The sequence below is a fragment of the Leptinotarsa decemlineata genome, unplaced genomic scaffold (genome assembly GCF_025532065.1).
Source record: "Leptinotarsa decemlineata unplaced genomic scaffold, Ldec_3_MD MMD2_P_RNA_scaffold_5, whole genome shotgun sequence".
NCBI lineage: Eukaryota > Metazoa > Arthropoda > Insecta > Coleoptera > Chrysomelidae > Leptinotarsa > Leptinotarsa decemlineata.
In genome coordinates, this window is record NW_027412532.1 from 8047884 (window position 1) to 8172544 (window position 124661).

The 124661-nt window shown below is 35.4% G+C and overlaps 6 protein-coding genes across 13 annotated transcripts; 1 reads left to right on the plus strand and 5 right to left on the minus strand.

Moving 5' to 3' along the window:
• Positions 1 to 3828: 3828 nt before the first annotated feature.
• carmine (AP-3 complex subunit carmine) lies at positions 3829 to 13664 on the minus strand. The gene is made up of 9 exons (XM_023161466.2): positions 13458 to 13664; positions 13171 to 13402; positions 13059 to 13118; positions 12888 to 13009; positions 12667 to 12826; positions 12500 to 12613; positions 11685 to 11871; positions 11453 to 11604; positions 3829 to 4451 (listed from the first exon to the last, which is right to left on the minus strand). Exons 1-9 carry the CDS (start codon positions 13490 to 13492, stop codon positions 4266 to 4268), a joined length of 1248 nt encoding a protein of 415 aa, XP_023017234.1. The 5' UTR covers positions 13493 to 13664; the 3' UTR covers positions 3829 to 4265.
• A 646-nt stretch (positions 13665 to 14310) lies between these two features.
• Positions 14311 to 15143, plus strand: ND-ASHI (NADH:ubiquinone oxidoreductase subunit ASHI). Its single transcript, XM_023161465.2, has 3 exons — positions 14311 to 14474; positions 14533 to 14753; positions 14872 to 15143. Exons 1-3 carry the CDS (start codon positions 14393 to 14395, stop codon positions 15085 to 15087), a joined length of 519 nt encoding a protein of 172 aa, XP_023017233.2. The 5' UTR covers positions 14311 to 14392; the 3' UTR covers positions 15088 to 15143.
• On the minus strand, positions 14347 to 19342 carry LOC141487620 (uncharacterized). Its single transcript, XM_074186779.1, has one exon. It carries the CDS (start codon positions 19340 to 19342, stop codon positions 18125 to 18127), a length of 1218 nt encoding a protein of 405 aa, XP_074042880.1. The 3' UTR covers positions 14347 to 18124.
• A 1459-nt stretch (positions 19343 to 20801) lies between these two features.
• On the minus strand, positions 20802 to 59127 carry shi (dynamin-1 shibire). Of its 5 annotated transcripts, XM_074169452.1 has the most exons (16): positions 58742 to 59118; positions 58373 to 58446; positions 53577 to 53726; positions 53258 to 53461; positions 53007 to 53199; positions 52744 to 52953; positions 52484 to 52691; positions 52292 to 52429; positions 47130 to 47287; positions 46757 to 47051; positions 46555 to 46674; positions 46420 to 46434; positions 35957 to 36413; positions 33477 to 33621; positions 29639 to 29758; positions 20802 to 21167 (listed from the first exon to the last, which is right to left on the minus strand). In XM_074169452.1, the coding sequence occupies exons 1-16, from the start codon at positions 58903 to 58905 to the stop codon at positions 21104 to 21106; spliced, it is 2715 nt and encodes a 904-aa protein (XP_074025553.1). In that variant the 5' UTR covers positions 58906 to 59118; the 3' UTR covers positions 20802 to 21103. The 5 variants fall into 5 exon arrangements, with proteins under 5 accessions (XP_074025553.1, XP_074025555.1, XP_074025554.1 ...); XM_074169454.1 differs by lacking the exon at positions 29639 to 29758 and having other exon boundaries at positions 58742 to 59123; XM_074169453.1 differs by lacking the exon at positions 46420 to 46434 and having other exon boundaries at positions 58742 to 59116.
• A 585-nt stretch (positions 59128 to 59712) lies between these two features.
• Positions 59713 to 99517, minus strand: LOC111511557 (dynamin). 2 transcript variants are annotated; one of them, XM_074169457.1, is made up of 16 exons: positions 99006 to 99514; positions 92953 to 93026; positions 87768 to 87917; positions 87165 to 87368; positions 82863 to 83055; positions 81104 to 81313; positions 77398 to 77605; positions 77197 to 77334; positions 76412 to 76569; positions 72118 to 72406; positions 68396 to 68524; positions 68107 to 68301; positions 67847 to 68051; positions 65460 to 65519; positions 65166 to 65275; positions 59713 to 60012 (listed from the first exon to the last, which is right to left on the minus strand). In XM_074169457.1, the coding sequence occupies exons 1-15, from the start codon at positions 99167 to 99169 to the stop codon at positions 65175 to 65177; spliced, it is 2478 nt and encodes an 825-aa protein (XP_074025558.1). In that variant the 5' UTR covers positions 99170 to 99514; the 3' UTR covers positions 59713 to 60012; positions 65166 to 65174. The 2 variants fall into 2 exon arrangements, with proteins under 2 accessions (XP_074025558.1, XP_074025560.1); XM_074169459.1 differs by lacking the exon at positions 87165 to 87368 and having other exon boundaries at positions 99006 to 99517.
• Positions 99518 to 101965: 2448 nt separating this feature from the next.
• LOC111511559 (1-acyl-sn-glycerol-3-phosphate acyltransferase alpha) lies at positions 101966 to 121202 on the minus strand. Of its 3 annotated transcripts, none has more exons than XM_074169461.1 (6): positions 121090 to 121202; positions 112349 to 112523; positions 108514 to 108647; positions 108241 to 108422; positions 104360 to 104519; positions 101966 to 102276 (listed from the first exon to the last, which is right to left on the minus strand). In XM_074169461.1, exons 2-6 carry the CDS (start codon positions 112519 to 112521, stop codon positions 102116 to 102118), a joined length of 810 nt encoding a protein of 269 aa, XP_074025562.1. In that variant the 5' UTR covers positions 112522 to 112523; positions 121090 to 121202; the 3' UTR covers positions 101966 to 102115. The 3 variants fall into 3 exon arrangements, with proteins under 3 accessions (XP_074025562.1, XP_074025561.1, XP_074025563.1); XM_074169460.1 differs by lacking the exon at positions 121090 to 121202 and adding an exon at positions 120739 to 120894; XM_074169462.1 differs by lacking the exon at positions 121090 to 121202 and adding an exon at positions 116621 to 116766.
• Between the last annotated feature and the right edge of the window lie 3459 nt (positions 121203 to 124661).

Consider the following 124661-nt stretch of genomic DNA (forward strand, 5'->3'; position numbering starts at 1 on the left):
GGTATAGAAATGACAAGTTTTCTGGTAAAAAGTGGTAAAAAAGAGAAAGTTTCATTTCTCATTTTCCATGATCGGTATCAATTCAATATCGCATCCTCTATATATAGTTGATTTTAAAAAACTAACTGTTAAAAATAGCCATGGGTATGAAAAAGGAATATTAAAAAATCATGTTCTCGCGAATACAGAGTCTAAAAGAATTGAACATTGTGTGATGAAGGATTAAGTGGAAATTGAGGTTTGAGCAAAGTATCGAGCTTCTATTAAAAATTTGAACGGGAGTAGTAGAATTATTGAAAAAAGTTTCTCTTGAAAGTTTCATCAATCCTCTTTTAAATAATAAAAAAGTTTTTTGAATAAGTTACCAAGATACATGGTACCAAATTAAAGCGCGTAACAAAATTTTATATTATTCAATGAAACGGCATATATTGCTTTGAATATTCAGATTTGTTGTGTCCAATGTAAGCGGGGTCAGTTTGGGAAACTGTAATAGATACAAAGTAGCCCGAAGATGATATTGTATTGTGAAACACGTGTCGCACTTTTGTAAACTCCCAAGTTGAAATCTCCTATTAAAGTGTGCTTTTTGAATACGACACAAAGTCGGTTAAACTGGGAAAAATTGCCATTGCAGAGCTTATTTGAATGATGTTTTAGAATTCGGAAGATTCCAAATACTTTTGGAGATATTCGAAAATTACCAAACTTGTCAAATCAAATCAAATTTTATTAAATCCGTTTTCCTATTATACAATGGATTGGACGTGTCTGGTGAGGTGTAAAACCCACACAATTACCACAAAAAATTACTCCTGAAGTACTACTTTACAGGTTAAAAGATCATTTACATTGACAAAAATAGAGTATATATTTATATGCATATGCGTTTTATCTTTTTCTGAAGTTTTTTTTTAAAATATTAAGAACCAAATACATTTTCTCATTGTCACTTTCCAATCAGTAAGATGGCGTGTATATATTTTTAATCCGATCAAATTCAAATTCAAGAGATGTCTTCTATTAGGTGAGTTATCACTGTTAGTTGCCATCCGTAATTAGTGGTTAGGGTGTGCCGAAATTTAAGAGGTAATTGAAGTAAACTATAGTGTTTTATATCATCTAAATCTACTTGTTTGATTGTAATAGGTCAAGTAGGCACACCCTGTATTAATTTAGTTCAGTTGGCCGGGTGGAAGAAAGCACTTGTTTCACCCCTTCACACTGTAGGTCAATGGAGTGACACCTATCAGAAAACAACTACTCCCCTGACTACTACCACGAAGAGCGTTGGATTATATCCGACAAGTGTCAGGGCAGGATTCTCCACTGAAGATATTGCTGCGTGTGCTGTTGGCGATACAACTGCCGCAATAGATTTTCAATTATTGGAACACACTTGCAGACCGGTTTCGGGCTGCTTGGCCATTCTTCAGTGCAAGGTAGTGTCTATCGTCAACACAAAGTCGATGATTTTCGATAATTGAAAATAGTTTTCTTCAATGTATCATTTCTCGAATTAGGATGAAACGGACAACAAACAACACGTTTGTCATCGCCCCATCTGCCTGTAAACGAGGTAATCAACCGCATATCTGAAATTTGTCCAACTCCTCATATAAGGAAAGAAAACTTTTCACATATACCTATATTACATATACATATATATTTCACACATAAATCAAATGATCTAATTGATTTATAGCCAGTCTTCAAGTATGCCACCGACTATATGTGAAAAAATCGTTTATTATTATTATTATGTTTTGCCACATCACCGATTTCAATTTTTCATATTTCATAATTGTTTAATTGGTAAATTTTAAAATGTCGTTCAAATAACTTTTAAAATGGACAACTTTGTATCTCATATGGTTTCCAATCTTCCCATACTGCCCCCCCCGTAATTTGAACACATTGTATAAGCTGCACATACGTTATAATGAATGTCAAAGTTAGTCCTATTCAACAGTCAACATTTTCAACAAAAACATCATTGAAGCTACAAATTTGAAATGTTTTTTCGTCGAGAAATAATATTTTGAACAAAATCATTTTTTCTGATACTTGGTGAATCGAAAACCCACATTGGAGTTCGTATCTAAACAGATATTTTGAAGAGAAAACATTTGTTTGTAATGAAAAAACTCAAAAATTTGATAATTAAAAGTCTTTCACCTATAAAATTGACAAGATTTGTAACACAAGGCTTAAATAATTTGCCAATGTTTTCGCTGAAGCGCGCCAAAGTTTGTAACTAACTATAGTGTGTTTCATTTGAAAAATTCGAAAGAATTACCATAACTCTGAAATAAGTAACTATCTTAAACTAGTATTAGACAATAAAAAATGAATATGTCTACCTTTTGAAATAATTTCCAAACTGCTAGGTAAATTCTACAGTTAACGTAAAATCAGTTTTAAACTATTTTTCTTTGAGCCTAAGAACGGGTTTCACCAAAAGGACTCGCTTGTGACTAGCGAAAACGAAACAAATACTTTGTTTCAGTTTCTAAAACAAACTCGAATTCCACCGAACAGATAAAAACTAGTCTGAGTTGGTTGCGAGTTTTCTTGTGAACTGTTTTCAATCGTTTGCACTACATGGACAGCAATTAAATTGCTGCATTCTTCACCTGTCCATTGTTTTTTTTCGCTCATGTTCTACAAAGGAAAATTAAATCTCAATAAAACAAATCAATAAAAATAGGCAGCCTAGTGCCCATATACGAAATTTATATCCACCACAGATTAACACTTTAAATAAAGTAATAATATCTCATGAAGTAACACATTCAAACAACATAGTGATCTTTTTGTTATCGTCGACCACATTAGTCCGGTCAAATTAGACCAAAAAAAAAGAGTAAAGCTACCTAAATTCCCACCAAGCTAAATATCAGTAAGATTGTTTAAAATATGGTTTAAAATAAAAATTGAAAGTTCCCCATCTTTCCCCTGTATGATAAAAATTGTATTCAAAATCAAAGGTCAAAAAATGAGTTTTTCGCGATTTTCGCGAGCCACCGATTTTCGCTGGCATGTACACATTGTCAAGGCACGTTGTGCTCTAATTTAGAATCACCAACAGTGGAGGATTCATTTGATTCCAACAAGGCGACATGCGGTACATCGCTATTAACGTTACATGTACTCTGGATGAAGATGAAGAAGAACAAGAAGAAGAAGAACAAGACGAACAAGCACAAGAAGTTCAAGAAGAAGAATTTGAAAGTTGCGACTCGGACTATTAAATTTCAATACTTTTTTTAACTGAAATTGCTTTTATCTTTTCGATCTCTGCTAATATTCATTTAAGTATTTTGAAATAGTTTCAAATTAAACATTTTCACAACTGGCTCGTGTAATAGGCCTACTGAGGAAACCACGTTAAAAAAAACGCGCTAAGTACACGACCTCACAGGAGGCGTGGAAACGTAGGAAAAAAGTAGTAATACATTTTTTTTGTAGATAATTTTATGATCTACAGTTTTTGTCTGAAGTAATTTTATGATAAATCTTACCGTTTTGCTGAAAATCGCGAAAAACTAATTTTTTTGACATTTGACCTTGAATAAATGTTTTTCCAAAAAGAGGAAAGATGGGGAACTTTCAAATTTAATTTTTAATCATATTTTAAACAATCTTACTGATTTTCAGCTTAGTGGGAATTTAGGTAGCTTTGAATGTCTAAATTGACCGGATTACATAACGAAATTTGTTTACAGAAACACAGACAAAACACCGAAACCTTTTGATCTTTCTGCCTACCGACGGTACATTTCTTTGTTGACAAAAAATGTCACCGGCGACAAAAAATCTTCAAAATGTTTCTTGTTTTGACAACTCAAGTTTTTGTTTTGTCGAAATCAACACAGTTGTTGTTTTGATGTGGTTTTGTCCGTTTGGTGGAAATTCGCATAAGAACTATTCCGCAGAGCTATAATCGATAAAGGGGCTACAAGAATAGGGCACAATATTGGAGTTGATACTACGAAAAAATACAACGTGATTTGTATATAAACATAGTCTTGGTAAATCTGTTTTTTAAAAAAGAATTGAAACAAACTGTCAATATTTTCGTAATATTTATAGAAAAATTTGATCGTAAGATCACCAGAATATTCAAGATTTTACCCACTTCAGTGCGAAAAGGAAATTTCGAAGGAGACAAATTGTTTTTGCAACAGTAAGCAACATTTAACGATTCTGAATGGAAACGTATACAATCAGATTGATTTGATTGCGTAGTAAAAAGAAAGGAACTACATCCTAATTTGGAATCTACCAGCCTTCGTGATATATTTAACTCCCTTAAAAGGCTTGTATTTTTCACCATACATGTCCAACCTATTAACTTTCAGGCCGCTGACCGCTAGTTGACTGATCGTAAAGTGGACATTTATCGATGGGTTGATTTCTGCTGTATTCGATCCGCTAGCGATGGAAACCTGTTGGGAAAAATATTTTAATACACAAAGACGGTGATATACGAGGTCCATTCAAAAAATAAGGTGAATTTTGATGTCTGTCAAAAAATATTTATACATCAATTTGTCCTTGAGATCTCTCGGCTGTCCTTTCATGGATCTCTTCGATCTTGGGAACAGAAAAAAGTCACAGGGGGGCAAATCCAGTGAAAAAGGTGGCTGATGCATTAAAACGGAATTGTTTTCGGCCAAAGAATTACGAACGAGCTAGCAGGTGCATTATCATGATGCAAAAGATCAATTTTTTTCATCTAATCATCTAAAGGAACAATTTGTTCAGTCCATTCTCATATGCAGTTGGTAACCTCGTTCACAGGCAGATGGGGCGATGATAAACCAGTTCTTTGTTGTTTGCTTCAGTCTAGTTCGAGGAATAATACTTTGAAGGAATTAGATTTTAAATTTTCAGAAATCATCGACTTTATATTGATGATAGACACTACCTTGCACTGACGAGTGGCCAAACAGCCCGAAACTGCAAGTGTGTTCTAATAATTGAAAATCTAGTGCGGCAGTTGTATCGCCAACAGCATATGCAGGAATAACTTCAGTGAAGAATCCTGCACTGACACCTGTCAGATATAATCCACCGCCCTTCGTAGTATTAGCCAGGGTAGTAGTTGTTTTCTGTTAGATGTCAGTCCATTAACCTACAGTGTAGGGAGTTGAGACTGTCCTGAACGAATTGTGTCTTTAGATGATTTTGATTTATAGCCAGTCTTCAAGTATGCCCACTGACTATATGTGAAAAATATTTTTTATAGCAGAAAATCGCCGAACACATTTCTAACTTGTATGCCTCACACCAACAAACATGATAAACAGCTAAACTATGAAGATGTGTTCGAGACGGGTGAACCAACATAAAATTTTAAAAAATCGCTAATCGAAGGTACGTAGCAAGCAAAATTTGAACATTTACCTATTTTTTGAACAGACCTCGTACAACTGAAAAAAAGGAAGCTTCAAAAATAACTTTCATGCTACCACTTCAAGGGTTAGGGTGCTACGATAGCCAGAGTTGATTCAACTTTATATAATGGGTTAGACAAGTTGCCTTGTAGTTTTCAAAATCGTTTTTTTTTTCATTCTGCCACGCCTGTCGTTGATACGGCTGTGGTATCTTTCGAATAAAATCAAGTCATTGGAATGGAGAATTATTTGATATTGAAGAAAATTTGAAAATAATAAAGCAATTTCCCGACGATTTTTGCCGATCTACAAAAATATTTTCGTTCCTCTAAATAAAAGTTGCCCGAGAAGTTTTTCACCATTTGTTCAATCTTTTTATAGTTCTAGAAGAAATGTGATATTTCGAGAAAAATCAACATGTCGCCTACATCTGATAAAGATACAGAATGCCAACATCAAGAGTATAGGTACAGATGACCTACATTAGTAAAGATATGTGGTATAGTCGAAGTCAACGATATTGTGCACATTTAAAGTTGGCGGCATTCTCAAATGTCAAAAAAACCAATACATATTTTTGTTATCTGTTTAAAATGTAAAAACGAGTGTCATAACTCGTTTTCCAGTGTAGTGATTCCAATAGCGATGGTGAACAATGCGAAAAAGAGATACCAATGAATAAGATTCGGATGCATTTGAATATTAAAATACATGAATAAATGCCTTTGCCATCGTTGGCCTAGCCCGAAAGCCTTTCAACTGGCATCTTCCCTCTATCTAACGCCACCACTATCAAGGGAACCCCTACTCCTCCGAACTCTCCCCCCCAGTGCATCACCGCCGCAGAGCGACGCCAATGCACTGAGAGGAATCAGCGGGGTAGAAGACCCATCTCTTTATTTCAGTAATAAATTTTACAATCATTTCTCCATTCACCATCTCCATTCTCTTCTTCCATTCTCTCCATCCAATTCTATCTCCTATCAAACATCTATCGATCACATGCTCTGCCGCTTCCGGCTCCCCATACCCACACGGGCAGGGAACCTCCGGGCCCAGTCTAAATCGCGCCAGGTAACCCGGAAAGTTCCCATGCCCTGTGAGCAGCTGGATCGCCTTTCGCGACAGATCCAATGATTCATACCCAACTGTTCTACAAAATCTGTGGAACAGTCGCCCAGTCGTACCCCTCTCCCAGTCCCTTTGCCATTCCCTCTTTATGTTCTCGTTCACACGCTTTCTCTCCTCCAGTTTACTTCAGGTCAGTTACCTGACCTGAAGCGTTACCTGCTCCTTATTCATGCCCATGTGGGCCTCTTCATGTGCCTTCAAATTTTCCATGTTGCCGATGTCGTGCCCCCTCTTCCATATAATTTGGATACGTACTCCCCTCTCTCTCCTTTCCTCAACCATCCTTTGTATCCTTGCTATCCTTTTATTCCCCACTCTTCCTGCATTCACTCTTTCAACCGCCATTGCCGAGTCACTCACTACTCTCATATTCTCTTCCATACTCCACATACCGATCACCCGCTCTATTGCCATTGCTTCTGCTTCATTCACGCTGCTTTGCCAGGTAATCCTTTCGTTCCCTGTAGTCCATTCATCCCCTCTCCTTTTGTACGCCCATCCGATTCCCATTCTTTCTTCCTCTATCATCACTCCTGCGTCCAGATACACTTCAATCACCTCTTCTCCCTCCATCTCCTCCAGCAACTCCCCTTGCAGCCAGAGGAAAATTTTATCTTCGCCTTTCACTCTTTCCTCTATCTTCCTTTTTCCATTCGCTCTCCATTCATGGTGTCTGGCCCATCCTTCTATTTGAAGTGGCGCCATTCCGGTTATAACACTGAGTGCCGCTGTTGGCGTCGTTCTGTAAGCTCCACATGAAGCCAACAGAAACGGCCTCTGTGCCGCACTCAGCTGTCTCTTAACCCTACTGTCATGCGCCCTTTTCCCCCAGACTTGTACACCGTACAGTGCCGCAGGTTTGGCCACCCTTTCATAAATAATCCTTACACATTCTCTCTTTAATCCAACATTCTTCCCGGTCCATCTCCTCAGTTTCCCTGCCAGCTCACTCAGTTTTCTCCTTACCTCTTTGTGGTGGTCTATGAACAGTAGTCCTGTGTCCACCACAATTCCAAGATATCTCACACTCGTTTTTTGTTCAATCATTCTTCCATGCATTCTTAGAACCGGGATTCTTACATCTCTACCAGTTGGTATGAACATGCATTCCGTTTTCATCTCATTATACTTCAGCCACATCTCCTCCTCCCAACCTTTGCATTCGTCCCATACCAACTTCCATCCATTCTCTATGCTGTCGACAGAGTTACCCTCGATGATGACAAGCTGGTCATCCGCATAGGCGTGCACTTGTACTCCTATTGCTCCTATGCCTTCTCTGATGTTCATCCTGTTGATTCTCTCAAACCATGCCTCCATCACTAGCAGCCATAGGGTTGGTCCCAGGCTTGACCCCTGTGGGCAGCCTCTGTTCACCAATTCAGAGACCGCCCCACAGGTTACTGTTCTCTCCCCTATGAAGCTCATGCATGTTCTGCCCACATTTTCCGGCATTCCCATTCGCCTCATACACACTTCAATCGCCGGTGCCCATGCGGTATTAAAGGCGTTTGACAGGTCCAACGCCACAACCAGACTATGTCTCCTTCCTCTCTTGTTTTCTTTTATTCTACTCACCATTCTCTCTACTGCCATTACCGTATCCATTCCCCCCTGAACCCAAATTGATTCGGGGAGAATTTCAACTTTCTTTCACACCATACTTGCATCCTGCCGTTAAGAAGCCTGTCCAACATCCGTCCCATGCCATGCCTTCTTCGGTATCCATACAACCTTTGTTCGCTTCCACGCTTCGGGAAAGTGCCCTCTCCCCAAACAGGCGCTGAATAGTTCCACCATACACTCTCCCTTCCATTCCATCACCTTACGAATAACTTCGTTCGGGACCCCATCCACTCCTGTTGACTTCCCATCGAGCAGCTGCTCAGCCACAGCTGTCAGCTCCCCGATAGTAAACCCAGGCTGATTTTCTCCCCATTCTTCCTCCTCTCTCTCCCTCCACCAGCGCCTAGTCGGGGTGTCTCTCAGGGGATCGTCCTTGGGGAAGTATTTGCCCAGCAGATACCTGCTGGTCTTCTCCCTCCCCTCAGTGTAGGTACCATCCTCCTTCAAGACATTCGAAGGCATCTCCTCCGCTCTATCATTGTCGGTCCCATGGATTTTCATCCTGGATCCGCTCCACTCTCTCCCTCAACCAATTGATTCTTGCTCTCCCTATCGCTCTCTTATACCTATTCCTCTCCCTCCCATACTCTTCCATCCTCCGCCTCCTCTCCTCTCCTCCATTCGCATTTTGTGCCTCCCTCCTTATTCTGCTTACCCGCCTTCGTAGGCTTTCAAGCTCTACGCTCCACCATTCTCTCTCCGTATTCATCACCTTTTCGCTCCTAGGTATATGCTTCATACATGCTTCCTTGATTCTTTCCTGAAGCTGCGAAGCTTCTCTGTCAATATCCTCTTTCGTTTCTAACCTCCCAGTCTGGTATCCGAGCATCATCTGTTCGACTCCAGCCCAGTCAGTTCCTCTAACATTCGCTACTAATGCTCTCCTCACCTTAGGTAACCCCATCAAGCAATACTCAATCATCCTATGGTCACTCATGGTTTCCTCCATGCACACTCTCCATTCATTTACCTGCATACTCTCACTGATGGTTAAATCAACCCAGCTTTCCCCTCTGTTGCTGGAGAAAGTGGCCGGACTTTCACAGTCGTTCTCTATCATGTACCCCTTCTCCATCACCCATTCTAGCACATCTTCTCCCCTCTCATCCGTGGTGTTTCCACCCCATGCTACATTTTTCGCATTCACGTCTCCAACCAGAATCTTTTTTCCCTCCCATTCGTCGAATATTCTCCTTATTGCATCCATTCTCACATTCCTCTTTCCACCTGGCTCGTCGTACACATTCATAATCCTAACATTTCCCCTCTCATTCCCTACCACTATGCCTATCCCATTCATGCTTCTAGCATTCCTGAGGGCGAGACTATCGACGGTGGATCGGACCCAGGTTCGTACCTTAGTGCCCTCCCCACCATCGTATTTAACCCACCCTTCCCATGCTGGTTCTCTAACCCAGGGTTCCTGAATACACACTACTGCAGCATAACGCTCCTCGGCGGTCTTCCGCAGTAGTGTGGTAGAATCCCTCCCTTTTCCCACATTAATCTGCAGTACCTTGAACATAGTTGGTACGCCTTCTCTGCATCTCCACCCTCCTCACGTATACTGGGCACTTCGGATCTAGTGCCGAGTGCCTCCTTTCACCCACTACCACTCCGACTCTTTTGCAATTTACGCAGCTGAGTCCTCTATCACCCCTACACTCACGCCCTTCGTGTTGCCCTGCGCACTTATTACATGTTGGTTCCTGCCGGCATGCTTTGGTAGTGTGCCCAAAGTGGCAACACTTAAAGCACACCGCCACGCTGTTGTGCTCTTCTACGTATATATATAGCCATGTCCAGACTCAGCACTCCTATCATTTTCCGGAAGAGCTTAGCATTCAGTTGTAAGATCACATCCTCTCTCCACTCATTCCTACAATTTCTCCTCTTTCTCACCACCATACTCTCTAGATCAGCTTCCGTTAGGTCTTCACCCAACTCTGGGTTCTGACTCAACAGCAGTCTGATCAGCTCCTCGTCCCCATATCCCTTTTCAACTCCCGTTAATATTAAAATACAGAGAGTATGTTTCAATGTATATAAGAATCTACATCTCAAATTTGGTTTCGAGGGAAACAAACTATTACAAGCAACATGAGATTTGACCGAAATTCTTCGCTCAATTGTACGTAAAATAGTCAAAAACAAACCTTATGAACGCAAGACGCGATGTGATACAGGATTACCAAAACCTTTAGATGTTCATCTTATAAAATCATTGAAAAAAACAATATACGACTGTTACAAAAGCAATGAGATTCCAACAACTGAAATCATAAGGAAGAAATTGAATATTTCCGGCCATAACGTGAGCTGCTGTGACAAAACTCTTCAGAATTGGATAAAGAAACTAGGATTCAGATTTAAAATAATGAACAAACGTCAAGCAGTTATGGAAAGCAGAAGAATAGTGGAATTGCATAACACATACTTAGAACAAATAACTGAATATAGACAAGAACAACGGCAGATTTTCTATTTGGACGAAACTTGGTATGACACTTAACAACACAGTTACGAAAAGGTCGACTGATGGTTCGGGAATATATACATCTAACATGCCTGCAAACAAAGGATCGAGACTAATCATTGTGCATTGCGGAGAAAGTAAAGGATGGGTTCCGAATTCTTTGAAATTATGCGGAAAAAACTTGAGGAATGCAACGTTGACTATCATAAGAACATGTAGACTAATATTTTCGAGGAACGGTTTGAAAACACATTGATCCCAAATTTGGATGCAAATAGTGTAATAGTTCTTGATAGAGGAAAGATGAAATCCAAAGTTTTTTAATGGATAATAATTTGTATTTTGAAGATTACTATATCAAAAACCAACTACTTGAAGATTTACAGACAAATACATTTGAAAAAGTTCATGTCCTTGAGAGTATTGCTGAAAAGTATGGACACACTGAGACTTCCTCCCTATTTTTGTGTTTTCAATCCTAAGTAGTTGATTTGGAGAAAATTGAAACAAAGCATCAGGTGTAAAAATAATTTTCCAAAATTGGATAAGAAAGTAATAGAGCTAATTAAAGTATGTTCAAATTGTAATTTATTATGTATAAGTGCATATATGTACTAGATATCTTAATACATGACAAAAATAATCTGAGATTATCAAATATGAATTTCCTTATTACCAGATTAATAATCCCTAGATTACTCAATCTGATCCTAATACCAGATTAATGATACTGAAATTACCAAAACTGTTGATGAAAACAGGCCTAAATACATGGATAAAAATTAGCCATTGTTGCTCAGCGCCTGAAAACACTTACCGAACCCCTGATATTAGGCAACTTGGTAACATCAATTTTTCCTATATCCCAATGGAGAATCTTGGAAACAGGGTCAAAATTGTATTTCCCTTGATTTGCAGTCAGAACACAATTCAGAATGCATTTAGGAAACATTACCTCAAGCTTAACACCTGAAAATGGAATTATTAGGTAGTTTATTTTGAATTGAAATTTTCGAAGCATCATTGAATAAAATTTATCTGATTTTCACCTTCAATTGTTCTTCCCATGGTCTGCTTAGGCCCCACAGTCAAATCTAAACGAGCCTGTTCACCAGTTTTGATAGACAAGTTGTGTCTAACGTAAACGGGTATAGCCACTACACTCTGACTACTAATGTGGTAGGAAATCAATCTGAAATTTCCGTCTGGTGGAATGAATGAAAGTAGTCTTTCAGCCTGCAATAAAACAGCAACTCAAAATAAAAACACCTCCAACACCAAAACTGTGGATAGACTATTTCAAAGTTTTGGTGAATGAAATGGGAGTACAAAAATAATAAACATCTGTTCAAAAGTTGAAAACATATATAAAAAAAATAGAGCATTTGTGATCTAATACCAGACAGCCCTGTTTCTACCTGTCATTGAGTCTCATCAGTGGTGCTAGGCTTGTTTTTGGCCTTGCAGTAAAATCTATAGTGGGGGACAAAGGACAAATTTCATTTGGTAGTCTTTAACTGAGTATTGTCACAATTGCATTGATGATGTCTTCGTGAAAGGAAATGTTATTGTCTTTTCTTATTCAGGATTCTTCTTTGAGGGTAGTTGAGCCCAACAATGCTCGTGGTTCAACACAGCACAAAACTGCACTGTATGGCTTTGGATCACGAATGATTTTTTCTATCTCTGGTTTTAACTAGTTACTTTGCAGTGAAAGCTGCAGAGAAAGACAGAGGACAAAACGGACTGCCTTAAGAAGCCTCGTTGATTTCTCTATCAGTCCCGTGGATGATGTCTTCATAATGAAAGATATCACTGCCTTTGCTCAAAATTCATTTCTATATAATATAGGAATTTTACATACCTCCCATCTTTTAAACCTGACACAAGGATGAAAACTAACATCATCAAAAAGCCTAGGGTTGATGAATGACAGAGTGAGGTCAGGCATTCCACTCAGTTTTATGCAACAATCAATCTGAAATCAGAACATTTTACTAGAGCTGAATGAAACTTTTTACAGGACAGTACATATCCTTGAATTTCAGCAAAAACGGTGGCACCAGATTTGTCAATTATAGCATCAACTTCTTCAATGACATCAAAATAAGCTTCATTATTCGTGTACTTTACTCCTGATCTTCTCCAAGGGATATTAGAGAGCTGTCCAGTAGGTAGAGTATTACTGACACTAAAAAATAAATCATAGGACATTCAAAATCAAATTTCATTGTGATGGGACCAATAGTTACTTAGTTTTGCCTGTCACAGTATTTGCAATGGTTCGAAGAATGTTGGGTGGCTTAATCAATTCTTTGAGAATATTGCTTTCCGTAGCCAAAGGAAAACCATTATCTAACATTTCATCTAAAAGCTAAGGTCATCTTTTAAAAACATTTATATCCGAAATAGTAACTCTTTACCTCATACACGACCACATAGTTCTCTTTGATGATAGATTCCGTACAGTCAGAGAAGTAATCCTAAAATTATAATGGACTTATGAAAAACTTAATGATAAAGTACTGGCCCAACCTGAAATATATCTACAACCCTGTGCAGGAATTCTATAACAAACAGGGGAGGAATTTCTTCCATGCATACTGCTACAAAACTCACACCACCTCTTTGTATTGAAATAAGGTAATGATGAGGTGTGGCAATCACTGGGTTGATATCCTTACCGTTTGCCCTTTGGGCTTCCAAGTAATAATCACATACTGAACGGGGTATAACACTTCTCCAGTGTTTTTCAAGGAAAACGTCACTGAAAATATAGTATTATTCTAATGCCTCAGAATAGATATTTAGACAAAACTTACCCCTGTGAATTTATTATAAATAAACTATGGATCATTATTTTCAAGATTATTAAAACTACTAAAATCGACCCACTAAAAAAGTTGGGTTATGTATTGTATTTATATCATTTAAGGTGCCTCTCTACTTTTCAACCTTTACAGTACGAACTACGACATATTTGAAAGTTGCGACCTGTGACATTATGGATTATTTCTATATGAACTATATAACATTTTTCACTTGAAAACATCTTTCAATCAGGTTGGTTGAATATTGTGTAGTTAATGTTGAAGAAAATTGGCTTCTGGTGGTTCACTATTTTTTCTATAAATATGTTTTTTCAACATCGTGAGAATTAGAGTGAGGAACATCTAGGTTTGATAATTCAAATGGTAAACTCTAGGAAAGTATTGAATACCGCTGTACTCACAAATATTCTTTTACAGAAATATGAAAATCTGCGCTATTCAAAAAATATTCTTCTGTGGCTTAGACCAAGAGGTAAACCCGAATCTTGCCTAGAGGGGAATATCAATGAATGTTCCTGTGTTAATAACTTCTCGAGTCAACTTGAGAGTATATCTCTATTCACAGTCTCCTCATCCATGTAGTTCGAGTCAACTACCTGACTCGAACTAGATAAATATTAGAGATAAAAATGTCTGATCGAAGACGGGTTCAAATTCACTACTTTCGGGTCAAGATCATGTATCTGGTGGGATTGCATTTTAACGGGGTATATTTTTCAAATTTCAATCCCTTATCTTATAACTTATTTCTCTTGCCCCTGCCACAGAGTATTGTTTGGTTCAAAGATTAACTGCCAGGACTTTTACGTAATATGTTCTGTAATTCTGTGAAAAGTTCTGTCGAATAGAAATGACAGACGTCTCTTGTTGTGTCATGTCATTTACTGAATATTTATTAACCTTAAACTTCTCTGGGATTTGAAAAAATGAATTCTTTAATGAAGGGACTCAAACCTCCCAATACCTGGATGAAAAATAACACTGTTCTAGTCACTGCCATCAGAAACCGTGAGTAATTTTGCGAAAAAATCCTAAAAATGTATTATGTAACTGAGGCGACTTTTAGACTGGAATAAGGACTACAAACCTGGCCCCTATCCTAAAACGGAGGCTGAAAGGCTAGCAGCTGCTAAAAAATATAATTTACTTCCTGAAGAATATGAGCCCTATCCAGACGATGGGCAAGGATTAGGTGATTACCCAAAACTACCAATGATATCTGTAGATGCTAAAGATCCATTTTATCCTTGGGATTACCCCGAATTGAAGAGGAATTTCAATGAACCTGCAAGTATCAACATATATTTGGATAATCTATTAATTTTTTTTTAACTATTCATTGAAATACTGTTGCAACTCAAACAAACAAAAGTATTGAATTCATCATGATCATTATGATTTTTAGGTCCACGCTGAATATGATTTGATTAGAGCTGATCGATATGATTGGAGTCTCAAACTTCAGAAACCTTTATGGTATTACTGGGCCCAATTTCTTGGATTCATGTTTGGTACATATGCCATCTATGCAATAATGGAAAATTTCAAAATGTTCCATGCCACTGTTCCTCCACAGTATCCAAAAGAAGGAAAGAAATACTACACTTTTGAAAAGGAATAATTTGTTGATGATATAGGATTAAGCAAAATGTCTTCAAATAAAGTCTTGGAGGAAAATATCATTTTAATTATTTAACTGTTCCTAGTATCAATATGAAGATTGACTGATACTCACAGCGAGTTTAAAATATTTAGTGAACTATTTCAAAAGTTTCTCTCAATTTATATATCACTATTTCTCTTTGACAGTATTCGTTGATATGACATCTATTTGGTAGCTAAATTCAACTTTTGAAGTGGTATTCAGATCAATGGAAAAGGCAAAACAAATCAAGAAACATAAGTTATCTGCAACTAGCTGAATATAAATACAACTAAACCTAACACAAAAATGTCTACCTGATCATGGCATTAAATTTCTCATTATAACATTTACTTTCATTCTATATTATGAGTTTCTCAATGTTTTGCCAACCCAAGTGGTTGACTATCTTCAGTAGTTTTCTCTCTCCGAGTCTGTATTTAAATCCTTAAGAATGGCTTATAATGGGAAATGTTCCTCCTGAAGACATATTTCAGAGGCGTGCTGTTCTGTTGACTTATATTCCGAGACATATGACATTTTGTGCACCTAACCTATCTTCCTCTATATAAATAAATAACAAAACAACCGTTGTCTTTGTGGCTTGTGGAGGTGGTATTGAACTATAATTCATATTTTGCCTTAATTGTTGATTTATAAAGATAATTTTTCTTTTTTAAAGTAGAATATCTAGGTACGTATAAATTATTTCAACTTGATATAGGCGCTGTTGCCAATATATGAATTAGAAACAAATCCCTTTAAAAATTAAAACCCAACATTTTAAACACCAATTTGAATACTTTTCGAAGTGAATTTGAAAAACTCATGAATTGAACTCAACTTCATTTTGTTCAAACTTGACGAGTTGAAGAAGAAAACACAGAATGATGATTACTCGGTTTTATTTACCACGTTTTCTGATTTCAAGAGCCACACGAAAGCTGGCGCGAGTTGCAGACTCTTGTTCAGTATTCGCTTTGGTAAACAAAGATTGCTGCGATTTGAGTCCGCGTTTCAAAGCTTCAAATGTTTCCTTCCGCAAACTTCCTGTATACTTGGAGTAACTGTGAAGATGTTTCGATTCACAGTGTCGTTTAATGTTATAGTCTTTGAGAACAGCTATGGTTTCATTACAAATTAAACATAGCGCCTTATTACTGGACTCAATCACAAAATACTGAAAATTCCATTTTTCTTGGAACGTTCTTCATTCACTGTCGATTTTTCGCTTCTTTTCCATACTAACAAATCACACATAAAAACAATAAGTCAAATCAAAATACTTTTATTGACGGGTGTTACTTTATTTCACAATAGACAGTTTCGCTTCCTTCGTCTTTCCTACGCAGACTAACTCGCAGTTGCGCCGCTAGCCTTTTTATATGCAATTATTACTGCCATCTCGAGGTGATCGGAATACACTAGCTAGAACCAGAACTTTCTCGAACCAGCGCGGTAATTCCAAATATTTAATTACGCCTAATGCCACCTAGCGAGTAGCTGAAAAAGATAGTACATAGTACCACTACTCGCCACTAGATGTCGTTAAGTGTCACAATACACAATAATAATTGATATGCAAAAAATGGGTAAGTTTGCTTAGGTCACGCACTTTACAACTATCCTAGTCTAGAAATATAGTTGAGGGCAGAAATTGGCCCTTGGAACAAACTGAAAAAATCATTATGGCCCGAAGGCTTCAAAGTTTGGAGACCCCTGATCTAGATCAATAGGTTTTAAACTTAGAACTCTTATTTTTCGTTTTTACCTTCAGTGCTGAAATTATGAGGCTATCTCATGTTCACAGATGACCTGAAAATTTAAAAATATTTGCAAACACTTAGGAGGGACAATGTAATGCAACAAAAAGATTTTAATCGAGTCTATGAATTGAGATCTGAAAATAAATGGCTTTGCGACATTGATGAATATACATATATCTCTTATGTTTGATTCCTAACCTAATGGAGTACCTTCTGAAAGAAATACAGAATAAAATACCTACTCGTTACATACAGTCACTACCCTTCAAAACTCATAAGAAATATCCCACAGAATGTGACAAGTAATTTCGGGTTTTCACCAATTAACAGTTTCAAAATTACAGTGCTACATAAAGTTTGATCACAGGGTGAATTGTAATATTAAAGGAATAAATAGTGGCTGGTATACGACCTGGAAAGCATCTAAAATAAATGTTTGTGATCTGTCTTTAAAAAATTGTGTGTCGAGACTATCATACAGTGATAATAAATTATTTAACAAATGAGTTCCAGCCTCTCCAAAAATATGTTTATAATTTCTGCATGGGTTTCTCAATAATAGGTGAAACTTACCTAAGCTATTACCAAAAGGACACAATTATGCAAAATGTTTCCCAGACAGCACACAAACGTCTACTGAATAGATGTCCAATTTATGTCCAAACGATATCTTATGGATAATCCATAAGATATATATTCCAAGTTCGCTGAACTTGAATTAGATATCCAAAGGATATAGGGTGTTGTCTACTACAACTCTGCTACATAAATAATAAATTAACGCGCCTAAATAAAACCTTTCATTGATAAAAATGTTTCAGGACAGTATATTTTTTTAAATTGACAATTTTTGCCTAGCTTTCTACTCCTCAACATTGAATGCTAAGACTAGAAGTTAATTGCATGAATTATTAGTTCACCATACTCTTCCACATTAAGTACACTGACTAATTAACAAATAATCGATTGCATAACTTTCTTTGATTTTTCTACGGAATGCAAGAAGAAATGAAGGGCCTCGGGGAAGAACGATCATAGTCCCCTGCACCAAAAGTTTCAGTATTGCATTTTTTAAGTTTGAAGTCGATCAAATAAATTATAAAAGCTATGAAAAAAATGTGTAAAGCTTGTTATGATGTAGTACATGATTTATTATACATTAGCAGACTTAAAAAAACACTTGTAACATATCCAACTTAGAAAATGAATTTGAAAACAAAAGATCCGTGGACTTCGATCGTTTTTGCCAGTTACTGAGGTTCATCAATTGGTGGATCGTCTGCGTATTCAATGTCGTCTTCTTCTCCTTCGTTCATCTGAGGGGCAATAACCAGTGAATTGTAGAATGCTTGAGAGTCGGGATTGGTCAAGAACTGTTTTAAGTGTATTAGATCCTTCAATTTTGCAGCTTTAATGGGCAGCTTTCCACTGTAAAGTTCTCCCAGAGCATTTTGCTGGCTAGGCGTTTGTGGCTTCTTTTTATCTTTACCTTGGTGTACAACAAAAGCTGCTTTCAAATAGCTTCCAAAGTAGTTTGGCTTGTGAATCACGAACCTTGGCTCTTTTTGATCAATTTTCAAAACTCTGATTGGCCTTGTTTGCATAGGACACTTTTTAACATAAATGCCAGAAAGAAAGTTTGTCCAAGTTTCAAATTTGACTTCTTTAGCACAGTCAATGACTCTAAAAGGTGAAGGTTTGATTCTGCTATTTTTTATAACATCCCTCCAGTCATCGGGTGTCTCAGTGTATGATTTGATATTAATAAGGCTCATATCCTTATCTCCCTCCATATAAGAATGGCCTCTTATAGGGAAAACTACTTTAACAGTTTCAAACCGTTTCAATGTATCAACCATGTAGTGTAGGAAACGCATTACTGTAAAGTTCTTATTTTGGCCTGCGCATGAGTCACAGAAGATAACTAGATGTTTCACTGATGGGCTCAAAATATGCTCAAAGTAGTGTTTGAGCATAGAACAAACATCATCAGCCCCCTTTTTTGCAACACTCTCATCATAAGTGTAAAATATTGAAGTTGACTCTGACAACATATGAACGTTGAAAGAAATGAAATTCAATTGGCGTCGATAGTACACGTCTGACGTTGTAATATTTGGAGTAGGCAAATTTTTCTGATAATCAACAGTAATTGCCTCAATCTCTTCATTTTTGTTGGATTGTTTACGACAGTTTCGTTTGATTGAATAAAACTTTTCACTTCTAGCCAAATGAATTTTTTTCTCTGCTTTCTTTTTATTTAGTTCTACCGCTAATGAAGTTTTAATTTCTTCGTCAGAAGCCTTGGTAATTTTATCTTCTAGCACAGAAATCTCTGATTTCATTATATCACAACAGCTACATGTATCTTTCCGAGGATAACCAAAAGAAATATTAAAGTTACCATCAAAAATATCACGGAAAGTTGTCAAACCGACAGTGTGCTCTTTGTTAGATTCGTTGTACATTCTGTGTAATTTTGCTTTATTTAACTCTTCAGGCAAATATACCCTTGCGGAATCTTTTAAGGAATAGTGGGATTTCCTCCCTTTAAGAGATTTAATAAAGTTAAAAACTTTTGCTTTAGTCTCTTCAGGCAACTGATTGGGTCTATTTTTATGTTTACCATGATCATCCACCTGAGCCTCACCAAATTCAATCAACTGCTTCTTTAAAGTTTGAATACGACGGTTTGTAACACCGTGTAAGAATAAAAATGCTTTGTGGCAAACAGTTACATCTTGCAATGTGTTATCATCAACACGTGCACGCACACGATAACAATAAGAAGAAACATGATTACTTGTCTCTTCAGCATCTAGTCTATTGCGTCGCCGTTGAAATGGAACAACACTAATCAATCCAATCAAATACTGATTCTGTTTGTTGTAATCACCCAGCTTATTGAAGTTTGATATTATTCGTTGCCGTTCCTCAGGAGAAATCACTTGAAAACACTTACAACGAAAACACCTGCAGTTCTCTCCTATCTCATTACTTGAGGCTCGCAGTTTTTTCATCACATCTTTCATTCTACCGGTTTTCTTTCTCTTCTTTACATTTCGTTGAACACTATTTTCATCTACACTGTCTGTTTCACTAAAATCACTCAACATTATTTAATTAAAAGTAGAAATAGGTTAGGTTCAGCGTATGTTTACATTCAGAACAAAACTGAACAGGAAACAAAGAATGCCCTGCTGCCGTGAGTGACGAGGATTGAGGGAGGAGAGAATTGGACCTTGATCACTCTTGCCTGCCTGCGCATGGACTCTGATCGTTTTTGCCCGTTAGCTCCAATCTTTTCCCTGTTATAATTCAGTGACTATGACCTTTCTTGCCAAAACGATGTTACAGGGAAATACTGTCTCCAATAATTTACACGTTCCCACTGTAACCTATGTTTGGCATTAAAATGGACTTTAGATTTTTTGTATCTTCACTAAGTAATGAAATTAAAAAAATTAAAAATTATAACTCGTGTTTTTGATTCCTTTTGAGGATATTAACGAAGATATCACAATTTTCAGTATTGATTATTGTCAACAAATATGAGACAGTATTGAAAGTTTCCCGGCATTCTTTTATATTATTCGAAATGGAACCATTAGGGCCAAAAAACGAAATTCGACAAATCCAGTTTTTGGCGAATATTTCAAAAACAACCACTGATTTTATCGATCTGAAAAGAAATTATTCTAGTTCCCAAAATAGACAACTTTTGTCTCATTTACCCGACCTTGTAAGTCTTACCACTTCCGAGATAGCAATAGTGGATCATCTAAAAAAACGGCCTGTATATTTATTACCCATAAATATACAGGCGACTTATGCGACCAAAAATTAAGTTTGAAAGTTAATTAACTCAATCCAAACAACCAACTGATCAAAACCATTCCGATATCTCTACAAAATTACATAAAAAAATATTAAAAATAAATTTAATACAAATAAACAATATATACATAAATACAATTAGTATGTAACCTAAGCACTGAAATGGACAATTGATCTATTTATTTTAATAATACTATAATATAAAGACTAGTCTTTCCAAAAATACCTATTAAAATTGTACCAAATCAAAAACAGGGTCGCTTTGCTCACAATAGTAGTCCAAGAATCACAATATTTAATTCTCACTCTGCAAGAATTTACATTGTTGCCGATAAGCTTTCACCATTGGTCCCAAAGACAGGCAACACTATATACTCTGACTAGAAAATTTCTCAATTTGGTCTTCCTGTTTGTGGCCTGTCGGGTATTCTTGGAGGAATATTGGGTACCGGTCTACTGAAATATCCAAATTAAAATAAGTTTGATTGAAAAAAAAAATATCCGTATAATCCGATGGACTTTTTCAAAACAAGAATTGAAAAGGATAGGTTTTTCAATTGGATTAATTTTCAGAAAAAGTTTTGGCTATTTCTCCATCTTGATACAAAAAAAAAACATGTGGGAATCTTCCAAAGAAAGGAATGAACAATTTCAAAATCAACTCCATACAAAGATGTATAGATCATGCAAAGAAGTTTCTTTCAAACACAAACTGGAAGAAAAAACCTTCTCGAAACAACTAGTTTCATATAAACATGAAAGAAAAATACTTTTATATGAATATTGAATCATACAAAAACACTTCTTTCTATCCAGTTTGTACTTCAAAAATTCCGCCATTGAGGATGACAGTGTTTCCATGTAAGTGAAATTTTACCTCTTATACTATATTATGTAGCAATCCTGTGAATGATATCTGATTCAATTCCGTAACGAAATTTGAAGTACACTGCCCGCTAATGCAACCACAAATGTCAATAGAAAACATTAACATTTCGCAAACCCCCCATAGAGTAGCCCTGCCGCTACCCTAAAATCAGGGTTCAAGTCATTTTTGTACGTTTACGTACAAGATATTTATGGGCACTACCTACAAATGACAACAAAAAACTTATGCTCTTTTCCTACTTCTATTCCAAATCTTACATGTTTGAGAAGTATCATATAATCTCCCAGAAATTCAGCATGGGTTTGCGTTTTATGAAGGTTTGTGGATAAAAAACAAACATGGATACTTGTTAATATATTCACATCACAAATTTTACTTTTTTTCAGTTTATTATAGAAAAATTGAAAAACATTGGCATCATAACTTCACCAAACCGAAAACCATATAAATCTCACTCATTGAGATATTTTACAAATCCTTAAAAGGAATGCAAGTTTCCAGTAAGTTAATTGGTATATTTGATTGACAAAAGTGGATAAAAAGGAATAATTCTTATTTAGATTTACAGGGGTAAATTTTTAGCAGATATTTTCGGGAAAGTTATCAATTATAAAAAATTAACTCTATACTAATATGTGTAGATCATGCAAAGAAGTAACTTTCAGACTGGAAGAAAAGGCCCTTTCTTTGGATAATCCCCACTTTTTTTTATAGGGATGATGTGAAAAGCCAAGACCTTTTATTCCCGAATAATAATTATGTGATAAACCTCAGTTATATCCTAATAGTTTCAAAAATACTATGAAACTGCACAATTTCTATTTTTATTTCTTCTCATTGTAGGATGGTGAAAAAATAAAAGCACTTCAATACATTTTTTTGTATCAAGATGGAGATGTAGAAAGCCAAAACCGTTCCCAATAATAAATGGATTCTGAATGTTTCACTGAAATCAAGAAATAACTTCTCTGCTCAATACTATATTCAGATATTTTCGGTTTTCATTTCATTTACTGTCGCTAGGTTACTTAAGAATATATTCTTAATAAATTTGAAAAGAGTGATACCTTCTCTATTTGCTGAATTCAGTTTTGACCAAGTTGATAACGTTTCGTCTTCTATTGGGATAGACACCATCAGTGGTATGCGATTTGACTGCGAGAACGAAAGTTATATCTCCAAGCCTCAGCAACGACGACTGATAATGCCTGCCGCAGTAGCAGATGAAACGTTTTTTTACTTCAGGTACCACGGCCTACCAGTCTCTGGAGTTTTGTTCTCTTCAATCATGAATCCGGCCGTGAATTTCAAAATTGTCAACAGTTTCAATTTTCAATTTCTTGACTTGTTATATCAATTTTATTTTTCTTAGAAAGTTAATGTTCAGTAAATGTGCAATTTGCAAGAAGCATTTACCATGGGACAACAAAATCATTGTATACGGTGCTATTCAGTTATTCACGAGATAAGAAATTTTAAAATCGAAATGAAGGTAGAGTCATGAAACACTTGAAAATCATATAGGGTTAGCCGGAAATAAACCCTTGTCAAGAGCCTTGTATATTTTTTTACCATTTGATCGAATTCTCTTTTCAACGATACAACACATGAGGTCATTTCCATCCAAAATGGCGGCGTAGAAGCCATTTTCTTCAAATTCACGTACTTTTTCTTAATTTTTTTAATGTCATATTTTACTTCAGTCATTTTGAAAATCATGATGGGAAGTGATACTTTTTGAACTTTGTAAGAAAGTAAGTAGTTATTAACTCACAATGATATAGAGCAGTTTCGATACTGTTAATTTTTCACTGGTACAGAAAAATGGGCGGCATAGTATCTTCGATACTTTTTTGTAGTATAAGAGGTACACCATGATGTCTAAATTCAAAAAATATCAGTTCCCATTAATATTTCCGAAATAAATAAAGGCCATTAAATAAAATAAGTGGAGAAAAATAATGTAGACAATGTACTAAAAACAAAAAAATAATTCGGAAGGTCCTAGGTAGCAGTTATTACAGCAATCTACGGTGTTGATCAGATGAAGAAGATAATAAAATAGTAGGGTAAATATGTAAATCCTACGCCCAACGATTTTATTATTTTTTTATCTGATCAATACCGTAGATTGCTGAGGAAAGTGGTGAGTTGACTGCTACCTAGGACCTTTCGAATTATTTTTTAGTTTTTAGTACATTATCTACATCATTATAATCTGATACAGAATTTATCAAAACCGTTGAACATAATTTTTTTACTTATTTTATTTTCAAGTTTCTAATTTTGTTACCCCATTCTCTTCATTCTGAGGTAGTTGTGAAATAATATGTGATTCGACATTTTGAAGCTGCGGCCATCTTGGACTTTCAATGATACATATTTTATTAAATTGTATTGTTATCAAAACCAAATATGTGAACCAAATATCAGATCACTCTGTCAACAGGGAAAGGGAATATTATATCCGATCGAATGACCAAAAAATACATACAGGGTGCTTTTCAAAAGTCTTCAATTGACTTTATTTTCGGTTTCAAGTGTTTCATCAATGCAAATATTAGCTTCGATGATCTACATCTCAATTTCAAATTTCTTACCGCATAAACAATTGAAAGGCGCCACGTGCAATGATTTCATTGTCACCCGGTATATAGAGAATTTCACTTGGAAAATCATTGAGCAAATTGAAAGTTTAAACAAAAAGTCGTTGATTTTGACAAATGAGCCAAGTAAATCCATCACAAAAAAACAGTGTGGAGTAGAGGCTTTCAAAGCAATCCTAGAATTAGTAGCAGATACACCCAAAGCAGAAATCAAACACCAATTAAGATTAGGAAGAAGGAAAGACATCAACCAACAAGAAAAGGTAATTGAATTACTGTTAACTCAGATTTTCATCAATCAGAATTTCAGAAAAAAAATGAATCCGTTTCCTTGCTGGCCGATTAGAAATGTTAATAGGTTAAAAAATAAAACACCCTCAATGTAACCCTATATTTACACATTCAAGAATAGCTATCACTACATGAATTATGTGTGCAAATTCAATGCACACTGAACGATTTGAAACATTTCAGCTGGCAAAAAATATAGTTCAACTTCTTATTTACAACAATCACATACAACAGAAAAGAAACGCGTAGCTTCTTTTGTATGTTCATAAGCAAGACAGCATTTCATTATACAAATGCCCGAGTTTCAAAACTGATCTCCGAACAAACCATTCTAACAAACGCATATAAAGTTGGAGTAATTTCAGAGTGTCGGGTGTTTTTTTCAACACAATATTAGCTAAATACCCTTGCCATTCCCAAATAATTACAAATATTCAACAATGATTATACCATAGTTATTTCATGCGTAAATCATAAATATTAGTAAGTAATGATCATTTTTAAAGAAAAATATTTTATAAGGTTCCATCTTATTTCAACAAATGAAATTACTATTAGATAGTAACTATTTTCATCTCGATTCGCTGGAAAAAAGTATTGAAGAAAGATAGACACACTTTCAGTGCTCTTCTCGAGGGGATCAAAGTTGTTGAAGATATAAATGCAGTCAGTGAATGACATGTTTGTATAACTTCTGTAAACTGATCCTATATGAATGCTTATTCAATTTTACACAAAAAAATGCTATTAGTTGATGACTTGAATATCTAGAAGATGAAAAAAAAATGAGAAATGCGAAAACTCTTTCCGAGAAATGGCAACTCATTCCGAAAAATGGTAGGGAAATCAAAAGAGCTCTTCAAAAATGAAAGATCATTCATTTCGAAGACCTTTATTTTCCAGCATGTCAAGTTGGGCTTCACTGAGAACGTAAGCCAAGGTAGGACTGGTTTACAGAGTTCATTATGCCATCAAAAATACGGTGCGGACAATGGAAAATAAAATTATATCGATTCCTTACAGATGGAGTTGAAAAAAAATAATGGTACACGTCGATTTTTGCTGAAGGACATTTCATTTACCAATCTTGTCACTTTCCCTTAAAATAAAAATTCAACATTATCTTCCATTGGAAATAAAAGTGATTAATTCATTTATTTGAATTTCTCAACAGTATTTCACTCCCCTATTCTGATCATAATGGTTTATTCCACTGCAGAACGATAATTGATAATTGGACTTTATCGAAATTATTATGACTCTAATATTACAGCACAATTAATGGGTAAAAATCAAGAAAAGCACGTTACTGGAAATACGTTAGTGAAATAGTAGAAAACGAAGATATTCCAAAGTAGGCAAATGAAAAGTTAGTAAGTGGAAAAATTTCAAGTTTCAACCTTCATTAAATTTCAATACAGCTCCTTTGTGAGGTTAAGATTTTGGGGAGATTGACTCCTTCGAATTTTATTCGAAAGTTTACAAAATCTTATTTTGTGTTGTTTGTTATTATCTTTTTTTCTTAATATCCACTACAGCAAATTTTAAAATTCGACGAGCCCAAAAGGTATTTTTGTAAACATTAACTATAAGAAATCGGTCCTTGTTTGCTTCCACTGGCCACACTGTATATTTTCTAATCAATCCTGTTGCAATTATATCTAGATAACAGAAACTCTATATTATTGAATTATGCAGTAGTTTTTTTATTGTGCTCACCTAATATACCTAGCTAAAGTGAAATAATATGAACAAAATGAACATTTTCATTCAAACTGATAATTTCAGATTGGGATATTGTCAAAAACTCAAATGAAACGTCTTCACTTATTAAACAGTGGTATGAAAAAGTACCAACCAGGAACTCAAATACAAACTTGCCAGACCAAAATTTTTTTATGAAAAATGTATCGCGTATGTCATTAATTGACTTGTTCCAACACCAGCAGAAAAAAAACACCTCTTTCAACAAATGTTGAATCAAACCCTCGAGTTCCTTCTTTCATCTACCTAATACTACTTGTTCTTTAGATACACACATCTACTGCAACTGTTTAACATACTATGTATTGTTTTCCTTTTTATACCTTTACGACCAATACTACCCAAATTATTTCAAATTAATTTCAACAAAGAGTTAGTGCAAAAAACACTACAGATTCGACTATAGAATAAAGTGAACATCAAGAGATTTTTTGAAGATTTAGCAAAGAACAAGCTGAAGCTTCGTATCATTACTGTGATTATTCAGTTCCATTCAGTGAATTGTAAAGTTTTCATCAATAATAACAGAAATAATTCAGCAAACTATGCTGCAATTGCCAAAATTTCTTCATTAATATTGGAAGGTTCAAAACAACTGATGCAATCGACTCAAACTACCTACCATTGATACTGAATGAATAAAAAATATAGATAGCTGTCATATTTCGTTGACAGATGAAAATATTCTCGAGCTCAATTATAACTACGGTACTAGGTAGAAATAATAAACATGAACTAAATACACACCACTGGAATGGTGCTTTTAATGAAACCTTCAAATGCAAAACACACTTACCTTGGTTTTGACGAGTGTTTGACGAAATCATACAAAACTGTTACAGTGAAAGAAACAAAATTTTCAACTATATACTGAATTATCCGGAATTTCATTATTATCAATTGAATCTAGACAACTTGAAGATAGAAATTCAAAACTGTGTCCTACATATGACTTCTGCGAAATGATTAACAACTTTTCACTGATGATAGAACTGGTTGATATACAGTGTAATCAGATTCATATTCAGCAGTGATGATTTCAACATATAATGTATATTTTCAGGAAGTTTTAGTTGTTAACCTTTATCTGCGTAAAACTTATTGGCAAAATACATCAGAGACAGATGACTCGTTTATATGTTCCCGTGTAATAAAATTATTGTTCCTCAAGTGATGGAGGTATTTATGCAAGTATAAATAATAACTGTGAAATCACATAGAATATTTTTCCCCTTCAAATAAGGAAATAAACCTTCAAATATTGTTTGAGGATTTTCCGAAGTCTTAAGGACTGTATTGCATTAAAGACAATCTATACAGTATTTAACATGTGTTACCAAAAAGAAAAACCCTATAGGGTGTTATATTTGAAAACTTAAATGATGAAAACAGGTAGATTTCAGACTCAAAAATACAAAAGTAGATATCTCATGTGTTTTATAAGGGTACTTTCATTTTAAATGGATTGTTCTGGATCACAAGCATGTTGTCAATGATTGAAGATTTGTAATTTTGCATAATTATAATTTTCAACTATAGAAATTGCTTGAAGTTATTGTTAGAAATCTCAGGCAGCAATTAAATTTCACTCAAAGAAGGTCAATTGTTGAAAGATTTTAAAATTGCTGTGGCAGAGTGCAATTCAACAAAGGCACTGGAAGACCACAAAACATCTTCATTTCATAATGACAGTTTTGAATATATAATTCTCTAACACGAGTGTATTGATTAAACTATCAGAGTCCTTCACAGTGAGGCATGTCAAAAAAGTCAAACCTAAGATTTTCTTACATCCAAAGCCTTCTGCACCAATGACGGATTTTTTAAAGACATACACAATCCTTAATTTACCTATTCAGCAATAATTTCAACTCAATTACTTTATATATTTTCCAATCTGTAATTCTAATGACTTTTACCTGACCACTTTATTTCTTAATATGTACTCTTCAAATTTCACAACAAATATCTCCAAAACGACAAGAGATATAAAAAAATTTATATGTGCGAACTCTTTTGAAATGTTGAAAAAAAAGGAAATCCAGTGGTGTGTTGGATCTGATTCTTTTTCATGAACACGACAGTTTTCTCACAGTTAAGAATACGAAAGCTTCCACCCATCCTTCCTACTCATAAGTGAGATAATAGACATTTAAGTTAGGCGACTGTTTCCACTACATGGAAGAACATGTTCATTTATCTAAAGTGATGTGCGTTGCCATTTCTGATAATTGCAGCTAATTGTGTATTTATTTTATTATATATATATATGCATATACATTTCACTGCTAAGCTATAGAAGCTTTATTCTAAATTTGGAATGTTTCGTATGGTATTTATTTCAACTTTCAACATCGCTAAGGCAATTTCATATGTATGTACACTGATATTTTCAAAAAGGGTATAATAAGAAGTAACAAAGTAACCGGTACATTTGAACAAAGGTGTCTACACCGAATTCGCTCAAAAATTGCCGAATATTACTTCTCGGCCAACACCTTAAATCTAACATAATTTATGATACACTCTAGCTAAATCCCAACAATATAGAAAATCAAATTTCAATTCAACAGATGTTAGTACACATACAGGATGGCACAGAAATGATTTCAAAGTACGGAAACCCGTAACAAGGAACTCATCCACGATAAAAACAAGGGTTACCGCCTAACGTTCAAATCAAAGCGAGTCTCAAGTTACAAATTCATTTCGTCATTAATATAACTATGATAAAAAATGTGATGATTTGAATTTAAATGCAGAAGGCTCTGATAGATTAGCACTAATGAACTTACCCTAATCCATTTGGACATTTCAAATTGCATCATCGGAGTTTATAAACAGATTTTAGAAATATCTGTTGACTCCTTAGCTCACTGGCTGTGACATAATTTGACGATATTTCGTAATTTTTAGGTTAAAATCACAGTGCTTTTGAGAAATTTAAACTCGATTTTGAGGTTATGCTCGTACAAGATGCCACCTACAGAAAATTGTTTGGTAAAGTACACCTTAGTCACCATTATAAGAAATGAGTGACATGTCAAAAATAAAATGCTTCGGATTATGTTGTACAAGACACATGCTATGGGGTTGACAAAAATTCTCCAAACTCAGTTTTATGTTACAATTCAAAAGTCCAAATCGACTACGGAAGACCCATTATTGCCATTCTGTTATAACCTTCTCAATAACTTGAATAATCGAAATAAAACCCTTTATAAATCAATATTTCGGAGCAGCACTGAGTGTAAGTACTTATTTCTGTTGACAAGACCAATAAAATTCTTACAAGGATTATGGATGTTAGTAGCTAGCGTAGAATGTTAATAGAAAAAAATATTATTTACGCAAACGTTAAATAAAAATATGTTTACTTATGGAATTTGAAGGCATTGGAAAATTCGTTGATGGCTGCATTGGTGACTGCCCTTCCCACGGCCATCTGCACCTGCTGAGGTACTTGTATTCCTCCCTGCTGTTGGCCTCCAATTCGACTGAACACACGAGAGACAACTCTTAGCCTCCGATCTCAATTTTTCGCAATACTCAACATTTCATCAAGTCGGGTTTCCATGTCATTTTACTTAGAAAATTTTGTCCAAAATAATACACGAGACAAGAAAAAACTGGTAAATGTCAAATATGAATCACGAAAGCATCGAATATGAATTTTGCTGATGATGATGCAAATGGTTTAAAAACCCAAATCTCTAAATGTTGAGATCGTTTTACATCAGGAAGTAGCAAATATATTAATATGAACAACACAAATTTCAAGATGAGTAGTTGGAAGCTATCTGCCTGAAGAATATTAGGAGTAATATAAGTTTTTCTCATGGCAAATCTAAGCCATTTCAGTGAACAGTTGTCTTTTTTGGAATATTCAGTTCCAAGTGCTACAGCATGAATCTTTTTGGGAAGTGTAATAAAAAAATTGAGATAGCACTATTAAATTCGAATTGTAGCACTAGAAACATAATAATGACAACCAACATACTACCGTTTAAATATACAATACAAAGGTAAATATACAATCAATAGTAACAACATTATTTCTTATATTTCACAAGAAACGGTTCTAAGTGAAGCAGAACAAGATGTAACAAACATAGCTCCCTAATATTTTATAGTTTCGATAATGAATAAGCCATTTTCAAGGAGTTGCATATTTGATTTATTGAAAAATTAAAATAACCAAACGCTATCCAACACCAATAGAAAAAAATTGTGAGCGATTTCTAAAGCTACTCTACAAATTGTAGTGATTTTATTGATAACTTATTGATTCACTTCAATACAAGAAATAACATTTGAATCAATTATGCAACTGCATATACTTTATTCCCTATACAACTGTGTGGTGATTTTTATGAATTCAATGAAGATATAAACGTTCTTAACGCCTCCTGAAAAGAAAACCACAAGCTCAAACAGAGGAAACCTGTGGCTGCATATTCAAATTGTGCAACTGTTATTGTCAAGGCATAAACATTTCAAATAATAGAAACATGAATATATTGTTTATTGAAACCAGTTGAAACTAGTTGAAAAAATGATAGTGACTGTTTCAATGAGATAAAAATTAACCCACTATAATTTTAAATAAACGAATTTTTGAATAATCTCTCCCCATTAAATAAAAATTAGCTGACAAATTCCTCAACGAACAACATGACCACTTGACAATTATCGAATGTATACGAATAAATGATCAAACTAATTAAATTTGGGCATTGAAAAGTCAAGTAGAGAAGAAATATTTCTCAGCTAGTGAGTTATAATTTTTTCAAATCCTCTTTCTGAACTAAACTGCATATATCAAGTAAAAACAAAAAAAGTTATGTTTGTTTTTTCAAAGAATTTATTCCTGTTTTACAGGTATGAGGTAAAACATTACGCAACTATGCCCCCTGATTCCTCCCAGCCAGAGTTTTTTGAGTAAAGCCTCGCGAGGAACTGTCGAAAGCACTACTAACGACGCAAAAGAACCCTATGTGTTTAATCTATTATCAATTTCACTGAGAATTTTATTATAAAAATCAACGAATATTTTTAATGAGTACCGTTCCAAAAACAGTAACCCTGGTAACAGCATTCAGCTATCTATAACAGTTTCAAGTGTGTGAACATATGTAACAATTCAGTCTTTCTCGAAGTGGGCGATAACACCCCCTTGTGGGCGTTGGAGGCCTATAGGTGGGCATTAAAGGGCACAGAGAAAATTGGGGAGCGTTGAAGCGGTTTAAGGGGTGATGGCTAATTTAAAAATGTTTTCTTGCTTTCAACACAAACTTTACCACTCCTTTACGCTTAACGCGGGTTTCCTCGTGTAACGCCATCTAGGGGACTAGACAGTAACTATTTCCTGTCCGATAGTTGTCAAAATATGCGAAGCGAGAAGTTTCTAGTCTCCATTCTCGAAAGTACTAGGCCTGCCCGCTGCCTCATATAAAAGTGCACGCGCCATCCAGCCAGTAATGTCATTCGACGATATTATGAAAACAAGTGAATTTAGTTAGCGACTAACTAGGTAAAGTGCAGTGGTGAACACTGTAAGTGGTGTCATTAGAAGTTTTTAATACTCGATTCTTTACTTCGGCATTTTTGAAGACAAAATTATGTCGAAAGAAAAAAAAAAAAAGAAACGGCAGTGCGGAATATATAAAATATGGATTTATTGAAAACCCCAAAAATCTATCTTTGCCTATGTGTTGGATCCTTTTTCAAATATCAACACAGCAGGATCACCCCAGCTGGAAGAAGAACTCATAGAACTGATAACGATCGAGGAAATAATAAAATTCAAAAATGGATACCAAGAATTTTGGTTACAAAAGCCAATCCCGCAATTGTATCCTGGATTGTGGTCCTTCGTTCAACGATTTTTGATAGCATTCCCATCATCGTATTTGTGTGAACGTGGATTTAGTGCTGTGGCAACGTTGCTAACTAAAAAGAGAAATCGGTTAAAGATTACCGAACGCGGTGACTTACGGCCGTTTTTGAGTAAATTCGAGCCTGATATAAAGAAACTTGTTAAAAATCATCAAATTTATCCTTCACATTAGAAAATTCAGATTGAAATGTTTGTTTTAATAACATGAGTAAAAGTTTTCCTTATATTACAAAATGATGTTTTGCATTACCCTCGTCAGAAAATCTTATTTTCACATGACACACATAATTCAATTATTAAAATAATGACTGCGAATGTGATTCTTAAGATGTAAAGTAAAAAAATTTGGGAGGCGCTAGAAAATAATTAATTCTCGAAGTGGGCGGTAGACAAAATAAGTTTGAGAACCTCTGAATGTAATATGTGTTAGATATTTGCCTGCCCTCTATGGCATGAATATAAAGTTGAAAAACAATTGAAACGATAAATTATTGACTACGATGTTAGGTGAAGATTTCATGAACCAGATAACCCAACATTTTTAGGATTATAATTTATTAATCCAAGAATTTTTTGCACCAATATGGTTTCACTGATCAGATGGTCACACCAAATTATTACAATTCAGGTTTGTAATGTAAGAGAGATATACATCAACCACATCAAGTTTCCACAGAGAGTACGCAAATTCAAGGCCAATCACAACGTCACCAAAACTGTGGAGGAACATAGCAAATAACTTGAGAAAGACATACTGTAGTTTGTGACCAGAATAGAGATAAAGGAGTGTTGGAATGAAAGGGGTGAACAGTCGCTTTGTTATTTCAGGGTTTATCAGCCATGGTCTGTAGGTTTTAATACCTGCAGACCATGTTTCATCTGCTACTGCGGCAGTCATTATCAAAAGCTATGCGGCAACAGCTGAAGTGATCTATCTTGCTGCAATATGCAGATTAAATCTTGTAGATTTTGAGAACTCAATAATATTTTTTCTGTAGGATTTTTCGCCATTACTTGTTGAACAGTCCTCGTAAGTGAACAATTCTTAGCACAGTGAATAATTGAAACCGGGAATTTGACAGCATAAGAAGTTTTTACTGTGAGATCCTAACCCTCATATCTTCTTTGCAATAAAAATTTTGTGACGTTAATTTTTCATTTGTACTAATTTAGACCTATTTGTCCATATTAACAGTTTAGATGACTTTTTCTACACTACTCATAACTGATTCTATTGTATAATACCTGACAAGAACATCTTGCACATGTGAAACGAGTGGTGTTCATGAAACTTATTATTTCAACATCTTACTTACGTGGGAATGAGGGGTGCTGGTAGAGCTTGTCCCTGAGGTCTTCCCGGAGGCATAGGAGGTGCACCACCCCCTGGTCTGTTGGGAATGGCAGGAGCTGGCCTACCAGAACTGGGGGGTGGTGGGGGCACCCTAGAGCCCAAGGAACCTGAGAAAAAAAATCATGCCTCAGTCACCGTATTCACCAGATTTGGACCTCTGCAACTTTTTCATGTTCCTAAGATTGAAGAGACCCATGAAAGGACGGCCTTTTACGACGGTTGAGGAGATATAAACCGAATCATTGAGAGAACTCAAGGACATACAAAAAATGAACATCAGGATTGGATAAAACGCTGACACAAGTGTATTATATTGAAGGAGACTACTTTGAAGGAGACAAAATAAAAATTGTTGAATAAAATTTGCGAAAAATGAAAATTCACTTAATTTTTTTCAGAATTTAACAGTTGGAGGTTTGGATGGTTTACTTGGTCAAGGTCAATTACATAAAAATAGATTTTTGTTAAAGCGATCAATTTGATAATTTATCCGGCCATTCTCAGGATACTAAAATGTAAGAGGTGGAAAAAAATATTACTTAATACGATAAGAAAATACTTCTGATATTGAAAGTTACAGTGCAGCATACATGAAAACATTCAAAGTGGGTGATTTTCTAACCTCTATAATATCAAACGAGGTGTTTTTGCAACCCAGATAACAAAAACTTCAAGCATATGTCAACTGAAATATCATTTTAACTCAACTTCCTCTGTGCTAAGCCATCTTTCATATAAACATATTTTCAATTCAGAATAAAAAGTTATATTTACTAAATGTAAACAAAAGGTTTTTTCAATTTGATATCTCGACTGATTGAACGTTATATTGAGCACATTTCCCATTTTACTTATATTTCAGTGCCATGAGGATGACTGAAATCATTCGAAACGTCAACATTGGAAAATTTATATTGATCTCTGCCAAATAAACAGAGACTTTGAGCCACATCGATATATTTCAATGGGTAACTGCATTGCAAATTATAAACCAGATTTGTATCCAAAACTGAAAATATAACTAAAAATACAAAACTATTTTATGACATAGTAAAGAATAAAAATTCAACATAAAATTCACATTTATATTTACATTATTACAGTAAAGTACAAAAAATGCATTTTTTCATGAATGATCTGTCACAATTTCTGCATTCATTAAAGGAACTTAGTACCAGGTTTAGTATTTTTTTAGAAACAATCCTCTTGCGCTATCTCAAAATAGGTTAGAAAAAAGCCATGCATTTAGAAAAGGGTGCATTTAAAACCAGGAGTTCTCTTGCCAAGTGCAACTGAAGAAAAACCAAAAATATTAATAGACATTATTGTCAAATGAAAATAATTGGGCTATACGGAAAACTTCAATAAAAAAAAAATTTACATATCATCAAACCCTTCTGACAAATGCCCGAAATAATCCAATGGCTAGAAAGGTAAAATAGGGTCTAAGTCTACATTAAATCAGAGAGTTACAAATTTTTTATAATATTTGGGATAATTAGAGAGTGAAAAAATAAGGTTATGTCATTTTCGCCCCTCTGCTTTTTTGTCATTTTGAAAAAATCGTTCAATGGTACACTGTAATAAAATGTGCCTCAATCTTGCAAAAGACAAAATTTTCGGAAGAAATGATTCCATGACCAATAGCAAAGGATGTATAGGGCAGAAAATGAGGTGGGACTAAAATAGTCGCTTTGAATTACTTAAATTCTATGAGAAACAATTGTACTAGATTTCTTCTAGATTAAAATGTGGAAGTGTAAGTTATCTTTACATTCCACTTTTCAAAAAGTTGGAAAGAGTGAAGATGAATGGAGGGAAGAAGTTGAATTTTTTTTTGAGTGGAGTTCAAAATTGTTGTTTGGTTATTTCTTCATTCCACTTTTCAACTATATCCTCACTTATATTCTTGTTGTATAAATGATAAAATTAAACATAATAAAAGAATTAACTCAAAGGAACGCACAATCAGAGCAACATGAATACTGGAAGAAAAAAAAAATTCAAACTATAGAATACGAATAAGTTTTGCGGTGTTGCCAAATTCATATCAAATGTTAGTGACGTCACGACCTTCGATTTAATCGATTTTGAAAGAATCACTGACAAAAAAATTGTAAAGAATATAAAACGCGGATGTCCCGATATCAGTGTAAAGGTTCATTACAACAATCAGTTAGTAGTAGAATTAAAGCAAAGTGAGGGCAAAAGACTATTTTGCACAATTATTTGCTACTCTATACCAACTTTGCCAGTAGTCGTGGAAACTGTAAAAAATGCCGAACCATGCAGAAAAAATAGAGGGAAGGGGATGTTGAAAAATTGGGTTTCACACCCTCCAACCATCACAAATGATAGCAAAAATCACTACTACCTATTCGGACCCTTCTAGCGACTAAATCACAAAGAGTTAGATGAAGAAAGCATTCAAAATATTCTTACCACTAGATCCGACAGTCCCCATCTGCGGGGTAGTCTTCCTGGGGCCTCCCGGGCTCGGCGGCGATAACCTCGGGTTCTCCAAGCCACTGGCCAGCCAATCGTTCTTCACCGGCGGCGGTACTGGCGTAGAAACGGTGGCCATCGAAACATCTCCGATGATGTGAAGAGCTTCTTTGCACGCGTGGTACATCCTGAGCATCTCCTCTCGTTTCTGAGCCTCTTCGGGCGCCTCCTCCATCATCTGAGACTGGTCGCCGCTAGCGTAGATGTGCGCCAATAATTCCCCGTTGATGAAATCTTTGGTATGGTTGATGATCATGTACATAATTGTTTTCGGGACCAAGTCTCGAGTGGTCTTTGTCACTATTCTCATGTAGCTGTCGACTAGGTTCCGGATGGTTTCTACTTGTCTTTCGAGCTGGGGGTCCATAGAGCTTGTCACGCTCTCAGCAGAAGACTGAGGCAAACGAAATATTGATTTGCATATCAGCATTTGTAAATTAGTTATAAGCGAAAAACTATTTTGATAAGATACTGTGATGGAGAATACTTTCATTTATCTAAAAATGGCAACACTAATTGCTTTTGACTAGTTCATTGTGAAATTTGTCATTACGTTGTAATACGTTTGTCATTACGTTGTAATATACCAAAATAAAGAATTCCTCCTGAAGCAAAAGTTACATTGAATTGAAAAAAGGATATTTTTGGTAAAGATTAGCTTTTGAGATAAAACATCTGGGGTTTTCTACTTCCCCATCATTATTTATTTATTTGTTTTATTTATTTATTCAACGGGTAACCCCCAATTTTTATACAATATATTAACCTTAGAAAGTTGACTATTCTAGTATCTACATATCTAATAAATCAACCTGCATAGTGAAAATTAAAATAAAATTGTGATAAAAAAATAGTCTTATAAATCTATACCACATAAAGTATATCTAAGAGTGCTGTGAGATATGTGAAAAAAATCAATATTGATCCCATTCGCCTTCAATAGAATTCTGGACAAAGGAGAATGTTTTCCATAATTACACCTATGAAAGTCAAGACTGAAAGTTTGGTTGTTACGTGTCCTTCCCGGGGGAACATGCAGATTGACTTGATAGAGAAGAGTTGGGCAATTAATTTCGTTGTTCAACAATTTATGTAGGAATATTATGTCTGCATGTGCCCGTCTTGTACTGAGTTTGAGCAATACAATAGTAGAGCGAATTTCACAGAGCGAATGATTTCTAGCTGGCATGTTCATTTTGTAGGCAACATATCTAAGAAATTTATTCTAAACTTTCTCAATATCATAACTGTGGTTGAAGTATGTTGGAGACCAGATACAAGTGCAATACTCAATCACTGATCTAACCAATGCAAAGTATAGTATTTTAATAGAAAAAATGTTGCTAAAATCTTTTGTTGATCTGCATATGAATCCTAAAATTTTCAGCGCTTGTTAAATATGTGTTCATACTGTAAACGAAAGTCCATCTTGTCATCCATCATAACACCCAGATCTCGTATAGATTGTACACGTTCCAACTTCTTCCTTGCAATACTATAACCAGCTGTATAAAGGTTTAATGACTTTGAATAGAAAATACTTTTACATTTTGCCACATTGACATCCATATAATTCATCTTACACCAATCAGAAAAAGATTTAAGGTCCATTTGAATTTTCGCACAATCCTGCAACGAATCAATTGCTCTAAAAAATTTTAGATCGTCTGCAAACATAAAAAAAATGTGGAAAGAAAGGATATAACTAATTTCAATTTAATTCCACTTTATTATTCGCAAGAAACTACAAAGTTCATAATAGGAGAAAACATAATAATATACTATTTAAAATTATATCAATCAAAAAACAATAACGAAAATGTTTTTTTTTTTTATATATAACCATTCATTTTTGAATTAGTTTTAATTTCGTTTCAATTTTGCATTCAATCATTTCTTTATTTCTCTGTGTGGAATACCCAAAGGATCAATTTTGGGTCCCATCATTTTTCTCACATACATAAAGGGAAATGTTCGCCGACGACACCACAATGTTGTGGCATGAAATGAATGTAAACACCCTTCTCCAGATATTAAAATTCAACAGAATCCTGAAAAAAACTACTTCCGACCTTCACCTAACAATTATTTACATATATTATAATTTTTGTTAAGGGCACAAGTTCAGTTTTGACTGTGACTACTAGAAGCTGTAAGATGTATACTACGTATAAAAATCATATACATATTGAATTAAAATGAAAAAAACGAAACATTGCATAACCAAAATCAATAGACAAAGATTTGATACCTTAGTTTATGACAGAAGGCAGAAAATATTAGTAGCTGTGCATATATGTTACTGGGGTGAAATCATGTTTTAAAAAATTATGGGTTTAAACTATCGGAGTTGTGTATACTGAATGAATTATATGATGTTATTGGTATTGGTGGTGAGAGTACCAAACCCTTATTAATCCCAACTAGTCATAAATTCTGCCTGCAGTTGATTCAGTAGGATATACCACTGCGTCATCTGCAGACAAAGTCCTAAAGCAACTCCACAATCACATATGCCGGGGTGAGAGTAAGAATAATGAAAATATTCTGGAGAGGCTCATATGAAATGCCCAAGTTCATGTGAAAGTACCAAAACCTTGCCTCTCATGTGATACCCACGAATTTGTAGGTAAGTGTGACACATGCAACGGAGAAACGACAGCTAAGCCAGCTAATGCCGAGCAGAAAGCTGAAGTAAAACCATCAGGCACCTGTACAACGTCTTCCATTTGGATGATTCGTGGCAATTAGCTTTCCATACATAAAAAATTGAAATTAATTTCATTTGATCGAGATAACCACCAGTTTTGGAATACTAGCTCCTATTTTGTTTGTTCGGGGTATTCAGACGGTTCACTCCGTCTGAAATGACCTATCCGGCACTGACAAAGAGCTAGTACTTCGAAACTGATCTGTCAGTGGACATGCCTACCAAATGGAATTAATTTCAGATTTTCATGTATAGAAAGTTACACGAGTCCATTCTTTCGAATAGAAGACGTTGCACAGGTGTCTGATGGGTTTACTTCAGCTTTTTGCGTGACATTAGCTGGATTAGCTGTTGTTTTTCCGTCGAGTATCTGCCACACACGTACCTACAAAATCGTAGGTCTCATATGAGAGGCAAATGTTTGGTACTTTTTGGTATTTATATAAAATAATTGTGGGGGTTGTGAATAGTGTCAATGAACTAAACAGGTGCAATTTTTTCTAATTTCCATATTTTTACAAACCTGGAAATCACCTCCCTGCAGGAACCAGAAGCCAAAACACACAAACACACACATATTAGAAGCAAAGAATCATACTGCATGTCCCAATGAAAATTATAACATCAAATAATAATTCAAAATGTTCGATTAATTTTGAAACAGTTTCAAAGACAAGATCATCTTGTGGTAAACGTAAACATAAACATCTGTCAAACTCAGATAACATAACCTGAAAAATTTTGATAAACCTCCAAAATTGTGTAGTATTACAAATTTTACTCAATTTTGACAGATCTGTATTTTAAAAGAAACATCTTATAGTTTTCTTTATTACAAATAGCAATATCTTGAAAAAAAATCTGACTGATAAATTTTAGGATCCAGTCATGCTTAGAGGACAAAAATAAATGAGACAAGACAATTTGCTAAAGTTATAACCTCAATTTCAAATGGAGTTTTCCTCTTTCCTTGCCGATTAATATTATAAGATCAACAAAACAATATGTTTTATATTTGATTCAGAAGGCTCGTATGATATGGAAAAATGTTTCATTTTTCAAGTCCTTGAATTGAAATTTTCAATGGGACACACTGTATATACAGTCAAAAGGTATAGAACAATAGACCATAGATATGTTAATTTTGTTTAAAAATGACTATATTAGTATATTTCATCAGTTCGGACTTCCATTGTCTAATATAATATGAATTTATTTGAAATTCCTGAAAAAAATTAAAAAAGATTAACCGAAAATAACAATTTTATTAAACAAAAACCAAAAAACTGTAATTAAAAAGAAATAACATACAAGCAACAACCAAAAAAATAAAAAACCAAACCAAACCAAGTTATGTCACGACGTTTCGATTGTTAGTACCCACAATCGTCTTCGGGTGATAACTTCCGAGATCTGACGATTTATAGGCCATTCGAGTGCTTTCATTTATCCCCTCTTCCTTCTCTCCGCTTCATTGGTTTTAGCGGGAGATGACCGTTTGGCGGGAGTTGGTCGTTTTTCTCTTGATTAGAGGTTTCCATATGTTACGTATCTCTATGCTAGCTTGACTAAATATGTTGTTGTACAACATATACCCGGCTTCTTTGAATTTTTTCCTAAACCAGTGTTCCTCTTTGTGGATGATTTCAGCTTGAGCCCACTTGATGTGGTGTTAATGAGTCCAAACATGCTCTGCTATTCCGGATTTGCTGGTTTCTCCTCGCTGTGTGTGTTTCTTGTGCTCAGCAATGTGAACTTTCAATGCTTAGTTTCACCGATTATGATTCACCGCACTCGCAGGGTATCTGGTAAATGCAATTTTTGGAATCGCAGTCCGCGTTTGGTGGCCTGGTTTTTGAGAGGCTGCTACGGATAGTGTTCCCAGATCTGAAGCAGGTCCTGACTTGGACCCAATCCTTCTTATCCTTTCCGATAATCCTCTGATGTAGGGAAGTACAAGTACTTGCTGTGGTGGCTTCTCTTCCTTGTGGAGCTCTTGCTGTCTTCAAGCTAAAGCCTGTTCTACCATCAGCCTGGAGTAACCATTCCGTTGAAGGGATTTCAAATCAATTTATATTATATTAGACAATGGAAGTCCGAACTGATGAAATACACCACGAAACATTGTCAACCACCTTCAAACAAACGTTAAATATATAAGGTTTGTCCGTTTTAGTATCACATGTTTTTGTAGCTCCATATCTCAGTAAATATTTATTCTACTGTGTCTGATCGATAAAGAATTTTGTACTCTATACATTGATGATGAATCCCGAAGTGATCGACCTACAGTAATCCAGGACGACAATTTGAAGACCTTGGTGGAAACTGACTCATCACAAACGGTACATAGGATGACGTAAGAACTGGTTTAAAAGGTATTGGAAAAATCATAAAGAGGGTGCCCCAAGATTTGAACGATCAACATAATTTTTCATGCTTCGAGGTCTGTTCTTTGAACTATCGACAGAAATTGTCACGTTCCAAGATCTGTTATTTGCTTTTGCACAACCAAAACGACTCTTTTTTTAATCAGATCGTCACGTGTGATGAAAATGGATCCTCTACGATAGCTGGAGACGTTCAGGACAATGGTTGGACACCCATGAAATACCCAAGCAATTCCAAAAGGCAAAAAAAGACCACGGTTACTGTATGGTGGTCAGCGGCTGGTGAGATTCATTATAACTTTCTGTAACCGGGCCTATTGTGAGGAAATCGACGAAATTTACAGATAATTGTGTCAGTTACCAACCGGCACTGGTCAACAAAACAGGTCCAATCCTGCTCCATGACAACGCCCGTCCGTACGTTTCGCAAATCACCGTCCGAAAATTAAATGAATTGAGCACTGAAGTTCCGTCTCATCCACCATACTCCCCAGATCTCTCACCAACCGACTACCATCTTTTCAAGCAGTCGATAATTTTCTCACCAATAGAACCTTCGCCAATCAGGACCAGGCAAAATCGGCCTTCGTCGACTTCATCGAATCCCGAGTACCCTATTTTTTGCTGATGGAATTGATCGACTTGTGTTACGTTGGCAAAAAGGCACTAATTCAAATGATGCTCATTTCAATAATTTCAATAAATATTTACTGAGATATTACAGTTTAGACAAATAAAAACGACAAAACTTTTGAAACAACCTAATATATATAGGAAATGAAAGAATAAATTAAAATAATTTGTTATACAGTGTCATCCCCAAAGTATGCACCATATGGGAAACATTTATTAAGGGTTTTTCGACAAAATGTTACTCTTAATAAAAGTTTGTGCATCCCCTAAAACTAAACATGCACCAACAACAGTAAAACACAAGTAATATACGAGGAGCCTTCAAATATTTGATTTTGAGACAAAAGTGAAGTACTCATATTTTGGAAAATCTCGGGAAATGTTATTTAGAAAAGTTGTTCAGATTGGAAGTCATGGCCATCTGAATGTAGTTTTATTTTTTACTAATTTTTTTTAAATGGGGACTACGAAAAAAAATTGCTAAAACGATAAATAGACAGCATCTTGTATACGAGGGTTTATTTTTAAAGCCTGTTACATAACGAATTACACAACTATGGTGTTAACCATAATCAATTTTCTTGAAGAGTAAAATAATTTTCAAAGTTTATGGTGCAAAGTTATTTTTATTTTTTGTTAACACCAAAAATTACTCAAAATCGTACAGTATTGTAACAATAACTTAATATTCAATAATATCATATCACAAAACATCAAAATAAAATAGGTATTTCGCAACAAACTCAATCATTTTCTAAAGATTTACTTGTCCAAAATAATTCTCCAAAATAATCTCCAGAAAATCAAAAAAAAGAGATAACAATGATCTTTACAACTATAGACCTATAAGTGTGTTAGCCAGCATATCTAAGTTATATGAATTGAATATCAAATTTCAACTAACCAGTTTCTTCACATCAAACAAGTTATTATCATCCTCGCAACACGGTTTTACAACTAAAAAAAATACCTAGACAGCCTTATGTGAGTTCCAAAACAAAATAATTCAATCTCTTGATAATAAAAAACTTGTTATGGCCTCTTCATAGACTTTTCTAAAGCATTTGACTGTGTTAGTCATGAGATTCTATTATCAAAATTGTCAAGGTATGGACTGAGGGGAACGCTGTATACCTTGCTAGAATCCTATGTATCTGACAGACAGCAAATCGTTAAAATAAACAACAATAACAGTAATCCCTTAGGCATTACGCAAGGTGTCCCTCAAGGATCAATATTAGGCCCCCTTCTATTCATAGTATTTGCCAATGACCTCATATCATACTTGAATGAACACAATAAAATTATTACAACATGTTATGCAGACGACAAACATTTTGATTATAGAAGAAGATTTAGTATCATTAAAATTATTGGCTGAGACTATCTACGCTAAGGTGATAACATGGTCAGGCAAAAACCTTTTAATAATTAATAAATCAAAGACTAATGCCCTGATGATTTGTTCAAATAGTCGGGAACACCACCAGCTTTTGTTGTTTGAAAATACCATTAATGCCGTGTCTTCTTCTGAATCTATCAAAATGCTAGGCATTACCTTTGATCCAAAGCTCTCATGGATTTCTCATATTGATATTGTCTGCGGCAAACTTAGAAAAGGATGTTATGCACTCAAGTTTATGTCGAGTCATCGCAGTGAAAATATCCTTTTGTCTTTATACTTTGCCCACTTCCATTCTCATATGAGATACGGAATTTTAAACTGGGGAGCAAGTTCCTCTGTACAAAGGGTGTTCTCATTACAAAAAATACACAATCAGAATAATTGCAAAAGTAAGTAGAAGAGAGTCATGCCGAGAGATTTTCAAAAAATTTAATACTTTGACTGTTATGAGCATATACATCCTCGAAGCGTGTTGTTTCATTTTCCAAAATAAAGCCACTTATAATGCCATCAGAACACACCATGAACATGATACCAGAAGAAAAAACCTTATTTTACCCCATATATTGGATGCAGATGCTATAATTCTCTGGAATATCACATAAAGAATGCAGCTTCTTTAACAATTTTCAAAAATTTACTAAAATAACACTTACTCCGCAAAAACTGCTACACCATAGAAGAATTTTTTAATTAGGAAACTTTAATTTTAAATGGAATATGGAGGCAATATGCTTTTCATGTATATGCGAACTAATGTGAATTTATATATGTAAACATGTATGTGTATTTATATTTATATTTATATTTATGTGAATATCTATAACAATTTTTTCAAATCTGTATTTTTTCACAAGTTAATTGCTGGAAAGAAAATAAATAAATAAATAAATACTGTATAATTTTGAGTAATTTTCAAAAAATAAAAATAACTTTGCATCAAAAACTTCGAAAATTATTTTACTCTTCCAAAAAATTGACCGTGGTTAACACCATAGTTGTGTAATTTGTAATATTGCAGGCTTTTAAAATATCCGTTTTAGCAAATTTCGTTTTTCGTAGTCCCCATTAAAAAAAAACGGGTAAAAAAAACTTCACTTAGATGGCTATGACTTTTTTTATTTTTTAATGCTGAACAACTTTTCTAACTAACATTTCCTGGAATTTTCCAAAATAAGAGTACTTTACCTCTGTCTCAAAATCAAATATTTGAAGGCTCCTCGTATATATGGCTTAGGAATATAACAATATGGCACAAGGAACAATATAGCTTTAGGAAAGCTCGACTGCCAATGCCATAATAATGTCCCTTACCAAATTTATTGAAGAAAGTTTTAACAAAAACAATGTCTGGGTATCTTCACGGATCTTACATGTGCCTTCGATTCAATCAATCATTCAACTTTATTAAACAAAATGAGCTACTATGGCATTCGTGGAACCTGTCAAAAAATGTTGACAGGTATTTGACCAACTGAATACAGCGAGTGGAATGGAATAATAAGAAAAGTCAATTTCTATAAATTGAAAGGGGAGTACCTCAAGGTTCAATCTTGGGACCTCTGCTGTTCCTCATTTATATTAATGACCTACCCCATAATGTGGCTGCACATAACAGATTATCTGTACTCTTTGCAGATGATGCTACATTCACAATCAGTATAGAAAGGGATGAAGATCTCCAAATAGCCCAAGATGATGTCAGACAACAAGCACATACATGGTTCGTCAGCAATGAATTCATACTGAATGATAGTAAAACTGTAAGCCTAAAATTTGATTGCAGGCCAAATAATTCTGCTAATCAGGCAGAAATGTATGGAAATGTGAAATTTCTAGGTGTACAAATTGACAGTCACCTCCAGTGGTCACAACATGTGAATTTTTTGTGTACTAAACTCTCCAAGGCTGTTTTTGCTATTAAAAAAGTTCGAGACCTTGTAAATCAAAGATCAGCTCTAACTTCTTATTACTGCCTATTCCACTCACATCTTCAGTATGCTACTTCATCTTGGAGTAATGCAGCTCAAACATACATATTAAAACTACTAATTTTACAAAAGTCTGCCATAAGATGTATTACAAAGTCAAATTGGGAGGCTAGTTGTAGGCCTTTATTTCCGGCTCTAGGAATAATGACTGTTTATGCCTTAATTATATACCACAAACTAATATATATTAAAATAATATTGAATGCTATGAAACTCCTGAAAAGATACATGAATATGATACAAGGTCCAAAACCAGAATAGTTGAACCAAAAACAAGGCTTCAAAAAACCACCAAAATTGATACGGGACTCTATAGCAACTTACCATCTCAATTTCGAGATTTACCTCCATAAATATTCAAATCCAAATTGAAATGTATTTTATCTAGTAACTGTATTTACAACTTTCAAGAATTTACTCAGTTGATCGCTGAAAATCGGCATTTGTTCATGGATAATCACAGTCATTGAATATAACTTCCCATTTTATTGTTACGGTATATATCCATATATCATCTATATTTCATTCTTTTGACATTCTCTACATCAACATTATATATTTTTTTACATTTTATATATCATAATTCATATATTTTATACATTTACGTTTTATGTATAATTCATACATTTTACATTTTATATATTCATATTTAGTCATCCCTTAAAGTGTATTTTATCTTGTATGTAGATCATATATGTTTTTTTTATTCTTCAATATCCCGTATCACAATCATTGTCAACCTCGATTATATTCCCAGGACTACAAATTATTTTATCATCTATCTTTAGTTATTTGGGTTAAGGTTTGGACATGTCTATAAAATGTAAAATTTTCTTGAGGCAAATAAAGATGAAATAAAATTGCTTGTGTTTTACTGTATTTAGTTGGTGCATGTTTAGTTTCAGGGGATGCACAAACTTTTATCGGGAATAACTTTTTGTGGAAAAACCCTTAATAAACAAGTTTCCCATATGGTGCATACTTTAGGGGTGACACTGTATATGAAGCAAAAAATGGTAAATGGTGGTTCGCGAGGACGTTGAAAGTGCTGTTGTTAAAATTGTTGAATGTGTAGCAATGGAAACTACTTTTAAAAAGATGAGACCCCATCTCTTAATTTATCTCTTCTATGAAATCAATGTTTCAGAAAATTCAAACACATTACAAATGCCCCAAGTGTCTATACCCTTGTTAAAGGAGAAGCAAATAAGCATAACTACCAAAAAGAAACCAATTACCGTACCACATAATTCAATTTGAAAATAACTTACATCAGAATGATTACTCTAAAACAAAAGAAATAAAAACAATTAATATTGAAAAAAAGCTGTGTTTGTGTGTATTGTATTCAGTGGATAATTAAAATCATGCATAATGCAAAAAACAAACAAACGAGAAACACTTACATCTTCCCCATTCAAAGTTTCAGTTTGTTTTTCTGGATACACACCAGCACGTAAGAAAGAAGCTTTCCATGAGTCAACCTCGTCCAAAGTTTCGCAGCTCAATTCAAGTTGCTTGTAGTCCTGAAAACAGAATGATTCTCAACGTACGGTTACGAGGCCATTAAAAAACAAATCTCCCACTCCAACAATAGCCAACCCTCACCTTATACACGTTTCTGCCATCCGGAAAGAAAATAGAAAACATATGCCTTCTCGACATAAAGCCCTGTTCGATGTCTCTCAATTTGAGTCCATCCAAAGGCAACATGTATTTCTTCTCCCTTTCCTCTTCGTCCTTGTACCACGAAATGTTCTCAGAAGTGAGAACGAACCAGTAATCCCTCGAACCCTTCAACATACTCAAGTTATGAATGCACATGTAACCCTTACGAATGACTTGGTTACCGAGCGTACCACGAGTACCTTTGGCAGTGGCACTTTCCGACTGATTTTGAGCACTAAAAAATTCGTCTGTGTGATGAACTGTTTCAAATATGCCAGCACTTGTAGCAGTTCCTTCACCGATGTGTACTTACTTTGCAAATCCTATAAAGTCTTCGTGATTGGTGTTCATATATGCTAATTCACAGTCGATGAGTAAGCAGAGCTGCTCTTTACAATACTGTTCTCTTTGTCTGATGTGAGTAGTTATGATTCTTTCTGCTTCTTCTCTTAAACGAGGGTACCTTGACATCTGAAACATATTTAAACGTTATTTTCAAAAACTAATAAACAAAATTCTGTATATCAATCTCTCCCGGGTGTCTTACACTGAACGTTTCGGCAAATGTTTACAGAAGGTTACATTTGTGGAAGGTTACTTTGACATTTACAGTAAGCGCCAAACGTGATGGCGAGCAATCGCGCAGGTATAGACTCTCCCAATTAAATTACTATTGGATTACGATAAGCCCCTTGCCGGCCTGTGTCATACCTATAATTATTTTTTAATTAGGGTAGCAAATGGAACATAACTTCTTTGTAATTCGTTTTCATATTTACACATTCATATCAACACTTTGAAAATAGTTGAACACTTTAAAAATTATTTCACGTGCCTGACTCTTGATGACTGGTTTTTTGTAAGGCGATGACACTTTTTCAGAAACAACACAAATTATTAAAGACAATGACAAACGCCAACAGCATTGGAGGACACGTAATAATTTGCCTCTGTACAGAGCATTTGTAAGTCTTGCAAGGGTGGGTTGGCTGTTCTTGTTCATCTTTGACTGCCTGAACCACTGTGCATGCTGTTTTTGGCGAGTGTATTGGCTTAGGATGTGGGGGTTGAGCAAACCGGCCATCGGATGCCTGCTTCCACGTAGGCCCACTTGATATGGGAATGACAGAATCACTTGTGGTTCTGTTATTCCCTAACTGAATGGCATTCCAACAATGGCTTAATCCTAAGGTGTATGTATCCGTGCCAAGAGGATGAATGACACACTGAGCCTATCAGCTGTTTCTACGGAACCATCGAGATGCCGGGCGCCCTCTCGTCATAGCCATCGCCTTGTCACAGTAATGTGGCATCGTCAGGTATAGCTGACGTGCAAAAACCCTTACATGGGAAGGTTGTCGCGGGTATCAAGGTGGGAATCTTGCACCTTGACTATCCGACTACCTCATTAACGGTGAAACACCAGAGCATAATCAAAATGAAGAACCAGAGAAGCACAGGTATTGATGAAGTACCCATACACATACTGAAAAGCTGTGCTCATGAGATTGTATGTATTCTGACCTTCCTGATCAATAAATCTTTTGAGGAAGGAGTTTTCCGGATGAACTGAAGATGGCGATAGTGAAACCACTTCACAAAAAAGGGGATAAGTCGGACATTTCCAACTTCAGGCCAATCAGTCTTTTAACATGTATATCAAAAATTTTTGAAATAGCAATGGTAAATCGATTAGTCAAATTTTTTACAAACTTCAAAATGTTTTCTAATAATCAGCATGGCTGTCTGAAAAATAAGTAAATTGAAACTGCTTTGATGTATCTCAGCAATGAAGTCCTAGAAGCAATCGACAAAGGAGATCTATCACGTGGAGTTTTTCATGGATTTATCTAAAGCCTTCGATTGCATAGATCATGACATTTTATTATGGAAACTCTATAAATATGGAATTCGTGGAAAATCGTACGACTGGTTCAATTCATACTTGAAAAATAGAAAGCAAATAGTAGAACTCAATCAAAAAGACAAAACGGCAAGATCTGATGCTTTAGATGTGTTTATGGGTGTCCCACAGGGTAGTATTCTCGGTTCAATATTATTCATTATATTTATCAACGATATTAATGAGGTTATAGCAGATATAAACACTGCTCACATGATCAATTATGCTGATGATACCAATCTTCTATTTACAAGTTCCAACCTTCCTGATATTATAAAAAAAGGTAGCAAAATAATAGAACAATTCAAAAATTATTTTTTAGAGAATAAGTTAGTTCTGAACGATGGAAAAACAAATTGTATCATGTTCAAAGTCAATAACAGTATAGAAACACCACAAAACATAATTATGCACAATCAAAAAATCATTTGTAATACTTCAGTGAAGTTTCTAGGCATATACATTGATGACACTTTAAGTTGGAGTAGTCATATAGATAATCTTTGCAATAAACTATCTTCGGTAACATACGCCATGAGAGTTCTAAAAAAAAATGTTGATCTTGAAGCCCTAGTTGCAGTATATTATGCGAATTTTTACTCCGCTATGAGACAAGGGATAATCATCTGGGGCCCATGTCATGGGTTTAATAGAGTTTTCCTATGTCAAAAAAAAATTATTAGAATAATCTTTAATATAAATACAAGAGATTCCTGCAGAGGAGCCTTTAAGATCAACAAACTACTTACTGTGTCAGCAATCTATATATTTGAATCGATAAAATTTATTATCAATCATCCAGGCCATTTTGACATACATCGCAAAACGCATATTTACGAGACAAGACAAAAAAAGACTTCTCATATCCCATCCAAGCAAAATCCCTATATGAACGTAGCACTATCTACGCTGGAATGAAATTTTATAATAATCTTCCGAAAAACATAAAAGATATTGTCGTTGCTAACAGATTTCTGAAACCTGTGGGAAAATTCTTATGTAATCTGGAGTCCTACAATACTGATGAATATTTTCTGGCCTGTGGAAATTTATGAAACAAAATTTTATTCAAAATTGCGCTATGTATTTATAGAAATTATCTCTACTTTCAGTAATCATGCGCAATATGACGCACATTTTAATATGTTTGTAATCGTGTTTGAAACTTGAAGCAATTCATTTTGAATGCTTCATTTTTAGATTTATATGTACACATATTTGATACCTTTACAATTTTCCTATTGACGTATTTCTCAGACAAAAATTTTCTGCCACTCCTGTGAATGATTATAAAATACTCTGTTGAAATAAATGTATCTATATATCTATCTATCATATACTTTGTGCCTGCCCCGCTGGGGACCGAATCAGGTTTTTAGAGTTCGGTAGAGCCGTACTCTTACCATCTGACCTGAAAGACCACTCACCATAAAAACTAATCGGCTTCGTTAAGAAGTTGCGTTTATTTGGTCGAGTGTGAATAGGTGTGAGCCACAATAAACCCTTGCGGGTTGCGGTGGAGGGTCGAATAGACCCACTCACTTTGGACCTAACCTAACCTAACATTACGAGTTATTCTAGCATTGATGAAGAATACAATATTCAGATTTGTCTAGCAAGTGGCCCAAGAACAAAGTAATGGGAAACCCCTAAATCAGCTGATGAATAGAAGAATACAAATTAGTAATTTAGTTCAACAATGAACTCAGAGCACAGAGAGATCCACTGATGACAATAAAAACTATGTGTCATTCAAAGAAGTAGAATTTGGGCGGGACATACAATCCAGGAGAGAGAGAACTGCAAAGTAATCCCAGTTAGACTCGTCAAGGAAAAAGCTTTCCTCCCGGTGTATACCGGATTCCTTGTAGCTGCGTGTCAGTCTACATTGAAACTACGAAAAGAAGCATAGTTACCCGTCTCGCTGAACACATGAGAAATTATCGCCACGGATAAACCGATAAATCTGCTGTAGCAGAATATGCTCTCAAAGAAGACACTCACATTTGCCCATTCAAAGATACAGTAATACTCAATAAAACTCAAAATTACTATCCAAGAGGAGAGGCAATAGAAATTTAGAAACACAGGGATAATTTCAGTAGAAATGATTAGGCAATGAACAATAATTAAATCTGGCTACCTGTCCTCAATTGTACACAAACAAAGATAGGTAATATAATTTTAATATAATTGTTGTATAGTCGACCATACTTTTATCGATATTTTTGTTTTGTGACTTGCTATAAATATGCAGCTGTGTATAATGTAGTCAAAAAACAATTAATGTGACTTCAGGTGTTCCGCAAGGTTCGCACATTGGGCCTATATTATTTCTATTCTTTAATGATGTTAAATCAGTGTTTAAACACTGTAATATCTCTCTGTATGCAGACGACCAGTGCAATCCACCAATGATATTAAATGTATTCAGAATGACCTGGATAGCTTTTGTACCTACTGTGATACTAATTGTCTAAAAGTTATCGTTGAGAAATGTAATGTGTTGAGATTTTATAGAATAAGACAGCCTGTCATTGGAAACTACTCCATTAATGATGTTACTCTTCAAACTGTCAAAAGCTTATGCGATTTGGGAATTACTTTCGATAAAGATCTAAGCTTTATGGATCATGTCAATAATATCTGATATAAAGCATTCAGAATGCTCGGATTCATCGAAAGGAATACCCGCCATATTACAGAATATGATGCTATATAGTCATTATACTTTTTACTGGTTCGGAGTATTTTGGAACGTAAACTTGCAATGGTTCTATTCCTTTATAAAATAATAAACTTCCACTACAATTGTTCAGTCATTTTAGATGACCTTTGCCATTCTATTAACTCAAGATCCTTAAGAAGCAATCACGTTTTTTCATTTGGGTTGCGATTCCACAAGACTAACTATGACTCGATGGCAATAAATTGTAGGCTTCAAAAAAAATGTAATACATACTTTTCAGAACTTGATCTTTTTCATTTTTCATATTTAAAATTCAAAAAAATGGCAATCAGATGACTTCATCCAGAGATTGTTAAATAAACTTCTGAATAGTCATTTATTATTTCTTTGTGTTTGTACATGCCTTTTTTGTATTTAAATTTGAACTTAATGTACTACTTGACAAATGAAAATGCATACCTTTATTTATTATGAAGTAATAACTTGACTCTAGGGTTTGTTTGCACATTGATGTAACATTTGGAACTCCGTTACAATTCTGTAATGTACTTGAGATAGTTACATTTTGTTTTATAATTTAATTGATCATTAGTGTTGAATGTGTTATTCTTGTCTTTTTGATATTTTTTTTATGTTCTATTTGGTATTTTATTAACAGTTTGTGGTGTACTGGACTAACAAAAAATAAAAAGGTTTATTTATTTTTAAGCAATTACAATAGTTTATATTAAGGATCTTACTTGTTGGGTTCATAACTCAACTCTAATGCTTGACTGGTTTCAACAATTGAAACTTTCTTGATGTACCATTTGGGATTTTATAATAATTCTGTAGTGTACTTGACCGATAAAAAAAATAAATAGAAAAAAAGAAGCAATCTCACCTTATCTGTACACATTCGAACGACATTTGATAATTCTTGTACAACCAAATCCACACACTTGAGTGACGGTTCTTTCAAGCGGGATATCTGCTTTTTAACTATTGCTTCGAACGCCATATCTGGAGTAAACAATCCAACCTAACAAGGAAAACGTCATTCGTGGAGAACCAACCCAAACTATATCACACTCACTCTGATACCGTGGATATTCCTGATTGCAAAGGCAATCTCTCTCCGCAACTCCTTCTCGTCAAACTCCATTTTGACTATTTCAAAGGGAAATCGCTCGTGGAACAACCGATTGATCTTAGCACCACCTGATAATTCCATCGTGTTGATTTGAGCTGAGCCGGAACCTTCTATCGTTCTATCAAAATCTACTTGCAACTGCTGTATCATCCTGAGAGGAAAAAAATGAATGGAAATACTAACTAAGGTCCTGTTCTACTCACTGGAGCATAGCTTTTGTTTTAATAGCCGGGTCGTCGGGTCTGAAATGTTTGAACTGATCCACGTCTTTCTCTAGAGTCAGATACTGTTTCTGCAATTTATCCCTCAAGCTGGGCAACGTGTCTCGAATATGATTTGTCAATTGTTGGTTGAGCACTCTTTGAAGATAGGGTGTTCCTAAACGATCCGCTATATGTCGATACGACGGATGACTGAAAAGTTACGAGTTCATTTTCCAATACTAAATACATTACGCATTGTTCACCTGTAAAAGAATTTTCTTTCCGCTTGCAAGGCAGCGTTTATGTCTTTTCTACCCTCAATGTCTTTTTGGGAACGATTAACCACACCGATGTACCCTCTTCGAAGGGGTAAGAGCTTATTTTCTAAAATATCACGGGCATCTGTGCCTTCATCCATAAGATCTAGTTTCGTGATAACACCTATTGTACGAATACCTAGAATATGAAACATTATTTGGTATAGGTGCTTCATCATTCGTATAGCGAGACCTACCTTGAGGATCAACTTCTTTGGCCAATTTAAGCGCATCAGAATTAGCTAAATCCGTATTAGCTGGAGTTACTGCCAGAATCAGACACGATTCTCTTTTGATGAACTGGAGAATCATCGCTCTGATTTGTTGCTCAATATCAATTGGTTGATCACCAATCGGCACTTTGGTTAAGCCAGGTAAATCGATCAATGTTAAGTTTAAAACTGAAAAGGTAGTGAGAAAATGTAAATAAAAGTTCTTATCAATTGAAAGGGTTTTGTTTTTCAGGAGTGATTGATTTTTTGGGAAATAAAGTTCTCATTAATATGGTGTACATACCGTTTGGAGAGTATACCCTCAGGTTAATGGGTATGTTTGATATACCCTTATTGCTTCCAGTGACTCGGTCTGTTTCAGCCTCGATTTCCTTGCGAACTTCTTCAAAATCCACGAATTTTTTTCCTTTGCAGTGTAAAAATTCCGCATATTCTACAAAAATTGTTGATTTAAACAAAGATATGTATCACAAAATTGAGGGAAATTTAGTGAAAGATTGGGTGGTTCAGTAGCTAGTTGGGTTGACATTGATGGTTTCTTCTACTCATTCAGTTGACCGCTATGTGGAAAGTGGTTCGAGTCCTACGACCAGGTAATCTATTTTCAATGCGTATCGTCCAACCCATGCTGGGAATCACATGTTAAAAACCAAGACCTCGTTAATCCTCAGCTAGCACCAGTTTGAACTTCTGAGATTTGTCGTTTGAATGAGAGCAACAGCTGGTTAACAGATATGGTAATGATATGTTAACATTATAAAAAAAGATTATACGAGAGTGATCTGGAAAGTTTCCAACTTCAACACGAAGATAGCAGCACTCGTAAACAAAAGCTAGTGAATTTTTTCGTTCATCCGTTGACAGTTACTTTCCATCAAATATAAAAAGTACGTAAAGAAATTTCACTTTTATATTTTATATGTCTTATAACATGCAAAGTATTTCTGTGAAATGAATATTATTATTAAAATTATTATGATGAAACCTTAAGCACTAGTCGTAGTTTTTTAATTCCATCATACAGAGCTGAAGAAAACAAGTGAGAGACTTTTTGAAGTTATACCTCTTTTGGCGCGTTAGGGCAAATGATGAGAGTAAATTTAAAGGTTAAGAGTAAAGGTTAAAAGTGTCATAGTACAAATAACAATGTTATTTGAAAACATTTTTCATTATTAACACAGTCAAATGCACGGCTCAAATCTCACAGAAGTACTGCCGGACAATTATCTGCATCAATATGTGTGATTATTTGATTCATTAATGAAAACATTGCTGTATTAGTAGACTTTCGCTGACAAAATCCATGTTGCTTTTAGGTTGAAACGGAGAACTGATTTAAAAATGAATTAAATCTATCCAGAATGGCATATTCAGTTGAATGCCCTACTCGATGTTCAAGCTAGGATGGAAATATTAACCAATCAATCAATCAAACATTTATTGAATCGGTTTTCCTTCACAATCACATTAGACAAAAAAAACATAACATCATCGTAAAATGCTGGCTGATTCAATAGGTCAAACAAACATAAAAAAGTCGATGTAAAACATACATGAAAAAAAAGTTAATAAGCTACAATCAATTAGGATTCAAGGAGACTCATTCACAGTGTAGTATGCTTTTTGCAATAGAAAAATCTTGAGTCGCGTTTTATAGACATTGATATTTGAGCTTATTATATAGCTGCAGTAGAAAAATCTTGAGTCTCCTTTTAAAGACGTTGATATAAAAGGATTTAATATCATCACTAAGCTTATTATACAGGGTGTAACTGAATAAGTGTAAAACATTTAAGGTGATTCCTCATTGAAAAAAAGATAGGATCTTTCATATATAAAAACTTCATTGGAACATCCCTTGTTAAGATACAGCCACTTAAAGGGGGTACATAAAATTTGTATAACAATTTTTTTCACAAGCACTGAAAAAGTTACAATATTGAAATTAACCTGACGTTTTGTACTACCAAAAAGACACTTGCCAGTAATTTATTTGGTTTACTTCATGGTTGTAAGGGGTGGAAAACGCAACCCCTAAAATTTATTTCCAATGTAACTTTTTGTCTTATTATTTGTTTACCATTTAAAAATTCATTTTCGATAGCCTGTTTCATTCTAAACAAAAAATATCACTTGGGTTTTTTGCCCAGAATAAACCAGTTCGCAGCAAAAAATTATTTTACGAACAACTTCAGAGATACATCGTCATAAATGCGAACTGGATTTATTGTTATTTTGTAGTTAGTACCTGCATTAAACGATTAAAGGGTAACAAACAAAACTAATTTATCAGTAACAAAACATACAACATGTAGAAATCATAGTAAATGTTCAATATGTCTACCTTCAGACATTACGCAAGCGTCTAGACGTCTGCGCATTGAGCCACGTATTCGCTCAAATATTCCTGGAGTCTCTCTGATTACCCTGCACGCATCGATGATGCGGTTTCTTAAGTCCTCTACATCGCGAACAGGAGTATGATAAACCAAATGCTATAAATGGCCTCAAATAGAGAAATCGAGAGGATTGAGATCCGGGGATCGAGCGGGACAGTTCTGTGGTCCTCCTCGACCTATCCGCTGATTTGCATATGTTTCAGTTAAATGCTGACGTGCTACTTGACTAAAATGGGCGAGGGCCCCATCATGCATAAAAAACATATCCTTTCTGACGACCAAAGGAACTTCTTCAGGCAGTACTGGATGCACTTCTCTAAAAAATTGAACGTATGCCTCACCATTTAATTGAGGAGGTAGAAAATGAGGCCCAATTAAATCCTCCCCAATAACTCCGAGCCACACGTTAAGAGAAAACTGTTCTTGATGGTTAGTTGAATTGAAAATGTGGTATAAAAGCTTCAACTATCACTATCAACGTGGAACTTCCAGGTAAGTTTATTATCAATACAAACACCTAAGAATTGTACAATTAACTTGTTGTAAAGTTTCGTTATTCATTACTTAATCTAACCAAATAATTGTTGTATTTTTAGTAACAAAGTTGAGCATTTGAGATTTAGCAGAATTTAGTAGCAGGTCATTTATAGAACACCACTCAGAAATTTGATCAGTTACTTCATTAGCTTTGACAATTACTTCGGACCATTTTCTTTCAGAATTCATTTCATTCCCCTATAATAGCTGACTACGATCAGACAGGTAAGATCCAAACCAATTCAATGCGGAGCCACGTATACCATAAAACTGCAATTTGTGTAACAGTATATCATGGTCAACGAGGTCAAAGGCTTTGCTCAAATCAAAAAATAATCCTAACATCTGCCGTTTGTTTTCCAAGATTTCCAGCGCATGTTCAATGAGTTGATTGATCAATTGCACCAACTGTAGATTTATTTCTTCTATAAACATTCTGACTAGAAGAAAATAATCTAAGCGATTCAAAGTAATCGTATAATCTTTGATAGAAACAGTATTTAATAATCTTAGAAAACTGACTAAGTAGCGATATATGTACAGTCAGACCAAGAGCCCTTATTTTTGTATATTGACAGAACTTTTGACATTTTCAGTATATCAGGAAACCTCTCCTCAATGGAAGTGAAGTTAACTATATGAGTCAGAGGCTCAGAAATCACACTGGCAACCTTTTTAAAAACATTACCAGGAATTTCATCAATTCCGGACAATTTTTTCTCACAAACTTTTTTGATAACTTGTTAAGCTTCCATTTTAGTTGCTGGATATAAATAAATACTTTGATGAGCAGATGACATATAATTGATATTTTTAGTGTCTGGTTTGGATATGCTACTACTGGTAGTTGAGAAATAATCACTGACAAGGTTGCATATAGCAAAATCATCAGAAAGAATGTCACCATCTTCAGCACTTTGTAGACAAGGTATGGCATTGCCAGTATAACCATTCTGAGCTTCCTTGATGATTTTCCAGGATTTTCTCATCTTATCTTCAGCAGAAGAGATTCTATCATTTTTGCAAGTTTTTTTTAAGCATGTTTCAATTTAGCCTGATATACCTACTGTTTAAAGTTCTTGATATTCCCCCTGATATAAACCGTTTTTATATACTTTGTTCAGCTCAGATAACTCAGTAAACCTTCTACTAATTTCTCTCAATTCAGTAGTTATCCACCTGGAGTCCACAGATTTTTTGATCTTCACTAACTTTTTTGGAAATGAAGTGTCAAAATAATAGGAAACTGTATTATAGACACTATCAAACTTAGAATTTGCACCAACTAAGTCATACACTGAAGACCAATCAGTCTCCTCCCACAGTAAACTAGAAAATTTCTCAATATTGTAGTTACTAAAACATCTCATGTATCTTTCTTGGTTATGGTCTACCTGATCATAGAGGAAACCACTGCATAATATATATTAAGGGGGTAAACTTCATCTAGACTGGACTTTATCCTTTGTAGAGCATAACGGAATCTTTTTTAGATTTTCATATATATGATTGCTGTTTTTCCTGTCAGGTTAACTTTTAGATGGGTTCCTAGGTATTTGATTTCTGTGAACATTTGCATATCACCAATTTCAATCAAGTCCTAGAGTTACGATGTTTTATAGATTTTCGTAGCCACCGATTTTTGAAGTTAGTTTATTTCTTTCACATCAGTTGCTGAAGTCATATATATTGATTCGATTTTTTTTTTATTCAAAAGTTGAGTCGGATGAAGTAATGTCAGCATCACCAGCATTGTGCATGTGCATGTATGCGCAGTTATGTTTTAACATATAAAAAAAAAGTAAAGTTCTAATAACAGGTCTTTCTTGAGCATGAAGTAGTGCATTATTACAAGAGACATTCATAGATTTGATGCAATTTATGATGAAAAACTACAATTTTCTTCGTTTACAAGAAATTCCAAATTCACTATATCAAATGCCTTTAAATCAAAGAATAATTAGATGACATACTAATAATTATCACAATCAGTGTGCGAATGTTGTCAAGAAGTAGGAAACTGTTTCAATAGACCTCTATTTTACAAAACTGTGCTGAATACATTGTTGCTTTCATTTCCTTTTTTCCAGGACAATGACAATCAGTATCAGGAACTAAAAAATGTTTCAATTATGATTCTTACCAGTATTTGCATTAATAAGCTGCAAAATGAGTGGCCTTCGAGTAACAATTCCAGATCCTCTAGGAAGGAAGTCTCTGAAAACAGATAAGTGTGTCATTCACCTCTTTATCAAAAATCTTTTGAAATAAAATCAATAGTCAACCCACATTTCAAGTGAATCACATATGAAACCAGGTGGTAGATATAACTAAAAATACAGGATTTGACACTGAAATGAATAAAATAGTGTAAAATTTTTGAAATGGTCAATAGCCAGGTCAATATGTCAATAGTCAAATAGAAATTGATTTACATGCTCAATCAATACATAATTGGGGTACCCATTAACTCGAAACTTTGTCCTGATGACTAATTCTTCGGTTCTCTTACCTTCCAACGAAATTCTCTAAAACCGAACTTTTTCCAGCGGATTGTCCGCCCACTACAGCGATTTGTGGCAAATCCAAAGTCATATGAACACCCAGTTGTGTGAAAGCATCCTGCAGCTTATTCACAATTGGAATAAGCTGCTCCATTCCGGTATTCCCTGCCATTTTTAGGCCGGAACTGGGAATATTCTTTTCAAGAAAACAATCCGAAACTTCACCACTTCTGAAAAATATTAACGAACATGGCCGAGGTAATGATCAGAATGAATCGAGTGGCCCATCTGCGCATGAGTCATAGAGATATCCAAAGTCATATATTATACCAAAGCAATTTTATTGTAATGTTGTAACTTCCTTTTTTTTAATATTGGAAAAATGTTGTTATGGTGCGCCTCGAAAATTCGTTCTTCGTTCGTCCATTACGTTCTTTAATAGATGGTAAGAATTTTCAAATATAATCATTCATGTCAATATCAGGACGCATGCGCATCTTGTATGGGTTAAAGTATTACTGGTTGCATAAGTGCCTAATGAGTTTGAAGTTGCCAGGTCAGGACCACCCCTTCATTCTTCCTTAATCTTCATGACATTGTTATAAAATGATTACAACTTGTCAGAACGTTACCAAACAGAACTATGTCGAATGCTAGATGAATGTAAGTGAACTACACGATATTCTTCGAAAACTAAAATTTTGATAAACCAATAATTTTTGTCCCAGAACCGGACTAGCACTGAAAATGACCGATACGAGAGTGGGGCGATTGTTCGCCGAATATTGGCAATGAAGAAAACAGAATTGAAACTTTCTATGTTTTTGTAACACTTTTATTTGTTACTAACGTTACTGCAGTTTCGTCCTATAAGGACATTTACCAACATAGAGAATGTGACATGTGACATCCAAAAAATGTATTGTGATAAGAAGAAAACATTTGATGTTGAAAGCATATAGTAGAAATTAAATAACAATTTTTTGTTTCCATTCAGTTTACTATTTTTATTCTGGACAATTTGTATTTCGACAATTCCTATTAAGTAAAACAAAATAAATATTCTCATCTACATCGTCACTTCACCTATGTTTATATTTTTTTTCAGTTACATATAATTAATATAATATATGTATTAAAAATATCACAAAATATTTAGGTTCTTTTTCCATCAAAAGGTTTTTCTTAATTTTCTTTTCCAGTTGTATACGCAGGAGTACAGGATACAGAAACATCAACATTGCATTACATCAATTATTGTGCCAGGTGAGGTACATCTCTGAAAATGAAAAATGTTTCAGCAACAAGTTGTAACATTGAATTCCCCGTAGAATTTGAGCTCAACAAAGCAATTATAGTTTTTCTTTAGAACAAATATAACCAACACAAATCAGCAGGTAGAGATAATAACTTTTCTCAGAATCTGGAAAGATATTTTGAAATATGTGTGATTGATGACTTGTTTACTTTATGGTAATTCATGATCACTTAAATGAAATGAATAAAAAACAATTTTGTCTAAATACCACTGTTAGATTTTATTTATACGAGTTTTATACCTACTTGATAATGGGGTCAAACCCGAAACCCGTCGTATAAATAAAATCTAACACAAAAATGTTTTTTATTCATTTCATTCAAGATATTTTGAAATACCAATGAATGCAAATAACAAAATGAATATTTTAATTACTGATTATAAGTGTACAGGTACCTGCTATTAGTACTTGAGAGTCTGATCCCTTCTGTGCTTACAATCTTTAACCAAAATGTCAGTTCGGCAAATCTCTGAAAAAACTATAACATGAAAGTACAAAATCATTGAAAATTTTTCCTGTCACATCCAGGGTACTGTAACAGTACGAAGCGGGTTAGGAATTCCTGGAAAAAATTGACCCTGATTTTGTAAGCAAGGGTGCCAGCCTAGACAAAAAGACAAGGGATGGAAATAATGTACAAAACAATAAAAGAGCCAAATTATGCACTCCGACATAGAAAATGCCGAAGTGTCCTGAGTTGAACCGCAAAACGATGAGCAGCCACAGTACCTACGCCGAGTATTTCTGATATGTATCGCTCTTGGTGGAATCAAATGTGCCAAGTCACTTGAACACTTCCCGTGAAAGTATCTATAGAAAAGAGACAAATCTACAACCTATCTTTGATGTTCCAGACTATCAAGATTGCAAGTGATATTCACGTCTTCAATCAGGCGGATGGCCTTTTTCAGAATGGAATCCAGCAGCTTCAGAGTATGTTTCGGGGTGGAGCTTCATACATGAGAACAATACTCCAAAGAAGGTCTGATCTGAGCTTTATAAAGTATCAAAAGTTGCTGAGGTGTATACAGTTTTCTGGTTTGGAACAGTGTTCCAAGCTTTTGAGAAGCAGTATTTGCAATTCCAGCGACATGATTGTGCCAAGACATATTGGTGTCCATTACAACCCCCCAATAAACTTATCGAAGCAGAAAACGGAATTGTCTTACCTGACATTATTATTTCCGGTTCGAAAACATTTATCTTTTTGGAGAAAACCGATGGCTGGCTATCGCCAGCAAAGCAATAATAATAAGTCGTTTCTATACAATAAAAAGAGGATTGGAGACAATATGGGTCCCTGCGGAACACCAGCGTTGATGGTGAAAGTATTTGAGAGATATCCATCTTTAGTTGATTCAGTTATTCCCCATTCAAACATTTAATGTTTCTTGGGATAATAAAGACAATACAAAACATGTTATCATGGATTTTAATCGGCCAATTCCATTACATAATCTTATTTTGTTAAGAAGTGACGTATTTTTTGTAAAATAAGTATGAATTTCTCACCCTCGTCGCAAGCTTTAGTGTGGCTTCTATAAATATTTATTGACTTTATTTCTTTTGGGATGGAGTTTTGCTCTTTTTTGTATAGGTATGCCACCAGATTTGTGTTTCAAAAAGCCACGTAATTTGGATTACGTTTTATGTTGATGACAATGGTACTTCTTAACAATGATTATTTTGAGCATTTGCCGAAAACAAATTCACTCTCTTGTTCTTTCGCCAAAGACTCGTTCATAACAGTTAGATTTGCCACATTCAAAATTTCTGGAGGGGTGAATGATTGAGTAGGACGTTTGACAACAATTTAGAAGAAAGTAAACTCTCGAGGTTCAATTGCCAAGGAAGATAGTTCAAACAAGTATAAAGTAATCAATTTGCTCAACTGCGACTGGCCTCAAATGTGTCAAGTAATTTATCTGGTCAACTCAGTTTGGTTCGGAGGTGTTGCATCTCATATTGAATTATCAAGAGTTACTACTCCTACTTCATGACAGGTAACTCATGAAGCAGGAGTCGTCAAAACAAGTCTTAATAATGCCATTGGAAATGACTATGACCAATTTGTACCTGTCTGTCGACAATTATTAAGAATAAGGCGCTGTTTGTTCTATTGAAACATACAAGTATCTATACTGTGAATTCCTCCCTGGGGTAAGAGTCCTCCTGAATTATTCCTCATGTTGAGGTATCATACTAATCGCACCCAGTGTCAATAACGGGTGTCATCTCGTCGTAGAAAGCCTTGTAACGGTATAGATGCCGTGATGGACCTTCTTTCCCCAGCTACTCATGGGATCCTTTATAATCCATGAAGTAACTGAAGAATCCGACCATGGGTCTACAGATGAGATTGACATCGATTAAACAACCACAATTGTCCACCCTGTAGAATCGAATGGAGAGCATGAGTTTTTCAGTTCTTCAACTAGTGGAAGCCACTTATGACCTCTTCAAAAGTAGCTTTCACCAAATTCCAGCAGAAGCAGAATCTGCAGCAGGAGGTCGTTAAGGTCATCAAGGTTGCTGTCGTTAAGGTGGCAATCTTGCACCTTGAACATCCGACCCACTTACCTACCTGACGAAGGTAATCGCAGACTGACCACCGCGCCGATCAGGTCTTCACTAGATTAGAGAAAATGTACTATGACCTTGGAGTAGATATTTTTCACAAGCAAATTCGGGTCCTGCACATTTGGACACTAGCTGGGCTAGTTGTCGTTTTCTGTCAGGTATCTGCCACAGATTTCTACAAAATCGTACGTATCATATGATAGTTAAGGGCCTATTTTCACCAGAATTTGAGCAATTCGTATGCACCTCTCCGAAATATAAGAGTATTTATGTTTCTGACTCCCACCCGAAGTGTGTTCGTGAACTTGCTTCCGGACTTTGACTGCAGGTGGCGGGGTGTCCAGCCTGCCAAATCAGCTGCAGGCGAAGCTTATGACTAGTTGGAAGATTTTTGTGTGTTGGGGAGTTTGTCCCTCTGACAAACATCAGTTGAAAGGGTAAGGGAGCCAGGCTCCAACCTGTTTGAAATCACGACGACGAACAATGTGTGTTGGGGATACTCAGACGATTCATTCTATCTGAACTGACCCACCCGGCACTGATGAACTTTGCCTGTCAGTGGTCATCCCAACCAAATAGGTAAAATTAATTTCGGCTATTTATATATAGGAAGTTAATTGCGACGACTCTTACAAAATGAAGACGTTGCATACATGTCTGTCTTCAACTTGTACTTTTTGCGCATTCACTAGGTCACTTATTGTTTTTACATCAGATATCTGCAGGCCTATACAGGATGTAACAAAATAAGTGTAAAACATTTAAGGAGGTGATTCCTCATCGAAAAAAAATTGTAACTTTTTCAGTGCTTGTGAAAAAATTTGTTATACAAATTTATGTACTCCCTTTGAGGGGCTGTATCTTAATAAGGGATGCTCCAATGAAGTTTCTTTATATGAAAGATCCAATCTTTTTTTCGATGAGGAATAACCTTGTATAGCTACAAAATTGTAGGTCTCGCATGAGAGGCAAGGATTTGGATTATTACTCGGTATGCACCTCTCCAGAAACGGAAGAAAAGGAGATATTTTGACTTCACTCACTTTTCCGAATATTATATGAGGCGCCACTTTGCAGCCTCTTCTCCATCTACTTATAAAGTACCTAAATCGAATTAATTATTAACTTTTTTCAATGTGAGCTGTGTAATTTGCCCATTTCTTTCAAATCTCCGGAAAACTCTGCAACCTCAAAGACCTATTACGTTTTCCTCCCTATGTTTTTCATGACACCCATTCCAACTATCTTTGTGCTCGTACTAGTCTGTACATATCTCTTCCTGGACGTATGTTATATTCTTCTGGACATAATTTAGGTCGTCCAAAAGTTGTTTGTATCTTGTGATCCAAAGCCTCAGATTAGCATAAAATATGGCGAGCTGTCTCTGCCTCGTTGTTGCATTGTCTGCAGCTAAGGTATCCGTTATACTGCCCCATTTTTTTGAGGTGTCCTCTTGATGGACAGTATCCAGTGAGAAGCTCTGTTATATTCTTCTGGACATAATTTAGGTCGTCCAAAAGTTGTTTGTATCTTGTGATCCAAAGCCTCAGATTAGCATAAAATATGGCGAGCTGTCTCTGCCTCGTTGTTGCATTGTCTGCAGCTAAGGTATCCGTTATACTGCCCCATTTTTTTGAGGTGTCCTCTTGATGGACAGTATCCAGTGAGAAGCTCTGTCATTGGTTGGTTCTCTTCTCGGACCTCGGATGGCACCTTTATAAAGGTACCTTATAAACTCATTTGCCACTCTGGTTTCGTACCATAGATTTTGGTACCCCACAGCTGGTTCAGGACACACTCATCAGCTTTTCCATTACTTACGATGCCTGAGGGCCCAGGCAACAATTGAACAGTCAATCTATTTTTGTCAGCCAGTTTCCTCAGTTCTTTGCGGCATTCCCAGAGCAGTCTTGATGACACTTTTGGGTTCGTAAGTGCCTCAAGTGCAGCTTGACTGTCTTTGGAAATATTGGTCTATCATTTTGTTGAGGCCTTAAAATAAAGTTTCCACACTCTGCAAAACTGCATATATTTAGCCTGCAAGATAGATGTGTACTGACCAAGCGGGTAACTGAGATGAAGATTTCTGCACAAACAATATATTCCAGCTCCCGTCGCATGTGAATCCAAGAACATGTTAGAGGCTCGTTCCCTCACACACTCTGAAATTTATGTTTTGCCTGATCTCATGTAGGTTGGTGAGTTTTCCAGTCTGAATTGGCCCATTCTTGCTCCTCTTATTATCACAAGAAGAATAACGTTCTGCTTTACACATCCCCTCAAATGAGCACCAAATTCTGGGTGATGAGGAGCTTTGATAAAAGCTTTCTTTGATTGCATCATGTTCCACTGATAGCCAAGTTCGAAGTGAAAGGGTGCATAGCACGAATTAAGGTTGGTGTATTAAATGTCAGTTTCAACGAAAAAACTCAAGACAGTCACGACATAAATAAGCCCTAAACAAGACAGCAAGGGCGAACTCCAAAGCAACCCGAACATGTAGCTGAAGCTGTTATTTTGCCAATTATCTTACCACAAAGAACTAAGGAATCGAAAAAACATAAAATGTAGGTACTAATTTCGAATTCGATGGAACTGGTGGTGCCGAAAATCTTTTTTCACTCTTATGTTTCTTCACAAGACCTGAAAATTAAAAATCATGTACAATTGATTTTATTTTCAAAGTAGGTATAAAATATAAATTACTACACAATAATATTATTTGAATATACAATTTGATATGATAGATTTTTTTATTAATAAATTCAACTGATTCTGGGAAAGTCGCTTGGCCTTTCTGGAACTGGCGGAGGAAGAGGAGGCGTACCTGGGGGAGGGGGTGGCGCAGGCCTAGAAAATACAGGCGGTGGAATCGACATCCGATAACCTGGAAATGAATAAAAACACTATAAGTAAAGTAGTTGACAGTGAAAACTATTATCAAGCGTTCTCAAAATCATAGAACTCCTAGAACATTATAATCTAAGAAATAATTTCAGTTTTATCACAGCCCTCGGGATGCCTCATAGCCTATAAAGGTGCGATAACCCCCATAAAACTCCTTCAAAGCTTTCGTAAGTCTGCTAAGGCCCACTGCCGTAAAAGTTCTCAGCACTACTTTCAAATTCCACCATTAAATATTTGGCAACGCCCCTCAAAAGCATAGAGCCCGATAAAATATCGGCAAATTGAAAATCGTTTCTAATTTATGTCTAAGCACACACTTGGTCAACTTTTTGGTTGAGAAATGGATGTTGTAGAGTTATATGAAGTTAAAACTTGTACATGTAGTCTCAGAGTATTTTAAAAATACAATGGACTTTGTCGAGGTGACTCGTGTTTGTGCTTTGCTATTTCGAGCAAAGAAAAAAAGGAATAATTCTGCTCAATTTTTTTTAAATATTTCTAACACTATATAATTATACAACTGTTTATACTCTTTTTCTTGAAGATGATCACTTGGTGATTGAAACACGTGTCGAGGTGTTAAAAGCAACGGTTTGATGTTGGGATAAAACTGCAGTAATATGCATTACTGCACCAAAGGTTCCAAACAGTGTATCACAAATACAACTGTGGTATTCTCCCTGTTCAATTAATGAACAATTCTGTGTCGAATCAGCCATAATTTTGATGCAAACCAAAACAGTTCAAAATACAACAAATCACAAAACAATGCAACTGATGCCAGAGAAGATGAACTAGTAACTGGCCGAGTACAGGTCACAACCTGTATGCTACACATAGTCGGCTGACTATCGCCTCGCCTACAAATCTGTGACATGCCACAGATTTTAAAATCGACGCGATTCTTGATCGCCTGTGCACGCGCTTCCTTTGGTACACATTGGCCGATGAAATAGTTGCCTTGAAATAGTCGCCCTTGTGCGCTAGGCCATAGACGCTCCAAATAACCAACTTATTCGACTCTTTCAGAACTGATCACTTTTAAAGAAATCCATCTTCCAAATAGTATGTCCCACATACTATTGAATATTCCACTGTCGGATAGTAATTTTTAGAGAGAACTGTCAGCTGTCAACAACAGTTACAAGGTAAGTATTATTGACTTCATTCTTGTTGAGCCCACCAATAATATCGCTCATTGTTCTGTATCTATATCTATAGAGTAGGGAGAGTGAGTGTAGACCAACAGCACTTAGGCCACATGTGACCCATTATACATCCTCCCAAGGAGTTGTCCTCCTAGGTCATCGTCCATCCTGTTTCTTCCAGGAAGGTGGACAGGTCACTGGGAGGCATTTTCTTTTTATCGGCAGGTGTAGGCCAAGACTCGCCTAACACACACTCTCTTATTGAATGTGACTCCGGACACTCACATAGGACATGCCTGAAAGTTTCATTTTCCTGTTCACACATAGAGGTGTGTCTACTAGCCACATATTATGGAGGTGTTTCCTTTGTTAGCAGTGGCCAGACAGAAATCTTACTGTTGATCGCTCGTTTGAAAACGAAAGACTTGGACATGTTTCACAGAACAAATATTTAATAATTCATTGAAAACGATTAAAAAAACTTAACTTTCGAATAGATCACGAGTATAAACGTTGACTTGTGGTTTTTGCCCAAAACTTCGTATTAGACTAACGGGTAGAACATTTATTCAAGGAATAAAAGAATACAGGAGTAGTTTCTTGAATGTGAAGACCAATTCCATATTTGCAAAGCATCTTTTGGCAAAGGGGTATGAGTTCAAAAATAACAATAACGTATTCTATTTGGAAGAGAAAAATTTGGAACTCAATCTTTTGGAATGCTTGGTTACTAATAGATTTGAAAATTTGGAAAATTCACCAAATAGAACCAAATTCCTCCCCGTTGTTGAATATGTTTTCTACTGTGGAAAATGGTAATTAGTTCATTAAATGTCCATTTAATGGGTTAGTACAATTTCTTTTATAATGATTGAATTTTCAATTTGTTTCTAACAAAACTCTGGCAAAATTATTAGTCATTAAGTTCATAGTTGTCAGATGTGTGGGCCTGTCAGATTGTCAGGCCCACACATTGTTATTTTTCACGAATAGATATCATAAATATAGACTATTATGATCTACACATCTATGTATAGAGTTACTTCTTTTTTAAATTGATTGCTTCCTTCCTTTTTTTGGACAATTTTCGCATTTTTTGTATCAAGATTGAGCAGTAGAAAGCCAATATAAGCAAACTGCTATTGTTCAAAAATATTACTTTTTTTTGTAGCATAAGACGTAGGCCCCGCCGTTGTTGGTCTCGATGAATATATTCTCTCGTTTTCTACCTCCCTCGTTCCTTTGGTCGATATATTCATGGAACAATCTCCTATAATATCTAGAGCGGATTTACACGCTTGGAACATCGCCATTTTCTCTTCCCTCATTTTAACCTGTTCTGGGGATTCTTCTAATAAATCCATCTGAAATGTTGATGACGTAAGTCTCCAATACTGTAGACTATTTTATGGATCTTACCTGGTCTTCGTGAGCATAAACATGAATCAGGAGTTCTTCAAAAATATATTTTTTGGCATTGTTGATGATCATACAAGTAATGGCTTTTGGGACTAAATCTTTGGTAGATTTGGTTACAATTGACATGTAGCTGTCAACTAGATTTCTTATTATTTCCACTTGTCTCTTGAGTTGGGGGTCTATTTCTTGAACCACCTGAAAATCAATGACACAGTTATCTATGAGAATTTCTAATTGAGAATAAGTTGAAAAAAATCATTTGATGGTTCAACTAGACAACAATTTTTACCTCATATTGCTCTTCTAGTTCTCCATTCTTCAAAGATTTCTCTGGGTAAACACCTGCTCTCAGAAAAGATGCTTTCCATGAGTCCATGTCATCTATTGAGTTGCAACCCAATTCCAATTGTTTATAATCCTTAAAAAATATATTCGAAAATATGAAATTGCAATGAATAATAATTTCACATAGCAGGGGCATCTTTATTGAACTAATTATAGTGGGTTCATTGGTTGGCAGAAACCCTTTTTTAAATATAAAGAAGTACGAAAGGAATATAGTTCTGTGGGGTTGGAGAAATGTTCGAAAGACATTTGTTTATATTAAAAATTCCCTTTAAAAGTGGATCATTTGTTTTGTTTCCTGTAGACAGCAAAAACAATCGTGAATGCCTCGCAGAAAGCTGAAATGAAACCACCAGGCACCTTTGCAACGTCTTCTATTCGGAAAATTCGGCGCAAGTAACTTCCTGCACAAGAAAAACTAAAATTGATTCCATTTGGTCGGGATGACCACCGACAAATCGGTTTCGGAGTACTAGCTCTTCGTCAGTGCCGGGTGGATCATTTCAGACGGAAGTGAACCGAAATTCTATGTGTTTCAATATTCAAATGCATCCGAAGCTTATTCACTGGTATCTCTTTTTCGCATTGTTCATCATGGCTATTGGAATCACTACACAGGAAAAAGTCTGCGTTGTTATTCCACTCGTTATTACTATTAGTACTTGTCCAAAGATACCACATTTTAAACAGATAACAAACATTTTTGGTAATTATAACTGCACCAGGATCGAATTTCAACACTCAAATCGCGATCTAAACTGAACATTGATAACACGACGGCTCGCATTTTTTTCGTCACCGTTACATGACTACAAATTTTAATTTTATGACTCTTCAGCCAATCATAAAACTCGGTTAGTAAAAATTATTCAATACGAACCGCCAATTCTTCAGTCCACGTGGACTAGTTGGCAGCGGCTTTATTTCTTTGTATTGGTTTTTTGGTCTTTGAGGGCGCCGACACTAGGTATGCACAATACCAGTTACTTCAACTATACCTACAAAATGGAATGTCTCACATGAGAGTTAATCGTTTGATACTTTCACAGGAACTTGTCATTTCATATGCACCTCTCCGGAAAATATCAGAGCATTAGAGCAAAACTAGCTAACCTTATACTTGCTGACTATGGTTATCGGTGTTAATACATCTAAATTACATATTGAAATTATTACAAAGCAAGCTTTCATGGTATCCTCAAATCTTTAATCAATTCTCCCCTCACGGGCCTGTAAACGTTTATGTACGTGAGCTAATTTATATTCCACTGATAAAATGACACTCATTTGGAAGTTTCTAGTAGCCATGCCATTATCGTGACGTAGCTAAGAGTGCTCGAATATACGATGTTCCCTGCCGCTCTAGAGGCAGCAAGAATAATGCTACCGATTAAGAGGGAACTTCGGCGGAATTTCTACTGCATTCGATTACGATATATACACGCTAGCCAGAGGCATATCGACAGAGTCAAGCGGAAGTTACAGTGCGGTACGCGAAGTGATCTAGTAAGGCGATAGAGATTCAAATATTAGTTGAAGTTTTTGTTGAACTGTTTGTTGTATTTGAAGTGAAATAAAGTTGAGTTTGATTATTCAGTATAGTCAATTATTGGATAACCCACGTGGAAAAACGTAACAATAGTGACACAACCAGTTGACATGTTACAATATTTTGCAGTTAGAAGAACCGTTTTATTGTTGCAAAAATTAAAGAAACAATTATTTTCCTAATCCATGCTATTTTAAAAATTTGAAAGTGGGATATCAATGTGATATTTGAACAATTTATATACACGAAGTGTTCTGGTGATGCATTGAATTTATTGGAGCCTCTGGAGACACCCTACATTTTGTTTTATGAGAGAGAGGACATTGTTAGATCAAGATCTTCAGATGATGTGGTGCTGCAGGTTTTTCCGGGTTTTTCTGCAGCTGAAAAAGCAAATGCGCCACTGGAATCAATGAAGTCGCCTCGGAGCGCCAATTAATTTTTATTGTTGTTTTTATTTTATTTTTATCGTTGTTTTAATAAAATTTTCAATATTTATATACATCTTTCATGTAATGATTGATATTTTTGCTGGTATCTTTTTGGCAACACTGTTTTTGACAGATCACGCGTGAATCGTGTCTTGTGTCATTGTCAAACTTGTTCAGTTTGGTCTATAAGTTAACCATGAATCGACTTACGAATGAACAACGCTTGCAAATTATTTAATTTTATTATCAAAATTCATGCTAGGTGAATAAAGTGCATCGTGCACTTCTTCCAATTTATGGGCAGTTTCGTCGGCCTACTGAGGGAGATATTCGGAAGCTTGTGACTAAATTTCGAACCCAGTTTACATTATTGAGCACACCAACACGCATACGTAGAGTGAGGATCGAAGAAAATATTGCGACTGTATCCGCCAGTGTTCGTGATGACCGTGAAATGTCGATTCGCCACCGTTCGCAGCAATTGGGCCTCTGTTACTCCACTACGTGGAAACTTTTGCGAAAGGATTTGGGTGTAAAACCTTATACGATACAGCTGGTGCAAGAATTGAAGCCACACGACCTCTCACAACGTCTAACATTTGGTGAATGGGCGCTGGCAAAGTTGGAGAGAGATCCTCATTTTTATCGAAAAATTGTGTTCGGCGACGTGGCTCATTTCTGGTTGAATAGATACCTCAACAAGCAAAATTGCCGCATTTGGAGTGAAGACCAGCCACACGCATTGCAAGAGCTACCGATGAATCCCGAAAAAGTCACTGTTTGGTGTGGATTATGGGTCGTTGGCATCATCGGACCGTACTTCTTCAAAGACGACAATGGCCGGAACGTTACTGTGAATGGCGAGCGCTACCGTGTGATGATTGACGACTTTTTGTTGCCCAAAATGAAAGAATTGGACATGCCTGGCATGTGGTTTCAACAAGACGGTGCCACACGGCACGCGAAACAATGACCCAATTAAGAGCCGCCTTCGGTGAAAAGTTTATCTCACGTTTGGAGCTCGTCAATTGGCCGCCTAGATCATATGATTTAACGCCTTTGGATTATTTCTTGTGGGGTCATTTTAAGGATCATGCCTACAGCGATAAACCAGCAACGACTGACGCTCTGGAAGCCAGTATCGAAGCATTTATACGTAAAATACCGGTCAATATGCTAGAGAGAGTGTGTCAAAATTGGACCTTGCCCATGAGCCATCTAAAGCGGAGCCGCGGACAACATTTGCATGAAATCATCTTCAAACATTAAATTATATTGATCGTTCTATCAATACTAATGAAGATTTCATCAACTTTTTCAAATTTTTTGTGTTGTTTTGAAAATAAAATCCTATACCTACCTCTTAAAAAATTACCCGTTACATAGGTACGATTTATTTGAACAAAAATAACCTATCAAACAGCATAAGATTCCAGATGTTAAACAAATATCATGAAAAATGAAAATTTCAAACAATTGACATGCATTTGCCATAAAGAATTTCAAAGAAGTGGACCGAGTAGATATCAAAAAAAGATTTTACTAGTATTTTATCGTAACGTCAGTAATACATAACTAATAAACTTATTTAATAAAATTTTATTCAATATATTTTCGTCCCAAATTCTCATAAACTCGAGGTATTTTTAATTCCCAAAGACGATCCTAGAGCCACTACTAACATACCTTGTAAACATTAGCACCGCTTGGATAGAATAGAGCAAATGTCGGTTTTCTCGTCATGAATCCACTTTCTGCGTCTCTTATCTTCAATTTATTCAGCGGCAGGATGTACTGAATTTCCTTTTCAGTTTCGTCTTTGTACCACGCCAGATTATCGGACGACAGGACGAACCAGAAACTTCTTCCTTTGATAATACTGAGGTTTTGCAAAATCATGTAACCTTTGCGAATGACCTGATTGCCCAGATTGTCGTTGTGGACCGAAGTGGACTTTTTTGCTTGGTTCTCTGCACTATAAAATAATGTAGAAAGTAATTGGTTGTCATCCTACGGAGGCTCTTGAAAATAATGGAAAATAACGCTTTACACGAGAGTTCATTATTCTATCTTTTATTTCTACAGGGTGTTTTCGAGGCAATTTCCTTCTATTTTTTTAAAAGTAACACACAAGCACTACAGAAAACTCATTATGGCGCTCTAAGAGCATTGCCTGTGCGAAAGTAGGGATTCGCGTTGAGTTTGAATCGCTGGAGATTAAATCCATTTGGAAAAACATTCTCAGGAAGTTTATTACACATAAACGCAGTTCTTCAAATGAAGGAGTTCTCAAACAGTGAAGTTCGAGGTGTACTGAATTGAACCTCAAAACGATTTTGGTGGAATCAAATGTGCCAAATCACTTGAACACCTCCCGTGAAAGTATCTATAGAAGAGAGACAAATCTCCAACCTTTCTACGATGTTCCAGACCATCAAGGTTGCAAGTGATGTTTGTGTCTCTAATCAGATGGATAGCTCTTTTCTGGATAGAACCCAGCAGCTTCAGGAGCGGAGCTCCATGCATGAGAACAGTACTCCAAAGAAGATCCGACCTTTCATAGCTTTGATAGGTTACCTTATGATTATATTTGAATTGTTTGGCCTTGAACTTTGCGGTGAACAAGGCAATAAGAACGTTCTACAGTGTGCATGCGTTACAGGTGCATTGTCTTGGGGCAGTAAAATTTCGTTAATGTTTATAACATTGCTCTACGTTTGATTCATATTGTCACATACGTTCTTTCACACCTATCGACTTGAAATTAACTCTAACTGTGGACCAATTAACTTTTTCCTAGGTCACTCCTAATAGCGCTTGTATTTCATAATACTAAATTTATGCTGTATTCACTTGTGAGTAAATGATTTGTGCTAGGATGATGAAAACTTGAATCAATATTCATCATTTAGTTCACGCTTTCTTACACGGCAGGTGATTCAGAAGCTGGAAGCAAAAAAATTGCCATCACTTACGCTTTGGATCAAAATAATACAGAATGTTGATTCCAGTATGTTACTGAACTTGATTTTTCCGTCCCAGCTCAGCAATTTATTAAGTATACACAACATTTTTCGTTGTAATTCCGCCAACTGGGATTATTTTCAGTTGCTCCTCACAAAGTTTTCTTAATAAAACATGCTGTTCATACAACCTCAATCCTTTGAAATAAGTCCAAAAGAAGGCACAAGGCCAAAACATTACTGATTTAGATCCCCAGTTCGAAAGCAATGAAACGAGGCCATAAAAGGAGTGAACTCAAATAAATAGCACCGTATATCAGATCCAAAAGAAGGTACAAGGCCACAACGTTACTGAGATAGATCCCCAGCTCAAAAGCAATGAATCGAGGCCATGAAAAAAGTGAACTTCAATACATAGCACCGTATATCCTAATTCCAGAGATTGGAATCCGTCTGAAATCCTGAAAGCTTTTTTCTTTAGAGAGTTGATTCACTGCAGATCCATGAAGGTGTATTTCAGGATATGTTGGGTTGAAACTTTAATTGATGGGCCTAAGCTAGTTCAGGAGTGTATTTGTAGAAGATGAATATATATATATATATATATATATATATATATATATATATATATATATATATATAATATATATATATATATATATATAGATTCCTCTAGACGATTACAACTATTTGACAATTTTGATAGTTTCAGAGTTATGCTTAGGGGTGAACGAGATTTTTTGTTTGCTAAGCAAGCTTCGCAATTTGTGAATCAAACACTCCAAAAATTAATCAAAGTAACCAGTAAAATAGTGCCAACATGATTGACAATATTTTTCTCCTTAAAGTCAAGTGAAGACTTGAGGTATTCTCTGCCAACTGAAACATGGGTACAACCATTTCCCACAGAGGAAGGAAACACCTTCCAGAAAGATAGACCCCTCTCACAGAAACCAGAGTAATGAAGACGGCTATCAACATGGGTCTTAAATGCTTTGGATATCCTTAGTAAAAACCTGTTAATGTTTTTTTACATAAATTATATTTTCAATGGGGTTGAGATACATTCGCCAGGGCTTTACTCGTCCTGTAAGTTTCTTTCGAGTCTGACAAGTTCAAATACATTGTCTGTGCTCTTCGATTTTTTTGTTATGTTCCATAATCTCCGTGGTTTTGTATAAGAATTTGAAATCAATTTGCCATTAAAAAGTTTCGTCTGCTCTTTCAGTCGGCTGCGCTATGTGATCCCAGGTATGACCCCATCCACATCGAAGCGAGGGTCAGATACTATTAATGGAGAAAGATTGAGGGTTGAGTGAAAGGAGAAGATAGGGTATTCACCTGGCTTCAAGGCATGTTGCTGGAGGAGGAAAGAATGGTTGAACTATAAGTGGACGCCGGAGCAACAATGGAATATGGAAAAATTGGCATAGGCTGGACGTATGAACATAGCGAGGATAAGTGGGTACTGGGGAGTGATATAAGCAGTGTGAATGAGGCAGAACTGATAGCGATTGAGAGAATGATTGGAACATGGGCTGTGGAACAAATGAAAGTAGGGCGAGTGGAGAACAAAAGGGTGGCAAATATCCCACGTATTATTGAAGAAAGGAGTGCAAGGGGAGCACGGACCTGTATCATCTGGAAGATAAGCTAAGAATAAAGATCTTGATAACAAAAAGGCTCATGAGAGGGCTTCAAAATGAATGATCAGGTAAAATATAATTTGGGACACGAAGAGAATGGAAAGTAGGAATGAGGAGAGAAAAAGAATACATCAGGGAAGAGTGGCGGAGCTAGCACAATTGGGCGGCTGTTCTAAAGATATGTAGAACAGTCGGGTATGAATCATTGAGCCTGCCGCGTAAGGCTGTCCATCTGCTTACTGGGCATGGCAATTTTTCGAGATACCTTGCCAGGTTTAGGTTAGGCCCGGAGTTGTCGTGTCCTTGTACCTGGGGAGAGCCTGAAACGGCAGAGCATGTGATTGAAAAATGCATGGATGGCGACAACACTGGATAACGTGAATAAAAAGAATACACTTGGAACGGGATGATGGGAAAATTGCATTGAGCGAGAGAATGGAAGGAGAAACGAATGGATTGGATTTGTGAATGAATGGACGAACGGAAAGGATGAATGGTAAGCTGTTAGCTTACTATGGATGAAAGGCTGACTGGCTCGAGTGACTGGACGATGGTCACCCCAATCAGACTAGATCATGTTAGCATTACTGTGTTGTTTTTATTGTTATTAGGATCATTCATTTATTCATTCAGTTAGTTATTTATGTTTTTGTATCATTATTATGCTATACGGGGTTAGTTGGATATTAAATTTATTTTTGAGGATTATTTATACGCAGGAACTTGTTAGGACTAGAAAGATGAAATGAGGCTGGGTCCTGTTTCCTCCATAATTCGTAGCACTTTCAGTTTTACCATCTGGCCATCAAAAAAAATATTGTAAATAACTGCTTTATTTCTATCAATATTGTTTCTGCAAAGAATGCTACTGAACCTATTTTGATTTTTGTTGTTTCCTAAACATGTCTATATATAATAAATAATCGATGGGAGTATAACGAATATTTATAGGATTTCTCTCAAATGCTTCAGTTCAATCACTGTTATATTCATCAAAACAACTTTAACCTTGGTGTAATAATTATTATGTTAATAATCAATAAACTTTGTTATACTGCTTCATATACAATATAAACAATGTTTTTACGCTTCAAAAGCTTTTGAATTTCATATGATATGAAAAAACTGATATAAAAAAAATATCAAGATCGGAGTTGTTTCCCAGGAATCCCGAAAAAAAGACATCGTTGATTCGACTAATCGCCTTATTATCCTCGAAATGGTTTCGATAATCGTGCTGATCTTTTCTGAATGCGGCTTTCTTTCTTCTTGGTACTGTATTCATTGTACTGATATTATACAACATGATAGGATACATACAATAATTTTTTTAGAGTTTACATTCCTATTTATCAAGGACCCACTACTCACTTTGCAAATCCTATGAAGTCCTCGTGATTGGTGTTCATATAAGATAACTGACAATTGATATAAGTTACTAGTTGATCTCTGCATACTTGTTCTCTTTTCCTGACATGAGTTTTTATAATTCTTTCCACTACTTCCCGCAAACGTGGAAACCGAGACATCTAAAACGAAAAATACTCCATATAAAGATGTGATTCATGAGATTCTCAAAGGATAATAATTTTGTGGATTCTTGACCGTCGTTCATTTTGTGAGTTTCTCAACGTTTCTCCGAAACTCACTCTAAATCAACTACGGTCAATAATTCCGAAAACAACATATATAAGTACTATTCTAATCATTCCCATATTGATTTCAATTTAAGAACCACCGGTAGACAGCTGTTTCAGCCTATTGGGCATCGTCAGTACTGGGCAGGCGGTCCTCGATCGAAAACAAAATGTGAATAAGTACTTAATAAATATAACTGCGTAAACGCAAGCGAGACATAAGTGGAACCACCTGTTGGCGTGACACCCAAGTCAACTTGCCAAGTTTTTATGTCAGTGTTGGTGGTTTAACCAATCAACCGACAACTGTGGTGGCAGAAATTTGGGAAGCTAACCTGAAATGCCATCGAAAAACGAATCCACATGTTTCTAGAAATGATATGAAATCGAGAAAGGTTAATGCAGTCAAGCTGCTGGAAAAATAATTCCATGAAAATCAAAATATAAATAGATAAGCACTATTCTAACCATATTGATTTCAATATGGTTGAATATTAGGCGTAAGTTATAAAAACGTACCTGTTCACTACACGAATGAATGATATTCAGAAGCTCCGTTATAACCATATCGACACATTTCAAACAAGGATCTTTCAGCCGTGCTATCTGCTTTTTCACTATAGCATCAAATGCTAAATCTGGAGTAAACAGACCAATCTGCAATGAAAAAAATCGTGCTGTGGGAACCAGGCCTAGCTTACTATCCTCGAGTGAACTTACCCTAATTCCGTGAATGTTAGCTATAGCGATGGCGATTTCGTTGCGTAACTCGCTCTCATCAAATTCCATTTTGACTATCTCGAAGGGGAATTTTTCGTGAAAGATACAGTTGATTTTTGCGCCGCCGGAAAGTTCAGTCATGTTTACTTCGTCTGATCCTGATCCTTCCAGGACTTTTTCGAAACTGAGAGCGAACTGTTGGATCATCCTATAGAATTAATAAACCAATGAGGATAACTTTCACCATTTTCAAACTTTGGTGAAGGTTTAATAGAATTTGTAAGCTTACTCCTGAATTCCTTAGTTTCCATTTAAAAAAATACAATGATCTACTCGTTTAGGAGACACGGAGCTTTGAAATGCCAACAATACAAAAATTTGTTTTCCAGAAAATGCAAAGTTGATAGACTTCAAATATAAACCTATCATACTACACGGACTGAAAAGTCTCGGGCCTTACACATAGATGGCGCCAGTCTTATTGCATTCATCGCTTTTTCAGGTGGTACTAACCCTCAACCATGACCAGTCCTAACAGAAAGAGGACTGGTCATGGTCATGAGGGGATGTCCACAGGGAAGGATCTTATCATCCCTTTTTTTGGAATATAGTTCTGGATATCCTGATTAATCACCTCAACAATAATGGATTCTACACAATTGCATATGCAGATAACATACTTAGTTATCTTGCAGACCGGCAAATTTGTGAACACACTGTGCGATAGAGTGCAGAATGGGCTCAAATTAATAGAAACATGGTGTAAGGAACACTCACTGTCGATCAATCCCCAAGAAGACTGAGATGGTCCTTTTCACCAGGAAAAGAAGTTTATCGGGCTTAAAACCTCCCGAAATCTTCAAAAGCAAACTAAACTTCTCTGAAAAGGCGAAATACCTTGGTACTATCCTCGACGGGAAGCTAACATGGAATTCTCACCTACAGAGTAGAACAAAAAGAGCATATGTGGCTTATGAGCAATGTCGGTGTACAGTGGGACGCGCATGGGGTCTTTCACCCCGTTTGGTCGCCTGGATCTACACTGCAATAATAACACCTATTTTAACGTACGGAGCCAAAAATTATATCAAATACAGCGATTGGCTTGTTTAAACATCACAGGATCCATGAGAACAACACCAACCGCGGCAATTGAATTAATTACTAATCTGACTCCTCTGGACCTTTACGTTAAGGAGGTTGCGTTGCTGCTGGTGTAAACCTCGAAGTTGGAATGGGTCAATTGAAGCTGAACCTATGGCGAGAAGCGCTTATTGCGCAATTTGCTGCCGGCAACCAGTGATGCAATTGTACCCAGGTTACATACGTATCCAGGTACATACAGGGTGTTGATTAAGTATGTACCATACATTTAACAGACGATTTTTCAGGTAATTTTAAGACGAAATGTTCATATAAACATGGGTCCACAAATCCTTCGTTCTCAAGATACAGGGTGTTAAAATAAAAAAAAAGTTATTCGTAAATATCTTAAATATCCTTTACCTAATGTTGTTGTAATTTGGCAATGGTATTTATAGCATTAAGGAGCTGATTTAGCCCGAACGTGATTCAATTTATTAAGTCCAGTGGCGTCTCGAGCGGGATTTGAACGAATATTTTTTACTTAAAAATGTACGCCACTGACTTTTGTGCAATTTTTATTATTTATTTGGATTAAGCTATTAGAAATACTACTTTTTTGTCTCCTGAATTTTTCGTACCTTGCTTAGTTTAAAAAAAAGCAGACCTAATTGAATATCCCTGGACCTCACAAGGGATAATATGGGGAATTGAACGTTTTTATTAGAAATTATTATTTTTACAATTTTTAATTACTAATTATGTAACAATAACAACAAATATTGAATAACATTAACATCTAGACTAACGAATTGCACTAAATTAAGTGTTGAAAATGGCCTCCTTCGGCTTCAATACAACCGACTAGCCGCCGAATAATTGAGTTTCGCGCTCTTCTGAAAATACCATAAATAATAATCAAGGGTTGCCTTGGAAAATGATTGCAGCATTTAATAAACAACTTGACAGTTGTCAACTTTATAAGCTTTTCATTTATAATTGTTATAACAAGTGTGTTTAGTGTTTTTTTTTCAAACCATTTTTGTAAAACATGGTTCAATTTACTAACAATGAAATGTTTATGACCCACGTTTATATGAACATTTCGTCTTAAAATTACCTAAAGAATCGTCTGTTAAATTTATGGTACATACTTAATTAACACCCTGTATATTACTTCTGTAATAACACTTCCAAAATACAAATCATGAAACTATAAAACAACAACAAAAATTATTTGGCGCTCCGGGTCGACTTCATTGATTCCAGTGGCGCCAGAAACACAGTGAACAATGACTGCATGAAGATTATAATAATAGTGGTCTGCTAGATTGAAGTGTTCATTTATTTCGAACATTCGTAAGAGATTGGTGCTTCCGTGAGAGGTTGAGTCACGTTTGAAGAACATCAGTGTTATTATTAGATCGACTGGTGCCTCATTTATACTTGTTTTGTTATAACACTCAGTTAGTTTGGCGCATGTTTGGCAATACAGTTGATCATCAACTCTTAAAAGTTCCATTTTCAGATGATTCAACAATAAGCTTTGCACGGACTGGTTATTAGTCATATTAGGAAACGCTAACTGAAGTTCCAGAAGTTCAAATACGTTATTGCTACCCCTTGAACATTTACTACAAAGTAAACAAATTAGGATTTTTCCAGCAAAAGATCTACAAACACATGATGAGATAGACTGTACGGAATCATTCAATCCAGAGCGGTCAGGAGTAGTGATTCTGCTATTGTTTCGCTCACGAAGAGTATTCAACAAGAACCCCAAGAACTCGGAAAAATCCTCTTGTTGTCCTAACGAGTATTCTAGCGGACTTCAAAGACTCCAGGAAATCGGTTGGAGGGAAAGATGATACATTCTTACTGCATGAACAGGTTTTTGAGTTTGGTGAATGAGTAGGAAACATTCTCGTTCTCGTTCATCGTTAAAACCTCGTTCTTGAAATTCTTCGTCATGAACAACACTTGTAAAATACTATTTATGTAGCAAGTGTTTCCTAAATTATCTAATCCAATTTTCTTCTCAAGATATAATATGTGTTTATTGTAAAATATGTTATTTTTGTTATTTTATTATACTTTGTAGTTGTTATAGTCAATATTTATAAGCATTCATTGTTGAATTGCAACTTTTCCGATGCTTCCTTTTCTCTCTTTGCCAGCGATTCCAGTTCAATTGTCCATGACTCAGAAGTTCATTCACTAATTCATCTATCACAAATAATCATGAATACTGCTTCTTCGATTCCGTCTTTGATAATGTCTAAACCACAACAAACTAACCTGATGCGGTTATCTCCGGAAATAAAATGTTTACACTCTTCTGAATCCAGTTATTTCAATCCCACCGTTAGGAATACGAAAAGAATCATGTCTCACTATTACTTTTTTCTTAAAATTACAGTAATGGTCAATACAATAAGTGCCACGTGATTATGGACTAAAATAGCAGTAGCCATTCACGTTGTGATATAGAGATCATGTCACAACTGTCATATTAACACAAATGTCAAATTCATTAAATGAAAGAAAGCCGAATACTGTATCAACTGAGTCATATCGAGTGACACCATTGCCTTCTGCATAAAATCACCAAAACCGTACTCACTGTAACATAGCTTTGGCCTTGACACTTGGATCATCCGGGCTGAAATTTTTGAAATCGCCCAATTCTCTTTCCAAAGACATTAGTTGCTTCTGGAGCTTGTCCCTCAGAGCCGGTAAAGTATTACGAATGTGGTTGGTCAATTGTTCGTTCAATGTTTTCTGCAAATAAGGCGTCCCTAGTTTATCTGCTATGTGATGGTAAGCAGGATGGCTGAAATGAGAAGATATGTACGTTGTTTGTTTTGTTATTTCATATGTTCTTACTAATTATGCTACATTTTAGACCTTTATTTTCTATTTTGACATTTGCTATGTGACCAGTTATGAAAAACATAGCTGAATAATCTCATAAATTTCAAACAACTCACTTATTGGGAACTTATTTGTACAAATTTGACTTGAAAGTATTTCAAATCTTAGACGGTTAATGTCCAAAATGTCAAGAAGTTTTCTGAAGTCAAACTCATAAATTAAATGAGAAATAAACATTCCCCAAAACATGAAATTCACAATACAACTTGAAACCATACAAAAATACATTCTGTTGTACAAATCATGAAATTATGAAACAACAAAAATTAAACTGGCGATCCGGGGCGACTTCATTGATTCCAGTAGCGCATTTGCTTTTTCAGCTGCAGGAAAACCCGGAAAAATCTGCAGCACTACATCATCTGAAGATTTTGATCTACCAATGTCCTCTCTTTCATAAAACAAAATGTAGGGTGCCTCCAGAAGTTCCAGTAAATTCAAAACATCGCCAGAACACTTCATGACACGACTATCATCAAACTTAAACCAGTCTGTTTCGTCTTTGACCAATGAATAATAATGACCAGATTCAATGCCAGAACTACAGTGAGCAATGAGTGCATGAAGATTATAATAATGGTCTGCTAGATTGAAGTGTTAATCTTTTTCGAACTTTCGTAAGAGTTTGGTGCATCCGTCAGAGGTTGAGTTATGCTCGAAGATCATCAGTGTCATTATTAGATTGACTGGTGCCTCAGATATACTTGTTTTCTTATAGTAGTCAGTTAGTTTGGCGCATGTTTGGCAATACAGTTGATCATCACCTGTTGAAAGTTCAATTTTCAGATGATTTAACAATGAGCTTTGCACGGACTGGTTACCAGTCATATTAAGAAACGCTAGTTGAAGTTCCAGAAATCCATATACGTTTTTGCTATCTCTTGAAGTAAACAAATGAGGATTTCTCTAGCAAAAAATCTACAAACACAAGACGAAATAGACTGTATGGAACCATTCAATCCAGAGTGGTCAGGAGTATTGATTCTGCTATTTTTTGCTCACAAAGAGTATTCAACAAGAACCCCTAGAATTTAGATCAATCTTCTTGTTGTCCTAACGAGTATCTAGTGGACTTCAAAGACTCCAGGAAATCGGTGTGTGGGAAATATGATACATTCTTTCGAAACTGCAACTGCATGAACAATTGTTTGAGTTTGGTGAATAAGTAGGAAACATTCTCGTTCTCGTTCATCGTTAAAACCTCGTTCTTGAAATTATCATGAATAAACCTTGTAAAATGCTATTTAAATGCTATGAAACAAGTGTTTCCTGAATTACCAAATCCAATTTTTTTCTCAAGATTTTCAGGACAATTGTCTACTGAAATGTATGAGAAATGTATAGATCCGAAATGAAAATATAAAATCAAAAGTGTGAAAATTGCGAAAAAAGTTAGCGGGACAAAAAAACATATTGTACTTATGAAACAATTCTTTGTTTTTCCTTACCTCAAAAAGAATTTGCGTTCTGCTTCAATGGCAAGTTTAATATCCTTTTGACCATTTATATCTTTCTGGGATCGGTTCACTACCCCCACGTACCCTCTTCGAAGGGGCAACAATTTATTTTCTAAAATATACCTAGCGTCTGTTCCTTCGTCCATGATGTCTAACTTTGTGATGACCCCGATTGTTCTATCTCCTAAAAATCCAGCGGAAAAATTTCAACCAAATATTCTCTATTAGTCTACCTTTCGAAGCATTAACGAAAGATATATGATGGAATCGGCCGATACTTGATGAAAATCCATAACTAACGTATTCCAAAAACACTTTATTGTGAGATTTTCACTAAATTGTTTTACAAAAACGCAACACGTGTTTCGCCATACAATGGCTTCATCTGGCGTGGGAAAGACACGCCTCTTCTTTCCTGAACCTCATCATTTCTCTTTTCACATACGCTCAAAAATGCATACAGTGCATTTCTTTAATGTCCTCATCCTTTCATTTTTTGAACGGGTCAACTCAAAAAATTGAAATTTGGGATAATGAAATTAATACTTGAATACCATATTTTGAAGTGAAATTGACAGATGCAACTTTCATGATGGGGACTGGGCGCCATCTGGGAAAAAATTTAATGGAAAGGGGGTCTTGTAACACATCCTTTTGAAGCTCCTGACAAATGCTTCACAACCCTAGAATATAATATCAATATCTTCAACTACTACAAAATGGAGGAACTTTCAATAATTGCCTGAATACATTGACATTCAACTACATAATATGAGGTAATAAGCTTGATGTCAGTTCAGAAGATGCTAGAAATGGTTGCCTTGAACTTCTTGATATATGAACAGCCTATCCGATATTTTACGCTGAACATTTTCTAACACAGTAACGTCAATATGTCTACAAATATTTATTATTCTCTGCCGTATATCCAATATTGAAGCAGGTTCAGTTTCGCACACCTTTAACTTCAATTATCCCCATAAAAAATCCAAAGTTGTCAAATCTGGCGAGCGGGCTGGTCATTCTGTAGGACTTCGACGGTCAATCCAACGACCGGGAAAAGTAGTATCCAAATAGTTTCTTACTTGTCTGGAGTAATGTGGTGGTGCTCCATCTTGTTGGAATACAATATCCACATCGAATTCATTAGGATTCGCTTCGACGATTTCAGTGATGAGAGGGTTAACAGTAGTTTCCAGCATATTCAAATACAGTTCCCCTGTTGAATTTTCATCAATAAATAGAGGTCCTACAATATGGTTTTCCAATATCCCCAATTTTTTTCGATATTAGGTATGTGTCTCCCGGAAAACGTGAGGGTTGGTGTTAGTTCAATAACATGATTTCGCAGAATTCTGTTCTTCGATCAGGGTCATCTTCAGTTAATTGGTGTACCATTTTAATTTTGTATGGATGATATCTATTCCTCTTCAAAAGTCTCCACACAGTAGAAGGAGACTCCTCACAAACATTCGCGCGACTGTTCAAGATTTACTACCATCTCACCAATTATTTGCACTTGCTATTTTTCCGGAATAGACGGATGATCTGGGGGCTTTTTGTTATGTACACTACCAGTAGTTGTGAATTTGGATACAAGTTTCCTCAAATATTTTCTACAGATAGGACGATTCGGAAAACGTTCAATGAAAATCCTTTCGGTCTCGTGAAAATTACGCGTCGCACCGTAAATAAAAATTGCTTCAATTTTTTCTTCAAATTGACGAGAATTGACCATTTTAGAGGTTGTTAACGTGATACTTTTCTACTGGTAAAACCGAAAACTAAATGAGAATATTCTAACTGAACAATTATGTTCATTGTCGTACTGATATTTTTTGTCGTTTTTATATACAAAAAATAACTTATTAAAAATCTTATCGCGTTGTTGGAATTGCCATATGGCAGATAAAAAGGAATATTTCTAGAAATATCGATATTGATGTGTTTGTCTTCAGGGAATTATCAAATGTTCCGCCATTTTGTAGTAGGTGAAGATATTGACTTCAGATTCTAGGATTGTGACGTATTCATCACGAGCTTCAAAATGATGTGTCACAAAACCCCCTCTCCATAATTTTTTTTCCAGATGGCGCCAAGTCGCCATCTTGAAAGTTTTATTCTGTCAATTTCACTTCAAAATAAAGTATTCATACATTAATTTCATTATCCCAAATTTAAATTTTTTGAGTTGACCCGTTCAAAAAATAAAAGGTGGAGGACATTGAAGAAATCAACTGTAAGTACACAAAGGTATCAGATAATAGAAGAGTCGCTCATCTATTTTGTATGATTGACCTTGAAGTTTCAGAAACAAGCGTTTACAGTCGTCTTCATGAGGCTGGTGGTACGGATTCATGTTGATGATCCTGAACTCTACGCTTCATAAAAAGAGAACTCGATCAGTCCTTGAGAATGGTGGAAGGGTGCCAGTAAACTATCGGTATGGAATATTAAAAAGGGGAGAATGGGGATTATGAATAGGATGTGCAGCTCGTAGATGAAAGCATCCTGAACTATTGGGATACAGGAGAGACGAGTTTTCACCTCTTAGAGGAACAACGCCACTCACAAAAGGTAGCCTCTGCGAAGAATTCTCTCTGCGGCAAGTATCAGCGCTAACTCCGGAAGAATAAAGTTACTGCTACAAATGATCCTTGTGGTTCTGGTCTTATTCTATTTCTTTGGGGTAGTGAAGTATGCTGGGGGTTCTGATCTTATTCTATTTCGTTGGGGTACTGAAGTGAAGTGGGTAAGTACTGTATCTGTAACGCTATCTAAAGTGCTGTCTACGGTAATATTTCTCCAGTAACAGGAATACTGTAGATTTGCTCGTGTATACACAACAGAATGATACTGGATTTGTGTGATGATTGTCAGACCAATGATCACTCATGGTGCAATTGCCTGGTGGCAGAAGGCTTTACAGAAAACGGCCCAGGTGAAGCTCTCTGGCTTACAGAGACAGGCTTGTCTGGCCATCAGTGGTGTCATCACTACCACACCGTCAGCGGCCATGGAGATCCTTTTAGATCTACCTCCTCTTCACATTTTTCTAGAGAGAGGGGCTAGATGGACTGCATACAGACTTGTACACATTGCCAATTGCACAAATGAATGTAATGCAGAGAGAAACAGACTGTTGGAAGAATCTAACCTCATACACAAGTCAATAAAAACATTCTCGGACAGTCAAGCGGCGTTGGAAGCTAAACGTCTAAATTGGTAGCAAATTGCCAAAAACGACTCTCCTCGATAGGAAGACTTAACAGATTGCCTCTGGTCTGGATTCCTGGCCATACTGGCCTGGAAGGCAATGAGGCTGCTGACTTCTTTGCAAAGGAAGGTGCTGCAAGGAGCTTCATCGAACCAGAACCTGTCACTAGCATCACTTTAGACTTTGCCAAACAAACATTGAACACCTGGATGGCAAGAAGATTTATGGACTTCTGGCAGAATCTTCCACGATTGGCTCACTCCAAGGCGTTTATTCACCCTTCGAAGCTTGATACCAAACAGTTGTTACACTACAGTAGGGATGAACTACGATGTCTAACAGGCCTTCTTACAGGTCACTGTCATTTGAATCATCATATGCAGTGAATCAGACTGTCGGAAGACAGTTTGTGTCGCCTCTGTTTGGAAAATGATGAAATAGCAGAGCATATACTTTGTGCCTGCCCCTCTAGGGACCGAATCAGGTTTTTAGAGTTCGGCAGAGCCGTACGCTTACCATCTGACCTGAAAGACCACTCACCATACAAACTAATCGGCTTCGTGTGTGAATATGTGTGAGCCGTAATAAACCCTTGCGGGTTGCGCAAGACCCACTCACATTAGACCTAACCTATTCTAACTCCGGACAGCATATGTTAATAGGAACTTTTTTCTTGCAACGACCTAAGGAATCAACCTACATAGTTTCGTAGTTAGGAAACACCCTGTAGTTTACGAGTTTTGGACTATCTGAGTGTTAAAGTTAGAAAAGTGATGAATGCAACGTGGATTTTCGAACCAGCACTAATTGTTCTGACACCAAATGCACCATAAAAGTAAACAAATATTGAATGATACATAACAGTATAGATCATTATCAGAGGAATCAACAAATTAGTATTTTAGAGACTATGAAAATGGCGCCAAAATCCACAAAAGTGAGCATAAATAATTGACTGTCAAATGAATCGAATAAAAAAAACTATAAATAGTGTTACTTCGATTAAGAAATCAGAGCGCTTAAATTATAAAAGCAATCCAACAAATTGGTAATTATTTTCTGAAATATCTTCTTACCTTGAGGATCTACCTCTTTGGCAATTTGTAAGGCATCCGAGTTTGCTAAGTCAGTGTTTGCAGGAGTAACAGCTAAGATAAGGCACGTTTCTTTCGTGATGAATTGCAAAATCATACTCCTAATTTGTTGTTCTATGTCTGTAGGTTGATCTCCTATAGGAACTTTTGTCATTCCCGGTAAATCGATCAAAGTTATATTCAGTACTGTAAAATGTAAAGTGGAAAATAATTACGATAAAATTATTGAAGGTGAAAAAATCTTGAAATTCTTTACCCTCAATTTTTTGACAATTCTAATCATGCTTGATCGTTATATAAACGACTGAGAACATTTATAACAATATATTAGATTTCAACAGAAACATATTATAGTAGTAATAATGTAATAGTATTCTTTAAATGACATTTTTTTTGTAGATGACTCGATATTTTCTACTGACTTCTGAAACAACCTAATACTTGAACTAATACTTGATTCAGCTGACCAATTATTCCGAATGTGATATATCATGAAATATTTGAAAACATGCTGTTAACACTCCTTTTGTATTCGCTAAATTGAGTCTCTATTAGTAAAGGGAAAAACATACCTAAAGTACTTACCATTTGGTGAATATATTCTTAAACTAATTGGTAAACTAGATATTCCTTTATTACTACCGGTAACTCTGTCGGTTTCAGCCTCAATTTCTTTTCTAACCTCGTCGAAATCAGTGTATTTTTTTCCTTTGCAGTGTAAAAACTCAGCATATTCTGTAGAAAAAACAACACGCTAGTAAATAAGCGAGGAATCCTCAGAAGTCTTCATGAAACTTATACGAGTTGTGGAGGGCAGGAAAATAACCTTTTAAAGACATATTCAATCCATAATAATTTCGGATATGAAAAAAGAATCGATAATTTCATACAAAATTTCATATACTGGGAGTAACAGTAATTTATCTAAATTTAAGATAGTTTGAAAAAAAATATCATATTGATTAGGGAAACATATATTTAATCGTTCTGGCATGCCATGCGATATCCTTGAATTTCCTAGAAATTCAAGGATTTCCTGGAGATTCATCTCCTACCAAGCTCCAAACTCATATTTTGATTGAGAATTTTCAATGGAGTATCAAAACTAACTCTCGTTAACTACGATTCAGATGAAAGCAAACTTATGAAAACGTAGGACATATCAAACTATTTGAATAAACGGAATATCCAATTAAACCTCAATTGTATAAATGGCATACCCACTTTGTTTATAACGTAAAGATTATTTCTGTTGATTAGTGAAACATTGGAATTGGAAAAACCCGTAGAATTCAATTGGACATTTCAAAAACATATTTTCATTTCTGCGGCCTTGCTTAGATATGATGAGAGAAGTGCAATCTACGAGAAAATCCAGGATATTCCAGAGTCAACAACATTTTTTTTTATATTCCTTCCATCTTTCCTTGACTTCTTGTATATTATTTTTCCTTGGAGACCAGATATCGCCATGATTACACCATGCTTACGTTCAACTGTTCGCGGATACAGTTGATCCAGTAACATATCTCTCTAGATTCGTGTTGAGATCCTTTTCAAGCAATCGCAATCAAGAAACATGGAGAGTCAAGAGCTGTTGCGCTTGATATTTATAAGGCCTTTGACCGTGTGTGAGTACTCCTGGGTACTCTTCTAGGACTGGCTCACTCCAAGGCGTTTATTCGCCCTTAGAAACTTGCTACCAAACAGTTGTTCGACTACAGTAGGAATCAACTACGATGTCTAACATGCCTTCTTACAGGTCACTGTCATTTGAATCATTATATGCAGAGACTCGGACTGTCGGAAGACAGTTTGTGTCGCTTCTGTTTGGAAAATGATAAAACACCAGAGCACATACTTTGTGCCTGCCCCGCTGGGGACCGAATCATAGCCGTATTCTTACCATCTGACCTGAAAGACCACTCACCATACAAACTGATCGGCTTCGTTAAGAAGCTGAGTTTATTTGGTCGAGTGTGAATAGGTGTTAGACACAATAAACCCTTGTGGGTTGCGGTGGAGGGTTGAATAGACCCACTCACTTTGGACCTAACCTAACCTAACTCCTGTTGGAAATGAATAGCTTTTTTTTCAGGCCTTCGATGAATTCAGTCTTAGTAGTTGAGTAATAGGTAGTATCATTTGAGCCAGACTTTGTTAAAATAACGGCAACAGATTTATATGAAATAAAAGATGTTTCTCAAAGCTTTGACATGGATCGTCAACCGGCAAACCACTTGCTATCTCTCTCTGCCATTTTTTCTTCAAGCAGACAACTATAGTGAAATTCCACAATGGTAGGCCCTAAATTGTCAGAAATATTATTGCATCAAAACGAAAACATTGTTGTCAAGGTCATAGGAATCATAGTTTGTTTGAAGGTGACTGACAATGTTTCATGATAAATTTCACTAGTTCGGACTTCCATTGTCTACTATATAAAATGATTTGAAATCCCTGAAACAACTAAAAAAGAAGAATTAAAAATGAGATAGCTGAAAATAATAATTATATTAACCAAAATAAACCTGAAATGAAATAATAGTGAAATAAAATACAAGTAAAAATAGAACAATTGAATAAATTAAAAAAAAAATAAAGAAATGAAAAAAGAAAGAAAATAAAAATAAAAAGTGAAGAGATTCCAAGTCACGTTAGTTCACGACGTTTCGATTGTTAGTATCTACAATCGTCTTGGTTAATATAATTATTATTTTCAGCTATCTCATTTTTAATTCTTCTTTTTTAGTTGTTTCAGGAATTTCAAATCATTTTATATAGTAGACAATGGAAGTCCGAACTAGTGAAATTTCGGAATCATAGTATTGAACAAACCTTAGCAGCCAGATCTATGAGGTAGCTGCATTTGGTTTTAGAGTTGTCATTAAAAGACGAATCAGTTCTGATATAACAGTTTCAGAAAAAAGTAAAAACACTATTCAAAACACTAGAAGAGTTGAAAATACGTGTTTTCACCTGAAAGCTAGGTTCGATTAACATATTTTCATTACACGCATCTTCGAAACCTTTGTGGATGATGAACTTTACACAGACAACAGACATTCATACAATAAAAGGCTATTAAATTAATTTGTTAGAACCAATTAACCCTTAACACCCCGCACTCATTACCAATTCGACCGCAGCTGGTGCACAGAAATCAACTATTGCCGTCTCTCACAATTTAGTATATTATAGTTTACAACATAAAGTAGAAAAAATCCTTTTTTTTGCAAATCACAGAATTTACAAAACTTGATTCTAAATATACAGAAAAATGTACTGAATTGGCTATTAAGTAATTCGAAATAATCCTGTACAATTAAAACTTCATCTAGAGATAAGTCATCAGCGCTTAAACACGAAAACAGTTTGAGAGATTCTACAAAAATATTGTTGAAATTTCATAAGAAAACCATGACCTCTCATAATTTATATCAGATTATTTGTAGAAAAATTTGTATTTTTCAGAACTTGGAAATAGTTCTTATGATTCATTTCTTGAAATTCCTTCAGGTTTCCATGTTCTTGTGTTATTTACAACTCTACATTGTGGCCCAGTAAGTGTACAAAAAGATTTTTTCAATTAATGCTCAATCGGAATTTAATTGCTTCAAACGCACTAAGAATGGATTGAGTTAAATATCATATAGGAAGCGACAAAAGATATACTGAAAATCATACTTTCGTATAATATACTTATATAGTTTCTGTATTCTGATTCAATAATATTCAAAGTAGCCACACTTGAATCACTTTGGCATAATTTTTCTTAAATTGGGGCGTATTTGTGAAATTTACTTGTATTTATATATTTTTTTAATAACTTCATGTTTGCTCCGACGATAGTCTAGTCAACAAGTTCAAAAACATGAAAAATAGAGATAAAGGTCCTAAAAATATGAGCGATAGCTCATTCGATTCGGAATCACCTCTAGAAAAATGTTTTTGAAGGATTTTGGTGCAGGTGAAAAATTGCAATTGTTATTAATAAAATAAGATTTAGAATGGTATTTAGTTTTTCGTTAATAACTCAAAAAATATTAATATTTAAGCAATTTTAAAGCTCGTTAAAGAGGAGGAAATTTCCGATAAAAAAGTCCCGACTCCCGAAACTCTATCTCCATTATTTATAATTTTAATTTGACAAGTTTAAAATTTATAGGCCAATTATTTATACCTTTTATCCCATTATTCATGCCAAGGAGATTGGGAAAAAAATTGGTAATTACCAATTGAATAACTTTTTCGATTCATTCAAGTGTAAAGAAGATCCTAGATTTTTTTTTTAATTTTGAAAATTGCATTTTATGTATTTATTTCTTTTGATAAACTCTCTTTAGCGGCAGTGTGCGCATGCCGTAACAGCCGCGCGTAACCCTATTTTCAACGTCAAATCAAAATTATAAATAATGGAGATAGAGTTAAGGGAGTCGGGACTTTTGTATCGGAAATTTCCTTCTCTTTAACGAGCTTTTTTCTAAATTCCTTAAATATTAAATTTTTTTGATTTATTAACGAAAAACTAAATACCATTTTTTTAAAATCTTATTTTGTTAATAACAATTTCAAATTTTTACCTGCACCAAAATCCTTAAAAAAATTTATAGAGGTAATTCCGAATCGAATGAGCTATCGCTCATATTTTTAGGACCTTTATCTCTATTTTTCATGTTTTTTTTCATGTTTTTGAACTTGTTGATTATACTACGATATTCAACAGAATAAATATGACCTTTCATTAGGCGCTTCCTATCATTATATTTGAATAAACCATTATATCATTAGTTCGGACTTCCATTGTCTAATATGATATAAATTGATTTGAAATCCCTGAAAGGTTCTGTAAAAAATTAAAAAGATTAGCTGAAAAATAACAAGATTCGCATTGCCGAGCACAAGAAACACACATAGCGAGGAGAAACCTGCAAATCAGGAATAGCAGAGCATCAACATAATACCAAGTAGACTCCACAAGGAGAAACACTGGTTTAGGAGAAAATTCAAAGAAGTCGCATATATGTTGTCCAACAACGCATTTAGCCAAGCTAGCGTAGAGATACGCAACATATGGAAACCTCTAACCAAGCGGAACACGACTAACTCCCGCTAAACGGTCAGATTTCGGAGGAATAGGTCCAGTTTAGTGAAGGAAGCTATAGATTATGCTGTAGACGACCCCTCCCGATATAGAAGGCCCAGACACTCTTTCGAATGCGGCCCTCATGTCCCCCGTTGACAGTTGAACAATCTTTTCATCCTAACACCCTAGCCAGGCGGGGGTTCACCGTGAAGGGCGGTACTGATGTCTGAGGACATTCATGCCGCCATCCCATGATCAGTTATGACCCATTTGTCCTTCTGACAACGTCAGTCGTAAGGGTAAGGGAGCCAGGCTCCAACCTGTTCAAAACTAAGATATCATTGGTCCAGTTATCACCCGAAGACGATTGTGGATACTAACAATCGAAACGTCGTGAAGTAACTTGATTTGGAATCTTGCGTTTCGTCGGCGTACGGGTGTTGTTTGATCGGTAACTAAACCAGTGGACTCAAAATTATCCACCATATTGCGACCGTAAAATGGGGGAAGAGCGCGGTACGTTGCCGGAACACGACACCCATTTCGGAAAAACAATTTTATTATTTGCACGTGTGGTTGTATGCTATATCCATCCATGTAATTTTGCAAAACAGACTGAATAAGTGACAACTAATTTGAAATTTATCAAATTATTAATCATGTTATTTTAATGAATAAACTCACCGACTTTTGAATATACAAGTTGCAAAACTAAAGGTCTCCTCGTTACGATTCCAGATCCCCTCGGTAGAAAATCTCTAGAACAAAACAGATGATTATAGTTGATTACGTGGAAAGTTTTAGAAACCGTTTTTTATGGTAATTGCCAGCTTGTGATGAAAATCTCATGTAACTATCATTGCGGATGATTATTAGCATTTGTTTTATCGTTCGGCTCCATAATTAATTTTTTAGGAACAAATATTTGCAACATATTCGTCAGCAACTTGTTTGTATACACCTAAAGTAAACGCAATGTTTATGAATCTTTTTGTTTAGGTGGCGCAGTATTTTTGCTATGACTAATATTTGTTGAATGGTGTTTTAACTTTGCTTCGAATTGGAGAAACAAATTGAAATGTACCAAACATAATTTAATTCATTAATAACTATTTATACTGAGTAAATTTGACATGAGAACACCCAGTAATAGCTTAAATATTTCATTCATGGGAAAACGCTTTTTATTGGCTTTCACTTTTCCATCTTCATAAAAAATTGTGGTAAAATTCCAATGGAAGGAAGAATGCGAACACTAATGTCTCCTTAAAATATACCTCTTTCAATTTAGACAATATTCCTATGGCTGGTATTGAATCAATCGAGCGTATGAATGTCTTTACGTCTATAATCGTGACATGAGTAGATTTGTTCCATCTGTGACACGAAGTCGTAAGTCATTTTTCCAAAAACTAATCCCTCCGAAAAATATACCCCTTCTGTTTGTAGAGTAGGGAAGGTGAGTATAGGCCCACAGCACTTAGGCCACATGTTACTGTACATCTTCGCGATGAGTTGTCCTTCTAGGCCATCGTCCATCCTGTCCTTTCCAGGAAAGTGGACAGGTCACTAGGAGATATTTCCTTTATATCGGCAGGTGTAGGCCAAGACTCGCCGAACACACACTCTCTTATCGACGATAACTCCGGACACTCGCATAGGACATACCTGCATAGAGGTGTGTCACTAGTCCCATAATATGGAGGTGGTTCCTCAGTTGACAGTGGTCAGAAATCCTACTGTTAAGCGGAGGTTTTTCCTGGTCGTTGAGAGATATTTCTTCAGCTCCAGCTTCCCAGGGTCGCCCAGAGTGATCCTGGCAAGACTGCATCCTTTGATTCCATCCCATCTCTTTAGGGAATGAGCATGGGTGAGACGTTTGGCTAGTTCCGCAAGTGTCGAAGTCATCAGGTCGTAGTTGTCACTGGGTCCTAAAATTCTTAATCCAACTGCTTCCTTACCTGAAGAGTCGGCAATGCAATTACCTTTACTCCTGTCGTGCCCTTCAACCCATCTAAGGATAATGTTATTATCTACCGAGGCTTTGGCTTAATCTTGGTGGCACTCTAGTACTAGCCCTGAGGTAACACGTTGTCTGTTCAAGACTAAGCTCGTCTACTAACAGTGCAGATTGTTATGTTTTTGCCAGAAATTCCTTTCCCGGTTATTTCTTTTGTGGCGATTGAGATTCCAGCCAGTTATGTTTGAACCACGCTGGTATTTTTTCCTATTCCTCACTTAATCCTTAGGCTTAGTGATCTGGAGTAAACTCCACATCCTGAGTCTTATTTGGTTTTTGAGCCGTCTGTACAGATGCGTATTACATTTGTAGCATCTGACTCTGTGTTCTCTTTTATTTGTATTTTGTAGGATTTATTGAACACAAATCTGAGTTCAATTGCATCACTGTCTGCCTGCAGCAGAGGTTACTCAGTAAGCGTTTCCCGTCATAGGTTTAGCTTCAATTGACCCATTCCTTCTTCGAGGTTTACACCAGCCGTGCGCAATCATAACTAGGCCATTAACGCAACCTCCTTAACGTACAGGTCCAGAGGGGTCAGGCTAGTAATGAATTCCTTTGTCGCGATCTTATTATTGCAGTGTAGATACAGGTGACTACACGGGGTGTAAGACCCCTTTCAACTTAATTTATTCATGTTTTGGTATATCTACATGTTTTTTATATTAAAATAGTCATACGACCAAAGATGGGTTTATCAGAATTCGAGTATAACCCATGAAAAATCAATAATGTGTTCAAAGGTTTATGCATACTGACTAAAAAGTTAGTACGCCTATGGGATTATTCAGATTGAGTTATTTATTACTGCACATCTCTTGAAAATGGACTATAGGGAACAATTTTTATTGTAACAGTGTATTGTTGAAGATCCACCTGGCGCACGTCTATACGGAAACAATTTTTAGTACAGTCAAATTGTAATTTCGATTCAAGTTAGCTTATTTACTTTTATTGTTGAAGAGCTGTGTTTGCGATTCAAGTTAGTTTATTTTAGTTTCATTGTGAAAATATATATATATATATATATATATATATATATATATATATATATATATATATATATATACAGTGTGACCCATTTAAAATGGAACCACCCCTGTAGAATGTGCATTTTTCAATCAATCTCAATTTTTTTTTTATTGAAATATTAAGCATGAAAAACTGTATCTTGACACTAACTTTCACAATTTTAGTTTCATTTCCAAGGCACTCTATGGTTTTTTTGTTTGTCAAAAACGGCAAAAGTTTATTAGGCAATTTTTGTTTTCAAATTTGACTACACCACTGGATTTGTAGTCGTTATAAATCAAAACTGTCAAATTTTCATTAAAAAATATTTGTTAACAACGAAGTTACAACAACTTCAATTTTGGAAACAAAGTATTTGTTTGTAATTTTTATTCAGATTATAGACATATTTGAGATCTGACAACACTGTCATCACCAAGTAGAACACCAGTGAATTTGTACAGTGAAAATCCGAAGTCAACAGCTCAATGCGTTCTACAGTTATAACTCCTGAAAATATGGTAATGTGAGAGATTTGTGGTGCAAGCGTTTTGTAATAAAAATCTGACTACGCCACTGGATTTGTGGATAATATTCCCTTAAAATCATTCATTTGAGTGTAGGTTACGAGAAGTGTATTCTAGAATAACAGAAAATTAAAAATTCATTTTCAAGTTATGCAGTACTTAGTACATTCTTCCGCATAGCCGCTAAAATCAAATTGATTTAAAGCATGGAAATCATTTATTCAATAATAAAACACAGAGCAGGACAAAAATTGTTCCCTGTAAATTCTTCATAACTCAGCTAAAACAATCTTTTAGAGGAGATATCAATAATTTGAGGAAGCTGAACTCATTATGCAAAGGTTTTATAATAAATCAACAGTAGGCTGTGATTTTGACAGTTAATCATAAATAAAATAATAGTTGTTAGTTACGTGCATTTAATAATGGCTTTGCAATTATCATTAGAAGAAAGAATTGAAATTGTGAGAATTTCTGGGGACAATTATCATAGTGAAAGAGAAGCAGCTAGGATATTTAATCACAGACATCCAAATCGACTTCCCATTGACAGAAGCACCGTCAGTAAAATTAACAAAACATTTAAAGAAACCGGTGCAGTCAGCAAACATATTTACAAAAATAATCACCGAAGAAGAAAGTTAAACGAAGGTGCTGTTTTAGATTATTTTAGAAACCACCCAAACAGAAGTTAACGAGTCGCCAGTTTGGATTTAAACTTACCGAGAGAGACTATTCGACGATGTCTTAAACAAAACAAAATGAGAGCATTTAAACCTAAATTTCTTCACTCTTTAAAGGCAGGTGATGAAGTGAAACGTATGGAATTTTGTTTGTGGGCACAAGGCGAGTACCTGAATACAAGAAATTTTTTAAACTGCATAATGTTTAGTGATGAAGCTTCTTTCAGCACCAATGGGGTAGTTTCATCGCAAAATGCTCGGTATTGGGCTACGGAAAATCCGCACTGGATCATAAATTGTAAAAGTCAATATTCCGAAAAAGTTAACGTTTGGTGTGGTATAGTACAAAATAGAATAATAGGTCCATATTTTTTTGATGAAAACATAAACGGGCAAAATTTTTTGGAATTTCTAAATAACCAATTATCGGACGAAATAGATGAAATGCCTCTTGCGGAACAAGTAAATTTATATTTTCAGCTCGACGGCTGTTCCGTGCACAATTCGAGGATTGTTAAAGAGTGGCTAAATAACCAGTTTCCAAATCATTGGATAGGACGAGGTAGTGACTTAATTGAATGGCCACCTAGATCGCCTGATCTAACAATATTAGACTTTTTTCTGTGGGGTATTCTGACACAAAAAGTATACAGAACAAGACCAACGAATCGAGCTGAACTCATGCAAAGGATACGACAAGCTTGTGCCGAAATTACAGTTCAACAAATAAGAAATAGTGTAAACAATATTCGGAAGAGATACGATAAATGTATTGAACTTAATGGAGGTTTGGTAGAAGCCACAAAAATTTGAATGTTTAGTTTTAAATCAATGTTTATTTTAGTATCAGTTTTTTCTTAATGGCAATTAATTGTTGAATAAATACTTTGAAACTTGTTTGTATACATTTTGTTTTCATCAGCTATAGAAGAAGGTAGAGTAAGTTCAGAATCTCATAAAATGTGATTTTCCAGGTGCGCTGTTACAAAAGTACTATTATTTATTATTGGGAAACTTCCAAAAAGCTTACAAGTATGACCATTAATACTTCAAGATTCTATCAAGATTTGGTAAAAGCGCAATTGGGAGATCCCATGACATGAGATTCTGAACTTGGTCTACTACTGCGTAACTTGAAAATGAACTTTTAATTTTCTGTTATTCAATTATTCAATTTTTATTTTAATTTTCACTTCTCGTAACCTACACTCAAATGAATGATTTTAAGGGAATATTATCCACAAATCCAGTGGCGTAGTCAGATTTTTATTACAAAACGCTTGCACCACAAATCTCTCACATTACCATATTTTCAGGAGTTATAACTGTAGAACGCATTGAGCTGTTGACTTCGGATTTTCACTGTACAAATTCACTGGTGTTCTACTTGGTGATGACAGTGTTGTCATATCTCAAATATGTCTATAATCTGAATAAAAATTACAAACAAATACTTTGTTTCCAAAATTGAAGTTGTTGTAACTTCGTTGTTAACAAATATTTTTTAATGAAAATTTGACAGTTTTGATTTATAACGACTACGAATCCAGTGGTGTAGTCAAATTTGAAAACAAAAATTGCCTAATAAACTTTTGCCGTTTTTGACAAACAAAAAAAACCATAGAGTGCCTTGGAAATGAAACTAAAATTGTGAAAGTTAGTGTCAAGATACAGTTTTTCATGCTTAATATTTCAATAAAAAAAATTGAGATTGATTGAAAAATGCACATTCTACAGGGGTGGTTCCATTTTAAATGGGTCACACTGTATATATAATATTTTAGTGAAATCGTCAGTAAGACTTATTTTCTATCTAAAAACGTTTTCTTATTAACATTACAATTGGTGGTTTAGAAATTGTTTTCAATCGTTCATAATTTTTTTATCAATAATAAAATATATGCACTCGTTTATCGAATATACTGTTCTTTGTAACGCAACTGAGTATTTTGATTAATTATAAATAATCTTCAGAAGAGACATTTTCTGAAAAGTCTACTCATTTGTTGTAGCTGAAAACCATAAAAAAATCTCAGTTGAAATTCAAATAGCTTAGTATTAGTATTAAGTAGTTGAAATTCAAATAGCTTAGTATTAGTATTAGTAATTGTAATTTTCTGAACTTCCCAATTCTATCATTACCCATGTGAAGAAATTAGTGATTCCCGATTATCTTTTGAAATCCAGTATTAGTGGACTTTGGATTGTTTCTGAATGTACCGACATTCCTATCGTGAGCCCTTCAAAGTGTCAACACAACTCAAAATAAATTTATGAGTTTTGCAAAAACACTTTTGATGAATCTCAAATTAACAAAATATTTTTTAAATCCTTCCTTATTTCACTATACATTATCGCACCTCCATTTATCACAGCTTATAATCATCAACTTTAATTGAATGGTCATGTAGGTTAAGTAGATAATTTAAAAACTGATTCGAATCAAATAAAAACTTATATAGGTATGAAAACAAAGCAGTTTTTTAAAGTGCCTACCTGCCGACAAAGTTTTCCAAAACGGAACTTTTTCCCGCTGACTGTCCTCCCACCACAGCAATCTGTGGCAAATCCAGAGTTAAATGAACCCCGAGCTGAGTAAAGGCATCTTGTAACTTGTTCACTATCGGAATCAGCTGTTCCATACCCGTATTGCCAGCCATTTTCACACTTTCGTTCACATTTGTTTCCAACTGTTAACTGGCGAATATTTGTGAATAACACAACGATCACAGCCTTCTTTATTTACAACAGCTAGTGGTACGTACACACACGATGAACAGAACACTGCGAACCTCTGAGTCACTGATTTTGTTAATACTGGAGTGAAACGCCCGATCTTTCAGATAAGAAAGTCTGATTAAAATATTTTATTCGAACTGTATTTGTATGGCTTATCTTCTAATATTGTTCTGAAGTTAGGCAATCTTAGAGATCGCCTCATTGCACTTGCGGTATGTCTAGAATAATAACACCACTTTTTATGGGTTTTCATTCAGTAATAACAAATGTGTGACGTCATTTGATGATTGCATGATGTATTATTGGTTGCGTAGTTCAGAAGGTATGCTCTTTCATAGTTTATTGTTGTCTTTCACTTTCGGACAGATGGTTTCTTTTACGCCCACTAGATTTACCATTCATCATGAAAAATGAGTAAACCATTGGCGTCCCTAGAGGGACTGTACCTGTGTATCATGAATAGGATGACCAAATTATTCATCAGAAGTAGGTACTGGGTGTTAAAGATAGAAGATAACTTCTTTCAGGAAAAATTATTCAAAATTGTTGTCGAAGCTGTCATCTCCAGAAATAGCAACTTGTTTATTTTTTATGTTAAGCACAATTGAGCAAGTTCAGTCTTTTTTTTCACAATTAAAAAATATTACTCACTTATACCGAAAGAATATTAAGTCATAATGATCAGTCGGTTTGAGAATAGAAATAGGATGCTTAAAATCATTGTATTCAATTTTTTGGTAGGTCGGTAGCCGGTTGGTTCGACGTAGGTGCTTTGTTCACTCACTCGAATTGACTGCCGTGTTGGTCAGTGGTTCAAGCCCCAGGCTGAACGATCGATTATCACTTGCTATCGTCCAACCCGTGCTAGGAATCACACGTTAACAGGTAAGACCTCGTTAATCCTTAGCTCGCACAAGATTCAACTTCTGAGGGTTGTCGTTCGTAGGGGTGCGACAGCTGGTTAACGGAAAAACTGATTTTAAACAGACAGATCTCTTAATATCGCGATCAACAGAAAGTTGTTACAAAAACAAATTTCGAGATTTCAGATATATAAGAGACATGAATTTCCTCCTAGGGGAGTATTGCAAAAGATCCTGATGCATTTAATTTGGTTGAAGGAAATCAGTATACCTCCATATTGAGGAAAATACATCCCAAATTCAACTTTGTTGATTTTTCTCTCTAAGCTCTCTTTACATTACATTATTTATATTTTATTATATGGTTGGTCCAACTTTCACCAAAAGAACTATTTGCACTCAAACAATTGAAGTGAATTTTGGCAGACATTCAATAAATAAAGGATTTCCTCAAGACTCAGTTTTAGGTCCAATTCTGTACCTATTATACATACAAAGTATTTGCCAAATTAAATTAACATATAAGCATACAATGTATGCAAATTATGCAATACTTTTATTTGCGAATGAAAACCCAAGTATTTTAGAAAATACAATTAATGATGATCTGAAACTTTTTGAAAAATGGCTTTACTAAAAATTTCTACTAGTTGACCCAAATGAAACTGAATTTAATACGATTCATTAAAAAAATGAGCAAGATATTACATTTCATATTGTTATAAAGAATACACAAATAAAACAAACTATGCAAATGAAGTACCTTGGTGTTCATGGTGACAATAAATTGAAATGGGATATACATATTGACAAACTTATTAAAAAAAATCAGCCATTATTGGAGCACTATGCATATGTCCAAAATTGAAACCAGAAACAGCAAAAAAAATTTAGACTCACATATTCTTAGCCGGACTAAATATTTATTAAATATATGGGGATCGTGCTGTAAAAATACCTTCAACAAAATTTCCATTGTTTAAAAGAAAGCATTAAAAGTACTGTATCTTCTTCCATATGAGAGTCCAACTATAACCAACTGAATTCAATAACACACACATCTTCTTCAGAAGAACATTTCATAATAGACAGACTAAAAATTTGCTTATATAGTGATTAAAAAAATTAAATCTAACCTCATGTTTATAAAACATTCAGAAATACATGATCATGATACAAGGCAACATAATCTGTTTCATCTGGATGCTGCAAGCTCTATAATGGACAAAAACGATTTAATCACAATATATTTCTGCTTTCATTGAATTGCCTGATCACATAAAAAACTGAAAATATTTTAAAATTCCAAAAATCATTAGTATAATTTATGTTTCAGGAAAGAAACTAGGATGAATAAAATATATTATTTTTGTGAAAAACCGATTTCATTTCGTTGTTTACTGATTTCTCAGTTTAAATGTCCTAAATTTGTATGATATGATTTGTGAATAGTCTTACATCAGAATAAGTCTGTCTGACTATTCATACTATTATATAAAAAATTATTTATATATGTGTATATATATATATATATATATATATATATATATATATATATATATATATATATATATATACATACATGTATATATATATATATATATATATATATATATATATATATATATATATATATATATATATATATATATGTGTGTGTGTGTGTGTGTGTGTGTGTGTGTGTGTGTCTATGTATATGTATATAATGTGTATATGCATAACTTTATTGCTTTTATAAATTTTAGTTGTTGTTGTAATTCTGTAATAATGTTGATTGATTAAATTGATTGATTTTATCAGAAAAAGCATGATTTTGACTTTAATGAATAATGTCTGACAGATTTTAAATAGATGTTTGACAGTGTTCCTTTTTTTATTATATAATATTATAAAATTGTTTCCTACAATATAAATCACAAGAATATCAATATTCACACAAAAGTCAGTGAAAACATCACATTTTACATAAACTATATTCTATACCCATAGTTTTCAACATCAACGTTACAGTTTACTTCTCCTCTCCACTTTGTCTGTAACAAGAGACTCTAAATGTTCCACATTTTCTGACATAGCCTTGTATGCTTCATCGATCAGCCTAGGAATATCTTCAACGCTGCAACCTTTTGTCGGGATGGCAGGTAGAATTCGGATTTTTATTTCACCTGAAAATAATTGTTCGTATCATACATAATGAAATAAAATGCATGATACATAATAAAATAATCTAATGAAAACACTTCATAAATCAAAAACACTTGTCGCGCGTTCTGCTGAACAAATTAGCATCATCGGGAGTCATGGGTGGAAACAGTGTTTTCTTTAAATTCATTTTAATTCATTTTTCCATTCAACTAAATAATTGTATATTATTCAACGAGCGAGAAATGATGCTATTACTCGTGAGAATGAAGTTTGTCGACTCGAGCCGAAGGCGAGCGCCGTTAAATCATTCTAGCAAGTAATGGTCATATCTCTCCGAGTTGAAAACTATACTTTTTCTGTGACTAACAACGGAAATATTTTAATCTAAGATTTATTTGTGAAGGCTATCCCGAATAAAAATAATACTATTACAAGAAGTAACCTAAACATTCAATAACATTTCCTATTTTTGTTATTTTATTTTATTTCTGATAGTTTGAAAATTGAGCGTGCCAGAGTTTCAATACACAAATTAGTACATTATCTACAGTTTTTAATAACTTTTATTTCGTTATTAACTGAACTTTCGAAAAATATAAAATTTTTCGGCACATTGTTTTTTCGTTAGAAACTATACCTATATTTTCACTCGAACTGCTACTTCAACGATTAAGTTTGACATTTGAGAGCATATTTTGGACTGTAAAGTTGTGATTTTACTCATCTGTGTTTGGCCTAGAGCTGTTGAGTTATGAATCTGGTCAATTGTGATTGGTTGGGAAGTGTGAGTTATGAATCATTTTAGTTTTAATGAAAATGCAAGGTTTAGCAATTGGAAGGTGATTTTTTCAAAAACTCTGATAAAGGTGTTTCAATATTTTATAAACAAAATCAATATTAATCGAGTATTTATTGATGAACAAGATCAATATGCGATTCAAAATCACCTGATCGTCGAGTAAATCGTTAGTTGTCTGGTTACTAGATTATAGAGATAAGATTTACCGAAACTCACACCAGTCATATTATAACGTTGTTAATTAATAATGATAATGCAGAAAGTATGTTTCTATCGATAAAACATACACACGTTCATTTGGTATTCACAATTATTGAGTCATATAGATTTTGTCAGCTGTATCTGAAATATATAAATACGGAAGAATATCTGATATTTTGAGATTAAAGTCAAAATTTCGAGATTGAAGTCAAAATTTCGAAAACAGAGTAGAAATTTCGTAATTAAAGTCGAAATTTCCAGATTGACGTAAAAATCACGAGACTTAAGTCAAAATTTCGAAATCAAAGTAGATATGTCGTGATTAAAGTCGAAATTTCGAGATTAAAATCAAAATTTCGAGATTGAAGTCAAAATTTCGAAAACAGAGTAAGAATTTCGAAATGAAAGTAAAAATTTCGTGATTAAAGTCAAAATTACGAGATTGAAATCAAAATTTCGAAATCAAAGTACAAATTTCGTGAATAAAGTCGAAATTTTGAGATTAAAGTCAAAATTTCGAGACTGAAGTCAACATTTCGAAATCAAAGTAAAAATTCCGTGATTGAAGTCAAAATTTCGAAATCAAAGTAGAAATTTCGTGATTAAAGTCGAAATTTCGTAATTGAAGTCAAAATTTAGAGATTGAAGTCAAAATTTCGAAAATAGAGTAGAAATTTCGTAGGTAAAGTCTAAATTTCAAGGTTAAAGTCTAAATTACGACACTGATGTCAAAATTTCGAAATCAAAGTAGAAATTTCGTGATTAAAGTCGAAATTTCGAGATTGAAGTCAAAATTACGAGACTGAAGTCAAAATTTTGAAATCAAAGTCAAAACTTCGTGATTAAAGTCGAAATTTCAAGTTAAAGTCAAAATTTTGGAATCAAAGTAGACATTTTCCGAGATTAAAGTCAAAATGTCGGATTTCAAAGTCGTAATTTCGGATGATCAAATATGTAACCTTTTTGAGCTTCCATAGAAATGAAACGTCAATAAAAATATATTCTTTGATGTTCGTTAGATAATTTTGCTGAGGTTATCTACAGAGAATTCATTTTCTCTGAATGATGCATGTATGAATGTGCTCACTATCTTGGAATCTTACCATCCTCAAATTTGTTAGGTGCCAAAAACGTGTATCTTGACACTGCAATTGGTTGAATGGGACACTGCGAGGCTACAGCCAGGTGAAATGCTCCTTTCTTAAAAGGTAACAATCGCTTCCCAGTGTTTCTAGTTCCTTCAGGAAACATAAGTACTCGAGCCTGAAAATCAATGATAGACAAACTGAAAATGAGAGTTTTCGTGAAAAGTTCATGACTAAATGATGAGAAATCGAGTTTACGCAGCAAATTGCTCACATAGATTTACAAGAGAATTCAACCAAATTATAGTGGAACGTTTCAATGAATACATTATCAAAACTTCTGAATGTCTGAAATGTAAAGGCAGATTTCCACCAAACAGACTCGCTTGCGACTAGTTTTCTTTTCAAAAACAAAACACTTCAGTTTAGAAAACAAACTCGACACTCGAGGTCCACCAAACAGACAAAAAGTAGTCTGAGTCGCTTGTTTTGTTATGATATGTTTTCTGTTGTTTCCACTACACGAACGGTTTTCACCAGGCCTTTGAAAGACGATATTTTTATAATGGCCTGCGGTTTTTCTGTAATTGAATCTTTCCAGCGAGAGGAGCGAAAGTCAAAAAAACCAAGATAGTGAATGAGATCATCGTTAAGACGACAACGTCTTTTCAGGCGAATTTTGAAACAGCCTAATATCAACAAGGCGTCTGGTCCTGATGAAGTGCCCCTCATCGTACTTGAAAAGTGCGCCAATTAACTCACACCAATATTATGCAGACTTCTCAACCTGTCTTAGAAGAAAGAGGGGTTTCCTTCTTGCTGGAGAATTCCTCGCGTTCAGTCTATTCCCAAAAAGACAAGAAAAATCTTTTAAATAACTATAGACCAGTCGCTTTGCTATCAGTGATATAAAAATTATGGAGACAAGCCATGAATAACCATATCTTTGAATATTTGGAAAGTTTTCTTAACATCTTAAGGGATCATTAATATGGCTTAATGGGAATCTAGACGTGACATCGGCATCGTTTTTTTCCAAAAATAATATCAGAACAGACAATTCGGCTTTCTGCTTCGATAAGTTTGTTGGGGGTTGAAATGGACACCAGTATGTCTGAAATGGACACCAATCATGTCGCTGGAATTGCAAAGGCTGCTTGCCAAAAGATTGGAACACTGTTCCGAACCACACAACTGTACACACCTCAGCAACTTCGAAGGTTTATAGAGCCCAGATCAGACCTTCTTTGGAGTATTGTTCTCATGTATGGAGCTCCGCCCTTAAGCATACCCTGAAGCTGCTGGATTCCATCCAGAAAAGAGCCATCTGTCTGATTAGAGTCACAAACATCACTTGCCACCTTGATAGTCTGGAACATTGAAGAAGGGTTGGAGATTTGTGCCCCTTTCATAGATACTTTTACGGGAGGTGTTCAAGTGACTTGACACATTTGATTCCACCAAAAGCGGTACATATCAGAGATACGCGACGGACTGTGGCTACTCATCGTTTTGAAGATCAACTCAGTACACCTCGAACTTCACTGTTTGAGAAGTCTTTCATTTGTAGAACTGCGTTTATTTGGAATGAACTTCCTGAGAAAGTGTTTTCGAATGAATTCAATCTCCAGCGATTCAAATCCAACTTGAATTGCTACCTTCGCACAAAGCGTTCTGTAACGCTTGTGTTTTGTTCTTAAAAAAATACAGAAGAGATGAAATTGTGGCAGATTTGATAAATGATGACCAAGGAATGAATAAAGACCTGAGATCATTGAAATTTACCCCTACCAAATATTAACACTGTAGATAAAGTAATAATGTCGCATGAAGTCACAAACCAAAACAAAATAGTGAATTGGGTAGTTGCTTGTTGTTGTCGCCAACCGTGTTCACATAACGAACTCTGTTTACAAAAACATACTCAAAACACCTAAACCCTTTGATCTATCCGCCTGCCGACGGAACATTTTATTGTTGACAAAAACAGTCGCCCGCGACACAAAGTTTTCAAAATGTTTCTTATTTTGACAACTCGAGTTTTGTCGAAATCTGTACAGTTACCGTTTTGTTGTGGTTTTGTCCATTTGGTGAATAATTGTCTCAGGAATATTAGCAGAGTATATAGTAAACTTAATTTTTCCCAGAAAACATCAGCTAAAAGGTCTTCCAGTAAGAGGTTTCGAATGTTTTTATTTGCTACTCGTCTCATCTAATTTTTTGTTGTTCGAGTTCAATGAAAACATTAATTGAAAATGCAATGTTTTTTAGTTAGGAAGTAATAAGAATAAATAAGATTAGAATGGGGAATGTTCCTCAATTTGGGTTATTTACATCAAATGCAAGTTCGAACGAAGTAAAGTTGAATTTAATTCATGAGTTTTTCAAATTCACTTCGAAAAGTATTCAAATTGATGTTTCAAATGTTGGGTTTTAATTTTTAAAGGGATTTGTTTCTAATTCACATATCGGCAACAGCGCCTATGTCAAGCTGAAATAATTTATTCGTACCTAGATATTCTACTTTAAAAAAGGAAAATATTATGTTTATAAATCAACAATTAAGGCAAAATATAAATTATAGTTCAATACCACCTTCACAAGCCACATAAACAACAGCTATTTTGCTATTTATTTATATAGAGGAAGATAAGTTAGGTGCACAAAATGTCATATATCACAGAATGTCTCGGAACTCGGAACATAAGTAACCAGAACAGCACGCCTCTGAAATATGTCATCTTTGTTTGTCTCATACAGGTAACAGATTCATTGTCCTTTATTAGCTATAACCGATGTTACCAAATGGTGAAATAGAAACGAATCCCTTTAAATGTTGAATGCATTATTTCATTCCTCTTTTTTAAGTATTTAAATAATTTTTTAAAGAAAAAGTTTGAAATGATAAGTTTAAAATGCGATGTTTTAGAGCTCTTTTATGTAAACTACTTGATTTTTGTCAGGAGGAACATTCCCCATTAAAATGTAGTTGAAGTATTTCCAATTACACGAATAGGTAAGTGTTATCAAATGAATAGATACTCAATTAATGAATATAAATATTAAACATAACGTAATAGTTGACAAAATATGCAAGTTATTAAGAATTATATATTTATCAATAATTTATAGACTTTATACGGCGTATTTTTTATAGGGACTACCGGTTGACCTCAAATGATACTGAAAATAGTTAAACACTGGGGGCTTTCTGCCCTGTATTTCGAAAGTGATTCAAGATATGTACACATTTTTCAATTCATATTCATAATGAATACAAATAGCAGAAAACCCATAGGAAATGAGATATTTGAAAAATTCAATTTTTTTGACCTTAGACATCGATAGTCGTAGCCAAATAGCCACTTATACTTACAATACTAGCTGTTCCCCGTTGTTTTACCCGCGTTATCGTGGGAACCTACCCTATGTGGGTACCTATTGATTGACTGACACTCTTATATCAAAGTACAGCCGAAGTTACTGAAGCTACAAACTTGAAATATGTAGATAGGTTCTTTGTATAGCGTAAATGAGCATCAAGAAAGGGAATCAGAAATTTTCACCCCAAGGGGAAAAATAGAGGTTTGAAGATTGTATTGAATTTCGTCAGTTTTCAAGTTGGAAACCTGAAGTTTTGGGTTAATAGAAAAATATTGTAACTATTAGTGTAAAATGGTCTCTCAAGAAACTTTATGTGACAAATTAAATTCTACGAGGGCAACAACTAGTTGAATCAATAATTTCTAGTTGCAATCTGTCTATTTGAGTAAGCTTAATTGTTCTGAGCCCAAACAGGTTATTGAACTGGATAGGAGATTAAGTTGAAAAATCAAAATACATTTTTCGAAATTTTTAGCATTTCATTCTCGTAAGATTGCCTTATTATGCATACAAACCTTTCTTTTTCTGATAATCTCCCCAGTTTTATTGATGACACTTTGAGCTTCACTGGATTTTGATCGATCGATAAAAATCGCTCCACACAACCAAAAAGCTAAACCGAACGGTTGGTAGTACATCATTTCTTTCTTCGAGATCACCGTGCATTTTGGCAGAACTGGCCAGAGGTGTGATAAAACTGCAACAAAAAGTCATCGAACCAGAATGAATGACCAATATCGTTCTGATGAATATAGGACCTTTCTCTCATCTTTGGATTCATGCCTTACCAATGAGGTCTAAAACGCTTTGGTGGTTTATCAAAACGACACTACCACTTTCTCGTACTATGTTTTCCTTTCCCTCAATTGTATATTTTAGTCCTAAAATTTTACAGGCGGCTCTAAAACCCATTGATGGCAATCTAGAAAATTTAGAGAACATTTTGATAAGGATTATATCATATAGTATATACGGTACATATATTATATACAGTATATGTATTATATATAGTATATATACTGTAATAGTATATATTATATACTATACCTAAAGTATGTAGTATACTATATGGCATATAGAGTATATAGTTTAATCTCAACCTAACGTTATATTTGTCAACATTTGCAATTTTAATAAAAAAAGATGAAACTACTGGGTTATTTTTTGATTTTTATGTCATGACAAATAGAACTAATAACAATTGTAAAAAAACTGGAGAAGGAAGGTCAATGTATTCATTTCAGAATGAAAATTACTGCATAGAAGGAACGCTTCTTACAAATTTTGTAACTTATCAATGATATGATCGACTAAGGTCTCTTTTTTTTCTGTTGCTTGAAGAATAGATAACAACATCCGAAAGTTTCGAATAGATCACGTCAGACATCAGTATTAAAAATATGTGTCAAATGAAATAATCGATATAACAATTGGATCCAAACCAAATGTGATATCTATATGATTTATAGTGAAACTTTAAATTTTCAAATGGAACACTCTGTAAATAATGCCATGTTTGCAATCTAAAACAATTACACGACAACTTTTTTCGATATTTTCTTATACTTATCCGTTACCGGTTTCGAAATATGAAATAATTTAATTTTTTTTCTTCGGAAATCATGACGTATAAAAATGCTAGTATCTTTGAGAAAAGGAAAGCTATGGTACCGAAATTTGCTCTGGAGTTAGGTGATACTTGGAGGCTCCCACACTTCAGCGTAATCTCCGTTATTTCAATACAGGATGGTGAGAAAATACAGTTTTTTAGTTTGATTGAAAAAGTGATTGAAAGTTGATTATTTCAAATAGAACTTCCTGTGTATTATTACAAATTCAGAAAGCCGTTGAAATTTGCTTTCTTTCTGTATATATCATGCGTATACCTAACTAGTCAAGTTTCGGACTTATGAACATTTATTTGTGAAAATGTCCCTTCTGATAGGTTAGGTTAGGTTAGGTCCAAAGTGAGCGGCACTCGAGTGGCACTCGACCAAATGAACCCAACCCCTTAACAAAGCCGATTATTTTGTATGATGAGTGGTCTTTCAGGTCAGATGTTAGAGTACGGCTCTACCGAGTTTGGAGTCGCAAACTCGACATCCATCTCCTCTGTAGACTCGCTCCTGAACTAAATTCACAGGGAGGTCAGTTGGAGTCGTAAACTCGACATCTATCTCCTCTGTAGACACGCTCCTGAAATAAATTCACAGGGAGGTCAGTTGGAGTCTAAAACTTGACATCCATCTCCTCTGTAGACTCGCTCCTGAACCAAAATTATAGGGAAGTCAGTTGGAGTCGTAAACTCGACATCCATCTCCTCTGTAGACTCGCTCCTGAACTAAATTTATAGGAAGGTCAATTGGAGTCGTAAACTCGACATCAATCTCCTCTGTAGACTTGCTCCTGAAATAAATTCACAGGGAGGTCAGTTGGAGTCTAAAACTTGACATCCATCTCCTCTGTAGACTAGCTCCTGAACTAAATTTACAGGGAGGACAATTGGAGTCGTGAACTGGAAATCCAGGTCCTCTGTAGACTCGCTCCTGAAATAAATTTACAGGGAGGTCAGTTGGAGTCGTAAACTCGACATCCATCTCCTCTGTAGACTCGCTCCTGAACTAAATTCACAGGGAGGTCAGTTGGAGTCGTAAACTCGACATCTATCTCCTCTGTAGACTCGCTCCTGAACTAAATTTACAGGGAGGTCAGTTGGAGTCGTAAACTCGACATCCATCTCCTCTGTAGACTCGCTCCTGAACTAAATTTACAGGAAGGTCAATTGGAGTCGTAAACTCGACATCCATTTCCTCTGTAGACTCGCTCCTGAACTAAATTCACAGGGAGGTCAGTTGGAGTCGTAAACTCGACATCCATCTCCTTTGTAGATTCGCTCCTGAAATAAATTTACAGGGAGGACAATTGGAGTCGTGAACTCGACCTCCAGGTCCTCTGTAGACTCGCTCCTGAAATAAATTTATAGGAAGGTCAGTTGGAGTCTAAAACTTGACATCCATCTCCTCTGTAGACTCGCTCCTGAACTAAATTTACAGGGAAGACAATTGGAGTCGTGAACTGGACATCCAGGTCCTCTGTAGACTCGCTCCTGAAATAAATTTACAGGGAGGTCAGTTGGAGTCGTAAACTCGACATCCATCTCCTCTGTAGATTCGCCCCTGAAATAAATTTACAGGGACATCAGTTGGAGTCGAAAACTTGACATCCATCTCCTCTGTAGACTCGTTTCTGAACTAAATTCACAGGGAGGTTAGTTGGAGTCGTAAACTCGACATCTATCTCCTCTGTAGACTCGCCCCTGAAATAAATTTACAGGGACGTCAGTTGGAGTCGAAAACTTGACATCCATCTCCTCTGTAGACTCGCTCCTGAACTAAATTTACAGGGAGGACAATTGGAGTCGTGAACTGGACATCCAGGTCCTCTGTAGACTCGTTCCTGAAATAAATTTACAGGGAGGTCAGTTGGAGTGTTGAACTCGACATCCCTTTAGATATTCCCATTCGGTATTTTGCAAGCAGGCCATTCCCCAAAAAGTGTTCTCTGAAATCGGATATATGCTGCGTGTTTTTTAGAAATAGTTTCAATGGTTCGCTTAGACTGACCAAATCACTTATTATAGAATAGAATGTTATGTAAACCACATCTGAAAAGGATAGAAATTTCAGTTGATATGTTCTTTACTACTGAAGAAAAAGCTAGATTATGGTTTTTATCGATTGTAGCTGCTTAGATTTTTGTAAGTACTGATAAATTTATTTTATCTCCAACAGTTTCATTTTGTAATAAAAAATATTGCTTTATTTTTCAACTACACCCTGTTTTGGTCCAAATAAATATATTTTCGGCAACATTTTATCTTATCTGAAACTGATGAACTATACCGTATACAGCAAAGTGCGTAAGGTCAAATAAATGTCGCTTTTTCCAGTATAATAGTTTTTTATTAGCTAGAGTATCGTAGGTACGATGAGTATGAGTTTCGTCTATTACTAATTATTGTAATGCAACATAAAATCTTGGAAAAATATAGGTCAAAGTGTACTTTATAACATTTTAAAAAGATGTAACGAAATTATTTGTGAAAATTGCGAAAAAATACATTTTTCAAATTGCAAGGAATTGGCACTTTTGCATATAAATACTGACGATGGTTTTCCATCAAGATTTACACATGTTCACATGGTGGTATAAATAAATCATGGTGATGACGCTTCTATGAATGTGGGCAACATAAAACTACGAAATCGAAAATGCTTTATTGAATTGTCTGTTTCAACGAAATATATTGTTGAATATTAGCGGTTGTATTTCTGTGGTATTGAATAGAACCGTAAAGAAATCATAACAACAAGAACGCCACAGGGTAGTATTTTTGGACCAGTGATATTCTTTCTCTACGTTAACAATCTTCCTAAGCACATAAGTCGTGGTAAACTATACTTTTATGCAGATCATTTATACCCGAAACTTTATTTTAACTTGTAAATGAAAATCTGTCCAAATTGCCTAAAACCACGGTGCTTCTAATTATAACTATTTAGTTTGTGTGAAAATCCTAAAATTTGTTTTCAAAATTTTCATAAATGAACTTTGGTTACTTACAACGCATTCTTGCTATTTTTTGGCCGCACCAACCACAAGGGAATCATCATGCACGACGACACACAACAAAGGGTGAAAACAGAAAACTTCATCCAACATTTCGCTGCGGCATTGGTTTTCCAAAGAATTGTGCCAGTTGGCAATAGTATACACGCGTACTGCCACAAACTCATTTCTGAAAATCAAATGGATCCATGGAACACTGAATAAACGGTCCAAAAATCATTTAGTTTACCTAATGATAAGAATCGGACAAAAAAATTGTGGAGTGGAATATAAAAAATGATAACGCAAAGTGTTTTTATAGGAATTGAACAAGGGGATTTTTGTTCTCTACTTGTTGAAAATACTTCTTAAACACTAACACAATATTTAGAAAAACTTTTTCATTTTCTAGATCCCTAATACATGAAGTAGAAAAGTAGGAATCCTGACCCCTGAATTACTGCGAGGGTTGCCTTTTATGTTTCGGGATTTGGCAACCCTAGTGTTGCAATCTGGCAACTGACAGCTATATCGTAAAGTTGGACATTTTTGAGCTTATACGTACTCAGAACGTTGTGACATACGCGCGCTCTTTGTATTTTTTACAGTTACTTAAAAGATTCATCTCGGCCCAAAAATGGAATTAAATCGTGAACATTTTCGTGCCATTATTTTTTACAACTTTCGACGTGGATTAATTCAGCAGCAGTGCATGGATGTACTTAATTCAATTTTTGGCGATGAAGCTCCATCAAGGACCAGTGTTTCTTGATGGTATGGTGAAATTCAATCGTTGTCGTAGTTCACTCCAAGACGAATTTCGTGAAGGTCATCAAAAATCAGTCGTTGTTTCGAAAACAATTGATGCTGTGCGCGAACTGATATTGCAAGATTGTCATGTGACCTATCGTGATATTGAAACAACCTTAGACATTAGTGGGACCAGCATATATACATTCAGTATTGCATAAACATTTGACTGTCAAAACATCTGCATAAACATTTAACTGTTCGCTTTGGATCCCACACAATTTGTCAATCGCTCAAAAAAAGGCTCGTGTCGATTGGTCGAAGGAAACGCTCAAAAAATACGATCGCGTTGCTTCGAAATACGTCTATGACATCGTGACAGGTGATGAATCGTGGATTTACGTGTATGAGCCGAAAAAACGGTACATGTCACAATCGTACCACTAGAACAACACAAAACAGTCAATTCTGAGTGGTACACAACCATTTATTTGCCAGTTGTCTTCCAAGAAATCAGGAAAACCAACCACCGAAGACGGATCACTCTTCACCACGACAATGCGAGCTCTCACACATCGGCTGTGTCATCGGCGGCAAACCAATATCTTGAACCTTTCCTGTTGCCGTGAAGAATCCACTTTTCATCAAATGTAACGATACGAGCCAAAAAAATCATTTTGGTTGCGCAAAAGCAAAGAAGAACAATCTTCGAAACATGACATTTCTGTAAATTGTTCAAAACGTGGGGAACCCACTTTTTGAGCTTATTGGCCTTTCCAATACGTTTCAAACTGCATGGGAGCTGACACCCAGTTCTTCTGCCGACCCACAATCCGTTTGTGATGGGTCACTCTCCGAATCCGATACAATAATGCCAGGACATACAATTCTGCTTTCTGCTTCGATGAGCTTGTTGGGGGTTCTGTATTTGTAGAGTAGGGAGGGTGAGTGTGAACCCACAGCACTTAGGCCACATGTGACCCATTGTACATCCTCTTAAGGAGTTGTCCTCCTAGGTCTTCATCCATCCTGTCCTTTCCAGGAAGGTGGTCAGGTCTCTGGCTTCTTTATATCGGCAGGTGTAGGCCAAGACTCGCCGAACACACACTCTCTTTGGCCACCTTGAGGTATCTCACGGCGGCCTCCGCGAAGGTTTTGGAAGGTGCAGCGACATTACTGTCGTTGCGCGGCTTCTTCAACCTTCCTGGGGTTCCCCTATAGGAAGGTGTTCAAGTGAGGGCGCTTTCCTGCATGGGCAGCCGGTTTCTTGCCTTTATTCAAGGCGAAGATCTTGGCGCCCGTCCACGATGGCATCTTCCTGTTCACACGTCCTGCATAGAGGTGTGTTCACTAGCCCCATATTATTGAGGTGTTTCCTTAGTTGACAGTGGCCAGTCAGAAATCCCACTATTAGGCGTAGATTTTTCTTGGGCATTGCCAGATATTTCTTCGGCGCCAGTTTCCCAGGGTCACCCAAGGTGATCCTGACTAGACTACATTCTTTGATTCCATCTCATCTCTTTAGAGATTAAGCATGGGTGTAACATTTGGCTAGTTCCGAAATTGTCGAAATCATCAGGCCGTAGGTACCACTGGGTCTTAAAATTTTTAGTCCAGCCGCTTCCTTGGCTGAAGAGTCGGCAATGCGATTACCTTTACTCCTGTCGTGCCCTTTAACCCACCTCAGGATAATGTTATTATCTACCGAGGCTTTGGCGAAATCTTGGTGGCACTCTAGTACTAGCCCTGAGGTAACACGTTGTCTGTTCAAGGCTTATAGGGCTCGTCTGCTGTTATTTCAGATTGTTATGTGTGGTAATTTTTTAGTGACGATTGAGATACCAGCCAGTTCTGTTTGGACCACGCTGGTATTTTTTCCCATTCCCCACTCAATCCTTAGGCTTAGTGATCTGGAGTACACTCCACTTCTTTGGTTTTTGAGCCGTCTATATATATATGCGTATTGCATTTGTAGCATCTGACTGTGTGTTCTGTTTTATTTGTATAAAACCCACAAACCTGGGTTCAATTGCATCAGTGGTTGTCTGTAGCAGAAGTTGTACAGTGAGCGCTTTTCGTCATAGGATCAGCCTCAATTGACCCATTCCTACTTCGAGGTTTCACCAGCCGTGCGGAATCGTAACATGACCATTAACGCAACCTTCTTAACGTACATGTCAAGAGGGGTAATTAATTCCATTGCCGGTGTTCTCATGGCTCCTGTGATGTTTAAACAAGCCAGTCGCTGTATTTGATATAATTTTTGGATAGCCGTTGCTTGTAGAACTTTCGGTTCCCATGCAATGGTTCCGTACGTTAACATAGGTCTTATTATTGCAGTGTAGATTGTTAGGGGTTTAAAATGGACACCAATATGTCTTGGCAAAATCATATCACTGGAATTGCAAAGGCTGCTTCTCAAAAGCTTGGAACACTGTTTCGAACCAGAAAACTGTACACACCTCAGCAACTTTTCATGCTTGATAGAGCTCAGATCAGACCTTCTTTGGAGTATTGTTCTCGTGTATGGAGCTTCGCCCCTTAGCATACCCTGAAGCTGCTGGATTATATCCAGAAAAGAGCCATCCGCCTGATTGGAGACGCGAACATCACTTAAAACCTTGGTAGATTGGAACATGGTAGAAAGGTTGGGGGATTTTTCTCTCTTCTATAGATACTTCCACGGTTGATTCCTCCAAGAGCGGAACATATAAAAAAAACGCGACGGACTGTGGCTGCTCATCGCTTTGAGGTTCAACTCAGTTCACCTCGAACTTCACTGTATAAGAACTATTTCATTTGAAGAACGGCGTTTATGTGGAATAAACTTCTTGAGTACGTTTTTTCAAACGGATTTAATCTCCAGCGATTCAAATCCAATGGGTCCTCAAATACTCGTCCTGAATCACTATAGGTCGTCCACTTTGGGGCTCATCTTCGAGGCTAAAATCTCCAGAACGAGATTTCGCCAAAAAACGTCTAACAGCGCATTCATTAACACTATCATTGCCAAATGCCTGGTTAATTTTTCGGACTGTTTGGGCAGCGTTTTGGTTCAATTTGAACTCGTAGATGAAAATTGGTTGAGAATCGCTTGACAACATTATATTAGCTGAAGAAGAAAAAAATCAAAATTTGGAAAAAATCAACAGCATCAATGTTTAAAGTTCAAAATTCTCTATCGATCAGTATATACCTTGACACAGTAGAATGAATATTTATTGACATATGGAGCAACAAAAACACATGACATTAAAACGGACAGAACCTCTGAAACAACCTAATACTTTCCTAAATACTTTCAACGGTAAAATTGAAACCTATTTTTGGCCAGCGTTAAATATTCAAATTACGATTATTGTTTTCAGCTAATGTTTGAATGTCAAGTCAAGGACAAATTTTCGATGTTCCACTTCAATACTTTTTACCCTGTATGGCCTAATTTTGAAGATTTCATGTCACTGTCAGTCACAATAACGATTTAGTAAATAGTTTATAATTTCTTTTAACGATGAAAAGTAAATTTTTTCCTCCTACCTGGTTTAGTTGCTTTCGCTTATTGATTTTGTGATCTCAACTCACTTCTCCAAGTCTTTCTATTTCTTAAAACACTGTACTGTTTGTTGGTCTCAGATTCCGCACAAAATTGAATAACCAGTTTGGTGAACAGAATATATATATCTGACATTAGATTACATAAAAGAAAGCGGAACTATGAAGACCTTTTATATTTACTTGAAAATGATTCATAACAAATCTAGAAGATATGAATTCGTTAAATATGATTTACAGAGTAAAGTTTTCAGTGTATTTACTGTGCTAATATTATGATTTTCTTTGTAGGTATACAAGCCCAAGAAGCTTGAAGCTGTAAATAATAGTGATAATAATATTTATTGAATTCGTATTGATCACGAAGTGATATAAAATGATGATCGAAATAATTTTTATCTGATTTAACATCACATATGTTTTCAACATATATACAGTGTGTAAAAGCCAAATGGAATAAATTCATTATTTCAGTTACTGTAAATATTTTGAAAAAAATCCCGAAATACGTCAAATGTAAATTATAATTTGACATTCTACAACGTAAAAATGCCACCCCTACCTTCAACCCCCTTCGAATGACAGGTACAACCCCCCATTTTGAAAATGGAAAGTATAGGTTAGGTTAGGTTAGGTTAGGTTAGGTTATCGCATTCAAGATTATTGCAACAATTAAGATAAAATAAATTAAAATCATGTGGTTACCGAAATACTATCAAAAACTAAAATGTAATGCAAAACGTAATGAAATGAAGAATACGAAAACGAAATATGGATGTTAACAATATAGATGTTCAAAATGTTCACTGCGAACGTCTTGGCAACATCCTAATCTCAAATAAAAATGTCTTCTAACATTATTTAACATATCAGGCGTGACCGATCTAATCTCAAGCGTTATTCATTCTTTTAATTCATTTAAATCTGAAAGTTTACTTTTGTACACATTGCTCTTTACGTATCCCTATAAAAAGAAATCTCATGATGAAAGATCAGGTGATCGCGCTGGTCATTCAATCAATTCTCGCCTCCCTATCCACCGATTGGGAAATGTTGTATCGTGGTATTGCCGGACATTAACTTGATAATGTGGTAGTGCTCCATCCTGCTGAAACTATATTATATTCACTGGAACTTAAGGATTTCTGGATCAGGATATAAATTTGCAAACTTAGAATTACATCATTTTGAAGTAGTGCCAAATAATTATCGTCATTCTAGTTGCCCCCAATGAAAAACGGACCAATGATATGGTTTCCTACAATCCCTGCCCAAACATCAACCTTCTGAGGGTATTGCGTGTGTTCTTCTCTCATCCATTGAGGATTTTCCGTTAACCAGTAGCGGCAATTTTGCTGATTAGCATGACCGCTAAGAGATAAAATACACTCATCATAACGTCTTCTAATTGGATGATATTGTTATCCAACCTGTCCATCATTTGCTCACAAAAAAAGTGTTTCTATCAAAATCGCCTTCCATGAGTTCCTGAGTAAGTATCATTTTGTAGGGATGCATTTTATTTTCTTTTAATATGTTTACTATCGATGTATGGCTAACATTGAATGTAGTGGATGCCTGTCTACTCGATGTATGTGGGTTTTCCTCAAACTCAAGCATCACACCTCATTTGCGTTGGTAGCTTATTGCGTTGGTAGCTGCTTTTTTTATTTGCCCCACATGACCAAGCTCGCGAAACTGCTTCTCTATTTTGCTTATTGTTCTTGAGATATGGGCGGTAGATTAGGAAATTTCTCATGAAATAGGCGAGCTTTAAACTTAAATTAAAATATTAAACAACTAATGTTGTAACATACAAAACAAGTTGTTAAGGCGTTTCAAACTAACGTTGCCACGGAAATTATTTACAGTTTTTAAAAGAATATATCTCAAAAGAACATTGCTATGATTTTTGTATACTTTCTTATTTTCAATGTCTCAACATAAAATAAGTTTTGAGTATATTGCAATAACTTTTGAATGTATTTTATCAAATTTCGGTAACCACATGATTTTAATTCATTTTATCTTGATTGTTGTACTAAACATGAAAGCGATAACATTTTTGAATAGAGAATGAAGATACCTTTCAAACGATATATCACAAGCCTATACTTCCCATTTAAAAAATTGAGGGTTTGTGCCTGCCATTCGACGGGGGTTGAAGGTAGGGGTAGCATTTTTCCGTTGAAGTATGTCAAATCATAATTTAAATTTGACGTGTTTCGGGATTTTGTTAAAATATGTACCGTAACCGAAATAATGAATTTATTCTATTTGGCTTTTACACACTTTATGATGAATATTAAAGTACACATCTGGGTCAAAATCGATTTAGATTTGAATTGTAGTAGTTATTGTACACCAATGTAATTTATGAGTACATTAACAAAATAATTAAATGAAGAGAAATTAATTTTTGGGATATTTTCCTTTTTTCCTAAAAAAGTGTAAATCTACTGAATAAAGAATGCAATCTTTGTAAAGATTTTATTTTGAAATTGTTTGCTTTCTTTCTTTCTTTGGAAGATTCCCACAGAAAAAAAGCCAACACTTTTCTAATTTAAACAATTTCAGTTCAGGAATAGATTTCATAGTCAATGGTAATTTATTAAAAAATCTTCGGCCAATCATAGATGGAGAATTGGAAAGGACATTTTTTTTTGGAAAAAAGTACATGTAGGTCATTATGTTGTTGGTTTTTAAATTTTTTAAATCGCAGTACCTATACAAATATATATACTTCAAAAATAAACAGACATGGCAGAGTTAAGATTTTAAATTCTTTAAAGTAATTCTTGCAACTGGTTGTACTCGATAAACATCATTAAATTTTGGTGACATTGCCCAAAAGACAATGCCATATCTCAAGGTACATTCTGCCTGAGCAAAGTACTGCATAATCAAGTAGTTATGGGTAAGAACACATCTTAGATTACGAAGCATATAAATCACAGAATTCTTATTTGAAACGACTGTCTCACAGTGTTTTCTCTAGTCAAGACACTCATCGACATGTTAAATATTTCCACCAACTATCGCCTAATTCATCATATATTTTTGTCATATCTCACATTTCTTTTGGTTTTTAAAAATATCTTCAAACGAAACTATAAGTTTTGCTTGTTTTACAAAATTTTTAGAAAAACTAATAGCGTGTAATTTGGCGAAAAATAAGCTTATGGTAGAATTTCATACTGTACCTACGTAGAAAACAAAAAAAAACTTTTCTGTAAACGATATAATTTCTTCACGAGTGAAAGAGCTTCAACATTTCATAGATTAAGTTGCAATAGCAAGAACCGCTCTTCACAGGGTAAATGAAAAAATAAATTGTAATAATTTAATTAATCATTTAGATTAAATATTTAGAGAATACTTCGAGAATGATGAAGATTCCATAACACTGTTAAATATTGTACAAAAGGGATATTGCCAGGAATCGTACTTCAAAAGGCGCGACCTCGTCAATCCTTAGCTCGTAAAAAAATTCACTTCTGAGGTTTGTCGTTCGTAGGGGAGGCGACAAATGGTTAACGGAAAAACAGATAGATTTAACAGATAGTGACCGCTGGATTTGTTGAGAAACAAACTTCTAAATCATTAGAGATACTATGATGAACATCATGGATCAGCTGTTACAGCTATTCTTCTAGAAAACATTACATTTTCGTATTTTTCATGACTTATAATGTACGATAATAGACATCGATGACAACTTTATTCGGTGACGAAATTTTTACCAAATCATGTTTTAATGTCTGGCCTAAACTATGATTTCTCTATGCTGTAATTTCTGCAACTACTTTTTTCTTTCTGTTGGAATATAATCAATGAATAGAAGTTTCCCGAACCAATATACTATAAGTTCTTTTTCATATTTTCATTACTGTAATAAGTTTATTTATATGTTATAAGGTGTTTACTTGCAACAGCAGTGGCAACACTGGAACTAGATAGTAAAGTAAATTTCTTGAGTCACGATGTTAATAATATTCTATGTGAAAGTGAACAGAGAATAAATTAAATTTAGGTTGAAAAAGAGTACTGAGTTGGAGATAAATATTGATTCAAACCAAAATAATTATTAAAAAAACATTTACCTCTTGCTCCTTCACCGATTATAACTAGCACAAAAAATATCAACTATAAACGAACTTAAATGAACATCTATCTTCATACTATTATTAGATCAACAAAAACGCGTGTTGTCATTTGTGCGTTGACGGTTTGTTTATTAGTACGTAGATAGATGTCGGTGATGAGGCCTTCCCACCAAATACCTAACACATTTCATAGTAGGACGAGTAGGTACTCCTAGTCTACAGTTTGACATAATAGGTACACCTAATTTATGAAAGTTTTATTACTATGAATGGAATACAGTAAAACTAAGTTAGATTGTAAAAAAAATTCAAAACACTTCACAAACAGATCAATAAAGAAAAACTTACACGAACACTGTATTCATCATAAAAGCGAGTAGGGCCAGTAGGGCGAGTAGGCGGCGATCGATGTCGAAGCTTTGCAACTGACCGCCTCGTTTATCTTTAATATTCGAGGATCAAGTTGTCTGTCGATCCCATAGATGGCGTCTTTGAAACGACAGATGTCATCGACCTTAGTCGAAATTACGACTTAAGATCTCGTTATTTCGCCTTCAAACTCGAAAATTTCGATTTTGATGTAAAAATTTCGACTGTGAACTGGAAATTCCGAGAATAATGTCATAATTTCCAATTTAAAATCGATTTAAAACTCGAAATTTTGAGATTAAAGTCGTAATTTCGAGTTTGAAGTCGTAGTTTAGAGTTGCTAGTCGGAATTTTGACATTAAATTAAAAATTTCGAGTTTTAAAATTGTTATTTCCAAAAAAAAATCGTGAAAATATGTGGCCCTTCTGCTCTTCCTACAATATTTATAACTGACAGTTTTATATTTCACCAAAACTTTTTTCAATATGTGAAAGGCTGCAATCTGACTACAAACTTTTATACTTATTGAAGCCTAATTACAGGTTATTCCAACGAAAACTAGACTCACCCTGTAACACAGAAATGGAAAAGTGTGTTAAAAAATACGTGAATATTATGAAATTCGTACCCACTTGCGAGAAGTTAGTTTGACAACAAACAACAACACGAACAAAATTACTGAATCATCTACTATATAATAATTCCTGACATTGAGTTGTTCCGGGAAAGAAAACGGCATTTCGTAGCAATTCTCTGTTGCAGTTATTATGGATTTTCACGAGTGACAGTGAAAAAATTCTATTGTTCTACTTCGGACATCCTAAAAGAAATGCAATGGTAAGAGATCAGGTGATGTAGCTGATGGCTCTAGCTCACTTTACCAAGAACTATTTCAAGCAAATATTGAAATTTGTAGTTTGACTAAATTTGAATTGACGTCAATCTAGGCAATCAGCAACATTCAACATGAATGTTATATTAGGAAAAATAAAACCACATAACCTAATGTACCCAAAAACATTTTTTATTCCTGAAACACGGTATTACTCAAGAAACTGACAGTTTAAAATCTATTCAGTATTTTGATGTTCAGTGACTAGAATGTACCTACGTTAAAAAAGGTACTAGGTGTGAATAGTCAACTATTCAATCAAAAAAAACTCAATCAAAAAACAGAAATTTTCAATTATTCCTGTAGTTTGTTCTTTGAATGAAAAATTGTTGGACAGTAAACGCTATTATTATTTCGCCTCAAAAGGGGTTGTTGGTTAGACCCTGTACCCGATGGTCCAAAACATTCCGATTCGTTAGGACCGAGAATCTTGTACCTTGACCAGACTTGGTGAACCAAGGATTTATTACTATTATTATTAGAAGCAGTCTCTTTGACAAAATAGAACAAAGTGACAAGGTCAAATCACAGCAACATAAGGCTTGAAAATTGAATTTTTCCAGCGTTTGCAAATCTATTATCAGATTCTAATCCGACGACATAAAAATCGTGTGCTAAAATTTTCTATTCATTCCTACATTTTATCTGATATTTCAATTACGTCATCACTAAGTACTCGACAAAGACAATGAAACTAATTATTCCAATATTTGTATTTTCTCGTTATTCCCCATCGTCCTCTCAAGCACTGAAGCTACACGATCTTAAAGACCTCGTCCTGAAAAAAATATACCGAGTGCAATTCTCATTGATTGTTTTAACAATGGAACATGAAATTTGCAGTCGCCTGGCACTGATTTACCACGCGTTGTATCGTCAGACAAGATTCAGTGGAGTGGCCAGCTAGATCACCCGCTTTTATCAAGCTTAAACATCTAGAATATCTGCGACTGACCCGTGGGTTGGGCTACCTATCGGGTGGCGGATGGGGTAACGGCCGGGGGCTGGGGGCCCTGTCCGGGAAGCCAATATGTGGCCTTACGGACGGGATTGCCGGACTCCTGGTCAGTGGCAGAAATAAGTAGGGTGAGGGGAACTAACACTTCCCAAAAGCTTCTGCGAAACATGCCATCGTGGACGGGCGCCAAGATCTTCGCCTTGAATAAAGGCAAGAAACCGGCTGGCCTTGCAGGAAAGCGCCCTCACTTGAACACCTCCCTATAGGGGAACCCCAGGAAGGTTGAAGAAGCCGCGCAACGACAGTAATGTCGCTGCACCTTCCAAAACCTTCGCGGAGGCCGCCGTGAGATACCTCAAGGTGGCCAAAGAGAGTGTGTGTTTGGCGAGTCTTGGCCTACACCTGCCGATATAAAGGATATGTTTCCTAGTGACCTATACACCTTCCTGGAAAGGACAGGATAGACGATGACCTAGGAGGACAACTCCTCGGGAGGATGTACAATGGGTCACATGTGGCCTAAGTGCTGTGGGTATATACTCACCATCCCTATTATATACATACATATCTGGGACTAAGAACTGGTCAGCAACGACAGGTAAGTAACTTTCAATGCATCACTGAATACCTCATGCCATTGAAAAATATGGTGGATAGCTTCTGTTTGAATAGGAAAGCTTAAATCGGTATCAATGACACGTTCAGGTAAGACAGAACCAGTGTGGCCCGGAATCCAGTCCTGAAAAAATTTCTTGAGTCTTTACATTGAGGATCAGCTATCTGCTCTTGTAGTTACTCCATATATGACCATTGGTCTAACAATCGTCACATATATCGAAAGGATTTGATTCGTGCATGAGGCCCAAAATTTTTTTGATAATCTTTCGTCATATCCATGGGAACAGTCTGGCTTTGTGTAAAACCTTCTCCAAGTGAGAAATCCCGGTGATTTTTTCATCAATGATGATACCTAGATATTTCATCTCAACTGTAATAACGTCACCATCGAGGGAAAGTAGAGTGAAATCATTCAGATTCCTGGTGGAGAGGACCATCACAGTTTTGCTGGGGTTACAGACAACTGCTTACTTTCTCTGGAACCAACTGTATATATCGTTAGTTTTTTGGAGATATTACAGGCTATTTACCTCAATGTCCTAATCATTCCTGTCAGGAAATTCATGCAGATCTACATCTCTTTCTTAAAGTCAATGCATATGCTACCTGTAGGTAGGCTTGTTAGACAACGTATGTCATTACTGATGTAATCTAACAATTGTTTGGTAATATACTTCGGATCATGTGTGAATGCATTGGAATGTGTTAATCCTGGAAGATTTTGCTGAAACTCTTCTTGTAGTCTAGGTGTTCATTGTTTGAATGGCAAAGCATAAAGCGGTGCCAATCACAGGTTCCTATCTGATGTAATTGCTCGCAGATCTCTCCCTTGTTTCCACGAAGTCTTGCACATATATAAGGGGATAGACTGGCCTTGTGACTTGGCTTGTGATCCATACCTGGAAGACCAAGACATCTGCATAAGCTTGCAGATCTTCTTTTCTTTCGTCAAAGATATCAAGGAAACCACAGAAGATATAGTTTTCGACATTAATGGCAGCCTCTGGTTGCCCTGAATCTAATGGTCTCATCTTCAAAAGTTAAAACATAAAGGAAGAGAGTATATATGTGTGCTTATCCAA

Excerpts from the sequence above, each read along its gene's own strand:
- carmine (XM_023161466.2), bottom strand. The coding sequence starts at position 13,492 with ATGATCCATAGTTTATTTATAATAAATTCACAGGG. Across the intron at positions 13,403-13,457 it reads TTTATAATAAATTCACAGGG|TGACGTTTTCCTTGAAAAAC; the intron begins GTAAGTTTTGTC and ends CTATATTTTCAG. Across the intron at positions 4,452-11,452 it reads TGCCTAATATCAGGGGTTCG|GTTTCCATCGCTAGCGGATC; the intron begins GTAAGTGTTTTC and ends TTTTCCCAACAG.
- ND-ASHI (XM_023161465.2), top strand. The coding sequence starts at position 14,393 with ATGAATTCTTTAATGAAGGGACTCAAACCTCCCAATACCTGGATGAAA. Across the intron at positions 14,475-14,532 it reads AGTCACTGCCATCAGAAACC|ACTGGAATAAGGACTACAAA; the intron begins GTGAGTAATTTT and ends GGCGACTTTTAG. Across the intron at positions 14,754-14,871 it reads AGAGGAATTTCAATGAACCT|GTCCACGCTGAATATGATTT; the intron begins GCAAGTATCAAC and ends TATGATTTTTAG.
- LOC141487620 (XM_074186779.1), bottom strand. The coding sequence starts at position 19,342 with ATGTACAACGAATCTAACAAAGAGCACACTGTCGGTTTGACAACTTTC.
- shi (XM_074169452.1), bottom strand. The coding sequence starts at position 58,905 with ATGGCAGGGAATACCGGAATGGAGCAGCTTATTCCAATTGTGAATAAG. Across the intron at positions 53,462-53,576 it reads GAGGGTATACTCTCCAAACG|TTTTAAACTTAACATTGATC; the intron begins GTATGTACACCA and ends CTACCTTTTCAG. Across the intron at positions 47,288-52,291 it reads TTCGAATGTGTACAGATAAG|ATGTCAAGGTACCCTCGTTT; the intron begins GTGAGATTGCTT and ends AATATGTTTCAG.
- LOC111511557 (XM_074169457.1), bottom strand. The coding sequence starts at position 99,169 with ATGGCTGGCAATACGGGTATGGAACAGCTGATTCCGATAGTGAACAAG. Across the intron at positions 87,369-87,767 it reads AAGAATATATTCACCAAATG|TACTGAATATAACTTTGATC; the intron begins GTAAGTACTTTA and ends TACATTTTACAG. Across the intron at positions 77,606-81,103 it reads AAGGCCAAAGCTATGTTACA|GATGATCCAACAGTTCGCTC; the intron begins GTGAGTACGGTT and ends TTAATTCTATAG.
- LOC111511559 (XM_074169461.1), bottom strand. The coding sequence starts at position 112,521 with ATGAGTTTGTGGCAGTACGCGTGTATACTATTGCCAACTGGCACAATT. Across the intron at positions 108,423-108,513 it reads AAGCGTTTTAGACCTCATTG|TTTTATCACACCTCTGGCCA; the intron begins GTAAGGCATGAA and ends TTTTTGTTGCAG. Across the intron at positions 102,277-104,359 it reads ACCTAACAAATTTGAGGATG|GTGAAATAAAAATCCGAATT; the intron begins GTAAGATTCCAA and ends AATTATTTTCAG.